A 144179-nucleotide genomic window follows, 5' to 3' on the forward strand; every position below is an offset into this window, starting at 1 on the left:
TGTCCATGTGACCCTGTCGAACGCCTTTTCAGCGTCTAAAGAGACCAGTGTGGTCTGGGTGTGTGTAATTTTCTGACTCCAGATTATGTCGATATTCCGTCGGGTGTTCTCAAATAACTGCCTGCCCTGTACGAACCCTACTTGGTCTGCATCCACCAGTGTAGCTAAAAAAGGGTTTAGTCTTGTCGCCTGGATTTTGGCCAGGATTTTCATGTCATGGTAATCAGTGAGATTGGTCTATAACTGTTAGGAATGCTTGGATCTTTGTCCGGTTTAGGCAACAAGACTCTGGTTGCTAGTGACATGTCCAAGTCTGGGGCATAATGCAACCTTTCTATTTATCTAATGATCTGCCAGCAGCTCAATGCCAGTGCAGTACATCCTAGGCACTAAAACAACATAAAATAACGCAGTTTTAACGTTTAGAAGTAAAATAATTTTTGCTTCTGTTTATGCAGCTCAACCCAAACCTTTCTTGGCTGCGACTCGTACAAAGTCACTATGGCACTATGGAGAATTGACAAGGGATATTCAATTTTATGAGAAAATAGAGAAGCTTTAAAACCTTCAATTCATCTATTTTAGCTGCTTGCATTATTTGTCCTAAAGTTTGCAATCAGACCATCTTCTGGAACCTTGCAATCATATAGTACGTTAATGATTTTATTCAATGTATAGGTGGCGAGATAGCGCCATGTGTTTTGTAGTTTATTTGTATCTGTTCAAACCTTGGGTTTAATTCCCGGTAGGATTAACACATCTATCATCATTCTAAGGTCAATAAAATAAATACCGCTGAGTTGGGTAATATTAGCATCCATTCCTCACATGGTGAACACAGTGAAAGTAAATAAATATAGGTAAATACATATATCGTACCTTTATGATAAAATAAGTTTATATCATATATTATAATTTTATAAGTCAATTTATTTTTCTGTATTGGTGAGTTAAAGGTCCAAAGACATTGTTCTGATCAATCCATGGAATAATGGAATGTAAAGCTATACTTTTTTTTAATACAACATCTATTCTAAACATACCTTTTATTACATGGCTGTAATAAGAGACAGTAGGAATTCAATTTTGAGAAAATGGCTCTTGTGAAATCGTATACTCTAACAGAGACATGAATTTTGTAAAAGCTAAGTAATCAAACAATGCTGTCCATTGCACAATTCCATGTGCAGGTTGGATTTTCCTCTTGACATCTCCAATGAAATGCCCCATGAGAATGGCATAATGCATCCCATGACCAACATCATTAATAATTTAGTTTACGAAGGTAAACTTAAATTTTTTAATTGTACTATTAATGGTAACATGCAGTAATCTTTTTGCAGTTACAATGACCTACTGATTTCCTAATTCCATCCAATGGATTATATTCTTGATATGTTTACACCAGCACTTGACAGCCATACTACAAGCGTATGCATGGGCTCGTATTCTCACTGGTGTACTGCATGATAATGGCTATTTCTCAATAATAAACAATACCATTTAGTTAAACTAATACTATTTAGCTAAATGAACACTGCCTGGTTAACTAAGTTGATTTTACTATTATTAATGGTTATAGCTAATAGTTCTTGCATGGTTGTGTCCACAAGAGGATATATTTAATAACTCATAGATGCAAGAATGGGGTCTCCAACTCCTGATCTTATATTACTCATTTAAAAAAAAAATGATTTGGCAACCTTTCAACTTAAGGTAAGTTATTGCCATTGGTTAATGATGTGTACAGAATAAGATCACTTATGTATCACTTACGTCTTTTAATGTTTTATTGTAAAACATTTAACAGTTTAAAAAGATATTTTCGGATTAATGGATTATTACCAAATGACAAATTATACAATTGAAAAAGTATTGGCTGTAGTATTTTTTAATATATATAATTACATGATATTCATTTGAGCCATAATTTTTATTTGAAACACAATTTGCTCAGATTGGTTATGGTTTACATAGTGATACAGCCACACAAAAGTAATAAAAAGTACTAGATTGTAGGGCACAATGAGAACAAAAAAACTTCAAAACCTGAGATACAGAGCTTTTCACTTGTAAATGCTATTATTGTAGATTTTAAGTTCATGGACACTACAGTCACCTAAATTACTTTAGCTAAATAAAGCAGTTTTAGTGTATAGATCATTCCCCTGCAATTTCACTGCTCAATTCACTGTCATTTAGGAGTTAAATCACTTTGTTTCTGTTTATGCAGCCCTAGCCACACCTCCCCTGGCTATGACTGACAGAGCCTGCATGAAAAAAAAACTGGTTTCACTTTCAAACAGCTGTAATTTACCTTAAATAATTGTATCCCAATCTCAAAATGGAGCTTTAATCACATACAGGAGGCTCTTGCAGGGTCTAGCAAGCTATTAACTTAGCAGGGGATAAGAAAATCTTAATTAAACAGAACTTGCAATAAAGAAAGCCTAAATAGGGCTCTCTTTACAGGAAGTGTTTATGGAAGGCTGTGCAAGTCACATGCAGAGAGGTGTGACTAGGGTTCATAAACAAAGGGATTTAACTCCTAAATGGCAGAGTATTGAGCAGTGAGGCTGCAGGGGCATGTTCTATACACCAAAACTGCTTCATTAAGCTAAAGTTGTTCAGGTGACTATAGTGTCCCTTTAATATTTACTAGAGTTGTTGAAATTAATGTATTGATAATAAACCTGTCAGTATGTAAGTAATAATGAAAGGATAATAATATTACATTAAGAGAAATAGAGAGAGATAGGTCAACCTAGGCATCAGTACTGTAAATGTAAATATCATAGAAAAATTAACGAAGACAGCGTCCGTTACACATTTCTGAAAACCAAAACCAGTTGGTTGAAAAGTCCACAGATGTATTTCACATATTTATCCAAACATCAAATGGAAAATAAAAGAAAAGGCCTTTCTTAGATGCTTACATTTATCAAATAGATGATGAGAAAGACTATAATTTACACATCACAAATATTATTTTTCTTTCTGTACTATAGTTTACCTTTTTAGATATAGTTTTACTATAAATTATACCATTATGAAGCAAGAACTAAACCTTTCAATAATTCCATTTTTGAAATAGTGAGCCATTAAAAGTGACCCTGTGGTTATTGGGTCTTGTCATTTACAGCACCCTATTTATTGTATTGATAAAAACAATATTGTCAGTTTAAATCCCACTATAAAATTCAATCATGATAAAAGAAACATTAAATGTGATGGATTATGTGAGGTGAAATGCCTTGACATTTGATGCCTCTTCTGCTAAATCTATTCCTAAAGATGTAAAAGATCAACCTTTGTGTCATAAATCACATTAGATTGTTACACTACAGATAACAGCTCACCTAATGGTCTACCTGGATGTATGGTTTAATGGACCAAGGTCATGACCAACAAAACCAAATACAAACAAAACAAGTTTCAATTAATTGGCATGCATGTGTGTGTTTGTGAGTGTGTCTGCGTCCCTGTTTAATTATATTTCAATTTGACAAAATGTCTTTTGCTAATGATGTTCTACAGGTAAATTGTTAATATGCTACAAGGTGCACCATTTTCATAATATAAATTATAAAATTACATTTGGAAAGGTATAATTTGGTATTTTCCATTTGTCAAGTAGGTTTATTGATAATCTAAATATATTTGTAATCCTGCCAATTCCATTGGCCTCACCTTTCTTACTCAAGATGCTACTAAGGAGCTTGTTCATGCTCTTGTAATTTCTCACATTGAATACTGTAATTCTCTCTCACGTCAACCCTTTGTCAATCGTTACATTCAGTTCCTAAAACATACAGAACTTCAAAACATTAATTCTTACCTACAAAGTTCTCAACAACTCTACCCTTTGCTACATTTTTTTTACATTTTGTTTTTATTCAATTCAAATTTTATTGGTTTATAGCAAGAACAAAGGGGTATAGAAAAGAAAATGGGTCAATCAGGGGGAAAAGGCATATAGCGTACATACACATCATGTAATCACATTATCTTGTTTCACAAAGCGGGTTGCAATGTACAATGAGGCAACATATACGCGTTCAGATTTATGGATACACCCACCTGTGTTTGCCTCGTTCCCACTGAAGGGTATTGTCCCAGGGGAGCTCGTCACCTGTGTATAGGTTTAACTTGCCTCTCTATCTTGTTCAAACCCACTGCGGGCTCCATTGTCATATGTGTATGTACGTCAGAGTTGTATTGAGTATTTCCTGTGTTCCCGTATCAACTAAACCTAAGATGAAGGATCTGAAAACTTGGAGGGGGGGGGGAAGGTGGGGGGGGGGGGGGGGGGAAGGTGGGTTTGGGACCTATGTCCCTTTGGTTATTCAAGGGGGTTTGGTTATTCAAGTTGCGGTCTAACTCTTGGCTTGTTGTGGATGACCTTTCTCCTGTGCGCAGTACCATAGCCAGGGCTCCCATGTATTCATGTGTCTATCATGTTTACCTAGTGTGGACCAATGTAGGTTTTCCATCTCCCTCATCATTTCTACTCTGTTTACCCATTGGGTTACTGTTGGAGTCTCAATTTTTTCCCAGTACACCGCTATGAGATTATTCGCCTCCCCCAGCAATAACCACAGTAGGAACTGTCTTTTCGAGTCTTGGAAGGCATGGGGCCATCCCAACAGAACCTGGGATGGGGCTAGGGGGTGCGGAAGCTCTAGTATGTCAGTGAGCTTGGCAGTTATATTATTCCAGTACTCTCGTATGTGCGGGCAGAACCACCATATGTGTTCCATCCATCCCATTCACTGCCCATTCTATTTCCAGACCACCAAGATGTCCGGGAGATACGAACTACCGCACAGGTGGAGCATTCATATCCTGAAATAAAGAAATTCTCTTGCATGGTGTTCGTACTGGAACCTCACGATTGGAGACCGGCCAGGACATCTATTCACCAGGAACTGTTTTGGACTAGCATTTCTGTTTCACCAAACCGATCTTAGTGATTCTTGGATATGTTATACACTCAGATCGGCACTATCGGGGAATGTACTTTTTGTGGGGTTCCTATGTATTGTGTGGGTCCTTTTGGGATCCAGTATATTTTGTTGGATTTTCTGCACCTGAGAGATAATTAAATAAGAGGATTTTTCTCATGCAATTATCTCTCGGGTGGGATTTTTCTTTGGCGTTTTACTTGTTCCTGATTTTACTTTTGTGGATCCAGCAAAGAAGAGTCCCTGCTAGGACTAGGGTTCCGCTACAGGAGTGTTGCCATGGCAACACTCTGGTAAACTGCTGTGCTAGCAGGAGGACGGGAGAGTCAGCCTGCAGCCGGAGTAGCTGCAGGCTAGAGTGAACATGCCACCACTGGACCACCAGGGCTTGCAGCATTATGTCCTCCCTCCCTGGTAAAAGGTAAGAAGAAGGGAGGGTGAGACATTAAGATAGATTTTCACATCTCACCCACCTACACACAGCATAGACCCTATGCACCCTTCACACACAAACACACAGACTATCCCCTCACACACACTGCCCTTCTCACACACACACACACACACACACACAAAATCAGCGCCTTAACACACACCCTGTCCCGTCACACACACATACAGAGACTGCCACCCTCACACACACACACAGACTGCCCCCTCAGTGTGTGAGGGTTGGAGTGTATGTGTGGGGCAGAGTGTGTGTGTGAAGGGGCAGTGTGTGTGAGGGGGCACACACACACAGACTGCACTCTCACACACACTGCCCCCAAACACACACTGCCCCTTCATACACACACTCTGCCCCACACATACACTCTGACCCTCACACACTGAACCCCTCACACACGCACTGCCCCCCTCACACACGTACAGCAACCCTCACACACACTGCACCCTTCACCCACATATAGCACCCTTACACACAGCACCCTTCACACACACTGCCCCCTCACACACACACAGCACCCTTCAAAAACACAGCACCTCGCAGACACACAGAAAAAAAGGAGAATAGAAAATAGAAACAAAGGAAAATAATAGATAAATATAAGTACATATTAAAAAAACAACTATTTTCTAAAAAAAAATCACCTGTGCTATAAAATTAGTTACTGCGGCACTGGTGGACGGTAAGGAAATTTTACCATCAACCAAGATACAAAAGTGGGCAGTAGGTATTAAAAGGTTGACTGCCCCTGTTCTATGCCATTAATTAAATGCTGGTGTCAGGTTTTTGTAAAATTTAAAATACCTAAAATAAAAATCTAATGTCATAATTAGATGTGAACATGGAAACATACAAACAATGCCATTTTAAAATTTGGGGATATGGATTTTAGATGTTATGAATTTTAAGTGTAGGGATTTGGATGCCAAGGATTTTAAAGTTAAGGAGTTTAAAGTTAGAGGTTTTAATTTTATGGTTATGGATTTAGGTTGAATATATTGTAATTTTGGATGTCATGTTAAAGTTTAGGGATTTTATGGTTAGGGTAAAGGATTTTATATTTAGAAATTCTGAGGCCAAGAATTTTAAGGCTAGAGATCACAGCAACAAAAGGGAACTTAAAGTCCCCCCCAAAAAACTACTGCTTTCTTCGGAACTATAGATTTCCTTTAAGACTAATGTGGTGTGCTTTTGCACTGAGTTTGTGCATTTATTCACTTTTGAAATGCTGCACTTTATAATAAACTTATAAATGGAGAATTATTAATTAAATTAATTAAATATCACAAGATAAGCACACAGAAACATTTACGCTTACAGTACTTTACAATATGTATGTAATAAAAAAACAAAAACATAGAACTTTGGAAGGTAGCTCTGAATCTCCATCCAAGAAGACAAATGTAATTAATTGTATAAGCAGTATAAACAAATTCATTCCCGTGCAGCACATACACTACACACATCCCTGGGTCAGCCCGCCTTAGATCCTGCAGTGATATGATGCTTGGCAAATGTTGGTTGGGGATGTGTTTTAGAGATAAGGAGGAGAAAAGGTGAGAGGTTTAAAAATGAGATACAGCACTATAGCTGAGAGGTATGCATCCATGTGCAGAGGTCATGCAGGCACATTTCTCATGATCATATATTACGAGTAAGATTGTAAGAAGGAGCAGCTTTGGATAGCCTCAAAGGTAAAATCGCAGCTTTGCAAAGGTGATACTTGATGGATGATGTGTATTTATTCAGTAAGAGAGCAGCATTCATACCTAGAGCCTGTTTAACTAACTGTACCTACTATCACAAGGCATATGTTACAAACTGCAGCCCTTGTCAGGCCTACCTAGCTAAGCAGTATCAACATAAATAAGCCAGAAGTGCATCTGGTTGTGAATCTGATACCAAATACTAGCCTTATCTCCTCCACCGAGGTCAAGCATGACACAAAAAGTCAAAGGGACGGTCACTTACCATTTCATAACACCTACAAAATCAAACACACATTTAACTTGTACCATCCTCCAGGTAACCAGGGCATTTATTTAGATTATTTGGATTTATCTATAGGTGCTGATGTCATTCTACTTTACTCAGAATGCTAATTACAACCTCCACAGGGACAGTGAACCAATCTACCCATATGGGACTCGATTTAATATCTCTGGATAAGCTTTATAAATTAGTTAATATTTTTGCATAATCTTTTCAAACAATTTGATATTTTGAAAGATGTTTTAATATTTTTAGATGTATTGATGTTTTTTTTTAATAAAGTGTGTATGTATATATATATAATTTTTTTATGGATTTATTCATAAAAATACAGTGAAGGTAGGGATGCAAGACAATGTTGCATTTCAGCATCATAGCTGACATACATATACAGTGAGAGTAATTAAAAGAGAACTATCACAGTAACGTTATGGCCTTACATTATGAGATTGTGTTTCCTGTCACACAAGGAATAATCAGGCCTATTTTTTAAATAAAACAACTGTAAAACTGAAGTCCTTCATATCACCCGTAAACTTAGTAGGGAACAACAAGTACTAAGTTCCCAGCTATTCGTGTTTTAGTACATGAATATAACAAGTTAAAGGGACACTCCAGGCACCAAAACAACTTCATCTAAAGTGTCAGGAAGCCCCTGGAGGCACTCTTACCTTAAGGGGTTTAACCATTCTTGAACGGTTTAACCCCAAAGTTGCCTCCAGCGGCGATCTCCACTCCCCCACAGATGGCATTGGCTTCTGAATTTTCAGATGCTGTAGTGAGGAGGACACTACAGCACTGAAGAAGACTCCAGGAGGAGTTGAAACGTGTTTGCTGGTGACTTCTCTGGGACTTTTACATACTTGATTGCAGTGTCTTTTGAGGCTTAGTGCGCTTCTTAATATTTTTATTCTCTGCTTATTTGTCCCTTATATTTTATTTATTAAATAAAGTGTGTTTATCCATCTAAAGGAGGTTTCCCATTGCTTCTCTCCAAGAATATCGTGCTAACCTTTTATATGCACCCTGGAACCTTTTATATAGAGCCTGGGAATGGCTCTATATCTTGTGAGGCCCCTACGCTCTGCCAAAGACCTACGTATATCCTCTGTCTGTACTCCCACCTCAAATGCTAGCCTCCAAGATTTCTCCAGGGCTGCACCTCTTCTGTGGAATTCCCTTCCTGTCTCCATAAGACTTTCACCCGGTCTCTACTCATTCAAAAAGTCATTGAAAACTCACTTCTTCAAGAAAGCATATCAATTAAACTGTTAGCAGGTTTTTACCCCCCACCCCCATGACTCCTCTCCTGCAACTGTCAAAAATTTACCTACTAAACCCTCAATGAATACTTTTCTAACAGCCTACTTCGTACCACTACTTTTACCCTTTGTTTCACTATACCCCACTCCCTCTAGAATGTAAGCTCATTGAGCAGGGCCCTCCACCTCTCTGTTCCTGTAGTCCAATTGTCTGGTTAAGATTACATGTCTGTTAGTCCACCCATTGTACAGCGCAACGGAATGATGGCGCTATATAAATAATAAAATAATAATAATCCTATTAGAGATTATTGCTTATTTTATTTTATACAGTCGATACTATGTTTTTTATTTCTAGTTTTTAGATTGTTCCAGTTTTTATCTGCACTTTTAAGTATTTTTGTGCATTCACTTAGTGTAATATGTATTTATTTGTTTGTGCATCTGTATACAATGCACATATAAAGAGGGCAAAATGCCTGCTAGTGAATACAGATTACAGTCTTGTGTTAATTCAAATCTCTATAACATCAATGAAATATACAACTACAAAAATGTATCATGGAGCCACTACATGATGAATGGAGATCTAAGGCAAAAGCTGCAATGGAACATTAAAAATGCTGAACGTGTTAGCCTGGGGCTAGTAAATATGAATTAAAATGAAGGACAATGTGATTACAGAAATTCTCAAAAGTATTGATCAACAGAAACCAAATAATGGGCAACAATGCATTGCTATAGGAACGGAAAAATAAAAATAACTCAGGTATTTGTACACTAAACAAAGAATGGTAAATTTAAAAATGAATTTGGCAAAATTAAAGCTCAGTTGGTCACATAGTCATGATTAAGGTGTTTTTGCAACATAGCTAGTTTTGTTTTAAAGGGGCACTATAGTCACCAGAACAACTACAGCTTAATGAAAATGCAGTGTTTACATTACTGCCTGCTTATACCCCTAGTGGCAGTCACTCAGATGGCCACGAGAGGTGCTTCCAGTTTCAGTGTTCAGTGTCTTCACACGCTTCATGGAGGCGCTGAACTTTACCCATAGAGATGCATTGATTCATATTAGGAGTTGCTGATTGACACAGCGCAGAATTTTTCTGCACATGCGCAATAGGCTCCCAATGCTATCCAATAGGAAAACATTGGATTAGCTGAAATCATCATGTTACCGGCGTGACGTGGGAGAAAAGATGAGTTTAACCCCTTAAGGACCAAACTTCTGGAATAAAAGGGAATCATGACATGTCACACATGTCACGTGTCCTTAAGGGGTTAAACACCTTTTCACTGCTCTGACAGGGAGGAGCTGGGGACCTAAATAGTTAAACACTATAGTGTTTGTGTTCCTGACACTCTAGTTTTGCATATTTAGTTTTGGGTCTAAACATGATTTTTTTTTTGCCAAAACTCCTTATTGTGCCATAAAGGGAGTTAATAATCAAGAGAAAAGTCAGTATTTTAATTTTATCGGAAATTACAAAATAACAACAAAAAAAAAACTGTGCCTGCAAAAAAATCATACATTTACAATATTTTTTTAAACATACTATATATTTGGTTATTTTCTTAGAGACAATATAACGGAAAATTATATTTTGAATACGTTATAGCAGCTATTGTGATAATACACACTTTGTTAAATAGTTCTTGGTTCCGGTAAATTACACTCTGATCTCCAAATTAGATAAAACTCTATCATAAAAAGATAATGTTGCTACATTCCTTCCCCAATATTATTTTTGTAATCATTTCCATATATTGTCTAAATTTCTTAAAGCTCTAAAAATTACTGTTTAGCAAGATCTTGCCCTAATGCCAATACACTTGGGTACTTTGCATGAATATTAAATGCGTCATTGACATATTTTTCTTAGGAAATGTCTCTGTGAGAGGTTATATGAACCAATAGAGTATTTGGAAGATTTATTTTATGATCTTAGATGTCAACTTTTTTTTTTATTTTTGTACATGGTTTTGCTTTTGTTAATCGGATTTATTCCACCTGCTTTAACCTTGCTTAGATTCCTCATGAAAAATTCATGAGCTAGCAAACATAGCATAAATAAGCTAAATATGCATGGTGATACACTTGGAAGAGGCTTGATAAACAGTAATTCTTAGCCTCTTTGGCATTGGAAAAGCCTGCTTGACTCACATTAACTTTAATAAACAATGTGTTTTTAGGAGTATAGCTGCATGGTAAATAAGACTGTAACACCTTCACAGCAGCCAAAATACTCCAAGCCAGGCATACTCCATGTATATATATATATATTTTATTTTTTTGTCAAATATTGATTTGGGACGTGGAAAACCACCAAATGTCCGACAATAGCCTACTTTCAGATATAGATGACCAACGAAGATATGAACAAATGTATGGTAGACTATGGCCCCCATCTCGGACTACCAAAGTAACATGGGAAGTCTGGGACACATGGAGATCGGTCCGCCAGGTACAATAAGTACCGCTATTGTACAATGATGACATGTCTGTAGTAGCAATGTCTCCACACCACTGTACTCTGTTGAAAAACCATGGGAGACCCAGAGCTTGCAGAGCAGGCCAACTCAACATCTCTCTCCCCACGCTAGCTATCATGCACTGCAATACAATGCAGTCGTAGCTAACTGCAAGGCAAGGTGTATTGTGTAATGTTTGTGTTATGTTTGATGACTCTGTGAAGCTGGACCAGTATGTACAGTTTGAATTTGATCATATCTGCTGACCCCCCCCTTCTTTTTATCTGTATCCTCCTCCCCCCCCCCCCCCCACACACACACTGTTGGACATCTCAAATTTGAAAATAAAAATTGTTTAAAAAAATATTGTTTTGGGGGAAATAGTTCATGAATCATCTGGGAACTACGTTTGAGGTATTTCAGGCCCCTTTAGAGCCAGTTGTGATAGTATACCAAGTTACCTTTGAATTGATCTTGGTGAGTACCAATAGTAAATCTAGCAAACTAACTCCATAATTTATCTCCTTGCAATGCCCCAATTACTAAAGAAAATATGGAACCGGGTGAATAACCACAGAAATAATTTTTCCACCTCAACTATTTCAGAAGGATATTCATACATTTAATCTTAAAGGGACACTGTAGGCACTATAACCATTTAATCTCATAGAAGTGCTTATAGTGCCTCGAGTGCCCTGGTGCCATCCCACCATTCAGTGTTAAAACATTTGTAAAGAGGTTAAGACTGAATACCCTCAGCCTGGCTCCTTAGTGTCTTCTAGAACATCCCTTTGCCAGTATGGGTTGGTATTGCTAAGGTGGAGTGTAACTAGGTTGCAGGGGTCCCTCATTGGTGTCAAACCATTTGACTGAATCAGTTGTCTCCAGGCACTTTAGTCAATTCAATGAGATGAAGTGGTTATAGTACCTACAGTGTCCCTCGACTTGCTGTGAATAGAAATCTGGTCCTGTGCGTAAGGTAACATTGTACACATGTAGGATTTTTGTAATATAATGTTTACAATGAATCCATAATTAAAGCTCTATAACGTAATGGTAAGTAGGAAAAACAAGAACATTTTAATAATCTGTCATTATAAAGAGGGATATTGTTATGTTATGTTTGGTTTAAATAAAATGTTTGTTTGATATTTCCAGTTAATAAATGTGGACCACATCAATACATTTTGAGCAATGTGAGGTTGATGGCCTGCTAGATCCCACGTAATTTTTCAATCATTTGTCAAATGGCGATGTTTTCAGCAGTGTTATCAAGTCATCTTACTCAGCATGCAGACCGCTGACTTGCATCCTTTGAGAATTGCTGTATGAGAGAGCCTTTCCCTATCGGATATTTTAAAATAGACTAATGCAATGTAATAAAGTAGACAGAACAGACAAAGGGGTTCTTATCCCTTAGATGCAATGAAGAACAATTATGAAAATAATATCATTATAGTTTGGAGCTTTATTGTAGGATAATACTTTGCAATACAAGATGAAAAATAAGTGTTTTGTAGTATTGAAGTTTAAAAAATTCAGGGTAAAATAGCCAAGCTGTGGCTATAGCTCAATTGGAGAATTTTTCCACAGCCTTTCTGCATTTTGCGCTAACTTTTACAAATAGTTTTTATAATTTACTGCAATTTGCTGTTTAGTGAATAAGCATTTTTGATTGGCAAAATGAAACAAACGTGAAAAATTGCTCTTTTATACATAGATTGTTATGAATATATAAATACGAAACAGATCCTTGACATACGAATCACAAAGGAGAGGTTTGTATACATGCATGACTGTTCTAAAAGAAAATAATTCTGAGTTCTGAATGTTTTAAATACTAACTCTGATCTGCAAATCTGTTTTTGCAATTTGAAATGGAAGTTCCGTGTCTAGGAGGGCAATGTACTCTTAAAGAGGCACATACCCAAAAGCGGGACACCAGGGAACAAAGTCAGGACGGAGGGACAGTATCAGTAAATCGGGACTGTCTAGGTGAAATCGGGATACATGAGAGACCTGGCACTCTCATCAACATAACCATTCCAGTTTCATGCTGTGTTATTTAGCCTTGCGTCTCTGGGTGCCAATATATGCACAAGTACATATCTTATTATAAATGTTGCTAATGAAAGGGCAGTCTCTAATTGCCATGGTTAATTCCAATATTTGTCAAACCACAAAAAATTTGAGGGATGGCACCCAGGGACTGTTAGCAACATAACCAGTAACAGAGCTGCCAAGTAACACAGTGGCACCATGTGGCACTCAATTTGCCCTCAGTCTTCCCAATTACCTGACAGACTGGGCCTGTCACCTGGTGTCAGGATTACTAAGCAAACGTACAGTACGAGCCCATGTTTAATTGTGCTTATGATGCACTTATAAAATTCAGCGCATTTAAACTCACATACAATGGCTACAGCAGTGCTCACTGTATAAGCAGCAATGAGGGGCATGCCATGGGATAAGGTGCTCCCTTTGAGGGTAGACATGTTGTCTGCAAAGCCAACAGTGTCAGACACAGACGCAATCCCTAACTGACTACAGGCACTACACCCTGTCCTCACCCAAGAGAGGAAGCTGTAAGTGATTATGTCACTTTGACTATCCCTTTAAGTATATCTTGGGACACATGAACAATACAATTCGGTTAAAGAGTTATATATTTAAAACATAAACAAAACAAATAATTTACGTTAGCCATGGTCACAGGTTTGTATGATTGGATAGAGATGTCTTCAATGATTTATAACTGGTGGAAGATTTCATATTATTTGGGCCTTCCACAACTGGTTAGCAAGAATACAAAAACTGACATGTATGAAATATGGACAATCATTAGGACCTTATCATAAGAACAAAGAGGTGCCTTTATTTAATTTTTTTGTCAATATTTGTATATTGGTTTGTTTTTTCCCACGGTTAGTTAGGGTTACAGAAATAAGAAGAAAGAAAACAGTGGAAAAACGTCGGATTTGATACAGAATTTCTAGGAAACATATCCCTGAAGGAGTTTCCACTTTGCATATGTACATAATGGTGCAAAAATGTGCCTTTAATGGCAGGTGACAATGATACCAGTGTCTTTGAAAAAAAGTTAGGTTTAAAGGGGCACGCTAAACACCATAACCAATATCATGGCGCAAAAAAACATTGGGTGCCATTCTGTAATCATATTTTAATTGATATAGGACCAGACACAGTTAAACACCAGAGTACCACTATCCATTTCATTTCCGAATAAGCCCAAATCACTTATCACTTTAATTTTTATTTGTACAGTAAGTAATGGCAATGGTGCCCATAACAAAGATGGCGGATGCAGCGCCTCCCCGAGAGGCTGCCTCTATTGTCAAGATAATTTTACATTGGGAACATATTATTTCTGCTTTTCCCGACTCTAGCGGGTTATCAGTACTTTAACTAGTCGAATATGATGTATTATTACAATGACTAACCAAGACCGCCGTTGCCTCAGATACCGGCGGAAATACTTCCGGGGTGACCTGTCATCCAGCCTTGAGCTTCCTGTTATTGTGACCTTAACCTTCCATGTGTTGTGGATAGTGTCTGGCTGCACGTCGCCGGTCATGTCTCTGGTTACCGATGCCTTTGTGTCCCAGATAGCAGGTAACTCGCTCATTGCTCTCTGTGTCACTCTGTACTCCATGACCTGCCTCACCCTGACAGCCATCGCACCCACAGCAATGCCATTCACCCAGCAAGGCCTGGGCACCTGTGGCACTGCCTCTGTAAATGGCACAAATAAAAAAAAAAACAATGTAGTGATGGGAGTTGGAGTATGTCATGCAGTTGTTAAAGCTTGTAAAAGCAGCCTGATTGGGTCACCACTGTGTGTATGAGAGAGAGAAAGAGAGAAATAAAAGTGGTTAAATCATGAACTCACGTGTTGTGGCAGATTAAAAATGTATTATCATTGGTTCAGGGATCACAAGAATTGTAGTCAGGGCTTTATTAAAGGACCACTATAGTCACCCAGACCACTTCAGCTCAATGAAGTGGTCTGGATACCAGGTCACTCAGGTTTTAACCCTTCAGATGCAAATATAGCAGTTTCAGGGAAACTGCTATGTTTACATTTGGGGTTAAGCCAGCCTCTAGTGGCTGTCTTTAGAACAGCCACTAGAGGCGCATCTGCGACGCTGGAGGCATATTATGCCTCCATCGCGCAGAGTGTCATAGGAAAGCATTGAGAAATGCTTTCATATGGAGACTTTGAATGCGCAAGCGGCACTTGCCGCGCATGCGCATTCGGATCCGCTAACGTTGGCGGGGAGGAGAGGTCACCAGCGCCGAGGGAACCCGGCGCTGGAATAAGGTAAGTGGCTGAAGGGGTCCCCCAAGGATGACATAGTGTCAGGAAAACGGGTTTGTTTTCCTCACACTATAGTAATCATTTAACTATAACACAAAACTGAAGTGAACTGAAAATCAAGTAGCAAAATTTTGGGTAATAGTCAAGCTGTGACTATAGCAGAGTTGGATATGTTTTCTACGTGAGCACTTTTTTGCCTAAATCTTGGAACTTGGTTAAAAGTTATTCTAATTTAATGTTTAGTTTTATAGTAAAAAAACTTTTTCTAACTCTTGTAAGCACAAACATTATAATAAATCTTTACTTAAAGAGAAACTGTCATGTTTCCCATTACCTCATCCCAGTAAATGCTATTGAAGTGTTTACTGAGATAAAGAGTGCAGCACTTCCTTGTTCCATGTTATCTGGTTAGAAAATGGAATATGGCTGTTTGCAAATTGATAAATTTCAGCCAAGTTGCACAGAAGGAGCTACGTGTCCTAAAAGAAAGTGGATGTAAAGCAGAACCCTAGCCCATAAGAAAATATGCATCTGTAATTTGCAATGTCTTGGGCAAATCCTTGTAATTCATGTAATTTTTCCTGCATGCAGATGATCATCTCACATATCTTCCCTAACACACAGGTGTTATTAACCCCAATTCCTGCTATCCTGCCTATTTCATATCACATTCCATGCTCTAATGCTATTAGAACTCTACAATATTACTTAAAGGAACACTATAGTCACCCAAATTACTTTAGCTAAATAAAGCAGTTTTAGTGTATAGATCATTCCCCTGCAATTTCACTGCTCAATTCACTGTCATTTAGGAGTTAAATCACTTTGTTTCTGTTTATGCAGCCCTAGCCACACCTCCCCTGGCTATGATTGACAGAGCTTGCATGAAAAAAAAACTGGTTTCACTTTCAAACAGATGTAATTTACCTTAAATAATTGTATCTCAATCTCTAAATTGAACTTTAATCACATACAGGAGGCTCTTGCAGGGTCTAGCAAGCTATTAACATAGCAGGGGATAAGAAAATCTTAATTAAACAGAACTTGCAATAAAGAAAGCCTAAATAGGGCTCTCTTTACAGGAAGTGTTTATGGAAGGCTGTGCAAGTCACATGCAGGGAGGTGTGACTAGGGTTCATAAACAAAGGGATTTAACTCCTAAATGGCAGAGGATTGAGCAGTGAGGCTGCAGGGGCATGTTCTATACACCAAAACTGTTTCATTAAGCTAAAGTTGTTCAGGTGACTATAGTGTCCCTTTAACTAGTCTGCTGCCAGAACGATATTGTTAGAATTCGCTTTAAAGGGTCATGTCCGCACATGCTCCTGGAATTGTCCAGAGTGGTGCTGGCCTGGAAGGTTTGTCATTTTCAGGCTGTGCAGGGGAATCTGGGATTGTGTTGAGGCTCCCTGGTTGTTTTTGTGTCTGCTCCAACTTGTAACAGGAACCCGAGAGAGACCATTGCTGAATTTGGTGTCCATTCGCTAAACCCTGAAGTTGTCAATTAAATTCATATGAAAATAGCAGGGATTCATTCAGCTAGATTTGTTTAGCATTGGATTGTTCGTGAATTCACTGAACCACAGAGTAATTTTAACAATGGTATAATGAGTCGAATGATATCAGTTGAGTTAGCAAAATAGAATTTGGTACAATAACCTTTAGAGTGATGCAAATTTATTATGCATAAAGAAACACTCAAGCACCATATCCTTATCATCTCTCTATAGTGCTTATGGTACCCTTCACCTATTGCAAGGAGTCATGCTGTTTTTTTTTTTTTTAACAGTTTGACTCCCTCCTCCACTGCCAGAATTTCCTAAGTAGTCCCGCAGTGCAGGTCTTAGCTCATTGGCTGAGAGCATCAGCTGATCGCTCTCAGTCAATGAGCTAAGACCTGCATGCAATACTTACATCAAGAGAGCTAACAGAAGTTCCTTCTTTGTACGTTCCATGTCTCCAGCGATGACAGTGGAGGTTGTAACAAGTCACACTATTCAAAAATGGTTTCAGTCCTGGCACTATAACCACTGGACATTAGTGGTTATGGTGCTTGGGGTGTTCCTTTAGTGTGACTAGGTGAAAGTATAAACTACGTAATTCTACATCATTCCCTCTTGATTTTATATTTGATAGAATAGTCACTTATGCATGAATTAAAGAATGATAGGGGCTCTTAGAGCCTGCATGAAAACAAATGTAACATGCTGTTGCATACGTTACTGTTCCCACACTATTGAATGAAAAATAGGTATTCGTAATTTGCACAGAAATAAATCCCATATAAAAGGCTAATTTAGAATGTCTTTCTTAAATAAAAGAATAGGTAGATTTGTTGACCATTACTGCCTCAAAGTATCCAGCTAGCTGAGGGTCCTTGCCTACTTTTATCCATGGGAGTTGATCAGTTAAACTTTTATTTAGATGAGACCATAGTCCTTTCTAAATACAGAAAGCCAAGCTTTAACATATGTACACACATTTTTGACAAAAATATGTATGTTGAATCTGGCCTTTTCTGTGTTTTTATTTTTGTTTCTGACCTTTAGTTTTTTTTTTTTGTGTGCATTTTCCACATAATTCTTATATTCATTCACAGTTTTAAACTTAGGGTAGGTTTCATATTGATCTAAATATTTTTTTGCTTACATCTGCTTCTAATATACTTGTTTTATAATTTTCCGATGTATTTTATTCAAATAAACAATCCAGGCAGGCGGTCCAGGGTGCCGGCTTCTCTTTAGAGGTCAAACTGTTTACAAATGGTTTAACCACAAAGTTGAGAAAGAGGCACGTGTCTGCTCTGCTCCCTGGTTTCTGGTGATGGTCCGTGTATTCAGTACATTTGGAGGAGGTCTCTTCTTGCTCTCCCTGTCACTCAGTTCTTCGTCATTGAGTCTACGGTGAAAATTGATAGGTGTCAGAAAGACCTATGTTTAAATAGTATTTTTCCCCAATCTATACATTTGCTAGCACAGCACAATGCATATATAACATTTGATGCTCCTTATAAAGTGCATAAGTTATAATTGGCTATATTGACTGACTATAGTGTATTCCTAACACTTTAGTGTCCCGCGCACCCCTTGAAAGCAAATAAATGGTTAAAAAACATTTTTACACTTAATTGATTACAGCACCGAGGTCCCTTAGCGCTGTATTGGGCTCAAGCTCCTCCATTGTCAGCCAATGGGGGGGAACCTAATGTGCATGTGCTGCAAGCGCAGCACACACCTTTAGACCTTCCCTATAGGAAAGCATTGAATCAGAGTGTGAGGATGGTCAGCGTTGGTTCACAGTGTCAAACGCCGTGAAAGGCCAGGAAGTGCCTCTAGTGTCTGGCTTGTAGACCGCCACTAGAGAGGCTGGCTTAATCCTGCAATGTTAACATTGCAGTTTCCCTGCAACTGCATTGTTTACATTACTGGGGCATTGCACCCAGATCATTTCAGTGAGATGAAGTGGTCTAGGTGCCTATAGTGTCCCTTTAATAGCATATTCCCCTAGAAGTCATAGGGAAAACTACTATTCTCTAACCAGAGTTAGATTTATCTCTGGTTATAGGTACATTTGAAGGTCCAAGCCATACCCATAACGTATGTAAGATCTCAATTTCAGTACATTATTATTTCAATTGGAAATGCACTTTGACACCGTTAAAGGAACACTATAGGGTCAGGAACACAAACCTGTATTCCTGACCCTATAGTGTTAAAACCACCATCTAGCCCCCGCATTCCTAAATATAGTAAAATCTTACTTTGTATTGAAGTCTGCAGCTGCCAGCTCTGCTCCTACCGGTCTCTGAACTGCCTATGACCTCTGACATCATCAGAAGTGCTTCTCCATAGGATAGGCTGAAACTGTCAAGGATCAGGGGCAGAGCCAGCACAAGTCAAACACAACCCTGGCCAATCAGCATCTCTTCATAGAGATACATTGAATCAATGCATCTCTATGATGAAAAGTTGGGTGACTGCAAGCAGAGGGTAGAGACACTGAATGTTGTGATGCATACTAGGCAGGACTGCCACAGGAAGCCCCTCCATCAGCCATCTAAAGAGTGGACAGTGAAGTTATCACTAGGCTGTAATGTAAACTCTGCATTTTCCCGAAAATACAGTGTTTACAGCAAAAAGCCTGTAGGTAATGATTCTACTCACCAGAACAAATACAATAAGCTGTAGTTGTTCTAGTGACTATAGTGTCCCTTTAAAATATATTTACCAGTAAGCTTCTTGTTGAAATCAGTGGAGAACACTTAGCACTGCCTCCAGTGGCATACATGCATGTGAATAGAATTGGCAGTGACTCTCAGGATTACACAAAGGGTATCACACTAACAGACACAGTGAGATAAAAATCTGTTGCATATAAAGTAAAACTAAGGTGTTAAGATTTCCTACCTAGTACATAAACCATGTGTTAAATCTAACTAATGGTTATATAACATAATACCGTATATAACTACTGCAGTGTTGTTTTTTCTGCAAAATTTTAGTTTTTGGCTGTGCTCTACTGTAAAGGACAAGTAACTACTTTTGTAAAAGTATGGCCATTATAAACATGTGCCAGAGTGAAATGTGTCAAAACTCTGCAGGTATTGAAGGAGCACTCTGTGTACTCATTTAATCTAAATTAAGTGGTTATAGTGCCTGAATACCCTGGCTCCATCTTACATTCTAGTTTTTGTCTCCAGACGCCTGCCTGCTACCTCTCTTCTTGTGCTCGGGCTTAATGCACAAGCCTTAGCTTGAGCTGCAAAGGGGTGTCAATTATTGCTTGTAGGCATCTGCTAATGTAGCACCCAGGTAAGTGTCAAGCCATACTGATAGTTTGACCGATTACACTGGTACAGCACCAGGGCGTACCAGTATGTACGTTGGTACACTGTATTCATTTCAGTGGTTTCATCATAGTTTTGACTTTTCAGACAATTGCAACCCAGTTTATTCCTTTCCAGTTTCCCGTCTTATCACTGAATTGACGACTGTTCCCTTAATTCAAACGTGCACAATTCTGAAAGGGAAAGTTTGAACTTCCTGCTTCCTCCTGCTTCCTAGAAGAGGACTGTAGTCAGTTGTTTTGTATAGGGGGCTACTTGAACTAGATAGTTCAATGTGCTGCATAAATGTAAACAATTAAATAAAGGGATTAATGTGTAGGATTTTTGCATTGCAGAAGTTAATCAGATGCAAATGACTTCCTTAGGCTTGCAGAGTAGTTTTCTGAAATTTAGTAGCACGAAGAAAGTCTCCATTATATATACTCCTAAACGTTAGATGCTCGCAGGAGTATTTTAAAAGCTTTTGTCAAACTGTGGTTTACTAAATGTGTTACTTTTGAATTTCCCTTGTTGGCTGCAAATGTGTTGCTTTTTCAGGGATGCGGAAGTTTCTGAGACTTCTCTGCCAATCATATTTCTCTCGTTGTTCTTAATAGGAGCAGGAGATTATGGGGTATGTAGTCTAATACTTGCCATTTTATAATCATTAAATGCATTAAAGAACACTGACCTAGCAAATAAAACCCCTACAGCTTCTCCCAGCTTATGTATTGCGTAAAGGGCTACTCCAGCCCTTTGTCAGAATTTGCTGTTTTAGGTTTACAATACCCCATTGGGCATTTTGTAATAGGTACTCCTCCTTGAAAATGAAAAATAAAAATAAAGTTTAAACTTACCTTTAATCCAGAACTGGACAAAACTCTTGGTGTTGACCTCCTCTTGCTTCTGATATAAACAGGGCGCCCCGCATGGTCCAAACTCAGACTTCTCATAGGTAAGCCTGTGATTGGACTGTTTTGCCGGCTCAGCACATGTTTGCTCTTTGATCCGGTGAAGGGAGGTGAGAAGGAGTAGGGTGGGAGGGAATTTCCCAGGGAAATAATTTTAATTAAAAAAACAAAACAAACCCCCTCCCCCCCCCATAAAAACAGAAGATGGAGGGGGAAGCAAGATTATTATGTCTGTTGGCAACGTGTGCTGACGAGAAACAACAAATATGCATAGAATTGACATTCAGCAGTCAAGAGTTGTGGGCTTCAAAAGTAACGTGTGCTGGGGATGTATCTCACACAAAACTGCAAATAATTCTGAATGTGCAGCATTTCAAACATAAAAACTGCACATCCAGGATTCTACCACCATGACCACTTCAAATCATTAAAGTAATCTTTAAAAATCACTGCAGCTATAAGCAGGAGCATCATAAGGAGTCCTTGTACTATAACCTGTACTAAAAGCATAGGTGCTCATGGTGCTTGGAATGTCACTTTAAATCTAATTTTAAAGTCCTAGTAATGCACACATCAGATCATCTATCAAGAATGCACTTTGCATTGTGTTTTAGCATCACTGTAGCACAATACCTATATAGATAGAGCTTACAGAGTATGGTTACACTGGAATAGTCTTTTACTGTAACATTGACACAAAATAGAATAAAAGCAATGTTAACTATGTACATTTTTAACATTTTATATTTTCATTGCTAATAGTTAACATTTTATAAGTGTTGCTTCAATGTCTAGAGAGAGCACTTTGGGACTTAGATGAGAAAATTAAGATTTTGCGTAATGAGCAGGGAGCGGTGAATCAGTCCGTTAAGTCTTTGTTTGCAATGAAACTCCTTGGCATGTCCAGACTAGCAAGTCAGCCAATCAAAACATTTCTAATTGTGTTCTTTCTGGCTGCACGGTTTTATAATTTTAATGAGATATGGGTTTCTGAAGCCATTGAGATCTCGCCTGCGCGTTCTGCTTTCTTGGTATTGATATTTCGTCAGTGCCCTTGAAGTAGTTAATCATTTCAATGAAATTTCTCACTGGGCTACATGCAGCAAGAGATACATTTGTTGTGTGAATAAAATGGCCACCCTGTGAAAACCCCATTAGAACTTAACCCATTGAAGGGGAGCCATTCTGGGGCAGCATATTTGTAAGACATAATTCACAGGATGGTAAACACTTGTTTTGTTGAAGAATGATGATTAAAGCTAGTATAATATACACAAAGGTTGTCCTTTATCTTTATAGTCTCCAGAGCGTTACGATTGGTGTTGCATGTACTAAAATACAAAGATATAGGCTGCAATGTAAGGCAGATTAAGATAGGCATATGGGTGTAAAAACGATATGTAGAATTTGGAGCAGGCATTGCAACAGACAGGTGAAGTCTTTTATGTGAGTAAAACAAAATAACATTGACCGATGTGCTAGTTGAGCAAAATTACACTCATTGATGCTTGATTATAGCTTATGGGTGCTGGCCCTTAAAGGCATGGTACAAATACCATAACCACTACAGCTTGTACCCAGACACCATCACAGTGCAATTTGTCAAACCATTTTGGAAGACTTTGACTCTTACCTGGTTCCTGAGCAGCCACGTTGCTTCTGGTTTTCTCCTGCAGCGTACACATTCGAAACAGGCCCACACTCATTGGCTGGAGGTGTTGAACTGATGCTTTCAGCCAGTGAGCGTATCCATGCATGTCCCTACTTGGCTTAGTAGAGCTAACTGGATTCTCCTGCAGGAAAATCCAGAAGCAGGTTATGCAGCTGCAGGCACCTGGCAGGTTATGTGGCTGTGGGTGCTTTCACAAACTACACTGGAATGCCCCGGGGCTGTCCTGGCACCATAACCACCACATAACTAGTGGTAATGGTGCCTGGAATGTTCCTTTTATAATATGCATCTAGAACCGTAAAAGGTGCTCTGCTTCTTGTGTAACTACTCGACAGTGCTAATCTTCGGAAATCATTAAAGTTCACTATGCCAAATAAAATGTCAACATTCTTCCAGCTGTGCACATCATTGCGTTTTTGTTGTTACCAGTTCATGTTCAACATTTAGTCAATAGAGTACCTTGGTTCAAGAGGTACTTGGCAGTAACTTAGTTAGAATTTTTCTTTGATACCAAGAAGTACCTCACTTAAGCAAATGTTGTGAGCACTGAAAAGTGCTCCTTGTCGATTTATACAATATCAGTGTTTAAAATGTTGTGTAAGAAGTACATGTACCTTCAGTGACTCGGTACAATAGAACCAATGTTTTCGCCAATGTGGGGGCTGCACTAAACCTAAGGGCTGGCAGTCTGGAAGTTGGCTAACTGTTGTTTTTGAATTCTTGTTTATTCATGAATTGTTTATATGATATAAAATTAAATTTTCCCATGTGCAGATAAGTTAATGTTTCATTTTTTACTCTCTCGTTCAAAGCACCCCTAGAATAATTACCCAAAAGACTTACTCTTGAAATGTGATTTGTTATTGGCAGTAGCACTCGATGTGGTGTTACAGCAACCAATTAGAATTTGAGCCATCCTGCTCCAGAGCCAAGTGAGGCTCCCCTTTGTGAGTAGACAAAAGAAACACGAAGCTCTGATAAACGAAACACTTTGTTTTGTGGGGGAGGAATAAGTAATTTGTGGAGGAAATCAAACTCATCGAAATAGATAATTGTACGAATTGTTCCGGGAATTGCAAAAGGCGTCAAACCTCTCTGTAGAATGAAGGCATTTCTTTTCAAAGATGTGCAAAGTATGAACGCATTCATGTATTTAGATGATTTCTTATTCTCCCTCTTCATTAGATTGCCTTTTCAGATATTTATTTTATAAGCAGACCAATTTTCCTACTGATTAATTAGTAAGGCATTAAGATGTAATAGATCCTGCTATAAAATTGTCTGCTCAAGATCTTTCTCCCAGTTGGCAAGTGAACATTTAATCATCAATATATCTAACAAACATCCTTACTTTGATACTTCTATTAAAATAGCTTAAGACTAATTTTCTTGGTCTTGTAAATCAATTTAATAAGACCAGAAATGCAATACCAGATGTAAGTTATTATAAAACGACTTCTACTTAGTCGAGTGAAATATATAATGAATTTTCTACCTGCTAAATATCCAGGACATGTATATTACTATCAATATGATAAATTGTCTCTGTCGTAGAAAAACAAATATTATCCTTAGGGTTTTTTTTCTTCTTTTATGTTGACGCTTTGTATTTCTGTCCTGGCTTTGAGAAATCTTGACAAGTATTCAAATAATTCCGACCACAAAACGTCTCTACTTAAGCAAAACCGTGATCATTTTTTGGACTGAGCCATTGGGTCATCACTCCTTCCTACTTGTTTTTTGACCCTTGGTAGTCTAATGTTTTAAGTCAATTGATTTTTGGTATCCCTTCTAAAATTGATCTGCCCTTTCATGAGGGTGGGTGGAATTGGCTTATGTTCAGGCAGCATATAATTACCAAGTTAGCTATTACTTCCCTTATTGATCAGAACTAATGGAAGGGCTTTTTTTTTTCCCTGTGTCGTTCCTTCATTGCTTTTTATTCCTTTCGTATGATATAGGTAGACCATCTATTCGTGATGCAATTATCTTTTATTATCTTTTATGTTTTAAATACATGTTGTCTGGCAGTGCTAGTCTGTAGAGCACAAGGTAGATTTAAAGTGCTTAAAGTGACATTCGTACTTTTACTTTTTTCATTACGTTAAAATATTTAAAAAAACTCATTTAGACTGAAATTCCAGGGCAACTGATGACATCTAATTTCCCATCCACCAGAAGATCTATGGAGGATTCTGCAGTCTTCCATTGATACTTGTTGTAGAGTATCAGCAAACTCAAAGGCAAAGAGTTCTTTAAATCTACTATTGCCACATGGTGGAAACATACAGTTAATTTGGCATATAAGGTCAGTGGTCTCATATAACCTTTTCCAAGGAAGGCGCACTCCACCAGAGCAATGGGAGGCTAGTGTGCATACACAGCAAACCGCCACACTACGCCAATCAAATGCTGCTCTATATGCAGCATTCTATCTATAATCGAGTATAGCGGAGGAAGTTAAACTTACAATGTAAACTTTGGCGTTCTAAAAGTATGACAATATTTTACCATTGCAGATTTGAATTGACGGGCACTTCACCCAGACCACTTCATTGAGATGAGGTTGTGTAGGTGCCGTCAGTGTCTCTTTAAGTATATAGAAGTTGTGCTTGTGTTACTGATATTAGTTATAGAACATATGCTGTTGCAATTCTTTAATGTTATCTCTCATTTATTACATTTATTTACTAGCACAGTGTTTCTCAAACCAGTTCTCAAGGCCCACCAACAGTCCAGGGTTTGTCAGTATCTCCATTGGAATAAAATAAGGCTCAGCTAGTACATTTCACTACTCACACTGCTCTCTTCCACCTTGAGCCACTGCCCAGATGCCGCATGGTTCCACGACTCACTGTGTCTTTAAATACTTAAAGGAACACTATAGGGTCAGGAACACAAATGTATTCCTGGCCCTATAGTGTTAAAAACACCATCTACCCCCCTTGCCCACCTAAATATACTAAAATCTTGCTTTTATTCCAGTCAGCTGTTGCTGGATCTGTCCCTGATCTGCCTGCTTGGCTGACATCATTAGAAGTGATGATCTGAGCCAATCACAATGCTTTCCCATAGGAAAGCATTGGATTGGCTGAGACTGTCAAAGAGGAAGATCAGGGGCAGAGCCAGCACAAGCCAAAAAAAGCCCAATCAATGCATCTTTATGAGAAGAGTTCAGTGTCTCCATACAGAGGGGGGAGACACCAGCACTGCCCCAGGAAGCACTAAAAGCAGCCATCTGAGGAGTGGCCAGTGGAGGTTTTCCTAGGCTGTAATGTAAACACTGCCTTTTCTCTGAAAAAACAGTGTTTATTCCAAAAAGCCTGAAGGGAATGATTATACTCACCAGAACAAATACAATAAGCTGAAGTTGTTCTAGTGACTATAGTGTCCTCTTAACCCCTTAAGGACCAAACTTCTGGAATAAAAGGGAATCATGACATGTCAGACATGTCATGTGTCCTTAAGGGGTTAAAGGGACACTATAGTCGCCAAAACAACTTTAGTGTAATGAACAGTTTTGGTGTATAAGTCATGTCCCTGCACTCTCACTGCTTAATTCTCTGCCATTTAGGAGTTAAATCACTGTAGCCCTAATCACACCTCCCTGCGTCACACAGACATAGACTTTCTAAACACTTCCTGTAAAGAGTCATCTAAAGTTTACACTTCCTTTGTAGCAAATTCTGTTTAATTTAGAATTTATATCCTTCACTGTTAATAGTTTTCTAGACCTCCTGTATGTAATTAAAGTTCAATTTACAGAGCAGGAGATAAAAACTTTTAAAATAAGTGACATCTGATTGACAATGAAACCATTTTGTTTTCATGCATGCTGTGTCCGTCACAGTCAGGGGAGGTGTGGCTAGGACTGCATAAACAGATACAAACTCCTAAATGGCAGTGAATTGAGCAGTGAGACTTCAGAGGCATGATCTATACACAAAAACTGCTTCATTAAGTTGTTTTTGTGACACTGTCACTTTAACTGAAATATAATGCTTCTAAAACATCTCCTTGTGGATCTGCTGTTGCAGAGCTTCATTAAATGGGAAAGGCACGCTATCTTTATTATTAATGTATGGGGCAATGATAGAGAGGCTTGAGTGAATATATTATTGTTCATCTAACCTCTGCTACAATCACAATCATACTACCGGACAAAAAGAGGCTGGCATGGTTTAGAGCTTTATCTGTTAAAAATGTTTGACCTGTGTGCCTCACGTTTTTAAAAACAAAATGCTTGGCATCCGAATGGTTAAAAAGGCTCATGTACTCTAATTGAATATATGCAAGGAGAAAAATTTGTTAGCTCTCCAAGCTGTTTTATTTACCTGCATTACATGCCTAGAGGAGTCTAGTTGCCCAAGAATAAACTGGGTTTGACTTCATTACAGCGTGAATGATAAGTTTATATGGAGTTATTATAGCATTAATCAACTTGATGGATTGGAAATATGACAGAGCTGTAGCAGTGTGTAATTTCAATGCCCACTGCTCCGCAAATGTTCTTCACCTACACGCACGATCTAGAAGAATAATGCTGCACATTATATAGTTTATCTGTAACCCTTTTTGTGCTAGCAATCCTTTCAAAGCCTGGATATCCAGCATTTCCTTTCCGAAGGAAATGCAATCATTAACAATAGCCACATCAGAGCAAGTGATGAAGTATATGATTTCCTACGGAGATGCTGGCAAATTGATTTGGATTAACCCTACTGCAGGGGTTCCCAAAAAGTATTGTTCTAGTTACTGTTGAAATACAATTCCCATAATCCTCTTTGGGGAAAATACCCATCAAGATACTGACAAAGAATTATGGGATTTGTAGTTTCAGCAACAGCTGGAGAGACGCTTGCCACTTCTCCAACCGCTGTGAGGATTTTCATTTTAATAGGAGCTTTCGTAAAAAAAACCCCTCAGTTTTGATATATTGTACCATTTGCGTTCATTTGTATAGATTGCAAGCTCCTGTGTATCCTGAGTACCCTCTAGCTTTGGATCCGTGACATTAGCCACAAATACGCAGCTTAGAACCCGGGTCTGTGACTCATGCTTACTAAGGGTGATGCCATTAACAGGAAGCGATACAAACATTCACAATTATTAAATGAAAGGGCTGTGTCCATTACAAATTTGGAAATTCGCATATGTTACTAAATAGGAACCTAACTAAAGCTATTGTTTCACGATTATGCCTTTAAAGGGTTACTACACGCACCATGACCACTTCACGGATTTGAGCTTAAGCCCTTTGCTGCCGTCAGGGAGGGAGGCCTGGGGGGGGGGGGGGGGTCAGATAGGAATTCAAAGGAACAGCTTTTGCGTTGGAGTAACTGTTTAATAAAGCATTTTATCCCTGTGATTGGTGAAGCAAATCATGAAAGGCTTCACTGCCCATGGATGTTATGTTTTGAGAAGCCTTTCTAACAGAAATTGAAAATACAATCTGGATCTGGGGGGAAAACATATGAATAAAAAAAAAAAAAGAAAACAACAATAAATGGAGCACTGCTGGTTTTCTTTTAACTTGGTTAGTGCATGTGGTATATGGTAATGCATGAGTTTAAAGGAAGGGCACTGTAAGCATCATAACAAGTTTGCATCATTGTTAAAGTTAAAGGGAGCACTCTGCTTTTATAGTAATAATTAGCAGTTGCTCACAGCTCAGTTATCAAAACGGAATAGAATGATAACAGACGTGACATTGTTGCTATCAGCTTATTGAAGATACATCCATATCCATCCTGCGATGAGTGGTACTCTGGCAGAGGGATAATCAAAATTCCTCATGTCAAGTTGAGAGGCTCTTGATTGAGTTAGACTCTTCTTGGTCAGGAAAGGGATTGCCAGCTACATTACCTAAGTGCTACGGTTTCAGGATCTTTAATATAAGATTTCCATTCCTTTTAATGTGAAAATATATGAACATGTTTTTTTTATTTTTCCCAATTCTTTGTTTTTTGCTTTGGCTGTTAGCTTGTGATCTCAGGGCTCTCCAGGCCTAAACTGACCCACCAGGATATCTTTTAGGAGACTACAGGATCTGGGTTAACTGACTGTCAATCTGTGATAGGTATGCATTGTGTGGAGATGTCTGCAAGCGGTGTATGGTGACTGGGCATGAAACATAGATCACATGAACGTATATATTGTTAATAATTCGTGGCTGTGCTGTCAGGAGTCAGTTTGCATCTTACAGGAAATCACCGCTCTCTGTGAATCCACCTTCATACTCTGCATGTCCTACTGATAGAGCTTGCAGGGATATATGATACCATTTAATACTCCATCTTTTAAACTCTTCTATTACATACCATGTGAGTAGAACCATATAGAATGAGAAGATCTCTTGAGTTTTGTGCTCAAGAAAAGGCATGTTGGTTGAACTTGGTCTAAAGTTGCTATCCCTCATAAAGTCTATTCTATATATATGTTGCTATATCCTTATTATTTTGCCAATTATTTTGATTGACTTGGGGGCGGCATGTTTCTTTGAAATGTTAAAGAAACACTATAGGGTCAGGAACACAAACGTATTCCTGACCCTATAGTGCTAAACCCACCATTTAGGTGGCTTGCCCCCCCCCCCCCTTAGCCCCCTTAAAAAGTTAATAAAACTCACCTTATTTCCAGCGCCACGCGGGTCTGCCGACACTGGCCCCTCCCCCTTGGTGACATCATCAGAATTGCCGATTTTTAGCCAATCCAATGCTTTCCCATGGGGAAAGCATTGGGTTGGCTAAAATCGGCAAGGGTTGGCCAATCAGCACCTCCTCATAGAGATGCATTGAACCAGTGCATCTCTATGGGGAAAATTTAGGGTACCAATGCAGAGTTTGGAGACTCTGAACAGCAGGGCTGCCTACTGTGCAGCACTGAGCCAGGAAGCTCCTCCAGTGGCCATCTGAGGAGTGGCCACTTGGAGGTGTCCCTAGGGGTAATGTAAACCCTGCCTTTTCTACCCTTGCAGTCTGCGTTGGGAGTTATATTATAATCGAGAATAATTACCAAAAGTTCTCACAAGCCTAATAGGGCAGAAACAGGACACAAAAACTAACCCCCCCAACGTTTCGGCACCTCCTGGTTGCCTTTATCAAGGGTATATTATAATCGAGAATAATTACCAAAAGTTCTCACAAGCCTAATAGGGCAGACACAGGACACAAAACTTATATTAATATACCCTTGATAAAGGCAACCAGGAGGTGCCGAAACGTTGGGGGGTTAGTTTTTGTGTCCTGTTTCTGCCCTATTAGGCTTGTGAGAACTTTTGGTAATTATTCTTATTTTGATTTATGTTTTGTGCCTAATTATGTCACTTTAATTATAATTGTTTATTTTTGCCTGTAATTTGATATTGGCTTATTAAACCAGGTTAGTTACTATTGTGACTTTTTTTTTGGTGTGCATTCTCTTTCTTATTATGACTACTATTTATGTTGGTATTTGAGGGAATACCAGTGAGGACTAGCACCCAGATGGTTATGCTTCTTGTTAAATAGTCTCTCCATACTTTGTTTATTGTATGTCATTGAAAGTAAAGCATTGTTAGTTTAAAAAAAAACAAAAAAAAAACTTGGCTCCTAACCGTTTTTTGTTGTTGTTGCAATTTGAGTTCTAGTCAAACACTGTTTGATCCCTCTGACACCTATGCTTTTAACAGATTAAAATGAAAGGCATCTTGTGACTTTCTGCAATTTCACTTAGAATTTTTCACATTTAAAATATTCTTCAGATGGAGTGAAAGGTCTGCTCACCTGGGAAAATATTGGAATTATCCCTAAAACCTTAATATGTTTAGCAATGTCTCTCTAATGCATTTCAATAATTGGTTTACATAATCTATTCTTTATTCTCTCATAGCTGTAGAGCCCTGGCCTGAAAATGCTACTCTGTATCAGCCCCTGAAAAGTGAGTATGATTTATTGTAAGCATTCCTTCAATTTGTCTGTTCTTTTCAGTTATATATTGTATCATGTAAACCTGTGAGCTGCAATGGGCTGAATGCACCATCAACGGGTTAAATACACCCAAAATCTTCATCCATGTGCATTCTGGTATTGACTGCAGATATGAAATGATACAGTTGGTGTTGGCATGGTTACTGCAAGGAGAAAAAAAAAGGCTGAGCCAGCAAATATGGGAAGTGTCATGGTTGGTTAATGGGAGGAGGAGGGGAGCTGGGGCCTGCTATACAAGGTTCCCTTAAAATACACAGCTAGAGTGGTCCATGCTCCCTTTACCAGCTCTTCATATATCATCAGATTATATTATTGCCCACATTTGGGGATCTGCAGCCTGCTACAATTGTCAACCGACTGCAAAGTAATGAAGACTAATAGAATGTAGCCCATAGTCTTTTAGGCGTGGAATTTTTATTGCAGTGATCTTGTCATTTCTCTTTTGTCTGATGGGGTTGAACACTGTGTGCAGTTTCAGTTTCAAGCCTGCTTTTGTCATGCTGAATGTAGTGTTTCTTTTGCTATAATGCATATACAGGCTTCCCTTTACGTTCCACGTTTGGTTACAATTTCAGTTTAAAAGAACTGTAAAAATAAAGCACTCAGAAGGTTTTGAAGAATTGTAATGGGGCTGTACACAGAATTATGCACATGCTTTTTGGTGTTTAAAGCACTGTGGTACATTTCCAACAATGTATATATTGAATTGTTTCACACATTTCCTTTCCCCCCCTACTCCCTCTATGTCTGTCATCATTGTTCTGTGTGTGTTTTTTTTGTTTGTTTTTTTGTTGTTGTTGTTGTGAAAGATAAGGTAGAATTGCACATTACCAGTGATTTAATTGTCGCATGGTGTAATACAGGAAATATACATGTGTAAGTTGTTAAATCACTGTACAAATATATCCTAAGGAATCACAATGGAAAAATATCCACATCATGCACTATATATGTATATAAACATTATAATTTTATAGCCTTTCTCAAGAGGTGAGTGCATCTTGATAAATTGAATTTTTAGATCTTTTTGTTTGCTCTATGGGATTCCCAATTTTAATGCAGTTAAAAACCAAAAAAACTAAAACAATAATAATAAAAAAAAACGCAATACCCCCTACACAAATTTTAGTAGATAAGCCCCAAATGAAAACATGCATGCATGACTTTCTGCATTTTTATCATTGGGGCTATATTTAAAAATAACTTGCATTATGCAGATCTCTTGACTGCAGCATTTCAAGCCCTCCCCCTTTTCCCCAGCAAAGACTTTCACTCCAATCAGGGGCTTCTCATTAAGCTGAGATTGTGTAGCTTTCCAGTGTTTCGAATTGGGCAGTAATATAGGAGGAGCATCAGAGTTGAGTTAAGATTTTGTATAATCTTCCCTTATGTCTGGGCAATCCCATCATACATGGAGAATAGTAGCACATTTGATGCAAGAATGTAAGAATCTTGATATCTTTTGGCTTTCATATCTAGATGTCCTCCCTTTGAGAATGAGACCCATACTTTGTAGAGCCCTGTGAGTGAAATATTGTGGGAAATCTCCCAAAAAGCCAATATTGTAAGCTGATTACATACCTGGACCTGTTGTTAGCAGCTGCCTCTATCCTCATCCGGTCGGTCCTCACTGTTGTTCCAGTGAGAGTACAACACTAGGTCTGTGGAGGATCCAGCGAGAATGCGGTATCCTCCATAGAAAATGCCCTTTCCCCTGTGGGTGAATTATAAAATGTTATGGCGGTAGCTCTGTCTTTTGTCAAGCGTAAGGAATATACATAAGACAAAGGAGTCCCTATGTTGTTTTAATATATATTTTGACTGCGTTAGAATTTCAGTGAAATTCCAAAAACAATAAACATTTCGTAAAAGGGGTGTGTGACAAAACCGCTTTAAGCACTGCAGAAAATGATGGCACTAAATAAATGATGATGATAATACTGTGTTCATACAACAAAGAACATAGTTCCTTTTGACGGACAGACATTCAGATTTTTATATTTTTCTCCCCAGGTGAACAAGTGTTGCTGTCTGACAATGCATCTTGTCTTGCTGTTCAGGTAATGATTTATTCTTTAAATTAAAGTTCCACCTTGTTAAAAATGTTGAGCTATGACCTACAGCTGCCTGTTTTGTAAGTGGTGAGCACGCTCCAAAATCACTCTTCAAAACGCCAACCAACATATTTTTTTTCTTCACTTTTCCTCCGCTTAGACATTGCCCAGCGCAGAGACCTGTCTCGAACTTCAAAATATTTCCAAAGTCATTCATAACTCATCTATGGAACTCCAAAATATAGTATAATTCCCATGATGCTGAGCTATCTGAACATTTGGTTCAACTTTGGGAAACATAGTCTACATACAGCTGTAGTGCACATTCTTTTGCAATTGTTGTGGCTTGGTTATTAGCCCAGATGGAGCGGCTCTTTAGATCTGACTGTATTGACCGTATCAAGATCCTTAACCATACATTAATTCTAAAGATAGATTTTGCAGCATTGTTTATTTATTGTATCTCTCTTTATAAAAAGCATAAATTTTTTTATATCTGAACATTTAACCATGTTCTGTGTCTAGCTATCTCTCACGTAACAACTATTTAAATGAAAACACATAATGGCTCTACTTGTCTATATTACTTGCTATTCTTGTTGAGATCGTTTTTATAAAATGAGCTGTCTGTGGTCTCTTTATCAAGTTTTTATTCCATCAGTCAACTTTTAGGCCTAATGGTCTTCAGTCGTGAAAGACTCATGGGAGACCCATTAGCCTTTTATTCCCCAATGCTCCTTACCTTATTTAGCTTAGTCTGAGTTCATTTCAACCTGAAGCCTTCTTTTAGCTGAGACATGCACAGGACAAAATCCATACGAAGTCTATTTTTAAGGCTAGCACCAAAGATGTATTGTCAAACATATTTTCATTTATTTGCATGGGTACACGTCTGCTTTTATAGGACAAGGAAGGAACATCTCATGGTAGAGCAACTGACTAGGTGCTTGTATGGAGTGTGAGGCTATTTAGATTTCTTAGGTTTTGACCCTAGTTGTGGCTGCAAATCCTGTAGTTGTTAATGGTTGGATATGAGCTTTATCTACTACAAAAGATTACAAAACATACAATGGACGCCTCCCATAGCTTCATCGTAATAATGTACCTCTACATATTATTGGTTCCGGATCAGAAATTAATCGGAACAAATACCACTTATGTACTGTTTAACAAACAAAAGTTATTCTTAAAATTGCGTTTTATTTTATAACCCTTTCCTACATCCTCTGCCTATAGGTAGCTCACAACTACACATCTATCTGTTCTCTGCATAGAACCCTGAATGAAACATTGACTTTATGTGTGTGGGTTTTTGTTGTTGTTTTTTTTTTTTTTTTTGTTCATTACATTTTTTATATTTACCGTCAACCCTGAAACATTGTATAACACTGCAGAATTTGTTGGGGCTTTATAAATAATAATAACATAACAGAATGCATTAATAGTAAACTTTTACTGTACTTTGTATGTGGGACTCTTCATACACTGTGAGTGAGGTACGGGTACACATCCTTATGAGTGTTGTAAGTGGTGCCGATAATGTGAATATTAATTCTTCCCTTGTGTAAAAGCACAACAGTGCAAATTGAGCATTGATGTTTTTATGGTGCCCAGAATTTTTGAGTACCATCCTCTTGTTTTTTTTTTGTTTTTTTTTAATACTTTTAATGCGGTCTGGACAAAAAATGAGCTCTCCTGGCACTAAGACCCAGACCTGTTCTTTTGACTTGGCCAATTCTGAAATTAACTCCCTCATTATTCATGCAATGCTAGAAAGAAATAGCATACAGTGAGTAAGCGCTTACCGGCGATAGTTGCAAGATTGGATTGATAGCATAAAAGTTTACTTCTTCATTATCTGATAGTAAGTCAGTGTACAGAGGAGCCACATTTAAAAAAAAAACAAAAAACTGATCAAATGGTTGAAAAGAAAAACGGTAGCGCACCCAAAGACTTTTCGTACAATGAGCTGAAGTGGTTATCGTATGTGCAATGCCCCTTTAAAATACCTTGTGTATTAGGTCCCATGGATTTTTCTTTGTGTGTGTCACCCAGTCTGTTTCGCAGATGTCTAAATGCCCCAGTGTAACATAAAGCAAATGCTGTAACATTTCCCTGAAATAATGACCAGTTGCATCTTTCCAATTAATAGACAGAACCTTTCCAGTAAATTATTCACATGTGTTCATAATGTCACCCAAATTACTTTTTCGCTGCTTTCTGCAAGGATAGCTCTGGCAGTCTAATAAAATCTCAGTATTTTATGGGGCCACTGGCTGTGGTGTAGGTTTCTGGAATATAAAATATTTGAATTAAGAGGATGAGTTGGTTAATAATGGATATGCTAACATTGTCTTCACTTTCATCCTCAAAATCTGTATGCCATGGAAGATGCTTACCAGATATGTCTTGACATTTCGAGTAGTTCCATACTGAATCTCTGCATATTTAGCCATGTGAAAGAAGCAACATTAGCATACCTTCCACTTTTGGAAGGATCCTGTACTCGTGACCTTGGGACCTGCAGATGTTTGTGATCTATATTTTGTTTACGCTAGCCAAATAGCATGTGAAATACAGATGTAAACCTCTGGAGCCAACAACATAACTGTCTTGTATTCAGCAGGACAATCCTGATTGGTTTATTAATGTGGCCTCCGACTGTGACTGCTCTGCCAGGTGTCCAGTGGCTGGGGGGATCAGGTGATGTTGAGTTATATTTACCTGAACCTATCCCTTGCAGGTGCCACCACCTTGATCTACAGCATTCTCTTCAGCTCCTGAAGACGATACAGTGATTTGATAACAAACTTGTAAAATGTAGTCCAAAATAACTGCTTTGTGGAAAAAATAATTTACTTTTTATTTTGCCCTGAATTTAGCATGCCAGTCTCTATTGTTTATTGTTTATTGTACGTGAGCCAAGGATTTATTCCCCTAAAGAAAGATTGAATGGATGGAATGCTTTTTGACTCAGTGAGTCAGGTTGATTACTTTAAGGTTGTTATCCCAAGTGTGGGACAGAGCCAGCTTGAACAATATGATATCAATATTTAGGAGGAATATGGGCCTATAGCTACTTCACTGCTTGGGATCATGTCAGGCTTCAGAATAATTGGTAAGCAAAGTCTTTCTGGAAAATGTCCAACCATTGATAATATAACGAGAACGGTTTGTGCAACATCAGTGTTACCTGTCAGCCAAGGAAGGTGGACTGGAATGCGTGAACAATGGCAACTTCACTGTACTAGTCAGGGAGGGTGCTAGATGCTGTTGAGTGAGCTTGTGTACTGTGTGGCCGTTGCGAACAAATCTGCATCAAATTTTGCGTTAAGCTTGAACATTCCTCTGCGGAAACTATTTGGCTGTTCCAGTAGGCTTTCAGACACAATGCAATGAGTGCAGCGCAAATAAATGTGTGGCACAAACACTTCAAAGATAGTCGAGAATCTGTTGAAAGATTTGGTGCCCTGCGACTTCTAGATTTTCCCAAATCAAAAATCAGCTTTGAAAGGGAAGAGATTTGAGACCGTCGGTAACATTCAGGTAAATATGACAAGGCAGCTGATGGCTATTCCCACAAAGCATTTTAAAGACTGTTTTGAACAGTGGAAGAGATACTGGGAGAACTGGGAGGTCTCAAGGTGCCTACTTGAAGGGGACTTAGGCGTTATTGTCCTATGTACAATGTTTTGTGTATCTTCTTCAATAAATTTCTCTATTTTTCATATTACATGGCTGGATACTTTCCGGACAGACCTCGTATGCCTTCAACATGAAATTCTGTGGAGAGAATGACTGCATAAGTGAGTTGATTGGGGCCAAAGAAATATTACTAAGGAGAAGGGCACAGATCTTATAGTATCTCAAGATATACACATAGGGGCCATTGGCTTTCCCAGACGGCATGAGATGGATTGCTTTGGTAAATTCCTCATGAGCATGGGTGTATCGAAGGTCCTAGTGTCAGAGTAGGACAAGGTAGTGGTGACATTTATCTAAGTAAGCCCTAATGGAAGGCAGTAGCCTGACTCTGGAGGGTGACCAGGCAGGTTGTAAAGGTCAGAATAAAATTTGCAGAAAGCAGGTAATATATCTCTAGTAACATGAATAGTATTCCCGCCATGGTTGTTAATTTTAGATACATTGTTGCTTCTGCCTCAAGGAGAGTTCATTTTATATTAAATCTATGAAATTTATTAGAGGAATCTTCCCCTGTACAGCTTTAGCATCTGGAAACGGCCAAACACATTGAGATTCTGAATACCAAGTAATACAAATAAATCTAAGATATTGCACAAGGTAATGGTGATTTCAGCTAAAACTAAAAAACAGAGAATTACTAGGAATATTGTCTATACAGGTATTGCAGTTGCAGGACAGAGAACATATGGATTCAGCTTAGATGGATAGCAATCACAAGCCCAGATATAAACAGGCAATTATGCTGTAACTGTGCAACTTAGTGCAATGTGTTTGAGAGTTTAGATGAAAATCAGGCTATAGTTAGAGAGGAAAGCAGGATATGTGCCAAAGTTCTTGCAAACGTAAGTGAATATACTATCTCCATAGCCAGTTTATTAGTGATTCATGAGTTAGCTAAGGGCTCAGGCCACATCTTATTTTAGCAGAGATTGGTTGCAGCTTTTCCACGAGTAGCATCGGAAGAACCAATTTTAATGCTACAAACTTTGGAAAACAAAGCTGAAGGTCAAACAATGATATTTATATAGGATCAGTTAATAGTACTATATATATTGATGCACCTTTGTGGAAAGTCTTGTGTAAAGGGACACTCTACCACCCAAATGGGCAAAAAAAGCAGAAATCACTATTTAGTATATATATCCCCCAATGAATACATTTTTCATGCATGGTTTTCATAGGGTGTATAATCTTAGAGCTTACAAAACCGTAAATTGCAACCTTTGCCAGCCCTCCCAGACAATCTCTTTGTAGGGAATAGCTTGTCAGAAAAATTGCTTTTCAATGAAAAGCCTCCGAAGCTCACCCTTTGTGAATTATCGTGCGCATGCCATGTGCGTGTTTGAGCACTTAATAGTATTCTGGTCTGAGAAGGAAGTATGCAAGGGGAGGTAGGTGTGCTCAAGTAGTGCGCGCTTGCCACTTCCTTTAGTTCCGGGGAACTAATGGATGCAGGAAGAAACCTCCCTGGCTGTCTTATTGACAACTAGGGTGGTGTTTCATTAATTTGTTATAAAAGTTTAGATTTCTCATACAAATGGGATACTCCCCACTGAAGTGCTTTACCGGTATGGAGTGGTCCTTTAAAGTTTTCTTTAAACAATTGCAAAATGAGGATTATAAACTGGATTTAAAATGCTATACTGATAACCGGAGATCCACAATCTCACTTATCCTAAATGCTAGTTCTAGCAGAGTCAGATTTGCCATGACCAGATTTCTTTGACCGAATTACGGTAGTTGACGTTTGTGAGGGACCGGTATCTCCCCCAAGGTATCTCTCTCCTCATCAAAATACTAATACTCTATCGTGACAAACGCTCCTTCCCACGTACGTTTGCCACGGACTCCTGGAGGAGTGTAGAAGCCGGCCTCCTGCCCACTGACTATGGTCCATGTTTGGGACACCGTTTGGGAGTTACTCTGCCCAGCCGCCATTAACAGCTTTCCCTGGGTGCCCTTGGTTTGGCACTTTTCCTTCATGCAAATTAAACCAAACACTGGCTTTCTGGCGGCTGTTCACATGAACCAAGCCCACGAATAGTCCCATCTGTACTTAGCCGCGACCGCTATGGAACTAAATTTGGCATGAGGACATCTTGGGTTCCCGTTCACCTCAGAACTGTTTTCGGGATGAGGTGACCGTGCGGTTCCTGGACAATTTGGTGCGCTTTTAAACCACTTTGAAATCCACCAGGGAGCGCTTTTTGGAGGGAAGGTGCCGGAGACTAAGGGGAACAAACGCTACCTAATAGCCAAGTGGAGCACCCCGTATTGCAGCCACAGGAACTCCTGAAAGTTGACCGGCAAAAGCACCAAATGCCCTGAAACTATTTTGGGCATGGGACCACGTGTGCGGACAGTCAACGGTGGTGTTTCCCCTACACTGCATGGGTCTGAGCGCTATTTGGAGAACTTAAGCGCTCAGATCATGGCTATTTGGGGATGTATTATTTGTGGGGTTATGTTATGATTATGTTTTTGGGGTATTTTTATGTTTGTTTTCCTCTCTCTTCCTGGGCGATAATTAGCTTACCGGTCTTTAACGCAGTTATCTCCCAGGCCCAGAGATTCCTGGGAGGGGCTTGTGGTGAAGACAATGGAGACCCCCTGTTGGGGTCTGTGTATAAAAAGGCTGTGTTTGGATGCATTAAACCAGTTGTACTCCTAGAACTATGTGTCGTTTAGTTACTGGGAGGGGAAGTGCTATGATCACTGCTTGGCACCTTTTCCAGCTCGTGGAGGATTAGGCAGGGAAAATCCTTGTAAGGACTAGAGCTCCCAGGACTGTGTGTCGTCTAGTACCCGGGAGCGAATAGAGCTAGTCCCCTATCCTGCTCCTGGACAGAGAGGCTCCAGGAGGACTCAGTCAAGCCAAGGCGGTTTTTTTTATTACAAGGGTTAATGTAGGATGTGTGAGTTTGCATGTCTAATATATTAGTGTGTAGATATATGCATTTTTGTGTATATATAGATATATAATTTTATTTTTTTAAGACCTATTTTTATTTTTCCTAACTGCAGAGCTGTTGTCGTATCTGTCACTGCTATGATAAATTGAACATCGTGCATTGAAAATGCATGCTTTACTTTAATAAGCTTTTTTTTGACAGCTGATAGTAGCCATGGTTATTTGCAGTTACTTTTTTAGGACTATCAGATTCAAATAGCCAGCAACGATTTTCCTTTGTATATGAAGTTCATTAAATACAGATTCAAACCATGGATTGTGCATATTTTTGATCTATAAAGATAGCTAAACAGTGACAGACGTAAAGAGATATCTTTTCAAAGAGAAGTGTTCTTCGGCATGCAGAAACAAAGTAATTTACGAAGTGGGACTGAAAATAGAAAGAAGACAGAATGCTGATATTTCATTGTTTTGCTTATTTATTCTGAACACGAGTATGGCCTAAAGATATAGGTGCTCTTGCATGGGTTAATTGTCAGTTATCAATAAGCGGATGCTCTTTTAACAAGCGTCAGCAGTTTCATTTAAATATTGTGGGCATATAAAATAACTACAGAATATGTTCTTTAAGTTGGTCCTTATGAGTCAGAAACTGTTATGTATAATCTTCTTTTTTATATATATATATATATATAATATATATATATATATATATATATATATATATATATATATATATTCTTCCCAGTAAAAGTACATATGGTATGTGAACTATCAATTTAATATCTATGCAAAATAAAATTACCTGTATCAATTAAACTAGGAATACAAAAAGCACTATAACCACTAAACTGTGCTAGGAGCTTATGTTGGCACTCCTCAGCTAAGCCTTGCAGTGCGTCAGCTGATCACTCTTAGCCATTCAGAGCTTCTGGCTGCAGTGGAGGCAGGCAGCAGTGCTCAATACCGCAAGTAAAAAGTCAAACCGCTCTAAAATGGTGTGATTACTGGATTGGATGTAGTGGTTGTGGTGTTCGATGTATTCCTTTAACTAACTAAAAGGTACATTCGCATTATTGTTTATGATTATTTTCTATATTTTAAACCTTGAAGCTGACAGATCTGATGTGGTTCCGAAGGCCGTGGTATGCAAAAGAGGCGAGTTTTACTTACATCAGGCTGTCCCTTGCTGCTGCCGTTTTCAAGCTGATGCCCTCTTCGCTCCTGACACTTTAGGTGCCTGGAGCCATGCCAGTGTTGTATATTCATGCATGCACGAGAGTACGACATTGAGGTCTATGGAGGAACCCCCTAAACAGTGGTATCCTCCATAAATTTGAGCCTGAATCCCATTGGGGCAGTGGAGCTCTGCCTTTTGTCGACTTTTCTCAACCTCTGGCTTCACCATTAGAGAAAGTAGTCCCTACTTTGTCGTATGGTATCTTTGGATTGTGTTGAAACTTCAATGAAATGCCAATGCAGTCTTAATCAGTATTTAATTAAGAATCTTTATGAAATGGTCAATAGTGACGGATCTGCTTTAATCATGACCTGTGACATTTTTGGAGGAAAGTAGCAATTGGGTTTCAAAAAAATTGTAAAGTCAATTAAGTTGTTCGTAAATTAAGTTGTTAGAAACCGTTTGTATTCTTGTGTGATAGTACCAAAAAAAATTCTACAAATCTTCCACAGATATTCTTACGTATCTACAGATGTCATAGACACCAGTTGTACATTATATGGAATAATATATTTCCCATCAATGATTGTTCCTGAAGTAGTGGAGAAAATGTAAGATTTTGCCTTACAACATCTTCTTTGGACACTGGTTCTGATATAAATCTTTGATTTACTTTGGAATTTCAATAAAATTCCTTGGTAACATATAGGTGTTTTTTTTTCCATAGAGATTCTTATCTTTATGAAAACCTCCGACATGACCGGTCCAGTTTAAACAGATGTCAACGGTTCTAGGTGTGTGGGGCCTGACTCATGAACATAATGTATCATCAGAGATGTAGCTGATTAAATGTATTCACAGCAGCGAAGTCAAATATGATATGGATGACTTTTTGTTGTGGAATGAAAGAGTAAAAGATTGAAAGGCATGCACTTATATATAGTACAAGGCAGTTAAAGGTGTATGGAATATGACATGTAAAAATAATTGTAAAATGATTTGCATGCGTTAAATAAGACCTTGCAAACTATGTCGTCCTAGCGTATATTTGGTGGTATCTAAAAAAATGCAATTTGTGGATTAGGTGTTACCTGGATCTCTGTTAAATTGTGTATCATACCAAAGAAGGGTAGTTTCACCATGTGTAGCAGGGTCCAACACACACCTACCCCCTTTTGCCCAGGGTAGTCTTGCAGGTACCATGTACCATCGTGCTATTATATTATACATTAATTCAATATGCGACGTGCAATGTGTCAGGCCCCGTAATAGGCGGAAGGAGGTACATTCCTCCTCTGTGAATGTACAATTATAATTTTATTATTTATATAGTGCCACCAAAATTCCGTAGCGCTGTACAATGGGATGTGTCTCTTCCATTGTCTCTTATAGGTACACTGCCCCAGTAGTGTTTTTGGAGGAATACTCCATAGCATATTGAGTATGGCCAGGTGGGTCGGGCACTGGGGGATTCTTGGCTTGACTTTTTGAATGAAGATTTAAAAAATTCACGAGGACCTGCTGCAATAGTCTTCTATTAGGACCCAGACTGGGTGATGGAAGCGTGTTCTAATCCAATAGTGTTGACCTTATTATCCTCACTCTTCCTGGCAGTCATATCTGAATGTTAATTCGCCCTTTTCTGCTATAAAAATTAATTGCACAATCTAAGCAAAATGAATTATGAAGGGGAAAAAAAAGAGACAAGCTTAAAGGGGCACTATAGTCACCAGAACACCTACAGCTTAATGTAGTTGTACTGGTGTGTAAAGTATGTCCCTAAAAGCAGTGTTTATATTACTTTCTAGGAACACCTCTAGTGGCAGTCACTCAGATGACCACTAGAGGTGCTTCCTAGGTCAGCATTGAGATGCTCAGTGTCCCTCATAGAGATTGAGTGTTTCAATGTATCTCTATGAGGAGATGCTGATTACCTGCAAATGCTTACATATGCAACATTGATGATCTCAGACTAGAAAGCGGAGCGTGGGCAGGACCAGCCTAGGCGAGACTGGCACAGCGTAGGGAAAGGTAAGTAAAATACCTTTTTCATAGGATGGGGTACCTAAACTGTGTTTTTACACCTATAATGTAAGGTATACATGGGTTTAGTATAAATATCTTAAACATGTATTCCTGACACTATAGTGCTTGAATGCAGCATTAGGTCCCCCACTCTCTGGAGATTAAAGGTGATTTTACTATCTTTTTCTTCCACGCCAGGCCAGCCTCGCTTTGACTAGCCTCGCCGGGTCCTGCCTCTGTGGCTGAGATTATCAATTTTCATGATTCCCATAGGAAAGCATTGTCCCGTTATTGCGCATGCACGGCAAAACACCACTCTCAGCATCTCCTTGTGCATGTATGCACTGAGCGTTCCCCATAGAGATGCACATTGCAGCACTGACACGGGAAGCACCTCTGGTGGCCGTGTGAGTGACTGCCACAATAGGTGTAACTAGCCAGCAATGTAATCACTGCCTTGTCTCTGAAAGTGTTATGGCTGCAGAGACAGGCTATCGACACCAGAACCACTACATTAAGCTGTAATGGTTCTAGTGATTATAGTGTCCCTTTATTATATAATGCCTTTATTGACAGGTTCACGTTAAGCGATATCTGAGATGTTCACATTTATTGTCAGACCACCCCGTATAATTAGCACTGTGTCCAAAGAGCAAATGTCACTAATATGAGTGGAAAAAGAGTTTTAATTCAAATAGTGGATGATTGCCAAACTACAGCGGTCTATGGGCTTTGTCTTTTTTTATTTCTCTCTCCCTTTTCCTACTGTTTTTAGAAAACAGCCATTCTCTCCCCCTCCCCCAAAAAACACAGTGCATATCATTATCATCATTAAATGTGGCATGATCTAGGTTTATATTATCATAACATCCTGTTTTATGCCCCCACCCTGTGCAGTTGCAGCTTGACTACCTGCATCTTTCATGCAGTCTTGCGATGAAATTACGGCTAAATAAATAGAATCTTCATTTGTCTTCAGTACCTCCCATGTGCTACAAGTGAATTTAGGCTTTCTAAATTCACCAGCGATTACATTATCCCATTACTGAAGTGTTCAGCAGTGGCACAAAATAAATTGTTTTCTAAACTTGACGTGACTTTGCCCTAAATTTAATTCACAGGTATTCAAGAATTACCTTTCGTCGAGATCGACACAAACATAATTAAAACCCTTATTTGTGGTGAGCTGTAAATGTAGCAATTACCTTAATTAAGTTAGACATGCTTTATATGATAGAGGGGGAGGAAAAAAAAAGCATATTTTTTATTTTGTTTTTTAAAATATCTGCAAGATTAGACAGCAAGTTCCAGTGACTGCTTCGAAAAGCATTCCATCATTTCACTCCATGGATTTCTGTTCATCATTTGACATTCCGAATCTCCTTTAATGTGCAACATCCAGATGACACTTTTGAAGATTTTTTTATTTTATTTTTTTTAAGACTTTAATTGCAGCACAGTGCATTTCTAGGATAAATTGGAATCTATGATGTATTTAGGAAAATTAAATAAGCAGTTTAAGCATTAACCCACTGTGTGCTGTTGATAATGGTGCAAGAATATAGGATAGGACAAAATAGAATTTTGTATCAGGCTGTAGAGTGCTCTTTATGCCCAAAGATCAAATCCTGGCAAAGGCTATTTCCAATTACATTCAAAATTAAAGTCTCAGTGAAACGTAAATCATACGTCCAAATTTATACTGAACACAAAATCAATACTGTTGACTTACTACCATAGAAAAAAAGTATTTTAACTCAAGTAAGAAGATGGTAAGACTGCCAGTGATATGTTATTGGCAGCTTAGACGCTGGCACATGTACATATTTCAAGATGCCTGTTCTTCGGGTTGCCTCTACACCAAGCATGCCAAACTTGCGACCCACAAGGAATATATTTGCGACACACCTGCCCTAGGGCTACTTTGGGCTGTGGCAGGTGTCCTGCCACTGCCAATTACGTGCTTCGGCGGCTGAAAGACCGGTAAGCATTAGCCCAAGCCGGCTGTGCAGCGCTACAGTGCACAGAGTGTCTGTCTGTCTGTCTGCATAGCAGGCCAGCCACTCCCCCTTCCCTAAATAGGACAATTGCAAGAAAACTTACAGGAACGATAGGTTGTAGAGGACCCTGCTCAAACGAGCTTACAGTCTATAGGGGGAAGTATATTAATTTTGGGGAGGGAGGGAAGTATAATAATTTGGAGGAGTGGGGGCAGTGTATTAGAGTGGTGGGTGGGAGGGCAGTGCATTAAATGTGGGAGGAGGCAGTATATTAAATTAGTGGTGGGAGTGTGGGCAATGTATTGGATTAAGGGGCAGTGTATTAGGTTGGGGTAGGGTGCAGTGTATTTGAGTGGATGGAGGTGGGGGCAGTGTATCAGAGTGGGGGATGTATTCATTTGGAGGAGGGAGGGAGGAAGTATATTAATCTGTCAGTGAGTGTGTGTCTGTCTGTGTGTGTGTTGGTCAGTGTTGCATTGGCTGCGACTGGACAGTGGAGTACCTGGAGGTGCATGGAGGCACGCAACGCCATGTCACATTCAGACGTGACATCGACATGCTCAACCTTCACATGGTTTCAAGAAGTAGCGGGAGGATCAGATTTGGCACAGGGTGCAGATGGCACCATTTGGGGTATACCAGAGGCTGGAGTCGCATACTGGCAGCGGCAATGTGAGTGGAGTCTGCTTGTTGGCTAGAGGGGGTGCTGGGATTTAGTAGAGGGGGAGGACTGGGACTTAGTATATGGGTAGTAGTTTTTTTTTTTTTACGGCCCACATAAACTTAAACCTTGTTTATGTGTCCCATGCTAGACTTTGAGTTTGACATGCTTGCTTTAGCCCATGCCTCACACGGATTGTGGCATTCATGCATTAGTTACCCCTCAAATAATCAAGCAAAGCTGTATAATGTTGCACTATTGGAGCTGGCCATTTTTTTCCTTTCTCACTGTTTAGTGGTTGGATTTTAAAGGGTTACTCTAACCACCATGACCACATCTGCTTTTTGAAACGGTCATAGTTCAATTAAATTTAGGGGAAAGTTAAGTTTAGGAATCTGGATTTCCAGTGTTTCAAACACTGCTCATCCAGAGTTATTTGCACTTGTGAGGACGAGGGCTAGTTGCACCCCTGACACACGTGATATTGACAGATCAGAACTCTGTTCCGGGCTGCCTAATTTCAGTTCTGTGCATACTTTACGTCTCTCTCAAGGGCACACTGCATGTTGCCGACAGAAATAACTTCTTCTCCCATGCAGGAAGCTCTTGTTCCCCCTCCCTCCCACACTTCAAGTAACAATTTTTTAAATCCCTCCCTTTCACCCCTCCATTTGCCAGGTCAGAGTGCGCACATGCTCACTAGGCTGGTAAAATGGGCCACTCAAAGGCTTCTCTCACTGGATTAGAGTAAGTTAACGTTATTCTAAAACCCCATTTCAGTGTTTTTCTCTGGGGGCTGATAGAGTATTGCCAATGGGGCATTATTCTGTCATAAATGAAGAGTTGAAAAAAACCCTTCAAGTTTCATGATATACACCCATAATTTCTGAAATGGGCATATATACTCCTCTATAAGTCGATCTTGTGTATAAGTCGAGTGCAGTTTTTTGACCAACAATTGTGAAATATGCTATAAGTCGAGGGTACGTTATTTGAATGGAATTGTTCGCTTTTGTATGGTTACCAAACAAACTCTTGTTAACATCTCGTAATCACCGACCAAACCAGCATTCCCTGGGTGGCCACCATTCGTATATACGAATGCATGTGTTGTCTCCCGAACGCAGGCAGCGGTACATGGTCGTCCACAGCATGGATCTCTGAATCGGCTGCCCAAGCCTGTGAACCCTGCTGAAACTTGTACCCCTGCCCGTTCGACTTCCCGAAAAGCTAAGAGAACGGCGAAACTAGCACTGACCCCTGGATAAGTCAACTCTGCGTTTTAAAATGAAGTTTAAGACTAAAATATCTCAACTTATGCACAAGTATATACGGTTCTAAGTGTGTCGTGTTTGTAGTGAAGACATTGTTGTAGAAGCTATTGCTTCCTTATTTTTCTAAAGGTTTGTTAGTTTTAGCACATGATCAATTCTAGTTTTAAGTAACTCTATCTGAGTTAAATCTAACTATGTCAACAAACCTTATCTGCCTGGTATGGAAGCAAGGGGAGAAGTTTAGTTCTTTGGATAGTGTGATGAAAAATAACCTCCAATGTGTCAAATAAGACACGTGATTCATAAGACTTGGATCAAGTTAATAGAAGCAAAACAGATTTGTAGGAAGTTGGCAAGTTGGTATTGTCGATAAGCTTGAGATCTGAACTCAGAAATGTGTTATATTCCCATGAGCACGCTCGCCTCTTAACATATCAGTTGTATCTCCATGGTAAAGGTGAAACATTACTTTGTTCAGTCCATTCTCTTGAAGCAAGGGGATATGTTGAAAATATAGTTTTCTGTACCGCAAAGTAAATATTGATCGAGGCTTACATAGGTTGTTTGGGCTAGAATAAAATAATTTCAAAATCAGACTAATGAAAAACTTGATTCCTACTGTCAGGGAAAAAAAAAAGCTTTTGCATGTTGGCACCTTTGTAAAATTTAAGAAAAACAAGATGAAAGCTAAAACTGAATTTTGATCCTTAAACCCACTACCCACTCTCCCCAGAATAACAAAAATACTGGAGTAAATCGTGCTAATATATCCATGGACAAGACAGTTACAGGAGTAGTTCATACTGGAATGATGTATTACCCATTTTATATACAAGGGGATACATGCATGAAAATACAACATTTTTAAAAGGAATTAAAGTAAAAAAAAAAAGACACTTAGCTCTGGTTTGCTGCAAAATCTGCAGCTTATTCAAGAACCAGGAATTTGCTGAACTTTCTCAGCGAGTTCTGATCCTCCCATTTTTTAAGTGTAAGTGCATTGTATATCTGAGAGGTCCCCTGCATTATTCTGTGATTCACAAGCACTCCAATAGTCCTCCGTGTGATAGAGCTTTGGGTTACGTATAAAAACCACACCCCTATGTCTCTGATTCCCTCGATCACCCTTAAAAAATAAAAAAATAAAAATAAATACAGTACAAAATAATTAACCATTAATCACTATTTTATATAATGATCAGTGAGTTTGCATAGGTTGACTCATTTAGAGAGCATCAGCGAGAGAGAGGCTTGGGAGAATATCTAACATACTGCACACTTTTTTTAAAAAAATTAACCCTTGATTGTTATATTTATACAATGAGAAATGTTATATATTTTTTAAATAGTTGCAGATATGTTAAACTCCAGAGTGTGCAAGCCACGTATTTTATGCATTTTATAATTACCGGACGTGTATATGTGTGGGTGCATTTAATGAGAAACAGCAGTTACGGTTAAACACACAGACGGCACAAATAAGAAAATCCCTGTGATCCTACGGTGAACAATAACCTTGTTCAATTCTGAATGGTAAAAGTAAATTTTGTGGTTTGTATAATGTAGTGTTAAAGTGAGTCTAAACCTCTTTTGTGTGCGGTTACTTATTTCTGTTCTATTCATTTATTGTTGTGATGTTTTATTAAAGAATGGCACTCATTTCATATTGTGTATCAAAATATGTATACACTTTGCATTGAAACAGTAAGAGATTCATCCTGTGCTTGCTAATTTTGACTGTGCCATATGGCTTGAGCTCTTGTCTGTTGTCAGTACTTGTCTGTTCAATGCGTGTCTCTTTGGAAGCAGCGTGGTTATCATGCGATTGCTGCAATGCGATCACATTGCTGTCCCAGTCCTCATGCTGGTATAAGGAAACATACCTCCTGTATTAAGTATACCTTTTAAAGTGGTACTGTCACTTTGTGAGATCTTTGTGTTTTTTGCAACAAACCCCCCAGGTGGCAAATCTGCTTCCATGGTGGGACGTCAGGAGAGAGAGGTGTGAATACATGCTTACGTTAAGATTTCCCTCTTTGTCCTCTCCTCATCTATTCTTTAGCTACTGGCAGATGAAGCCACCAGGGGCTGCATCATCTTTATATAGAGAGCACAAAATGAGGGTCTACACGGGATCTTCTCACTCTCGTTAAATAGGATAACCATTCTCACCAGTTGTGTGTACAAGTGATAGCTGAAGGGACTAAATCTCTGCCTTTGTTGTATTTTGCTATAATTTGTTGCAAATATAAGAGAGAATAATCTCTTCTTTATCTTTTTATTATTATTTTGCTTGCCTAGCATTCCAGTGCAATCTACGAGTTTCTCTTTATATTGTTTAAAAAAAAAAAAAAAAAACAACACTCAGAATTAACCTTGCCACTTTAATTACGGCAATCACCATTAGTCTTTTGAAACCGAGCCTAGAGTTGAGTATTTTTATTGTCATATTTCTTAATGTCCATATTTAATTTTGTAGAAATGCATTGTAACACAACTTTTCTAATATGAAAACTACAAAAAAAATGTTCTAAGACTCTGATCAGACTAAAACCAGGCCTCAAAAGTTCTACCTGTCCTCTCACCATTAGTGAGTGAAAATTCAACACTGGCATATCAATGTAAGCCTTTTCTTTAAAATATATTATATTTCACTGCTATCTCATCCCAAAACATCAGGCCTGGACGTTATGCATTTCAGATCGGAAGCAGAATGTGTGTGGATTTCCCTGCTACACTCACAGCTCTCCAATGTGCACTGTTAGATAAAGTGGGCAGAGTTTTATCACTGTCACTCAAGTGATCAGTATGTATCCCCCGGACCACCTTTAATCCCGATTCCCTTCAATGGAAATAAAGGATTCTGAAAAGGGTTTTCTAATTGTTTTTGGACTTTGCAAACATTTGTTAATACATTCCCCTTCCCAGCAGCCTGGCTTCTGTATAGCTTGGCTGATGGTATTATGGGGAAATCTGTCTCCCTTTGTGCTAAAGTTATAATTGGCTCCATCTTTGTTCTCTATAGAAATTGTGCAAATTAATTAGGGATGATAGGTGGAGGGTTAATGTGATAAGATGGCTTGTTGGTACACACTGGGTGTGTTTGTGAAATATTATTGAATAAATGCAGTAAATGACACTCGTTCACCTCTGCTTGTGCACATATTGGCCTTTCACTAAGTACACTCCTCCACAACATCATCGCACGGACCTTCCATAGAACGGTATGTGTATGTGTGTTAGTTAGGAACTTCTAAGCCTGGTTAGTAGATATTGAGCCTTCTAATACTATGTATGTATATGTTTACTAGTGTGAAAAAGTATGCTATTTGTTTATGGAGTAATATAAGCACACGTTTGCATTTAGTAGGTAATCGATAATTGCCGGAGCATGAGTTGTAGCAAATCATGGTTCATTCAATGGTGGTAAAATAATAAAATAATTCAGTCAGTAAAGGTGTGTAACTAACTATTTACGATGTTAAGAAAATTGTTTAAGAATCCAAAGAAAAATCTCCTTTATTTAATGAACATTTGAACACTGCTGACTGCCAATGTTCGATCACTTACAGACTGTTGTGAAGACATGCTTTCCAAGTTGGGTAGATGGGTCTTTTTATAACGCAAACTAGTATGTTGAAGAGATATGGTGTTGTGAGTTAATAGGATCTTGTATCACAGCGGCATTCCTTACAACATTCATGAACAATTACACTCTCAAGAACCCAATACAGTTTAGCTGATGGAGCTACATTTATAGGAAACGAAGAAATCTTATCATTCAACTGCTTGCCATTAGGACTAACTACCAAAAACCTGACCATGAAAAATGTACCCTTTCCTCTTATTCTTAGGTTGTGATTTAGGCAAACATATTGACTATACCTGCATGTGCACAGAGAGATGTGGAAGATCTGTCACATTAGCAGAAATGGCTGACATTGTTTTCACTTTTCGTATGTGAGTTTTTTTTTTTTTTTTTTGTGACTTTCCAATGGATTGGGGGGGGGGGGGGGATCTAGAGCAATTGAAACGTACCCAAATTAGGAATTTTTTGGAAGATCTGAAACAATATAATGTTAATACTTAATACAAATATCAGTTAGATATGGCATTAAATCGATGAAAGCTGCTGGTTTTCTCTAGCAGAATGTATAAATTAAATTTTACATATTTGTAGAGAATGGCACCAGTTATAACTTTTTGATCATAGTCACATGATACAGTTTCACAATTTATCCTTGAGCATCTTAATTGTCAATAAACCCTGTTCTTATGAGAATTATTAATGTGTAATGAAAACCAATAGTGAAATGTATTGATTATGCAATAAAAACAACAAAAAATAATAATTATCCAAAACACTAGAACTGTAGAGGAAGTGTTAGATGACTAATGGCTGTTGAGTGTTGGCGTTAAATCTGTTTTCAAAGCTATTTTGCACTACTTCCTTTTAGCTGCACAACTGCTGTTTTGTAATATCTGAGCTGTCTCAGTCTATTATCCATTGTTTGAGTACTACATATCTGAAAGCCTTTAGATCATCCTCTACAAACCCCACTGTAATGCAGACACAGTGTCTCCTGGACCGTCAATGCAATAGAACATACATATAAAATAATGCAGACAGTGACTAGACTTGAAATCAGTTTAATTTATTGGCCATTTATTAATTTTACATTAATCATACTAATGAAGTTGGAGACCTAGATAGTTTTAATTTGGAAGTATGCATTTTACATTTAGCGAGCTGCATCTATTCTTTTTACAACTTTTTTTGATAATGTTACATAGACAAAAAGAAAAGGGCACTCCAAGCACCATAACCACTACAGCTTTTTGTAGTGATAATGGTGTTAGACGGTAGAGGGTGCAGTTTGTCACAAATTGAGTGATTCAATACAGCCAATTCCTCCTTCACTAAGAAGTGATCTTTCTCATTATTATATCTCCAGAAGAGGTGGTGTGCTTACTGTGGTGCAAAATTCCCCTTTGATTTTCTTAAACCACTGGACAAAATACAGAGACACTTCACACAAATCATCCTAGCACCATAACCACTACAGTAAGCTTTGTTGCAGCACTTGGTGTAATCTTTTCAATGCATGGAATTACACTTCTATAAGTTCTCTGTTGTTGTTTTATTGTGTTATTCTGTAACCACAAGTCTTACAAAACTTTTTAAAGTTCTGATGATGTCTGGGTTTCATTTTTTTCCCCTTCTTTTATTTATTAGAACAAAGTATGTCAATGGGGTCTTCTGTCCCAGTTATGCTATATAACAGAGGATATGTCCCCTTGACCAGAGTAAGGGTCTAAAGAGCAGTTGCAGTGTGTAAGTCCTAAGGGTTTTAATGCTCGTACCTAATTATCAATATTTCAAGTGGTTCCTCATTGAGCAAGTGAAGGAGGACAAACTAATTAGCGCGAGGCAGCTGATTATTGATTCTGGAACGAGATTAGCTTCCATAGCTGTGATGTATACAGAAGCAGTTGGCTGCCATTTGTGATTGCTTGTGACTTACTTGCATGATAAGCACAACTTTGTAAAGTTCCCACTTTACTCTTTTTCTTCCCCAAAATAATATACCAGAACGTGTTGCTTAATTCCATCCGTGTTTAAAAGCCACTATGCAAACTGATCTCTTTTAACTCAACTGCGTATTATTGACTTCATATTTATCATGCATACAGGAGTAGAAATCTGTATGTCTCTCCACGCAATGTGAGCTAGTGATGCTTTTATATTGTGCTTATGGTACGGATTTACAAAGACCGCAGAATCTTAGTAAACATGTTTAATGAGCCGCTGCATATTGTCTTTTGGTGTCTGTTTTTGCCATCAGCTAACAAATGCTTTATTCTGTTTTCAATGTCTTGTAGGCCTTTTTACGAATGTGCAATCTGCCAGTCCAGGTGGTTTGCAGGGCAAATGCTGAATATATGTCTCCATCTGGTAAGCTCTAATGTTCATTTAGGTTGCTGTAATTTTAATTTGGGTTCTGGATTATATAGCGACATCACCTAAGCCTTCTTCATTAATTTCCATACTTATTTCTTGCCTTTAAAAGCTTTAAAATTATAAATATATGCATGTTTTTTTTTTTTTTATATACCTCCTTTGTTATACCTGTTACCAAATCCACCATGTTCCTCAGACACCTATCATGTATACATATTGATGGGAAGCACGTGAAAAGGGTTGCCCTGTAGTATGTAATGATTCGTAAGAAGGTGTATAACATTACGTAATTAGGCAATGAAGAATTCTGCAGAATATGCATTATACATACTACAGGGCAACCATTTTCATGCGTTTTCATGAATAGTACACACTTACCGTATATACTCGAGTATAAGCCAAGTTTTTCAGCAAATTTTTTGTGCTGAAAAACCCCAACTCGGCTTATACTCGAGTCAATGTCTGTATTATGGCAATTTACATTGCCATAATACAGACTGGGGGCTGGCAGAGAGCTGTTACTTACATCTCCTTCAGCTCCTGTCAGCTCCCTCCTCCTCCGCGCCGGTCCGGTCAGCTCCTCTATCAGCTCCCACTGTAAGTCTCGCGAGAGCCGCGGGGTCATAGCGCGGCCGCGAGACTTACACTGGGACTTGCAGAGGGAGCTGACCGGACCGGCGCGGAGGAGGGAGCTGACAGGAGCTGCAGGAGAGGTAAGCGCTTCATGCCAGCCCCCTCCACTGAACTGCCAATGCCACTGGACCACCAGGGAGTGAGAGACCCCCTCCCTGCCATGTATCAAGCAGGGAGGGGGGACGAAAAAAAATAATAACAATAATAAAATAAAATAAAATAATATTACAAATAATAAAAAAAAAAAAATAACAATTTTTTTTTAAAAATAATAAAAAAGCCCACCCCCCACCAAGGCTCTGCAACACAAACACACACTGCACTCATACACACACACTGCACTCATACACACACACTGCACTCATACACACACACACACTGCATTCATTATATACACACACTGTAAATAAATATTCCATTAATATAATTTTTTGGGGATCTAATTTTATTTAGAAATTTACCAGTAGCTGCTGCATTTCCCACCCTAGTCTTATACATAGTTACATAGCTGAAAAGAGACTTGCATCCATCAAGTTCAGCCTTCCTCACATATGTTTTTTGCTGTTGATCCAAAAGAAGGCAAAAAAAAAACAGTTTGAAGCACTTCCAATTTTGCAACAAGCTAGGAAAAAAATTCCTTCTTGACCCCAGAATGGCAGTCAGATTTATCCTTGGATCAAGCAGTTATTACCCTACATTGAAAGATTATATCCTTGAATATTCTGTTTTTGCAAGTATGCATCTAGTAGCTGTTTGAACATCTGATAAAACCACTTCTTCAGACAGAGAATTCCACATCCTGATTGTTCTTACAGTAAAAAAAACTTTCATTTGCCTTAGACGGAATCTTCTTTCTTCTAGTCTAAACGCATGACCTCGTGTCCTATGTAAAGTCCGGTTTGTGAATAGATTTCCACACAATGGTTTGTATTGCCCGCGAATATATTTGTATAATGTTATCATATCCCCTCTCAGGCGACGTTTTTATAAACTAAATACGGTAGGTTTAAATTTGTTAACCTTTCTTCATAGCTGATATGTTCCATTCCTTTTATTAATTTTGTAGCCCGCCTCTGCACTTTTTCTAGTGCCATAATATCCTTCTTTAGAACAGGTGCCCAAAATTGCACAGCATATTCAATGTGTGGTCTTACCAGTGATTTATAAAGAGGCAAAATGATATTCTCGTCCCGAGAATGAATGCCCTTTTTCATGCATGACAATACCCTACTGGCCTTGGCCACTGCTGATTGACATTGCACATTGTTGCATAGTTTGTTGTCTATAACAATTCCCAAGTCCTTTTCGTGTGTTGTTATCCCTAATTCGCTTCCATTAAGGGTATACGTTGCTTGTGTATTCTTTACGCCGAAGTGCATAACTTTGCATTTTTCAACATTAAATTTCATCTGCTATTTGAGTGCCCAGTCCTCCAGTCTATCTAAATCCCTCTGCAGCAAAGTAATATCTTGCTCACATTGTATTATTTTACAAAGTTTTGTGTCATCTGCAAACACGGCAACATGACTTTCAATGCTGTCTTCAAGATCATTTATAAACATGTTAAATAGTCCCAGAACAGACCCCTGAGGGACACCACTTGCCACCTCTGTCCAGCTTGAAAATTAAACTCGAGTCAATAAGTTTTCACAGTTTTTTGGGGTAAAATTAGGGGCCTCGGCTTATATTCGGGTCAGCTTATACTCGAGTATATACGGTATATGTGTTCTTGTAAACATGGTGGATCTGGTAACCCTACCTATATGGTGTGTGTGTGTGTGTGTATATATATATATAATTGTTTTTTTATTTTGTTTTTACTCTCCTCACTATAAGAGTGTACACAAGTACTAGTAAGTAGCTCTTATATACTGGAACCTCGTGGTCACTTTAATTTTACCTGAATGGGTGAGAAAGTTACGGTCTCTAATAAATACTCCAGTTGATTTATGGGCAGGGTCCTCTGTTCATTTTGTATTACTACTTGTTCATTGTTTCTGTATTCCCTTTCTTGTACAAGACTGTGCATAATGTTGGCACTATATAAATACAAAACAATACTAAGAATTGAGGTGAATAAAAAATATTCCTGTTTGATTAAAGGATCACTGCAAGTAGCATAACTACTACAGCTAGCTGTAATGATTATGGTGCTAGGAGTGCCTTGGCACCCCCTCTTGTAAGTAGTTAAACTGTTGTTTTAGAACTGTCTGGCTTCTTACCTGTGGTCCATTAAGCTTTGCTTCCTGTCTCCACTTCGGGCTCTCCATCATCCGTAGTGAAGGCAGAGAGCAGTGCCCGACAGACCCGAGGTCTAAAAGGTTTGACTACTACAGTGAACTGTAGTGTTTGTGGTGCTTTAAATGTTTTTTTTTTATGTTTTTGTTGTGAAACAGGGAAGGTGTCCCACCATCAATATTAGATATGCAATTAATTTTAATGTAACACTAAGGCCACTAATTCACGAAAAATTGTTATTCTGCTCTCACCGTATAAATATAGATTTTTATAACCGTATAGCAATATTTATTAGCCACTTAGTATTGTAGTCATTATATTTTCTGGCTAATGGGCCCTGGTATCAATCACTATTTTACCAACGGTTGAAAAACAGATGTGACCACCAATATACATATATTTTGTGTGGAATCTAGAAACTAACTATACATTCTGATCAGGGTTCCTATCTGTCCATTTTTACACAACACCCATGTAAAGATGTACCGAGGTTCAAATAAAATGCTCTGTCAAATCCCAATGTTTAATACTGCTTAGTCTTACTACTAGCGTCTTGGTATCGGATTAGAAGTTGTGGTTTGATCACACTGCATATCCGCAGAAATATCTGAAAATAATAACCACTCTACTGCTATTGTAGGTGTCACAATAAAGAGCATATTGATCTTGGGGGGAAAGGTGCTGAGCTGACTTTTCTCTAAGCATCAATTGATAGAGAAGCTAATGGAAATCTTGAGCAAGAAAAGAGTGGAAGAGTTATTAAGCCAAGTGCTTCAGATCCAATATTGAAAAATAGTTAGTGCTGCTGGGAGACATTGGCCTTTGTGCCAATACTGTGGGAGAGAAACAGATTAAGAAAACACAGACTAATGGTCATTACAGTGTCTATCCATTTATTCAAGGTACATAGGCAGCTAGCTCTTGCTTGTTTCTGGTGTGTTTATTTATTTACTCTTTTTATTTAATTCTAGTTTAACAGTTCAAGGGAACTCTGTTATCTACAGCAAAATGAACCTTTGAATCTGTGAAAATTAAACCGTTAAATAAAACATTGAAAATGACCTATAACAAAGTTAACTCCCCCCCACCCCCACCCCCACCCCCACCCCATAAGATGGTAACGCTGCATAGAGTTTAACCTGTAGCTCCAGCAGCGTCCTAAGCCAGCCCAGAATAAGAGTTCTGAGCTGGTTACTGACAATTATGTGCATATATCTTTGCTCCGAAACTCATGCATAGGTTAAGAGCTCTCCGCTGACGCTCTCAATCATCGAATGAGCGGCAAAAACGTTAGTCTGCTTCTGCAGCATTGCATAACCATTTATGTTGTGAAATTTCATTTAGCAAGCAATATCTAATTTATCTTGGATATAAAATCATATAAATTGTAAATGTGTGTGTTTATATTTATATAAAAAAAACATACACACACAATGGCTCAGAAATGTAATTTATTGTTTTTTGTGTCCACCGATTGTACAGTGCTGCGGAATTTGTTGGCACTTATTTAAATAATAATAAATAAGCTTGATAGCCAGGGCATCTTGAATACATTTTAAATTTCCCAGTGCTACTACTATAGCTCAAATGGATTTAAAAGCATGTAATCCTTTTGGTTGTAGACATATCAGTAGATTGCATATGCCTTTTTTGACTATGGGGCATTGTAGTCACAAGACGACTTTATCTCAATGAAGTGGTTTGGGTGCACTGGTCCTCTCATTTTTACCCTGCAATCTAAAACATTGATTTGAATATAATGCTTTCCTGTGGGGAAGTTTGGATGTTCACAGCGCCCACCACGCATGAGTATCAGCGGGGGGACACTATAGTGTTAAAAATACATGTTTAAATCCCTAAATCTATAGTGTTCTTTTAAATATAAATGTGTGGGAGCTCTTCTAGTGAGGTCAACAGACAAAGGATTCCAGTATCATTGCAGTAAATCGAATTTATTTAGTTATGAAATAAGATAAGCCAACAAAACAAATGAGACAAACCAACAAACATAGGACACACATGATGTCAAATGTTCGTGCCTTTAAGGCTAGAAATGTATCTAGTGTTTGAATAGATGCTGGTAGCACAATCTGCTATGCTCGCCGTGGGTGATGCTGCATACTCTGTTCTGCTATTTGACTTGTTGCGATCTCTTTGATATGAGCACTGAATGCTGAAAGATTGGAGATTCTTTTAGAATTCTCAGATCACTTAGGTGCTATTCGTAAACTTTTGAGCCAGTACTCTGTTTAGAGATGCATGGATATAACTAGAAGTTACACCATGTACTTTAGATTACAAAGACCTGCTCAGTGTAACTTAGCCACAAAACTATTAATGCACATGCACAGTACATATTTCTGTACATGTTAAAGGGACAGTCTAAGCACCAAAACACCTCTTAACTTTATGAAGTAGTTTTGGTGTGTAGTTCATAACCCATGCAGTGTCCCTTCTCAATTGTTTTAATTTAGGAATTAAATCACTTTTTCGCAGCCCTAGCCACATCTCCTCTGAGTGATACTCATACAGCCTCCCTTAACCCCCCCCAAAAATATTTAACTTCTTAATGGCAGAAATTTAACCAGGAAGACTGAAGGGTAGTGATGTCGCGAACATGAAATTTTCCGTTTGCGAACGCGAACTTCCGCAAATGTTCACGAATGGGCGAACCGCCATAGACTTCAATAGGCAGGCGAATTTTAAAACCCACGGGGACTCTTTCTGGCCACAATAGTGATGGAAAAGTTGTTTCAAGGGGACTAACACCTGGACTGTGGCATGCAAAACTCCCATGGAAAATTACATAGTTGATGCAGAGTCTGGTTTTAATCCATAAAGGGCATAAATCACCTAACATTCCTAAATTGTTTGGAATAACGTGCTTTAAAACATCAGGTATGATGTTGTATCGATCAGGTAGTGTAAGGGTTACGCCCGCTTCACAATGACAGACCAAACTCCCTGTTTAACGCACCGCAAACAGTCCATTTGCACAACTGCAAACTCCCCATTTGCACAAGGTTGGATACCAAGCTAGCCATGTCCCGTTCCTTGTTCTCACTGATGTCATTGAAGGTCTCTTCCTCCACCCAGCCACGTACAACACCAAGGGTCCCCGAAAGGTGACAACAAGCCCCCTGTCTTTTTTTTTTAAATGTTCACTACCAGATATGAGTTGCACTGGTGTGACACTGTGCCCTGGCAGGCCCTGAAACGCACACGTGTGAAGGAAACTGACTGCTTATATATTACAGTCAAAGTTTTTTTTTTTCCCTCTGACTACGGCTAAATTAATCTTCTACATCAGAACACTACTCCTAAGATTGGGTTGTATCCATGTCTCGGGTCTTTCATTTAGAATAGGGGCAGCTTCGGTCTCCTTCAACACTGACACTCCAGTGCATATTATTAAAAGATTGGGCAGATGGAAATCCTCAGTCTACAACCGATATATTCCTCATCCCGAGAAAGAAATGAGGAAAGCTTTTAAAAGTTTGGCTTTGTAAATTTGATGCAATAAGTGTGTTTTTCTTTAATACCTTTTCACCCTCTTTGCATGAACCCGATTTACATATATTACTAATATGTTTCTGAACATACAGGGAGTGCAGAATTATTAGGCAAGTTGTATTTTTGAGGATTAATTGTATTATTGAACAACAACCATGTTCTCAATGAACCCAAAAAACTCATTAATATCAAAGCTGAATATTTTTGGAAGTAGTTTTTAGTTTGTTTTTAGTTTTAGCTATTTTAGGGGGATATCTGTGTGTGCAGGTGACTATTACTGTGCATAATTATTAGGCAACTTAACAAAAAACAAATATATACCCATTTCAATTATTTATTTTTACCAGTGAAACCAATATAACATCTCAACATTCACAAATATACATTTCTGACATTCAAAAACAAAACAAATCAGTGACCAATATAGCCTTTCTTTGCAAGGACACTCAAAAGCCTGCCATCCATGGATTCTGTCAGTGTTTTGATCTGTTCACCATCAACATTGCGTGCAGAAGCAACCACAGCCTCCCAGACACTGTTCAGAGAGGTGTACTGTTTTCCCTCCTTGTAAATCTCACATTTGATGATGGACCACAGGTTCTCAATGGGGTTCAGATCAGGTGAACAAGGAGGCCATGTCATTAGATTTTCTTCTTTTATACCCTTTCTTGCCAGCCACGCTGTGGAGTACTTGGACGCGTGTGATGGAGCATTGTCCTGCATGAAAATCATGTTTTTCTTGAAGGATGCAGACTTCTTCCTGTACCACTGCTTGAAGAAGGTGTCTTCCAGAAACTGGCAGTAGGACTGGGAGTTGAGCTTGACTCCATCCTCAACCCGAAAAGGCCCCACAAGCTCATCTTTGATGATACCAGCCCAAACCAGTACTCCACCTCCACCTTGCTGGCGTCTGAGTCGGACTGGAGCTCTCTGCCCTTTACCAATCCAGCCACGGGCCCATCCATCTGGCCCATCAAGACTCACTCTCATTTCATCAGTCCATAAAACCTTAGAAAAATCAGTCTTGAGATATTTCTTGGCCCAGTCTTGACGTTTCAGCTTGTGTGTCTTGTTCAGTGGTGGTCGTCTTTCAGCCTTTCTTACCTTGGCCATGTCTCTGAGTATTGCACACCTTGTGCTTTTGGGCACTCCAGTGATGTTGCAGCTCTGAAATATGGCCAAACTAGTGGCAAGTGGCATCTTGGCAGCTGCACGCTTGACTTTTCTCAGTTCATGGGCAGTTATTTTGTGCCTTGGTGTTTCCACACGCTTCTTGTGAACCTGTTGACTATTTTGAATGAAACGCTTGATTGTTCGATGATCACGCTTCAGAAGCTTTGCAATTTTAAGAGTGCTGCATCCCTCTGCAATATATCTCACTATTTTTGACTTTTCAGAGCCTGTCAAGTCCTTCTTTTTACCCATTTTGCCAAAGGAAAGGAAGTTGCCTAATAATTATGCACACCTGATATAGGGTGTTGATGTCATTAGACCACACCCCTTCTCATTACAGAGATGCACATCACCTAATATGCTTAATTGGTAGTAGGCTTTCGAGCCTATACAGCTTGGAGTAAGACAACATGCATAAAGAGGATGATGTGGTCAAAATACTCATTTGCCTAATAATTCTGCACTCCCTGTATATATTATATTATTCACTCACTCACTCTCTGGGCCGGCCTAAGACATCATTCTGCCTAGGTCCAACGATAAATGACTATGGGGGATAATGTATAATAAACACAGGTTACTGGCTATGGGGAGGATAATGTATAATAAACACAGGTTACTGGCTATGGGAGGATAATGTATAATAAACAAAGGTTACTGGCTATGGGGAGGATAATGTATAATAAACACAGGTTACTGGCTATGGGAGGATAATGTATAATAAGCACAGGTTACTGGCTATGGGAGGATAATGTATAATAAACACAGGTTACTGGCTATGGGAGGGATAATGTATAATAAACACAGGTTACTGGCTATGGGAGGATAATGTATAATAAACACAGGTTACTGGCTATGGGAGGATAATGTATAATAAACACAGGTTACTGGCTATGGGGAGGATAATGTATAATAAACACAGGTTACTGGCTATGGGAGGATAATGTATAATAAGCACAGGTTACTGGCTATGGGAGGATAATGTATAATAAACACAGGTTACTGGCTATGGGAGGGATAATGTATAATAAACACAGGTTACTGGCTATGGGAGGGATAATGTATAATAAACACAGGTTACTGGCAATGGAGGATAATGTATAATAAACACAAAAAAAATAATAATAAAAAAAAAAAAAAAAATGAGTGCAGCTTCAGAATTAATCTAAATTGTATGCTGTCTGGGAGGGAGGGTCTGCTGCTGATTGACTGGAATGTGTCTGCTGACTGTCAGGTACAGGGTCAAAGTTTACTCAATGATGACGAATAGGGGGCGGACAGAACATCGCATATGTTCGCCGTCCGTGGCGAACGCGAACACGCTATGTTTGCCGGGAACTATTCGCCAGCAACCCGTTCGGGACATCACTACTGAAGGGACGTGATCTGTACACCAAAACTTGTATTATTATCATTATTATAATGTGCCAACATATTCTGCAGCGCCATTCAATTGAGGAAAAATACAGATATACACAGACCAATACAAAATGTAAAGAAAGGCCGGCTTGTGAGCTGTGATCTAGCTTACTTTCATTTTAAGTTGTTTTGTTGCTTCTAGTATTCCTTTAAGAACCTTAAGGTCATATGAGTTAAACTGATCATTAAAAATGTAATTTGAATAGTAAAATTGACACAGTTCTGCAATATACTTAAAACGGATTTAAGTCTGTTGGGAAGTGTATTTCCAGTTGGAATTTTGAATGGTGTATGATGCGACTATTGTAAAACTTTTTTGGTATGGAGGAGCCTACATCTTATTAAACAAAGCATGGCTAGGTTAATCCCAGTAAATGGAAGTAATACAGACACTCCTCACTTACAGACCGGGTTCCGTTCTTACGACCCGGTCATAAAACTAATTGGTCAGTAAGTGAGGATGCGCTAGCGAGCATGCGCAAGAGAGCAGGTCTACATTCAGGTGAATCCCCCCGAACATAGACCAGTTTACTAGTGCAGGGAATCGCTGAAATCTATGTTCGGGAAAACTTCCACGAACATAGATTAGCACAGGGAATCGCTGAAATCTATGTATGGGGAAAATTCCCCAACATAGACCAACTCTCTAAAGTGGGGAATCCCTTGAATCGTAAAGGTCGCAAAGTGAGGGCCACCGGTACTTCATAAAAAATTATCGCTAGCAACTAATCATTTTTAAGGGTTGATATAACTATAATCACGTTTACTCCTCAGAAGGTTTCTCTAGCCTGTGACAAATGTGTATTTGACCATGAAATAAATTTACTAGATTTTCAAGAAGTTAGCAAAACTTATCTCGTACTATTAGATACATCTTTAAACCATTTCTCCAGAATAACCATTTTTGTTTTTCTATATGGTCATTGAGCCCAAATCTTACCTAATGTGCTTTCAAACAAAATCTACCATATACTGCACCATTTCTATCACTTTGTAATTCACAGCGTGCATATACCTATTTTATTCTTTAATATGGAACATGATTATTCTTCCATAACAAAACAAGCAGTTCTCTGCCGCAAGGTGAATTTAAAATGGTGCGAAAAAGAAATACCCGTGTGGGGAGAAGAATAACACGAATAAAGAAACTTCCTCCCCCACCTGTCTTTGACAAACATACCCTTTTGACTCCACTATGGAATTTGCTCTTAGAATGTTATTTCCATTGAACCTCCTCTTTTGCTGAAGATGAAGTCAGTCTATCTTTAACTAGTTGAACTATGTTCACTATTTGCCCATTTGAACTTTAAGAGGTAGTTGATAGTTTGTTCAGCAACATGCACAATGTATCCAAGCATCTACAGGTTTTCATGTCATTGTAAAAAAAAAAAATACCCTTTCAAGTGAAAGTGTATCCATGTATGAGAAGTGATGTTAAAGTTCTTTCATTTATCTAAAATAGCACTTCTCCCAGTGCAGTAAAACTTCATGTTGGGAATTTAATATGTGTTCCATCCATCGTTTTGTTCTCCACGTCCAATTGATGACTCATTTGCTAACAGGTATAAAGCTCAATTCGGGAAAGTTAGGTAATTGCTTTTGTTTGGCATACCACTTTTCATTGTAACGTTTGTGACCGTTCACAAGTCACGTAGAGATTAAATAATATATTGAGCCATAATGCATTTTAATAATTATTATATTAAAATGCAATGTTTAGTTTAACATTTTATTCTCTGCTTAAACTAATAGAATTCCCAGTTCTACTGTAGTCTGGAGGTGCAACAATTACACCCATATGAAGCTATAATATTGATAGTGAACACGTTTAGATAAAATCTCCAGCTGCATTTTTCTACATTTCCATTTGCAGTCTTAATTTAGGAGAAGAATGTTTTTTACTTCTTTAAATCGGGGATTGGTGTTGGGGTTGGGGTTGAGGTATGTAATTGGTTTCCTGTGATATCAGCATACCGCTTACCACCCATATGCAAATACATTGAAACTGCTTCAAACTAGTATTCTTTTCACTTTTGTATTGTTATTATTACTACAATAAATCTAAAATAAATTAAGAACACTCAAATTCCCACAGTGGCATGCTGGATATTAATCTGTTCAAATGTGGAAATAGTTACTGCTGGAATCCCCTTTTCCCAGCAGCCGTTTTCTACAGTTGTTTCTGAGTGTTTACACATAATGCAGGTACAAGATGGCTGCCTCCAAACCTGAACATTTGTTAACTTTTTTCTAATGCAAGATTACATGGGGTACAGGCAGGTTCTTGTACTGTAACCAAATTCCTATTATTTTTGCTTAGTCCGTTTCTACAAATAAATTACATTTTGTGGGCTTAGAAGACCGTTTATAGTTGAGCAAGTACTGGATTCTGTATGTTCTATTAATTGATCACAGCAAGTTTTTATAATGTTCGCATGTTTAGGTGAGTGCAGTCCTCTTGCTCCATTTATCTTGTATAATGACATTCTTGTAGTTTGATTTAATGAAGATAATACTAATCAGTCTGTTTGCTGCATGAAAAACATTTCAGAATGTAGGTCCACCTCTATGTTATAAACAGAAGTAACTTAAGTGAAAGTAGAAAAAAAAATCATATATACTGTACAAATGGAATTGCTAGCAAATGTACAGATTTTTAAATAAATCTTTGGTAAAAATGTGGCCCCCTCCACAACTGTCAATCAGTTGTTAACATAGACCTCTGAGTGACTGGGGAGAGCAGGAGAACCATCCTGTAGTCAGTTTTACTGCCTTTAGTCATAATGCTATTTCCTGTGAGATGTGCTTACTTGGGGGATATACAAATGGAGTGATACATACCACCCAGTTCTGATACCCTTGTTTTGGCAATAAAGCCAGCATGTCAGGATAATGGAGAAAGATTGTCCTGCTTAGGCGGTAAAGGAAAGCTGGAGAGGTGGTACGTATTGCCTAAACCGCTCCTAAAACAATTTTGTATGTAATTTAGGGGCTGTTAAAAGTTAAGAAACTATGTCTTGAAAGATTCACTGTAATCTGCAGTGTGAGTACCGAATACAAAATTTACCAAATTAGACCACTTGTACTTAATGGTTTTTGCTTGGTACAACCCTGGATACATGAATTAAAACATGACTTTGTCTAAGACTGATGTACAGTATTGCAGTTTTGAATCCTTGCATAGTGATTGTCTCTGTCTGTTGTGCCTTTAGGGATGGACAGGTGAGTACAAACCAATTCCTAGAGTTTATTCCCTCCTATGGTGTGAATTTACCTGAAGATGATTCATTCACTGAGCATGTAGTATCCCACTCTCTATGTGAAACATCACGGTTTGGTGAAGCAAATCATGATTTCTTTTACAGATCCTGCAGATATAACAGGTTTTGACCAACTGCCCCTTTAAACAGAGATTGCAAAATTTGACAACTGTTAGCTCTTACTCTATACTCAAACTATAGACACACTAAAAAAAAAAAGTATACTATTTTTTTTGTTTTGTTTTTTTGTTAGTGCAATGAGAACAATACTTGACAGGTTGAGACATGTCATCACAAACATACATGGTACAGCAAAATAAATATACAGTACATGTCAAGAATAGTGAACACTTTTAAACTTTTTGTAATGCTCATCCTGCTAGTGAATAATAGAATATAAAAATAAACCAGTGTTCTTGTAAGAACCAATGTGTGACAATAGCGCGTAAAAAACTGCTGTGCGAGCAGTTAAAAAACTATAAAAATGTATATGTGATCAATCTCTTATATAACAAAGTGTGGAGCGATCTACCAAAAACAATACTATGCTTACCCCTTCCTTATGTACCCCTTCCTTATGTAGAGATAAATACAAATCTCAAAAATAGGTAAAACATAAAAAAAGAGAGAAAACCAACAACTTAGCAACAACTTAGGGTACAGATGGTAGCATACATTAAATAATCACTAGACATTTAAGAATAGCACAGCCACATGGACCTGAAACCTAGAACTGTGGCTCAGTTCAAGATGCCTTGGTGCTCTTATAGGCAGCACTCAGCCCTCCTTCAGGACGATGTTCCCTCAAAGGCAAGCAGAACAAACAGGAAGAAGAGAGTGTAATATTGTTAAAGTGACACTATAGTCACCAGAACAACTACAGCTTATTGTATTTGTTCTGGTGAGTATAATCATTCCCTTCAGGCTTTTTGCAGTAAACACTGTCTTTTCAGAGAAAAGGCAGTGTTTACATTACAGCCTAGGAGCATTGTGATTGGCTGATAGAATCACTTCTGATGATGTCTGACAAGCAGGTAGACCAGGGACGGAGCCAGCAGCAGCAGACTGAAATAAAAGTAAGATTATACTATATTTATGGGAGCAGGGAGGGGCAGGTGGGAGGGATAGATGGTGGTTTTAACACTATAGGGTCAGGAATACATGTTTGTGTCCAATGGATGCAAGTAGAATGGGCGATTTAGTACTCTCAAATAACCCAGAGCCTTAGGTCCATGGCTCTGAGGATAAATAGCCTGGTGTCTGTTGTAAAGTGACACTATCCACTGTGCAAGCTAAAACTGGATAAAAATTGTAAGACTATATAAAGTGCTATAGCAGCTTTTATTAAAATATTAAAAACAATCAAAATAATGAAATGCTAAAAACAACAATAATAAAACCATATATTGCACTTAAGAGAAATATAGCCCTGCTGAGACGCGTTTCGCCTAAAAGGCTTTCTCAATTGACGTTTGTTATGTCAGATGCTAAACTGTCTTCTGTCCTAGTCCCACCCCTTGTCTTCCCTTTCAAAAAGTATGTGCTTGATAAAACCATTTTGCTGAATGCTTTAGATCTGTTGGAAATCAATGACAAGCAGCAAATGTTTGTCATTCATGGGTTACTTCATTTCATTGTACAAATAATGCAGAAGTGACATGATAGCCAGACACAGGGTTTGTTACCTCGCAGAGGCTTCTAAAAAGCTGCTGCATTGGATTATAGTACAGCGCTACGGAATTTGCTGGCGCTATATCAATAATAAAATAATAATATATGTGAACGGCAGTGCACACTTACTATTGAGAAAGTATTGGGCATGCATGTGTGTATTTGTCACATATATGTCAACTTGCTTATGTATTTAATTGAAAGCAAAATGTAACCAGGGTTAGCAAAGATCTGTCATTGAGTACCATTAGCAGACATTCCTGGAAGAGAATTGAATTGCTGTGAAAGTGGGCCATTCTGAGATCTGTATCTATAATTCCTTTAGATTCATTTTCATGTTTTCGTATGCATTTATAATATATATATATGTATAATGTTTACAAATGGGTGCTATGTCCACCCTGGAGTGTACCTTTAATATGCTTACATTTTTCTTTTCTACCAGAGGTATTAATGTATAAACATTTATCAAACTTAACTATGATCATAACTCTTTTTTTCACATGATATACTTAATTACCAATGCATACATTATGACTGGTTGCTCAATTTCTGTACACAACGCTTCACATATAATACATTTTTTTTAAATATAAATATATATATAAAAAACAAATGTTTTGAAACAAAGCTGTATTTAATATTAATGGTTTACAGGCCTCTTTGAAAAGAAACAAAATATGTTGAGAAGCGGGTTTATCCGATTTGTACCCTTTTTTTCGCATCCATCCATCCAAACACTTGGATTACTGAAATCATCTTAAAAGCTAATTTTTTCTATTAAAGTGTTACTTAAACCACCATGACAACTTTTGTTTTTAGAAATGGCCATGGGTGGTAGGAGTCTGAATGTGAAGTGTTTCTGCCTAAAATGCTGCACATAGAGGGGTAGATTTACTTTTGTGCCGGAAAATAGTTGCAAGCAACCCCATCACACATGACTTCAGAAGCATAAAACTCAGTTCTGGGTTGCCCAATGTGAGTTCTGTGCAAAAAAAATACATCTGTCATCTGTGAACACTGTGCCCTGGCGACAAACATGTACCGCTTTAATGTGCCCTCCCTACCTGACAACCCGCCTGCCTCCATTTGTTATTGCTCAGTTTTTTGTTTTTTTTTTCTCTTAAACCCCTCTCTATTGTGTCCAAACCCGGACTCCTTCCCTTTCCTTATTCAGAGTGCGTGTATGCGCTCTGAGCCAGGGACAAAGGTCCAGGCAAATACTTTTCTGTGAGAAGCATTTGATTGGACACCGAGAGGGAGGCAGTGAGGTCAGTGGTGGCGGAAACCAGTGTTGACATCACCAGTGTATGTATATTTGTCAGATTTAGTATTTTAGCATACATTATATTTTTCAATTTTATTCCTACAATATTCACTTTTTTACTGATGTTTCTTAGTATAATTGGAAATGCAGCAGGCTGCTAAATGTATTTCTCAGTGTACATTGTGACATACGTGTGCTGGGTATTTTTTTGCTTATTGTAAACTATTATAGTATGCTTTCGTAAAACAACAATTTTAAGTGGTTTTCATTCATTAACCAATGGCTACATAATAATTTTAATGCCTGAAACTTAGTAAACACACATTTATTGATATGGTAATTATTTGGAATTCAAAGTCAATTTAAATTTTAGGACACAATGTGAAGATGTAAACAATTGACTAAATTCCCAGCTGTGGCCTACATTTTTAAATTCACTTTGAATTGCCATCATTTTATACTTTTGTTAATAATCCTGGTGGTCTAATGTTTTTATTATGTTCTTTTATTAAAACTTTTGGTGTTCTATAGAAATAAAATACACTTTCTCATTTACTATTCTATTTCTATATATTCATTAGCTTGATCATTTAGAGGCCATCAAATATTTAAAATTCACAGTATTTCTGATTACAGTCGATAGAATTGCGTCCATGTACTGGCTTCTTAAATAGTCAAGCTGACTCCTCAAATTATCAATCTGGATTCTAAATACCACACACATTTGTCAGCCTTGTTTTACTGCATTTATACGCAACCTATGTCTTTCCCCCTGAGATGAAGAATCGTAGGGAGGTCTTAAATACTGAGTATGGATGCCAGAATCTGAAAAGATCTCTCCAGTCCAGAACATGCTCATACAGTCTGAATGAGAGCTTTGACTCCTTGCAATTTCTATTGTGATACACATTAGAGGATGCATGCAGATGAGGCCTTTGTTGGTGCAATGCACCTCATCCATTACCCTTAGGCTGACTGTGAGCAAGAGAAGAGGGAATCTATTGAAAGGCACCATGACAGAGCCTGCTGTTCTCCTGAACTTTGTGTGAACCAGGTCTAACAGCAGGTTTCCTGCATGTGCTAGAGGGACAGCATTTGGTGACGAAGCTTCAAATTGTTCTTTAAATTCTATGTGATTCCCACAAGGAATTACCTGTAATTTCGTATAATAAACACATTTGTCTGATTGCTGTCAGATGCATTATTTAGTTTTCTGGCTAAGATGACATTTTATTATTCCAACTATTTGTATTTGTTTTTTTTGGAGGGTTTAATACATATATATATATATATATATATATATATTTTTTTTTTCCATTTATTTTTTGTCGCAAGAGAACAAGTTTCCCATGTTAAAGGGACATGCTAAGCACCATAATCACCACAGCTTGATGACCCCTGTCACCATCCACAGTTAATCTGTCAAACCGTTTATGAACAGTTTCACACGTATCTTGCTGTGTCAAGTGCCTGCAGTCATCCCAAGCGGAGTTAATCTGATAAAGCGGAAGTTTACATTTCAGAGTTATTACATAATGTAGGTTTAAGTAGCACTCATTGGCTGAGAGCAGTCAGCTGTTTAAACCTGGTATGAGTTGGTATGTTAATTGTGAAGTACAAACTTCATTTATCAGATCAACTTTGCTGGGAAGGGGCACGGGCCCCCACACAGAAAATTAAGTATGGCACTGTTTGTAAATGGTTTGAAGAAGTACTGCCAGATGGCGCCTGGGAACTCCAGGCACCATAACAACTATAGATCTCTGTATTGGTTCTGGTGCTTAAAGTGTCCCTTCCATTAAATAATGGCAGTTAGATGTAGTAGAAACGGAAGTGGCAAATACAATGAAAAATCCCAGCATTCATATAAAGTATGATAAAGAAAAGCAGGTATCTTCGTGTATAGAAACTAGACGACTGTATGCTTAGTTTGGATGATTTTGCAATTATAATTTATTTATTGGACTTATTTCCAGATTGTGTACACTATACACACACAATATTAATACTAACTCTGTATGCAGTGCTTGACTCTCAGATTGTGACAGTCCTGTCAGTAAAGTGTCATTAAAGTGTGTATCTGCTCATTTATTTATTTATTTATTATTGCCATTTATATAGCGCCAACAGATTCCGTAGCGCTTTACAATATTATGAGAGGGGGATTTAACTATAAATAGGACAATTACAAATAAACTTACAGGAACAATAGGTTGAAGAGGACCCTGCTCAAACGAGCTTACATTCTATTCATATGTATATATGTGTGTATGTGTATATATATCTCAAAATAACAAATGAATTGGCTTTTCAATGCCCTCTCTCTGCTTTAATACGTTGATTATTAAAGTGGTATGTTTGTTCCACAGGAAAAGTTCCATTTATTCATGTTGGAAACCAAGTTGTATCTGAACTGGGTCCCATAGTTCAGTTTGTAAAAGCCAAGGTAAGTTAGGTAATTCGGGATGTACACTATACCCTAATATTCGGGACAGTTCAACCATTGTTAAATTCCTGCAGTCTATGCTGCTATTGTGGGATAATTGTGCCATTTTTGCTCCATTGGGCAAAATAATTCACTATAGTAAAGGGATGCTCCCACCTGGAGATTATTGCCTTTTATATCATACATAATGAAGTGGCTATCCTCTCAGCCAATCCTGGTCCTCCTGATTATTTAAATGGGAACATTGTATGCACTGCATAGCAGAGGTGTATTATAATAATGGTAATATGATGTGCATACAGCAGCTTGTGGATTTACCTGTCCAGCTATTAATACTTAGTGTTTTTTTTGTTTACTGGAATCATGGGGAATGCATTTGTACAACATCTGAAGGTATATTTCACTTTAACAGAATAGTGAGCTTCAAGATAACAATTTGAATAAATGTATCATGAAAAGCATAGCAATGTACCCCATGTTGTAATCCAGCATCTAGCTTCTAACCCATGTGGACACAATGGATACATTAAACTGTAACTCCAATTGTTTTCTGTTTGAGAATTATGCAAATTATAGCCTAGGACAGGCATAGGCAATCTTTGGCACCCCAGATGTTTTGGACTACACCTCCCCATATTGCTTTGCCAGCATTATGGGTATTAAGGGCATTATGGGGGTGTAGTCCAAAACTACTGGAGTACCGATGGTTGCATACCCCTGGCCTAGAACATCCTCTGTGCAGATCCCTCTAATGCTACTTCTCCTTCAAAATGGCCCTGTTATAAGCCATACTGTTATAAACCATACTGTGACAATGCTACAGTCTTATGGAACAACTTTAAAGTTACACTATAGCATCATGAATACAAACATGACAACAGACTATATGTCACCCCTGCAAGGTTTAAAATAATACATTTACTTGCCTTATATCTTGCGGCACACTGGTCTTGCTGCAGTTTGTGCTCCTTATTGGCTGAGATCATCAGTCTTCATTATCTCAGCCAATCCAATGCTTCCTCATAGCTAATGCGCATGTGCGAGAAATCACAGCGCTACACCAATTAAATGTTCTCTAGGAGCAGAGCTCGATAGAGAACTGAGTTTGACTTTGATCTCAACGTGGAAGTGCCTCTAATGGATATCAGTAAGACAGCCACTAGTGGTGTATTAACGCTGCAGTCATAACATTGGCGTACCTACTAAACGGCAATGTTTTGGGGGCAGGTTTAAAACTAAAGCGCCACTGCACCCAGACTACTTCATTGAGCTGAAGTATCCTGGGTGTCTTTAGTGATCTTTTAAAAAAAAAAAAAATAATAATTTTTTTATAAAGTTGTTTTGATGGATATGCATGGCAGGAGAACTTGTCACTTGAGACCTCAGGATGAAATAATTAATTAATAATCCTCTTGTCATATTCATGTTTCACACTTGTGTTCTGCATTTTCCAATAGGGTAATTCACTCAGCGATGGCTTGGATGAGGTTCAGAAAGCGGAAATGAAGGCTTATATGGAACTGGTCAATAATATGCTTTTGACTGCAGAGGTACAGTATGTTATAGTAAAGCGTGGGGCAGTTCATGTTCATTCATAAAACAATAAATGTAAAAGGCAATATTTTTGGTCTAAGTCTATTTTGCCTTCTTGGTATTCTCTTTTCTGCTGGAAGACTTTTTACTTTTTACGTCTGGGATTTGCGTAGACAGGGATTTTCCATCCTAAGGGAGCAGTGCTCCTGCTTCAGGCACAGACTTCTCTCTCTCTCTACACTGTACTCCTTTAATGTCCTTGTGTAGCTATGTGAAACATTGTGCCAGAATATAAGTTCTGCTTCATTAAGTCACAAAAGGAATGTAAAGGAACACACTGTAGGCATGTGCCAGCAGTAGTGCAATAACCACTTGCTCACTAGATCACTTGGGAAGATAGACAAAGGTTAAGAGCAAAGCGTTGTGTACCTCTTGTCATGTGGAACCAAACCTCTCTTTGTTTACTTGAGTTCCCCCATAGGATAATGTGTTAGAAAATATATATTTTGCCTACTTTGTAGGTGTTCCAGTGAGGTTTGTTGAAATGCTGCATTGTCATTGAACAATGCAAAATCAAACTTATCACTGTGTGGTGAATGGACAGAAAGAGGATGTCGGGGTAAATAAATGGCTTCTTTTTATGGATAGGCACCGTATTGATGTAATCACTGGACAGAATGGATCTTTGTGTGCAGCCATTATTTTCCCTGTGTAAATCATTACTGCAGGCTTGGTTTGATCCATTCTTTTGAATGTGTTGGTGATTCAGTAAAATATATGTGTTTATCAAAAATAATAATTAAAAAAGCATTTTCAGCAAGCTATAACCAAATAAAATTATTTATCTACCTTCCTCTCCTCCAGAATTCTTTCTAAAACAAATGGGCATTTTATTAAAATAAAATCGGGTTAAAAAAAACTCCATAAAGATCGTATTTGAATTTCCTTGAAATTCCAGCCCAGTCAAAAGCCATCTCAAAACAAAAACAAAAAGTGGAGCAAACTTTGTGTAGCTCTCCGCTATCACTAGTGACGGCTGAGGTGAAAAAGGATCTGTAATGAAGGATCCCGTGACTTGTGGGATACTCCAAAGACATCAGTGTTGTTCTCTGACGCAAGCGCAAGATTACAGCACTGACATTGGCTACTGGCAGATGAACTGCCAGGAACTGAAGACGTCCTAGCAGATGAAGATGGCGACGGCCATGAGGGACAGGTTCGGGTGCATATAGGCTCACCTTTTCTTGCACCCAATAGCCACCTCGCTGCAAGCAGCATAGCCAACATCTGTGGTCTTTTGCAAAATATGCAAAAAGACCCCAGAAGGTAACAGTCGCTTTAACTTTTTATATCACTGCTGAGCTTATTTTGTAAGCAGTGATTTATGGGAACAGCAATGATCATTGGGTGCTGTGGTTCATTTGTCAGCATTCTAATACAAAAAGCTTCCAGTTACAAGTCCCATAAACTGAGATTATGATATCTTTTATAGAAGTGTTTTTGGAGCAAATAGGGGAAACACCTCGGAGGGTGGGACTTATGGAGCAAAACGTATTTGTTTATTTATTTTAAACTAGTGATCAATACAAAACATTAAAAAAACAAAAACACCTAGCATATTTAATTGGAATCTAAACTACACATTGCACAAAATGTAATTGTTGTTGATATTATGGGGCAACGTCCAGAAAAGGTGGTGGTGAGGGGAATACAGAGGGCCACATTGGAGATCTTGTGGCATTAAAGATGCATTCCTGATTACCGCCTGCTTCAAGACTTCCCATTTCAAATGCACAATCTGAATGGATACAAGCATATATTGTAGCAGATTCATATGAGCTCAATAATAATTGGACTGTTCTGAAGATTTCTAACAATATTTGGCTTTGTCTATTAAATACAGAAAAGAAAACATTTACAGTGGAAAGCGTTTTTGTACCTTACATGTTATATATTCTAATATTTAATCTGTGAAACATCAAGCATTTTAATGCTATTTAAATATTTTGCTTGTTTTTCTTCTGACATGGAAGAAGCCTGCTTGTTTCTGCCGGTTTTACATATAATGCTGTGTAAATATAAATGACAAAAACAAACAGATATTTTGCAGACATGGAATTGCTTGTTTAATATGATATTTTTTCCCAGTGAAAGCCTAGTCATACATTCAAGTAAACATACCCCTAAGCCCCTTATTTTTCTGTTTTGCAAAATGTATATTATCTTTTTATTTTCTTGCAGTTATATATTCAGTGGTGTGATGAAGCTACACTAGAGGAGGTGAGTGGCTCGGAAGCATTTATCTTGGTTAAATTTTAATGAGAAAACACTTTTGCTCACTATTGTAGGTCCCTCCTCATAAATGAAACATTGAGCTTTATACCATTAGTTGATACTGTTTAGTTTTTTTTTTTTTTTTTTTTTTCCCTCTCTCAGTATCTTTCTGCTGGCATATACATTTTTGTGTATGTCTGGAAATATTTAATATAGCTGTTGGCAATTTTCGATGTAAGGAATAATATTTTAAGAAAATATTTACTGATGCCATCTCTGCATTTCGTTCTGCAAAGTATAATTTTTGACTATTACTATTAGACAAATCATTTTTAGTGAAGCAAATAGAAGAAATATCTCCAGGCACTCAGGATGTTAAAGCCGCAGGCAGGTTTATTGAAACAGAAAGGAGAGCAACGTTTCGACCTAACAGGAGGTCTTTGTCAAGCTTGAAAAAGACCTCCTGTTAGGTCGAAACGTTGCCGTCCTTTCTGTTTTAATAAACCTGCCTGCGGCTTTAACATCCTGAGTGCCTGGAGATATTTCTCCTATTTGCTTTGCTGTTGTGGGATTGCTGGTCCTGCTCCGGAGCACCGGGTGGCTGCTTAGGGATTGAGTGCGGTTCCTACCTACACTTCTGCAAATAATTTTTAGTGGTGACGATTGTTGTACTCCATTACAGATTACTCAGCCCCGGTACAGTTCCCCCTATTCATGGCCTCTAAACTACGTTCTAGTTCTCCAAAAGAAATGGGAAATAAAACGCAAGATGAAAGCCATTGGCTGGGCTGGAAAGACTCTAGACCAGGTTAGTAAGTTGGAATGGTTAAATAAATAAATTCTAAGTATATTGTATTTCACTGATGACTATAGAACATTAGAAGTAGTCTCAAAAATGACATTTCAAGATATGATTTGTAGATGCAAGTAAAAAGAAACACATTGACAATGTTTCTATTCATCGTTTTAGATAAGGCATTAAAAAGTAATTTCTCTTCCTAAAATAAAAGCTTAAAAATGTTTGTCTAGTCATACATGGGTTAGAATAGCATTATACAAGTATATACTGGACCAATTCAAATGGCTTTCTGATGGCCAGCTCCTGACTGATTCCTCTCTAGCAACTGTCACTAGTCTAATACTATCCTTACCTTTTGTTTCACTTTACCCCACTCCCTCTAGCATGTAAGCTCATTGAGCCCTCTAGCATGTAAGCCCCTCTGTTCCTGTGTGTCCAACTTGTCTGATTACAACTACATGTTTGTTCGTCCACCCACTGTAAAGTGCTGCGGAATTTCTTGGCGCTATATAAATAATATAATAATAATAATAATTGTACAAAGGACAAGAATGGAGATTTGTGGAAAATAAATTCCGCCTACAGTTATTGAAATGGTTCTGTATTATAAGACTGATAAAGGTAGGCTATTCACTGCCCATTAAAGGAACACTGTAGTGTTAAACTAATTATTTATATTATTTGTATATGAATGCGTGTGAGTCTGTGTGTCTACATGAATGCATGTGAGTCTATGCGTGTACATGAATGTTTGTGTTTATGCAGGGTCGGTGCAAGGATTTCTGACGCCCTAGGCAAAAAAAAATTTTGCCGCACCATTCGTTCCACCCACTCATGCAGACTTACATACATTGACCCATACACCTACACGCTCACCCATACAAACACACACACTGACCCACACACATACGCACACACTGACCCCCTCCACACACACACTGACCCATGCAGACACACGCTGACCTATACACAGACCGATACACACACACTCACACAAACACACCCTTTCATACACACACACAGACCCATACATACACACACACACACAGTCCCATACATACACACACAGACCCAAGCAGACTGACATACACAAACATACTCACTGAAACATACTGACACACATTCAATGAAACACACACTGTTCATCCTCTCTTAACTTTGTTGCACTTTGCTCTTCATTCCTGTCTTCTTTACTGTGCCCGACGGCCGACCCTTTTTTCCCAAGCCCTATTTCCTGTTATTCTCCCGTCCCCTTGTCCCCACGTACAGGCAAGTGGCGGGAGCGAGTGAATGACGCGCCCTTGCGCTGCCGCGGTGCTTGACTGGGAGAGAGGTCCTGACTTAGCAGGCTGTGGTGAATGCCGGACCGACGTTCTACTGGGTGCTAGTCTACAAGTAAGTACTCCCTAGCTCCTGGTAATGTGGCCGCCGCGGCCCGCTATATATAATCAAACCCACTTGATAGGGGGTCGGCGAGACAAGCAGTAAAGCCAGTGCTGGCGCCCCCCCCCCCCCTAAGTAGGCGCCCTAGGCGGCTGCCTACTTAGCCTATAGGATGCGCCGGCCCTGTGTTTGTGTCTGTGGATATCATTGTGTGTGTACATGAATATAAGTGTGTGAATATGATTGTGTATGTATATGAATCTCAATTTGTGTGTATGAAAGTAAGTATGTGTGTGTTATTTCCCCAGCAAAAAGGCATTGGGGTGGTGCAGATAAAGACCCTATTTTTTTTTGTACAGTTTAAGTGGGTTGTTGCCAGATGCCAGGTAACACAAACTCCTCCCTTCACGGTTATTTGGCAGCCAGCTAAAGGAGCACTAAGCAGCAGTTATTTAAGATATCATGGTTGGGGTTAAAGGAATTCAGAGATATTGTTCATTGGGTTTGTTGATTTTTTTTATCTCTGAAAAATTGTCAGAATAAATATGTACATGGCCAAAATAGCTGACATATAGATCTTGAATATATAATTCTCTGTACCATTACCAACCTCTTCTCATTCTGTCTGTCTGCCTTCTTTTATCCTCCTTCCCTTCTTCCATCTACTTCTTTCTTATCTTCCTCCCATCTTCCTGCTGTAATCTGCTCCTCACCATCATTCAGGTTCTCTCCCATCTACCCTCTATTTGTTCACTCTCCGTCCTTAAAAATCTCTTCCTTCTCTGCTCATACTTTCTTTCCGTAATCTGCATTTCAAATTTCTCCCTGTCTCTCTTACATCTGCTGTTCATCTTCCAATCCGCACAGTTCCTTAGCTCTGTCATCGACTCTTTACTTTCTGCTCTCTTCTACCCTCTCCTGTACTCCTGATTACCTACTCTGATTGTACATCTGCTGTTCCCCATCCAGCTACTCATTTCTTCGTATCTGGTCTTTCATTCTCACTCCCGTCTATTCCATGCTAACCTCCTCCATTTGTTCTGTCTTCTTCTTGTGCATCTACTCTCTCCCTAGCTTTTTGTGAGCCTTTTTTCCAGATCTTATTTAGCAAGAATATTGCAGTTGTGAACATCAAAATTAGTACTGCTGGAAGGCTATTCGGCATCTCATAAAAGTAATTATGTACAAATTATATTTGAATGTAATTCTCATTTGACAGTATCTACTGTACCAGCCAGTAATAGCTGACTCTCTTGTCTGATTTTCCAAGGATATAAAACTCTATAACAACAGGCATTCCAAATATTTCCCAGCTAATTAAGAGACCACACATAAACCAATCCTGCACTATGTAGTTTTGCGAATGGAAAAATATGTGCTTAATTATCCGGATTACATTTTTGATCATTATCGAACAACATGGTAAAAGATGCACGCGTATTTTAACAAATTCCTCAACAAATTCAGGAGAACATTGAGCACACATCAAATTTTATCTTTTCTTTTATATTTTTGCCAACTTGAGTTTTTCTGCAAACACTGTGGGAGTTATATAAATCTCGTGGAGAAAGATGTTTTGTAATTATAAAACAAGAGAGAATGAAGACTTTGATACAAAAAAATTTATCTGTTATTTTATTCTGGATGATCATGGGACTAGATACATGTTCACCTCAGGACTAAAACTATTACCATTATATATCATATATATCATGTAATAATCTTTAAAATGGGTTGGCCTATCCGCTTACAGCTACTAAAATATGTCTGCTCTAGTGTGTATGCCTGCATCAAAATGCAAGGCATTGTAGGATATTACACTCATTTGAAGGTGGGACAGATATATTTTCATCTACTGTGGTCTTGAAGATGGCTGATGCAGTTATATCCGTATGTATATCTATTAATCTAAACATTGGCTGGCAATTTTGTACAATCTATAGGCCCCTGATGGCGGCCCTGGATGAGACTAGCAGAGACGTGCAAGGGAATAGGTTGCAAGTTAAATAGATGAAATTTGGGTTTCCAGCTGATGCTTGCTTTTGTATGTGAAAATGTGGATGGGAGGTCCTCTTTAAATCACATGTTGTTTTTTTTAAGATGTATTGCAATGCAGGACCTTTTTTTAATGACCATCTGTGGTTCTATCTGTTGTAGTTAGCACATAATTTTGTTTCATCAGACAAAACGTGTGGGCATATCCTGTATAAGTGTCCATTAGATTCTACATACCCTGTTACGATTCTGATTGAGTTTTAAAGTCTCCACTGGATTCAGAAGGAACATTAAAGTGGACCTTTTATACGACAGCATTTTGCTCAACCCAATAGCTGACTCAATTAGGACCTGGCTGTTGTGGCACAGATTTTACAGTTCTTACTGAACATCTATGACAGGGCACCCTAGACCCAGGGTAGACAACCTTCGTAGTCCAGATTTTGTGGACTACATCTCCTCTGATGTTTAGCCAGTGTTATAGTTGTAAGAACATTATTGGAGATGTAGTTCACAATGTCTGCAGTGCCAGAAGTTTCCTACCTATGTCCTATACTGCCAGCCATAAAATAGTAAAACATTGCTGTAAATTATTAAATGTAAGTGTTAAATGATCAGGATAAGAGTGGGTGTATATTATCGAAAATAATATGTACTTTGCAACATAATGATTCTCATTCACAAAATTGGAGCAGTTTTTGTGGTATTGCTTAAACTTAAAAAAAAAAAAACGTTCAAATTAATTGCTCGAATTCAGCTTTCAGCCAGTTATTAATTTCATCAGCTTGAAAATCAGTATGGATAAAACACAAAATATATTTCACACCCCTAAATTTAATATAATAGCCTTTTCCTAGCAGTTTGTTAAATGCAATGTTGCAGCACAAGGAAGATTGTTTTGATTGTCATATCTGGGTCTCTTAAAGGGACACTATAGTCACCTGAACAACTTTAGCTTAATGAAGCAGTTTTGGTGTATAGAACATGCCCCTGCAGCCTCACTGCTCAATCCTCTGCCATTTAGGAGTTAAATCCCTTTGTTTATGAACCCTAGTCACACCTCCCTGCATGTGACTTGCACAGCCTTCCATAAACACTTCCTGTAAAGAGAGCCCTATTTAGGCTTTCTTTATTGCAAGTTCTGTTTAATTAAGATTTTCTTATCCCCTGATATGTTAATAGCTTGCTAGACCCTGCAAGAGCCTCCTGTATGTGATTAAAGCTCAATTTAGAGATTGGGATACAATTATTTCACGTAAATTACATCTGTTTGAAAGTGAAACCAGTTTTTTTTTTCATGCAGGCTCTGTCACTCATAGTCAGGGGAGGTGTGGCTAGGGCTGCGTAAACAGAAACAAAGTGATTTAACTCCTAAATGACAGTGAATTAACCCCTTCAGGACCGCTGACGGTTCAGGACCGTCAGCGGTAAAACGTGCGTTTGGACCGCTGACGGTCCTGAACCGTCATAACGGTTTTGGGCTACTTACCTGATCGCCGTCGGTCCCACGGCGGCGATCAGCTCTCCTCCCGGTCCAGGGGGACTGCCTGTCTGCCCGGGCAGTCCCCCCTCGGCAGATCAGGACCCCACGGCCATGTGATCACTCGATCACATGACCGCAATAGGGGTCTTTGTATCTGCCTGCAGGGGGACTGTCTGTGCTGACAGGCAGTCTCCCTGCAAGTGTAAAATCATAAAATAAAGAAAAAAAAAAAAACAATCAGTGTAAAAAAAATTATAATATGTGTATATATATATATGATATATATACATGTATTATATCTATATATATAATATATGTATATGTATCATATATATAATGTCACACTAAGTGTATTTTTATATTTATATATACGTATATTAATATAAAAATACCGGTACACTTGATACCGGAGAAACTGACGGAAGCCAAGCACAGAGAGATGGACACAGGTTTCTTCAGGAAGGAAGAGATTCTTTATTGGATCACCGATCGGGACTCAGAGGGACTAACGTCACCAAAATACAGCAAGTTCTGAGCCCCGGACAATAGTGCAGGCTCCTTATATAGGCATATAACTCCTCCCATATTAAGCTCCACCCGCACATTCTCTTAACCAATCAACCCAAATAAGAATCAACTTCCTGTTTGACCGCATGGCTTGTCCAGCACAATGGAGGAGGGGGAATACTATATCCTGTATTCTTGCACATGCTCCGTACACTACTGATCGTATCTTGCCTCGTGCAACCAACTGATCGATACGTCAGCATATGCACGTACACATGCCACGTGGTAATCTCGGCCTACTAAATTTATTTTTACCGAGATTCCACCACATTCCCCCCTTTGATGCCTCTTGATATTTTACAATTACTTGAGGCATCACATAACCTTAGTTTTGCTTACACCGCAAGTTACCTTGAACCAGACCAGACTTATCTTATGATGTGAATCTTCAACATTCATCTTCTTGCATTGGTTCTCCCTGATCTAGAGCCTTATATTTATATATCGCCATTATCTGTGCAGCAGCCTTCCTCTCTGCTATACTTCCTATCAGGCTTTGCACAGACCTAACTACTAGGGGTATAAGACACGGTAGGAGTAGACACAACAGTAAAATCAGTAGGACTCCACCTACCACTGCCTTAAGCCCTCCAAACCACTCATACCAGCTACCAAACCAACTACTTGGATTATACCCTTTCCATACCTGAGTAGGCACATGCGCTAGTTTAACCATATGGCTAGTAAGCTCAGCTATTGCTTGCCCTTCGTCGTCTATTTGAAGACAGCAATTGCTTAGGTTAAACTTCCCACATACACCTCCCTCTACTGCCAAAAGGTAATCCAAGGCTAATCTATTCTGGTATACTGCTGTCCTCATCCTGGTATTATGTTTCACTAGGAGATTGAGCGCTTGTGATGTTTCGTTAGTGATAATCTCAACCACCGCCTGTAATCTTATAATGCGGTTGAGCATATAAATAGGGGTTCTATAACCAAAGGTACCATCTTCAGCCCACGTGGCTGGCCCATAATAATCTATGATACGCTGGGGAGGCCATTCATTATCTTCCCAGGTGCCTATCTCTAGGGGTCCCCTTTTCTTCCTATGATTCACATCATACACTTTAACACCTAAAGTCTCACCTGTTTCAATCGGTAACAAGAAGAAGGATGGTTTGAGCATACCCAACACACATGCCCCTTCCCAGTCCTGTGGCAACTCCGAATAGGCCTTCTTACCACAGATCCAGTACAAATTTGCTGGGGCTCTCCAGGTAGATGTGATGGATAAATCAAACCACACATCCTTTAAATTGGCGTATCTAGCAAACGGGTTTGATGGTTCTGAGACATTTGAAGCCGACCACCAAGTTGTATTCTTTGTATCATCATCATAAGCTTTTTGCCCTAGACAAGTTAATTCTCCTACAGAAGTATTATACATTATTCCTTTCCTTGCTATGCAAACATAACCTATGATGGAGGTCTTTAATCTCCACTCAGATTTACCTCTAACACTCAAATGATAATCGGCTTGTGTAGATATTAGTTGGTCAACTGCCTCAGAACCGGACATCACCTCCTTTGCTTCCCAAGGCCATTGGTCTCCCATGTTAGTACCTCCACACACATAGCAGTTGGTAACATTAAGACTACCGGCAATACTCTCGGCTAAATCTATGAACAGGTTTTTAGCGTTATGGGGGATCTTATTATCTATACTCATCTCTTCATAAAAGGAATGGTATACTTGATGAGTCTGGGAGGATACCGTATCAGTCTCTATCCCTATAAACAATAATGTCCCAGGATCTAAACCCGTCCCGTATATTTGAAACCCAAATAAATTTCCATACTTATCTAAGAACTTGTCGGGGTTATTAATAAGTATATGGACTGGGTTGCATTCCATAGACTTACAATATGGGCTAGTCGGCAACTTAGTCACTATCATGTCTTTATCTACTGTCTGTCCCCAAGTCGCCCACCCCACACAAGACCAATATGGGCAAAAGTTATAGTCTTTATTTGGGCATCTAGGACTCACATATTTATTTTTGCTACTGGGACAAATATATTTATCGTTAGATCCATACGTCCTCTCCCATCTAAGATCCCCACATACATTCCACGGCTTTCTACCACTTGATATCGCCTTACATGCATCAAATAGCAGAACACCCGAAGAATATACGGATTCTAACACCGTCTTATTAATTAGGGTCCCCTGAGGATCTCCATTCCTGAGAGTCAACCAAATTGTACGAGGTTGATACTCTGGACTGAAGCACTTAGGTTCTCCTACTCCTAAATGGCACACACTATAGTCTATATTTAGGTATCTACATCTTGATACCTCTCCTTTACATTCGTATTGTGAATGCCAAATTAGGGTTTGGGAAATATGGTTACCTGTTCTCGTAGTCTTAATGCATACCTCACAGCTAGGAGTGTCGGTACCTCTACCTTCCTGAATATAAAAACACATGTAAATAAACACAATCAAAAGCACATCTTTCGCCGTCATCCTCAGTCTTCGTCCGTGCGATGGAACCTCAGCTTCCAGGATGTGAGGGCTGCAGGGAATGGAGTTCTGCTCGTCTTCACAGGTGTCCCTTCGAGACTTTCCTGGCTTATACACTATGTGTTGGTAAGAGGACAGGCTTTATTATGGCCTGTCCTCTGTAACAATAAAATTTGTAATCCACAATAATTCCTCGTTACTCCGACTGAGTAGTGCGTTTCAACCGGATCTTGCAGGGATTCTCTGGATCTGCTGTAACTTGCCAAGAATCAACTGCTGCTGGCTTAACCCTGGAGTGATGTATCCACGGAGTCACTTCGGCTACTTTTATCGCAGAACTCTGGGGTCTATATGCAGTATGAAGCCTCCACTTTATACCAAGCATATGAGTCAGTTGTTGTAGGCACTGATGAACAAAAGCTGGACCATTGTCCGATCCTATAGAACAGGGTAGTCCATATCGGGGTATTATTTCTCGTAGCAGGAATCTCACAACTTCTCCTGCTTTCTCTGTACGAGTAGGACATGCTTCTACCCAGCCTGAATAGGTGCACACAATTACCAACAGGTAACGATGTCCACCCGATTTAGGCATCACTGTAAAGTCTATTTGTAGATCGGACATGGGGAGTCCCCCCATAAACTGGACTCCTGGTGGCTTTACTGGTCCTTGTCTTGCATTATTTTTAGCACACGTTACACATCTACGTACAATGGCCTGAGTCAAGTTGGACAATCTTGGTATGTAGAAATGTTTCCTGAGAGATTCTTCTGTACTGTCTCTCCCAGAATGTGTCCCGTTGTGATAATTTTGGACAATTTCTATCGCTAGTGATGCTGGTATGACTATTCTTCCATCTTCTAGCTGATACCACTTGTTCTCCAGATACTTTCCCGGTTCAGTCTTTAACCACTCCTCTTCTTGAGCTGTATAAACTGGAGTCCATTGGGACAATGGAGTTGGTATAAGAGCAGCTATATGCCCCACATACTCCTGTCTTCCTGATTCAGCAGCACGCTTAGCTGCACTATCTGCCATCCGATTTCCTTTGGTTACATCACCATCTCCTCTCAGATACGCTCGACAATGAATAATACCGACTTCTTTCGGCTCCCACACTGCTTCCAATAGTTGTAGGATTTCAGCTGCGTACTTGATTTCTTTGCCTTCTGAATTCAGTAGTCCTCTTTCTTTATACAAAGCTCCGTGGGCATGAGTGGTTAAAAACGCATACTTAGAGTCCGTATAGATATTTACTCTTAAACCTTCAGCCAATTGTAACGCTCGTGTTAGTGCTATCAATTCTGCCTTTTGTGCTGATGTTCCTTTTGCCAGTGGCCGAGCTTCTATCACCTTGTCTATTGTTGTTACTGCATATCCTGCATAGCGGATCCCTTCTTTCACATAACTACTGCCGTCGGTGTAATATTGAACATCGGGGTTCTGGATGGGAAAATCACGAAGATCTGGTCTACTTGAGAATACTTCATCCATTACTTCCAAACAATCATGTTGACTTTCAGTAGGTTGTGGCAAAAGGGTAGCTGGATTTAAGGTGTTTACAGTCTCTAAATGCACTCTTGGGTTTTCACACAACATTGCTTGATACTTGGTCATACGGCTGTTACTAAACCAATGATTTCCTTTGTAATCCAACAACGTCTGTACTGCATGTGGGACTCGTACATAAAGTTCTTGACCCAGAGTGAGTTTATCGGCTTCAGCTACTAGCAGGGCGGCTGCAGCTACGGCTCTTAGACAAGGTGGAAGTCCGCTGGCCACTGCATCCAGTTGCTTAGACATGTAGGCAACAGGTCTTTGCCATGATCCCAAGTACTGTGTCAATACTCCCACAGCCATTCTTCTTTGCTCATGTACGTACAGGTAGAATGGTCGTGTGTGATCAGGTAGACCTAATGCTGGGGCACTCATCAAAGCCTTCTTCACATCTTCAAATGCCGTTTGCTGTTCTTGAGTCCATAAGAAGGGGTCGTGCTCTGTACCTTTGATGGCTGCGTACAGAGGTTTTGCCAGTATCGCATAGCTGGGAATCCATATCCTACAGAAGCCTGCTGCCCCCAAGAATTCTCGCACTTGTCTTCTATTCTTGGGTATTGGTATTTGGCAGACAGCTTCTTTTCTCTCTGGCCCCATAATCCTTTGACCTTCAGAGATATGGAATCCCAGATACTTGACAGTTGGCAAACACAACTGAGCCTTCTTTCTAGACACCTTGTATCCTGCCTTCCAGAGAATGTGTAGTAGATCGTGCGTTGCTTGCTGACATTTTTCTTTTGTAACTGCTGCTATCAACAAGTCATCTACATACTGTAACAATACACACTCTCCTGGGATAGACTCGAAATCCAGTAGATCTTGACTTAGGGCTGAACCAAATAGGGTAGGTGAATTTTTAAACCCTTGGGGCAGTCTTGTCCAAGTCATTTGGCGTTTTGAGCCCGTTACAGCGTTCTCCCATTGGAAAGCGAAAATACATTGACTTTCTGCGGCAATTCGGAGGCAAAAGAAGGCATCTTTGAGATCTAAGACTGTGAAGTAAGTAGCCCCGCCCGGAATTAAAGCAAGCAGGTTATATGGATTGGGTACAACTGGATGTATACTAACAACCGCATCATTGACTGCTCTCAAGTCCTGCACAGGTCGATACTCATCTGTACCGGGCTTTTGAACAGGCAGCAATGGGGTGTTCCAGGGGGAAGTACAGAATTTTAGGATACCATACCGTATGAACTTATCCAGATAGGATTGGATGTTCTTCTTAGCCTTCTGTGGGATGTGGTATTGTCTTAGGCTCACTGGATAAACCCCAAGTTTCAGTTCAATTTTTATAGGTGGAATATTGCGGGCCAGTCCTGGTGGGTTGTTCTCTGCCCAAACTCCTGGTATGTTAAATAATGTCTCATCACTCCTAGGGTTTTGGCTAGTCAACACTGTATAAAGTCGCCACTCTTCTTCCTTTGGTACGGATAAAGTCATGATACCTGAAGGTCCATTAAACTTTAAGGATGTTGTTCCATTTGGTAGGAACGTAATCTGCGCTTGTAATTTTGATAGCATATCACGTCCCAGCAATTGGACTGGACATTCAGGCATATAAAGGAATTGATGTTTTACTACGTGGCCTCCCAATGTACAGAGTCGACTTTTAAGAACCGGTCTTTCAGCACTTCTTCCAGTTGCTCCTATCACAGTAATAGTCCTTCCAGATGGAGGAGCAACTAGATTAGTCACCACTGAATGTTCAGCACCAGTGTCGATCATGAACGCACTCCTTTTTCCCCCTATTGATACATCGACCATAGGCTCCGCTCGACCAAGGGGGATGGAGCCCGGTCGGTATCAATAGTCCTCCATGACCGTGTCAGCCAATCCTACGAAGTCCCTACCTTCTCTATCGCGGGACCTTTGCGCTGCTGGAATATACCTGTCTTCCCTAACACTTCCTCTGTTCCCATTACTCCCTCTATAACCATTACTCCCTCCGGGGCCTCCTCTACCTCTCGCTCTGCCTCTAAAATTTCCGTACCCTGTCCTAGGTCTGTCTCTCTCAGACTGTTCCCTTCGCGGGCACTCATTTCTCCAATGCCCTTCTTCCCTACAGTAAGCGCACTGATTTTTACTTAGAGGTTCCTCATTCCATCTACTATCGCCTCTATCTGGGCCCCGTCTATCTACGCCTGCGATCGCTACCGCTAGCATATCAGCCTTTTTACGCATCTTGCGCTCTTCCTCTTTCTTATTTTCTGTATCCCTGTTCATATAGACCTTATTTGCTACCTCCATTAGTTGGGTGATTGACATACCTGCAAACCCTTCTAACTTTTGTAGCTTGCGCTTAATATCTCCGTATGCTTGGCTGACAAAGGCGGAGTTAACCATTCGGGAATTGTCTGCGTCTTCCGGATTAAAGGGGGTATACAAGCGGTATGCCTCCAATAATCGGTCATAAAAGACACTGGGCGCTTCATCGCTTTTCTGGATCACCTCAACTGTCTTCGACATGTTAATGGCTTTCTTTCCTCCTGCTTTCATGCCAGCAATTATAGCGTCTCTATAGGCTCTGAGTTGAACCATATCAGCACCATTTACGTTCCAGTCGGGATCAGTGTTGGGATAATGTGTTGCGGCCCATGCTGCTGGATTAGCTTGGTTCAAAGCACGGGCTCTATCCTCTAGTGCTTTTATGGCTGCTTGATTTATTCTTGTCCTTTCCTCATTGTTAAATAAAGTCATTAGTAACTGCTGGCAATCAGCCCATGTCGGATTATGCGTCTGTACTATTGAGGTGAACAGATCAGTCATAGCTTGTGGTTTCTCAGTATACGAGGAATTATGGGTCTTCCAGTTTAAAAGGTCGGTTGTGGTAAATGGGACATATACGAAGACTGGGTCAGCGTGTGCCATTTGACCTGCGGCATCGATATAAGCTGACCCGGGATTCAGACGAAGAGGCATCTGATAGTGCTTTAATTGTTGGGCACCAGTCAACTGTCGGGTTTGGATGGGGCTACGTAGAGAGGCGTCAGTCATGGGTTCCGGTCGGGGAGAGATAGGGTATGGGGATGTGGGAGGTTGGCTTTGGGAAAAGGTCGTAAATAAAACACTTCGAGCCGAGCTAGATGAAGCTTGACCGGAAGTCTGAAGTGGCGCCAAATCAGGATATTCGTTTCTAATGGGGGTGGGTTCTGGTTCCGGAAGGGGAGATTTAGTACGAGGGGGGGTGGATCCTGTACTGGAGGAGGAAGCGGAAGTGGATGAGGGTAATGAGGGGAGGGGTGCAGGACTTCCTGCGTTTGCGTCACTTCCTCTTAACGGAAAGTAAGGGGGCGGCAAAGGGATCTCGGACTCAGGGGGCGTGTCCAAAATGGGCCTAACACCGGTCCTAGTGGACGAACAAGTCCTAGCTACCATGAGGCGACACTGCTCCTCGTGGCATGTCTGGAGCCATTTTGGCGAGTCATTTACGGCCTGTCTCCAACAGTCAATATAAGGAAACTGGCCGTAAAGTTCAGGCCTACCCGATACAGCCACGTGTAAGCGCTGTACCAGAGTTGGATCCAAACTGCCACGTGGCGGCCATGCCGCAACCAAAGTAGGCCACTCCCTAGTGCACAAAGTAACTAAACGTACAGGAGACATCTTAACCCCAAAATCACAAGTTTTGAATCCCTTTTTAAAATTCTTCACCATACAACCTAAGGGATCCGGAATCGTTGACTGCGACGCACCCATACTTAACAATGGAACGTCGTCGACAACGAATACTATGCACGCGTACTATTCAACAGTCACACCCGTTTCCTCTGGCAACAGCACCACGTGGTACGGTTACCAAGTGAAACGTACACAATAACAATAAACACTCAGGGAATTCCCGTACACACACAGCTGTTACACCAGTCACTATATAATCAATATTATGCCCTTTGGCGTAACTATACAGTCACCCACGCTATAATTCTCTATATACGAATTACCCGTCTATAACACACCCCAGTAACATCGTCTTTTACAAATAGCGGTTACAGTACGGTTAGCATAGGTCAAAGCACAAGTTAAGGTCACAATACAATTATTAGTGGTTATGGTGTTAAAACATGCAATGGACGACAGTGATTAGTACTTATATACAGTGTCAGTAAATATACAGGGTTATGGTACCGTGCACTATAATACAGCAACACACTATTAACACTCTCGCTAGACGGCTGAGCTCGCGCTATCTAACAAGATATACACTTTACTAAAACAATCGTTAACACATTTACAATTCCCAACTAAACTATTGGCCAGTACCTTGAATGGACTACCTAAAAACAATCTACATACGTTTTGGTTAGCCACACTGCCCAATCACCACATATATAGCGAGCTAGAGAACCGAATTTACACAGACGCCTCTTAGTCGCACTATACAACGAGCTAGAGGACCGAATTTACACAGACGCCTCTTAGTCGTACTATCAAAAGTCTAGTGGGTTCCAAATTTACACGCCTTCCCACTTAGCCCAGATAGGATGAGAACTAGCGAACCGGATTTACACAGACGCCGCTTAGTCTCCCGGTCCCTCCGACCTAGCGAACAAAATATACACCCTAGAACGCTAGTCTAGACAAGACACCGGTGTCCGGCTAGGGCTTATTTTACACCAGAGCGCCCCGCCTGACTAACCAAATCAAACGGTCTGACTAAAGAGCGTTCGATCGAGCGGTGCGCCTTCGCTCCTTCCCTCCGACAGAGGGGGCAGATACACAGATTCAAAACCCCTTTGGGCCTACCGCACAATCGGTATACCCCTAGTGGGTCCTGCCGTCTAAAACAGCAGTTGTCTTACCTCCTCGGTCCTGAACCTGAGTTCACACTCATCGACGGGGACACCCCAGCACTTCTCACGTAGAGGCCGATGATCTCCTGGACAACAGACCAGTGGCGCCGAGACGAAGGGAGGTCCACGCAGAAGTTCAGGGGTGCAGCCGTAGAGAACGTGGGCAAAGATAGACCGTCTCACGCCTCTGCCTCTCAGCTACCGTTGAACGATGAGCTTCCCGGCCAATGCACCAAATGATACCGGAGAAACTGACGCATGGCTTGTCCAGCACAATGGAGGAGGGGGAATACTATATCCTGTATTCTTGCACATGCTCCGTACACTACTGATCGTATCTTGCCTCGTGCAACCAACTGATCGATACGTCAGCATATGCACGTACACCTGCCACGTGGTAATCTCGGCCTACTAAATTTATTTTTACCGAGATTCCACCACACACTTATATTTAAATTACACACGAATATATACAATATATATAATAACTATATATATGGTATATATATATTATTATAAAATACAAATAATATGTTAATAAAAATAAATAACAAAAAATAAAAATAATTTTTAATAATTAAAAAAAAATTATATATATATATTCAATTTTATTCTAACAGTATTTTGATATTGATATATATATATTTATATCAAAATACACTTAGAATGTAATGATATATATATCTATGTATAAATAAATAAATAAAAATAATACGAAATATACATATGTCCACATACAAAATTACATTAATAATTTCATAAATATACACGTAGACGTCAAATATATAAATATGTATATATATTAAAATTCTACGTGCATATTTATGTAATATTTTTACCTAATTAAGTAATTTTAATGATTGCAATTTGAGGGACCTGCCTGCCAACCCAGGCCAAAAGTCCAGATAATTTAATTTGCTAGCACTGTGCTTAACCCTGTAACTTTCTATGACACCCTAAATCCTGTACATGGGGGTACTGTTTTACTCGGGAGACTTCGCTGAACACAAATATTAGTGTTTCAAAACAGTAAAACATATCACAGCGATGATATTGTCAGTGAAAGTGAAGTTTTTTGCATTTTTCACACACAAACAGCTCTTTCACTGAGGATATTATTGCTGTGATATATTTTACTGTTCTGATACACTAATATTTGTGTTCAGCGAAGTCTCCTGAGTATAACAGTACCCCACATGTAGAGGTTTTATAGTGTTTGTGAAAGTTACAGGGTCAAATATAAGGCTTGATTTTACTTTTTTTTTTTTTATTGAAATTTGTCAGATTGGTTAGGTTGCCTTTGACAGCGTATGGTAGCCAAGGAATGAGAATTAGCCCCATGATGGCATACCATTTGCAAAAGAAGACAACCCAAGGTATTGCAAATGGGGTATGTTCAGCCTTTTTTAGTAGCCACTTAGTCACAAACACCGGCCAAAGTTAGCGGTTTTTGCATTTTTAACACACAAACAAATATAAATGCTAACTTTGGCCAGTGTTTGTGACTAGGTGGCTACTAAAAAAGACTGGACATACCCCATTTTAAATACCCTGGGTTGTCTACTTTAAAAAATATGTACATGTTAGGTGTGTTTCGGGGATTTATGACAGATAACGGTGTAACAATGTCACTATTGATACATTTAAAATATATATATATTGAAACAGCAATTTCCTACTTGTATTTATAGGCCTATAACTTGCAAAAAAAAGCAATAAAGCATGTAAACACTGGGTGTTTTTAAACTCGGGACAAAATTTTGAATCTATTTAGCAGTTTTTTTCATTAGCTTTTGTAGATAAGTAAAAGATTTTTCAAGTAAAAGTCCAAAAACATGTTTTTTTTTTTTTTTTTCACCATATTTCATTATTTTTTTTAAATACAATATATGACATAATATAAATACTGGTATGTAAAGAAAGCCCTTCTTGTCGTGAAAAAAACAATATATAACTTGTATGGGAACCGTAAATGAGAGAGCGGAAAATTACAGCTAAACACAAACACCACAAAAGTGTTAAAACTGCTCTGGTCCTTAACGTACAAACATCGCAAAAACAGGCCGGTCCTGAAGGGGTTAAGCAGTGAAATTGCAGGGGAATGATCTATACACTAAAACTGCTTTATTTAGCTAAAGTAATTTAGGTGACTATAGTGTTCCTTTAAGCATTTAAGCAAATGGTATGCTAGAACAAAGGAAGCATGCAGAAGATATAGGGACTGTGATGCTGTGGAAGAGATGATGGAAATACAGTAAATAGGGGGGCGGGTCGCATACAGTAATACAGTAAATAGGGGGATCGGTAGCATGGCGGAGAGGCTCCGGAGAAGCCGGGCCTTTAAGCCACAATAAGCAGATAATCTCACCTGAACGGACCCTGACAATACCCACACAGCTGTGGGAGAGGCTGCGGATCCCCGAGATCGGGAGTTTCGGACCCCGCACGGGAAGCACGAGACTTCGGGGGCTGCGGCCTACCCTGGGGGGAGCGGGGTGGACGGCCACTGCCCTGTCTCCCCACCACACTGCCACACACTAGAAGGATGGGGGCTCGCGGGCCCTGTTCCCCCCCCCCCCCCCCTCTGGGGTCATCCCGGTCCCCACTGGGACGAAACCGAGCCAACTGATGGGCCGACTAAAGGGCGCTGAATACCCAGGTCCCACAAGCAAAGATGGCGGCGGCGCAGAGCACCTAACCAAACGCTCCGGCAAATTAGAACCAAGCAGCTGACCTAACCAAAGGACAAAGCGGGCACACAGTGAACCCCGGCTGGAGAGCGAAAGGACCAAGAGAACCACCGGACCCTTTGCCTGCAACATGTGCCTCCCTGGCCGATATATGCAATACTCACCTAAGATGGTGGCTTGTCAAGACCTCAAGCAACAACCACCATGCAGCACAGCAGCAATCTCGCTGGAGACCAACTTTTTCTGAAGCAATCGACGCTGAAAGATATTGGGACTGTCAGAGCCTCCTGATCCGCTTGTCGAAGAAGCTGGCTACATTAGAGAGCTGAATGTTTTAACCTTTTTGTTGCTACTTAGTGTTGCATAACATCCATGCCATGTACAAAAAAAAAAAAAAAAAAAAAGAAATACAGTAAATAGATTTAAGAATGTCCGTAATACCCAAATATCAAACCAGTCTGTGTTTGCAATTACATTGAAATGACATTGAGAACACTAAATAGTCTTTCTTTTTATGTGCTGCCTGGTTCTATCTATCTCTCTATGGTTACAGCTAAAATAATTCTTCTAACACTTGGCCTTGTAGATTGCTCACAGAAATACATCACAGTACCCATGTTTCTTGTTTTTAGGAGCAGCTGTGTATAGTCTTGATTTCTACCTGTATGGTGTGAAGGCCTGAAAAGCCAAACTGAAAACATTCTTCAATTCCGCTACACTTCTAGCTTGGCTACCTGGGCCTTACATTTGAATTCCCAACAATTCTCACTTAGTGAAAAACCCCGTAAGTGACTTACATGGTTTGTCCTTCACTATGTAACATGCAAACTTTTCCCTTGCACGTCTCTGCTAGTCTCATTCAGGGCTGCCATCATGAGGGTGATATCAACCAACTGGTTGTCACGGGACCCGGGACCCATATTACCTATCTGTAGCGGTGGAACTGCAGCCGGTGCAGCTGCACTGGGACCCGCACGATGATGGGGCACATCGGGTGGCCCATGCACTTAAAGCCACCCGATGGGCATGTGTCTTCTGGAGCCCGGTCAGCGCTGCAGCCCTTTCATAGCGTGACCGAGCCACTTTAAAGATGGCAGTCACTGCCTTTGCTGGGTGGAAGTGACGGTGTATTCTGTGTCAATGTGCATCTGTGTGTGTGTCATTGTGGGTGTATATATATATATATGTGTGTGTGTGTCACTGTGTCATTGTGTTTGTGTGTGTGTGTGTAACATGTATCTGCATTCAGTACACATACACTACACATGCACTAACACACACCGTGTCCACTTCACACACACACACTCTGTATCCACTCTACACACCTCCTTGGAGGTGTACCCTGAGAGCGGGCATGGAGGTGGCCGCCCTGATCTCGCTTGTTTTGTATTTCTCAATAAACACTAAATACAGTCTGCAATGCATTACTAATTATCCGTTATCTTCTGAAATGGCACAGTATACATGGTAATATTGTATTTAACCCTTTCAGTACAAGGGAGGCTGCATTATGCATCACTCTGGCGTGGCTTACTTGGGTTGTTTTCTAAATATTCCATGTCTGTTAGTCCACCCATTGTACAGCGCTACGGAGTCTGATGGCGCTATATAAATAATAAAATAATAATAAATCTTATTACATAAGTGTTAATATGAAGTCTGGAGGTTTTTTCACATCTTCTCTTCACATGTTTCAATAGGTGTATGACGATGTCGACCAGTGCTGCCAGGCCCTGTCTCAAAGGTTGGGAAGCCAGCCCTATTTCTTCAATAAACAGTAAGTCACTGCATTCATAATTTCTTAATAAAATCATAAACTTAATTCTAAATAGCTTTATATTTCCTTATAAATGTCCTCTAATGACAATCACAAAATAGTACATTACAGTTCTGCTGTTTTTCAGAACTGAAATTATACATAGCTTATTTGTGTATATATATTTCTACGTTTTGTTTTCCTTATTCATTATAAACATGCATAAACTGAAAATATCTTTCAGGCCTTCTATATGGTATATGCAATTTGAGCCCTTATAGAGTGAGCCAGTGGACAGTAATTATTTTATTTGTGTACATTTCCATACCAGAAATTAATGGCTGAATACTCACCTTGTGTTACTCCATTCAGACTTCATTCTTATCCCAATTCTACAGCGCTACAGAATTTGATGGTGCTATATAAATAATAAAATAATAATAGTATAGAAAATGTCCAGAAATACCCTCAGAGTTCTTCTGTTCTCTATTGCTCTTTTCCTCATTTAGCAAAGTGTCTGGTAATATTTTAATTCTGTGCTGTGAAATGAATGGACTCGTGTACAAGATATCCATGATACATAAAGCACAATTGAAGTGCTGTTTGGAGTTTTTTATGGCTTCTGTTTTGAGCTAAATTTAGCATTTCCTCTTTACCTTCATAAATATGCCCATATGGTACACAAAGGCCAATAAGGGTTCTAAATTGCCATAAACCTAATGTTTCGGATAGTCTAAACTCTTGTAGACCTATGAAAGGGTTCCTATGAAAGAGTCCCAAATAATGACTGTAAAAAAAAATCTATTTCCTCCACCTATGGAAAAAAATTACACGTAAAAATATGTATCACGGGGGGCGGAGCCTAACTGCGAAGCAGAGAGGTCGCATGGCGTCGGAGCTCCTGAGCAAATACCGCAAAAAACAGTGCTACAGCCCGATAAAACCGCTTAAAATCACCACGACCGTCAGCACAAGAGAGCAGAGCGATTATGGGTCGCAAATCGAAAAAATCAAAGCCGGATCGGCCAAGCCAGAACCATGACATTGGGGCAATGTGGAGACAGGCCCTCGAAACCTCAGGGCCCAATATGGCGACCTTCGCCGACAACTACTCCGACTTATCGGAAGAATACTCCCTGGAGGAAGACCCGATAGCAACACCGAGACAACCGGTGGCTGTGCCCAAACCCCAGAACCCAGATGGAGCACCGGTCACAACAGCGGTGTTAAAAAACCTGCTTGCAGGCCTGCAAACCACGCTCCAAGGGGACATAGCCGCGCTCCGCACGGAGCTTCAAGGCATCACCACGAGGCTGGACACCCTGGAAGTCACCTCGACAGCCCACGAACTAACTATCACCTCCCTGCAATCGGAGGTTACTCACCTTAAACAAACGACCATGGCCCTCGAACGGCGGTTCACCGCAGCGGAAGACGGGCGCAGAGCCACCAACATTAAGGTACGGGGGATACCGGACGATCTGCCCACAGAAGAACTGCCCCATTACGTGCGCAGGCTACTCACCGGCCTTCACACACCAAAAGCAGCCAAAGCCATTCCTCTGGAAAGTATATTCCGGATCCCAAAGCCGGCCACAGCCCCAGCGACGTCTTCCCGCGACCTCATAATCCGCTTTCAGTTCAGAAAAGACAAGGCCGCAACCATGGCAGCAGCTAGAGCGCAGGAGCCACTTACGTTTGAAGGACATTCATTGGCTTTCTTCCCGGATCTAACGGGCGACACATTGGCCTGGAGAGGCTCATTAAAGCCCTTTACCACGCTCCTTAGACAGAAGAATATACCATATAGATGGCGCCCGGACCGTTCCCTTCTCATCGTACGGGGCGAAAACAGGCATGTGGTCCACGACCTTCAAGACGCCCGAAACATGCTGCCAGTGCTGGGATTACCTCCGGACATCATGCAACAGGTGATGCCCCAGAAGAACGCGAGACCCTCACACGATTGGAACCCAGAGAAGGCTAAAATTTTCGTGCCACGACGATCGAGGCTGGATCCCCCTGAGGGGGCCGGTGCACGTGGACCCTAAAGGACTCTCAAGCTACATGTTGTCTTTATCAGGACTTCTGCATGTTTTCTAGTTTACCTACAGCCCTTTGGCACCATAACCTGCCCGCATATAGCCCATCACTTAACTCTGAGATCGCAGATAATCTGCGGAAAACGGCCACAGGAGGCTATTAGCACAGTCGCCTCTCTGCTCCCACCACTCACAGCCAACACGACAGGACACACACAGACTCCCCTCCCCTCCCCGTTGGTCTAGTGGCCCACGGGGCGACACACGAGGAACAACGACGCACACCATGACTACTCATGCATACACCAAATGAGCACTGACTGACCTGACGCTCACCACATAAGCACGAACCAACCTCAACATATTGTAAATGTCAGTGTGTTCAGTTAGACCACCTCCCACGACAACCAGACAGGTTGACCGAAAGTGTGAAGTGCCTGGCTCGACTAAGCTTCGCTAGCCAACTACCCGACCGTGAATCTCTTGGGCCCCCACAATTACCCCCACGTATGGCACCAAGCTGTCACCTTACCCCAACGTCAGCTCCACGACGATAGTCTCGAAAAACAAATGCCAAAAGTCGACAGTTTTTTTATTATTGTTATTGTCCGTTAATCTAATATAAAAATGTGCAAGGTTTATATGCCACCACTATATCACAATGTGACATGTTCAAGCTTATGACCGCTGTCGTGGCAGAGTAAGCTATGTTGTAATCCTCATGCACTCAAAAATAAAGAATTAAAAAAAAAAAAAAAAAAAATATGTATCACGTATATAATGAAGATTGTACACTTGGGACACATACACTAGAATTTCATTAATAGAAAGTGTCATTTGGGGTTTTTCGGGCCTTCCACCACGCCCCAATTTTTCATCTTTACAACTATTCGTATCAGTTAACCTTTTTTCCTCTCTCCTGTTAGCTGATGATAGGTGTCAGTTTGCAAATGGTGAATACTCATTGCTCTACAACACTAACTTGACAACTGTGGCCTAAGGATGACCAGGTCAGCACATTCATGGCTGTCAGGTGGAAGTGGTCTCATTCAGAAAACCACTGTTCCTCTTTGATTTTGCTGTGATGTTTATTACCATTTGTTTAGACATCAAAACAAAAGAAATTCAACTAACTGCCACAACTATGTAGTAACTATTCTCCCTGTCTAGGGAATTTCAGACACATGAAAAGCCCAGGAGGGATGTCATTAAGTGTTTGAAGTGCACTTTTTAAAGTAAGTTTTGTTATGCACAAGAGCTTTAGGGGACATTGGGACAAATAGAGGATTCTTGTACCTTGCCCTGAGAGCCAAAAAGATGACAGTCAGCATGTTTTTGTTACAGTTTCATTCATTGCCATGTCATGTTACGTATTCCATTCTATGTTTTAGAACAGCATGCAGGTCTTGCTTTATTTATTTATTTTTTAAATTTATATATCCGCATTTATTATGTAAAGATCTCCTATAATTTACACCCGATTGAGCCCTAGCTCTATGGCGATAGAATGTTCAAATTCATTCCTGACTTGATAGTTATGTATTATTATTATTAATAACAATAATAATACTATCATTATTCTGCAGCATATTCTGCGGCACTTTACAATTATAGAAAGGGGATATATCAGAGGTGAAGAAGGCCCTGCCCAAACAAGCTCCAACATATATATTCTGATTTATAGCTATTTAAAGTAAGACGCAATTAATTATTTATAAAACATTAACATGTTCTGTGGTGTCATGGGAGAGAAGGAAAAAGGTAAACTTGATTCTCATGTTATGCATAAAAATGAAGGTTCAGTTAAAAACATTTTTTTTTACTAATTCCTGCTACACCCAGGCCTTGGATGAACAGCATCATATAGCAAGGGCGCCATATATTTAATTATATTTTTGACATTTCTCTCTAATTTGCATAAAAAGTAATAAAACATTGGAAAGTTGCAGCCAATCAGGACCCCAAAATCGGGATCAGCAACATGACCATAATGTTTATTTGCTGCACTAAGGCATTTGACATAATGTTAAAGGGGCTCTATCAGCACTATAACTACTATAGCTTGTAGTAGCTATTGATAGTACAAAGAGGTTACAGACATGGTGCCATGTTCTGTCCATTTTGGTGTAGTTTGAAAAAAAAAACACAAGGTTTTCCACAACCACCCACAGCTCGCTTCCTCTTCTTCCACATTGCCTATGTTAAATTTACACCTCCATATTGCCAATATTAATTCAGCCCAACCTGCATGGCAGTACTGGGTTAATCTGCCCACAGCACTCTCAGCCAGTCATATGCCATGCAGTCCTTGGCCCATCCATGTCTAATGACATCAACAATCTAGGTTGTCTAATAAACTTTTCATCACAAGCATGTGTAGGATGCTATTTGGGTTTTACATTGACACAGCAAGCAATAGAGAATGCTGGATTTCCCTTGTCACTTGGTTGTTTTGGGGAAACCCAGGATCTGAGAACACTTTATTGTCAGGAAATTAAAATTCTGCCGTCGCTCTCACCGGCCACAAATAAAGGGTTAAAAACCCTTATTCCAGTACTGCGGTCCCTCAGGCTGACTCCATCTCTGCCTTCGTCGATGTCAGCATCGAGGGGAACCTAATGCACATGTGCAGCGATCGCGATGTGCGTATTAGGCCTTCCTCATAGAAAAGCATTGATTCAATGCTTCCCTATGGGATTTCAAAGTTAAATTCTGTAGAGAGCCCCTTCAGGCAGTTTTAACACTGCAATATAAACATGGCAGTTTCTGTAAAATTGCAATGTTTTGAATGGCTGGGCTAAGGGGGCTGGGACACTGCATCCAGGCTACTTCAATGAGTTTAAATCTTTATAAGAAACATTGCTAAGATTGGAAAATGATTGGGCAGTGATTCCATTTAAGCTATTCACCACTGAAATAAAGAGCAGTAGTTATTTTACTGCTACAGCACATCAAATGTTACATATCTACATACATACTGATGCCATGTTAGCTTAGAAAAAAACCTGTTTTGTAATTGTCAAAATGTGCTAATTTGCAACACTGTGCTGTAAAATATTCTTGTCTGGATGAAATCAGTGAACACAAATTTTACTAGATTTGGGGGTTCGGTTTAGTAAGCTCCTCTAAAGAGTGCAGCTAACAGTGATCCAAAGAGACCACCAGCTGCTATCTTTAGACTGCCCTGAAACTCCAGCAGCAAAAGATGGTAGCAGAGTTAACCAGCACCACAAATGCTCAATGTCTGCCTTATTATTATTTTTAACTAAATGGCTATTACCGCTACAGAATTATTTATCCTCTGCTTACATATGTCATGGAGCAAGCTTTAAAGTTTCACTCTAAGCACCAAAACCACTTTAGCTTAAAGGGACTCTCCAGTGCCAGGAAAAAAAAACACTGGCACTGCAGGTCCCCTCTCCCTCCCACCTCCCATCCCAAGTTGCTGAAGGGGTTAAATCCCCTTCAGTGACTTACCTGTATCCAGCGCTGATGTCCCTCGGCGCTGGGTCAGGGTCTGCCAACGCTCCTCCCCCCGGCGAATGACAGCCGGCGGGGGAGACCTGTTGCACATGCGTGGCCGGCGGCGGGGGAGACATAATGCGCATGCGCGGCAATGCTGTGCACACGCATTAGACCTCCCCATAGGAGGTTTCAATGCTTTCCTATGGGGATTTCGGCGACGCTGGAGGTCCTCACTTAGCGTGAGGACGTCCAGCGTCGTTATAACACACTTTTCGTGTTCTATGAACACGGAAGTGTCCTCTAGTGGCTGTCTAGTAGACAGCCACTAGAGGAGGACTTAAGCCTGCAAGGTAAATATTGCAGTTTATGAAAACTGCAATAATTACACTTGCAGGGTTACGGGTAGTGGGAGTTGGCACCCAGACCACTCCAATGGCCAGAAGTGGTCTGGGTGCCTGGAGTGTCCCTTTAATGAAATGATTTTGTTTGTATACACCAACACTACTTGATTAAGCTAAAGTTGCTAAGGTAATTAGACTATACCTTTAATTTCTACAGCGTATACAGCTGGTATTTTGTGCGTTGAAACTTAACAGGATTTGTTCTGATATTAGACCACATGTCCTCTACTTTTGTAACCTCCATACTACATAAGATGAGTATTATTTATAAAATACCAGCAGGTTCCACATTGCACCATGATTTTGTATATTGGACTTGCCTTCCATAAATAAATGAATCAGAATTAAAGAGATCCCTAGCCCTGGCTAGGCCAATTCACATTTTACTTCCATACCAAAGTCAATCTGTTGTGGTGAAGGAGTTAATATGAATAGAAACATTTCTAGAATTTATAGTACGTGCTTTAACCTCATTAAACGAAAATCACAGATGGTTTTGACTTGAGTATTATGCTGTTCTGTTTTTTATCCAATTCCTGTAGACCCACTGAGCTAGATGCCCTGGTATTCGGACATCTGTTCACAATCCTCACTACACAGCTGACTAACGATGAACTCCGTGAAAAAGTGAAGAGTTACAACAATCTCATTGGCTTTTGCAGAAGGATTGAACAGAACTATTTTGAAGATCACGACAGAGATAGCACATCGGGTTCCTCTACAAGATTATCAAAGGGGCCTGTGCTGCCCTAGTAGTTCTTCAGTGTAACAAATTCTACAATATGATGTTTTATAACAGGTTATTGAACCTTGAACTTCCAACTGTTGCTGGGGTACAGTTCCCTTTATTATTAATATTGTTTCCTGCAACAACAGGGTTGCAAGTTTGGTCACCTCTTATATCTCATATAATGTATGTTCCACATATCCAGTGAACCTAAAAAAAGAAGCATTTTTTAAGTCCGATTGTATCTGCATAATAATAAATTTAAGACAACTGTATGAAGCCTACACTTCCTTTTCTTTGATCTGACCCAGCACCTCTCTCTAGGCAATGTACAGCTGTAACAAATGAAAACCTCAGATCTTCCCAGAAGAAGCACAAAAGGCAGTAATTTGCATTACACATTGGGGATTACAGTAGTTGGTTACATGATGCAGCATTTCTTAGTTAAACTACTGTTTTCTAGTTTTGACAAGCATGCTCTCAGAGAATCTGGATGTTTACAAGATGATTATCCCCTGTAACTAATTAGCATTCCAAAGACATTTCTCTTTAAAATCAAATTGCAGTGCAGAGGAGGGGCAGAATAGCGCTTTAACCTGTTGCGTACATATTTTTCAAATACACTTTTAGTGGAACTTTAAATCGTATTATGTAAAGTTTTTTTTTTTTTTTAATGTTTTTTTTTGTGTTCCGCTTTGAATTAAAACCATCTGTTTGTGTATTTACTTTCTTGAGATAATAGAAAATTTTCATTTATTGGAGAATGGCATGGATTCTGTTGTACTATATTGTGGCTGTATTTGTTACTTGCTATGCATGTAGGCGTTAACAGAGATAGATGAAAGAACCTGTTTTGTTGTTTATGTCCAAGTTTTTTTTTCTCCCTGCAACAAATTAGTTGAGGGATGAACCTTGTTTATTTCTGTGTATGTTCACAAAATTGGCATTTTTGCCTTTATTATAAAAACAGCATTTATTCACGGGTAAATAATATGCACTTTTTTAGAGTGCTGTGGATGTACAGGACATCTTGTCAGACACATGGGCGAAATGGTGGTTTAGAGAAAGGAAGAAAAATCTGCACATTTTGGCAATATTGCATTTTTCCAATTAAGAAATTTTCACTCATCATAAGACATTCTCTCTATTCAGTGATGTAATAAAGTAATATTCATGTCACATATTAATCTGTAGTTTATAATAGCACGTTTGGTGTGTGTTTTTTATTGCCAAACTATTCTCATCAATCTATTGGTGCTGTAACCGTTTGTAATGATCCAATTTCTTGTTAATTTTCCCGCTTTATAATATAAAGTTCTGCTTATTATTAAATGCCAATAATAATAATAATAATTGGTGCTCATTTTTTAAACATCAGATGCTGAGTTGACTGCTGGGATAGAATCTGTCATATGATGCTTGCACAAGTATTCTAATTTTCTTACAGACACGGAGGCTCCTATTATGCATTCTTTCTTATTTTATTCCCTCAGCAGCAAAACAATTGAGAAAAAAAACGAGATAGTTTTAACAATAACATTATAAATCTGCCTATGAACAGTGGCAGCCAATCAGGTTACAGGTGTCCATGCGAAAGGAAACTGTCACATCCTGTTCCTCTTCTTTCTTGCTGCTCCCTCAGACAGCTAAGTATTGAATTTCTTAACTCTAATGTTGTATGCTTGTCACTTTAACTATAGTTATTGGTATTTGGCTGGTGTATGCCTGGACTGCCCTCAACGGGGTGCCGATGCTTTGTGGACATCCCTGGGTTCCCTTTCCCCCTGATTTCCCCCTCGGGAGAGCTGCCGTGGTCATTCTAATTAGCCACACAGGGGATTTTCCTGTGCGGCTGGTTCCCACGACATCGGAACGGCTGCGAGCTCTGTGTGCTCACGACCATTGTGAGGGGAGGAGCCAGACTCTGCTGTTGGCCTGCTTTCTCTAGTGAAAGCGCGCATAGGCAGGAAACCAGTTGTGTGGTCTCTCACCTTCCCTCGCTGTCTGACGGATCCAGGCTCCTCTGGCAGGGCATACACCAGAGTTTGATTAGTGTTTTAAGTGTGGGTTACTCAACCCTATTTGTTTTTCTTTCAGCTTTTTAGTACTTAGAGTCAGCTAAGTTTTCTCCCTTCATTCTGTCACTGAAACAGAATAGTGTCACTATGCAGTCCATAAGGGATAATGTAGATGGGACTGGTTTAACAAGTATTGATCCCTTCCAGCCCCCCCATGGCTGATGCCTTACTGGTCTCTTATGAGTTCCGGGCTATCCTGGATACGACTATGGCCACGTTCATCAATAAGGCTCTGGCCTCTAGATGGGACTGGTTTAACCAGTATTGATCCCTTCCAGCCCCCCCATGGCTGATGCCTTCCTGGTCTCTTATGAGTTCCAGGCTATCCTGGATACGACTATGGCCACGTTCATCAATAAGGCTCTGGCCTCTGCAATTGGGGCTATGTCCTCGTCATTTTGTCAGACACTGACGCAAGCGCTGTGTCAAGCCCATGGTGCCCACCAGGCCCCCTCCATTGCTAATATTTGCAAGGTGAAGACTAAGAGTAAGCACCTCAGCTCCCACTCCAATGATCAGGCAATGCCTAATAAGACGGATCGGCCCTCGGCGATCAATGATGGCGCGTTACCCCAGCGCATAAGAGCCACTGGCCGGGCAAAAGCAGCCAGATCATGGAAGCAGGCACGAGTCCTGGAAGATTGTTCGGACTCCGACCGGAGTGAGGAGGAGGTTTCCGACGCCCTTGTCTACGCCTCCTATGATGAGGCGGAGTCCTTTTGACCTTGGAGCCCAAGAGAGTCTGACCTCCGTGGCACTTGGGTCGGGCAATGCTCCAGGGGATGCGGGGGTGGGTCTCCGGGACCCACAGGGACAACCCCTGTTCGACTCGGAGGGCATATGCAACCCGCGTTCCGAAGAGTGGGAGCCACCCACACATATCGCAAACTATTTTGAGCTACGCATGCGCACACCACTGTCTAAGGAGGGGCTCCAAAAACTTAGGGCGGAATGTCCCCGCCTTAATGTGCCCAATGAAGCTTTTAGAACCCCAGAAGTGGACCCCAAGATTTCCCAATTTTTAGGGAAAACGGGATGGAAACCCAAGAACAGCTTGGAGTTTTCGTTCAAAAATTGCCAGGATAAGATCCTAAAGGTGGCTGGCCCAGCGTCCAAGCTCTACATGCTCTTAGAGTCCGCTAGGCAGGAGAAACTGCCATGGATTTTGATGTGGCTATCGGGTGGGTGCAGCACCTGATTTGCCTGTTGGGCAATGCCAACACGGCTATGGGGACAGAACGCCGCAAAGCCATATTGTTGGAAATTGACCCCAAACTACTCAACATGGCGGTTACTGAGCCTGGCCCGGCTGCAAAGGGCATGTTATTTTGAGACTCATTTGTTATGTAATATTTACATGTTGGGAAAATAAATGTGAGTTGGTGACAATGTTAGAAAAATAAATAAATAAACTTAAATACATGCAGGCGGGCATTCCCTCCAATGGCCATTCGAGCAACTAAATGACCTCCATTTGTCTAAATATACATAGGGATTAAGGAGAAAGCGCAGGTAACGTTTTTCTTTTCTTTGGTTTTTACTATATATTGGGGCTGATGTGTGTTGTAGTCCTTGCTGCTTAAGCGCAGGACTTCTCTTTTTGTATTTGTATTTACTTTGTATCACACAGCCTGGTTACAATGCTGCTACCCATCCCATGTGTTCCCTATTAAGGGTTAATAAGTATAGGGGTGTATATAAAAAATACCCCTTTCTGTCTCATTAGAGATATCTTTGCCAGAAGCTCAAGGAAGCAGGCTGAAGGGTCAGTGTTAGGACCCGCTTAGGGGGGTCTGCCTTGACGTTGGCAGGCGGGCATTCCCTCCAATGGCCATTGGAGCAACTAAATGACCTCCATTTGTCTAAATATACATAGGGATTAAGGAGAAAGCGCAGGTAACGTTTTTCTTTTCTTTGGTTTTTAAATACATTAATGTTAATAGCTTTGAAGAAGACTGATTTTATTATTTTTTTTTTTTTAAATTAAAATCAAAAAACAAAAAAAATGAAGAGTACATGATTGGATGTTGGAAAGGAATCACTAAGAGGTAATGTGTGAAAATAATTCTTTAGAGTAGCCGTGGTAGTTGCATAGCATAGCATAGCATAGCCTTCTAGTGAAGGTCATAAAGGCTTTGAATGTAATCCCAAATGCTTGGGTTGTTCATACAATATAAAGTTTCTCTATAACTGAAATATTTTACATTGCAGGACAAAGGGCACAGGGGTAAACAATGAGATGAAGTGTTCTAGGTGCCTATAGGGACATTTTAAAGATGGCTACGGTAAACAAATTATAAATGATCAAAAACTGCTAGATCATGGAGATCAGAACTGGCAAGTTTGATGCGGAAAACTGTTATTTTTAAGGGATGCTTTCTCCCTAAATTTGTGAGTAAACTGTTTTAAACATGTATTATTTAAAAACAAAAGCTGAAAAAACACAGACCCTGTGATGTTTCAGGACTGAAACCCACATCAGAGAGTTTCTTAAACTTGATACTAAGGATATAAGTATATGATGCGTACTATATCACGTTTACATCTCTAAATTAATGAATACATATTTTGGAAAAATATTAATAATAAAAAATAATAATTAAAGCATCCAGTGCTGTGTCCAGTTTACTCAGTCATTAAAATTGTGCCAGTCTGCCTAAATTTGTTAGATAGCCTTTGGTTTGGCCCTGTTAAAATAAACTGGGATCCATTCTTGATGACACAACACTTGTTACACAGTTTAATATGTATATGCATGGCAAGTAATTATATTAAAATGCACAAATAAAACATATATATTTTTTTCATTCTAGTAACATTATTTAAAATCTTTTGACCATGGGTCCATAAAAACTTGGTGAACTCATATGTTGGTGATCACTAAATGGTGGCACTTTAGTTATTACGGACTGTGGTACACATTAGCCATCAATGGTATGTGCTAAAGGTTCGTTTGTTATTTTTTTAATGTGTTTTATTCACAAATTCACTGCTTTACAGGTATGACAAAGCATCTGAGATCAGGTGGAATTCTGACTGTCGGCGTTAGCTGCTCTGAATTTGGTACTTGGTGCCTTGGGAACCAGATTTTATTAATGACACGGAGGCTCCTATTATGCTTTCTCTTTCTCCTATTATGCTTTCTCTTTCTTTATTATTCTCCTCAGCAGCAAAGAATTTAACTTGAAAGAGAATAAAACAAAATAACATAAGTAATCTGCCTAACAGGGCAGCCAATCATATACATTTATATACATTAAGTGTCTTGACCAATCCTATAAGTTCCTCTTTCTTTGCTGCTCCTCAGACCAGCTGTCTGACAGGCTGTCAGACCGCACCGGCCGTCCGCCTGGCGGTCTCACTAGTGTTTCCCCCTATGTAACATGCCGGCACCCGCTTAGATCTCCGCGGGTGCCGAGCAACACTGTTTCTTCCCGGGCTTACACCTGCCTGGCGGTCTGTGACCGCGAGCATTCTTCCCTATGCTCGCTGCCATTGCAGAGGGGGCGGAGCTACTCACCTTCGGCGCGCTTCTCCCCTCTGAAGCACGGGAAGGCTGAACGGCTCCTAGCTCGGGTCCTGTTGTCCCCTACACGCAAGGTGACATTTATTGTTGTTATTAGTATATAGGTTGGGGTTAATCAACCCCTGGGGCTCTTTCTTAGGTGTTACTTCAGCTCTGCAGTCAGGGTATAGTTTGTTACCCTAGAGGGCTCTTCCCTCCTTTTTCTCCTGTCACTCCCTGTACAGTTTGCAACACACTGTACACATAACAGTTATTACTGGCTGTGTGCTAGGACTTATGTACCGTATTTATTCAAGTATAACGCGCAAAATTTTGTACCGATTTTTAATTTAAAATTAGGGGTGCGCGTTATACTCGAATAAATATTCGAGTGGGTGCTCCGATTATACCTCCCAGGACCACCGGGCTCATTACAAGCCCGGCGGTCCTGGGGGGGGGCGGGCAGCAAGCGTTTACTCACCTCCGTGCAGCTCCTCCAGCTTCCCAGTGTAAATCTCGCGAGACCCGCGGCCGTCAGAGCTGGCCGCGGGTCTCGCGAGATTTACACTGGGAAGCTGGAGGAGCTGCACGGAGGTGAGTAAACGCTTGCTGCCCGCCCCCCCCAGGACCGCCGGGCTTGTAATGAGCCCGGCGGTCGGTATTATCGGAGCATATTTATTCGAGTATAACAAGCACCCTAATTTTAGATTAAAAATCAGTATAAAATTTTATACCGATTTTTAATCGAAAATTAGGGGTGCACGTTATACACGTGTGCACGTTATACTCGAATAAATACGGTAAGTGATAATTTAAAGGTCCCTCTCCCGCAAATTATAAGACCACTATCAAAAAGTGGGAGGTCACTTACCCAATCTTTACATACACTGGTGAAAGAAACCAGATATCTGACTAGCACACCTATACGGATTTACAACTAGTTGGCCATTCTGCTGTACGTAACCTATAAGATGCAGAATCACGGGGAAAGAATTGAGGGCCCTGGCTGCCCTAACATCGAGGCTGCTTTGACTCCCTCTGTCTTAGACCTGGGTATATTGCCCTCTCAGGAATTCCAGGCTCTCCTGGAGTCTACTATGGCCGGCTCGGTCCAGCGAGCCCTGGCATCGGCCATGGGGACAATGTCCTCCTCGATTTCACACTCCCTGGCACAAGCACTCCTACAACCCCCAGAGTTACAGCCAACTCTACCAGCCCAGACTGATACAACAGTCCTTGCGGCCCGCAATGCAAAAGCAAAGACTAAACATACCTCTCCACTCCCACTGATGCAAATATTACCTGCCCTGACTGACCCGCCTATGGCGGTCCCAGATGGCGTGTTGCCACGCACAAGAGCCACTGGCTGGGTACAAGCGGCCAGAAATTGGAAACGGGCATGAGCCCAATACGAAGGGTCAGACTCTGACCAAAGTGAGGAGTTGGAGTCGGATGACCCAGACTATATTTACCATGAGATGGCTTCCGACTCGGAGAAGGAGTCAAGCCCTCAGGAGGAGCCGATGGAGGATGGTATCCGGGATCCACAGGGGTACCCCCCTGTTCGACCCGGATTACCTCCGCCACCCTCGCTTGGTGGGTGGGATCCACCGACGCATATCGCGCAGTACTTGGCGCTCCGTATGCGTACTCCTCTCTCTAACGAGAGTAGGAACAAGCTCCGAGCGGAATGTCCCAGACAGTCAGTGCCAGACCTGGCATGCAAGACCCCTGTGGTGGATCCCCATATCGCCCAGTTCCTGTCAAAATCTGGCTGGAAGCCCAAGAAGGGGCTGGAGTTTTCGCTCCACAGCTGCCAGGACAAAATACTGGACACCCTGGGGCCAACCACGAAATTATATGAATTACTTGAATCCGCTAAAGCAAGAGAGATCACCATGGACTTCGATGAAGCCATTGATTCGGTCCAGCGAATTATCTGCCTGTTGGGTAATGCCAACACGGCCATCTCAGCGGAACGCCGTAAATCTGTTCTGCTAAAGATTGAGCCAAAGCTGATTAATTTGGCAAGTAGAGAACCCGGGCCCACAGCAAAAGGGATGCTATTTGGTGACTCCTTTGTCAAAGACATTGGAGCGTTTGTAAAAACCTTCACCACTTTAGACAAGGCACAGGCCAATCTAAAACGGGTATTCAGCCCCAAGGTTTTACATGGGGCCGGGAGATCTAGGAGCCGTCCACCCGGCCGAGGCTACAGGGGTCCCTCCAGGATCCATAGAGGCTCTTTCATAAATAAATAAATAAAAAAAACAATAATTGTATGTGTTGGCAAGCACATTGTTTAATTAGTAAAACGTTAAAGGACCACTCTAGTGCCAGGAAAACATACTCGTTTTCCTGGCACTAGAGTGCCCTGAGGGTGCCCCCACCCTCAGGGACCCCCTCCCGCCCGGCTCTGGAAAGGGGTTAAATCTTACCTTTTTCCAGCGCTGGGCGGAGAGCTCTCCTCCTGCTCTCCTCCTCCGATCCGCCTCTTCTCCTCCCCGTCGGCTGAATGCGCACGCGCGGCAAGAGCTGCGCGCGCATTCAGCTGGTCACATAGGAAAGCATTCATAATGCTTTCCTATGGACGCTGGCGTGCTCTCACTGTGAAAATCACAGTGAGAAGCACGCAAGCACCTCTAGCGGCTGTCAATGAGACAGCCACTAGAGGACATAGGGGGAAGGCTTAACCCATTCATAAACATAGCAGTTTCTCTGAAACTGCTATGTTTATGAAAAAATGGGTTAACCCTAGAAGGACCTGGCACCCAGACCACCTCATTAAGCTGAAGTGGTCTGGGTGCCTAGAGTGGTCCTTTAACAAAGGTAGTAATGTTTTTTTTCTGTTGTGTCTTAATTCATTGCGTGATTAAAAACCATGTCATAATGAATTTACTGTGCACATAAAAATAAATATATTTTCACAATTTTGTATCTATTTTTATGGAAAACTCACAATATTTATTTTGTATTGAATGAAAACTGTAATGTATTTTATGAAAAATAATCCCATTAAGATATGGTTGTTTTATCCTAACCTCCAACAACTGCCCATGTGTGTTTTTAATAAAATCTTTTTATTCAGCTTGGGGAGTTTAATGAACAGCAATTTGTATCCACCTTTGAAAAGGACAGACTGTTCTTGCGGATAGTTAAGGCTCAGTGCGGTGAAGAACATATTACCTCCAATGTACAAATGGGGAGTGTTGCAGAGATGAGCTTAATGAGGCCTCTTAGGATCAGCTGGACTGCTCAAAAACGCTTCATTTCCTGTGGATTTCTTTCCTTAAACCCAATACACAGCTCCCACAGCTCTCAACAATTATCGTGCACTTGTTCTGCAGGTTCTAAGTTTCATGCATTAGTCAGGTTTAGAAATTCATGGTATTAATCATTAGCGAAGTTGTTATTTATTACCTGCTGAGTGAGAAATAATATTTTGGCACTAGTAGGCAGTAGGCCAAAAATACAAAGTAAAATGTCTAAATAGTAGAGTCGTTTCCCTGAAAAATACTTTTTTCCACCCAAGTATAAAATATTTATAAATATCTGACCAATTATAATATTTTAATTTGTATGTTTTTAATTATGTATTGTTTATTTTTATATTAGGCTTTGTAAGTAAGTCACGTCAACCAATTCCACAGCGCTAGGTATACTGAGTAAACGGTATAAAAAGAAACCAAATAACTAGGTTGATGGACCAAATGAAACTGATACGGTAGGTTTTGAGAACCGTGCTTGCACACCTATAGTCTAATGCACATCTATTAGGATGATATGAGAAACATGGCTTGGCTTCTCAATGACAGGATGTCACATGAAGGCTACTATCGACTGGCAATGCAGGGCGGTAGGTGACCTCTATTTACTTAGGAATTGTATGCAATAAAACTGCTGGAATTGCAAGTGTCTGCAACAGAAATTCCTCCCAGATTAGGGAAAAGGCATTACACTGTGGTCTTTGAATTGTTTTTCTTTTTCTTTACTACCAGTAGTAGTTTATGGGACACATGTAGTTTAAACTCCAGCCACCTGCCCCCCCTGTCCCCTCCTCCCCCCGCCTCTTACTGGCCTCTCACTCACACCATTTATCAAGTTCCATGTGAACTAGCACTAGCAATGAATGAGAAGCTATGCACATACTCATGACTTTCACAAACACAAGAGCAATGACGCTACGAGTCAAGGATTCAATAATGACAATCTGATTCTATGCATGCAGAAAATAAATATCAAGTGTAACAATTGTTTGTGTGCCAGTATGCCTAGGGACACAAAAGGCGGCGTTTACATTGCTGCCTAAGGACACCTCCAGTGGCAATTACTCATACGGCCACTAGAGGTGCTTCCTGTTGTGCAGCAGTGACGTACAGGGTCTCCACACTCTGCATGGAGACGCTGAACTTTCCTTATAGAGATTGATTCAATGCATCATTATGAGGACATGCTGGTTGGCCAGGGCAGCGTTTGGCTCTGCCCCCTGCCTCGCTTCTTTTTGCAGAGATCATCAGATTTGAAAAAACTCAGCCAATCCAATGCCTTCCTATGGCAAGGAGGCGGGGACGGGCCAGGAGAACAGGTTTCTGTTCCTGACCTTATCATGTTCCTTTAACATTGCAGGGTTGAGAGGACAGGGGCACTGCACCAAGACCACTTCATTGAGATGAAGTGGTCTGGGTGCTTTTAGTGTCCCTTTAAATGCAAGTGATTTTAATAAATTCCAACAGAAAATAAAAGAACCTAATTAATTCACCTAAAATTTACATTGCACATATCTTGCATTGGTGTTTTGATCTTGCCTATAAAAAATACAGGCGATAAGGCAACTTAAATTGCAGTCATAGGCGTGCATATGGGCAAATATTAGTCATATGGATCTTAACAAACATTCAATGGCAAGGAATTCCTTTACATAATGGGGAGAACCTTGGAATTCCTTTGTACAACGAAGACAATGTCACTTAACATGAGTAATTGATACTGTGCTTAGCCAGCCAAGCCACACACCATAATGGAAAGATAGGCAACATTTTGGGCTTGGTGGGACATGCTTTTTTGGTATGTCATGATTATTATGCAGCAAGATTTAGAGATTGTGGATCTGTTACTTTATTTTGTACTGTTGTGTATATATATATATATATATATATATATATATATATATATATATATTATATCTGGTATCTTCATTGTTATTTTTGTTTAACATTTCTTATAGAGCTCTCTGATCCAGATCTCATTAAAATTTCAGCAAATGGAACATTGGTAATTATACAAGAAGAGAATAGATAAATAGGTATACTAATACAAAAAGATTTAAAAAAACAAAAACCTGCTTTGGGCTTCAACCTCCTACCAAGTACGATGATAGTTTATTGTTATAGTATTATTATTTTATTATTTATATAGCGCCAGCAAATTCCGTAGTGCTGTACATATGAGAAGAGGATGGTCCTTTATTATGAGTTATGGCACAGTATATTGTACAGACGACATGAAGGTATTTTGGACCAATCATAATAGTACCCCTTTAGCTCATGGCAGTTATGAATGGTGAAAAGGGATGGGATCATTTGGCTGTTCCTCTTTTTTTAAATATTTATTCAGAAAAGGAGGCATTTTTGGTTTTGCAATGGTAATATGAGAGTCCTGGAACCCAACCGTCCTTCTTTATTATATATATATATATATATATATATATATATATATAATAATTATTTTTATTTCTGTACAAACAAGTAGTTTTAGTTTTATTCCATACTTCCCCTTTAAGTGATACATTGAGCAATGCATTTTATTTGTGGCTAGGGAAATTTGCTGAACTAAAATACTGCTTAAATAGCTTTGCTTTAAACCATGGGTCGTCAACCTGGTCCCTACCGCCCACTAGTGGGCGTTTCAGGATTCCAGGTGGGCGGTAGGGATTTTCAATTTTTTTTTTACAAATTGGGCAGGCAGGCGGGCGGGCGCGAGGCGGCGGTACCGCTGTGACAGGGTACCGCCATCACCACTTGCGGCCCCGGCGGCAAACCACCGGGGCCGCATATGGAGGGGTCCATCGGGTGCCCCATGCTGTCAGGGCCACCCGATGGATGTGGATTGTGAGGGGGCCCGGTCAGCGCTGGGCGCTTTAACAGCGCGACCGGGCCCCCTGTGATGACATCACAGAGCTGGGAGGAAGTGATTCCCCGGTCACTCCTCCCAGCATACAGAGAGCCGCGCGGGAGGAAGGAGGAGGAGGAGGGAGTCAGAGTGGGGACTCTGACTCCCATCCACCTGAGCCACCACTGGACCCCAGGGAAAGTCACCCTCCTGCACTTTAAAGGTAGGAAACAGGAGGGTGACTTAAATATAATCTGTGTGTTTGTTTGTTTATGTGTCTTTGTATGTATGTCTTGTGTGTGTCTGTATGTGTGTCTTATGTATGTGTCTTGTGTGTGTGTGTGTGTGTGTGTGTGTATGTCTGTATATATGTGTGTCTTGTCTTTGTATGTATGTCTTGTGTGTCTTATGTGTGTGTGTGTGTCTGTATATATGTGTGTCTTGTCTTTGTATGTATGTGTCTTGTGTGTGTCTGTGTGTCTTATGTATGTGTCTTGTGTGTGTATGTCTGTATATATGTGTCTTGTCTTTGTATGTCTTGTGTGTGTCTGTATGTATGTCTTATGTATGTGTCTTGTGTGTGTGTATGTCTGTATATATGTGTGTCTTGTCTTTGTATGTATGTCTTGTTTGTTTCTGTATGTGTGTCTTATGTATGTGTATGTCTGTATATATGTGTGTCTTGTCTTTGTATGTATGTATGTCGTGTGTGTGTCTTTGTATGCATGTCTTGTGTCTTTGTATGTATGTCTTGTGTGTGTGTGTCTTTGTATGTATGTCGTGTGTGTGTGTCTTTGTATGTATGTATTGTGTGTGTCTGAATTTATGTCTTTGTATCTGTCGTGTGTGTGTATGTCTGTATATATGTGTGTATGTATGTGTCTGTTTCTTGTGTCTGTATGTGTGTATGTGTCTTTATATGTATGTCTTGTGTGTGTGTGTGTGTGTGTGTGTGCCTGTATGTATGTATGTGTGTCTTGTGTGTCTGTATGTATGTATGTATGTATGTGTGCCAGTCTGTTATAGTGGGATACCTAGCTCAGCCTGCCTACTGGGCATTGCTATAAGGAAGGTAAAAAAAAGGGGGGGGGAAAGGTGGGGAGGGGAATTGAGGAGGCAGAAGAGGGGAGCTGACGCACAGATGAGAAATCATATTATGCGCAAACAGCGAAGTCGTCTGAATATCACCGAAAGAGGAGACCTTCGTTTGTTCCTTAAGAAAATCGAACCAGATATCAAATATTTAGCCTTGCAGCATCAACCTCAAGGATCTCATTAATCACTAGTAAAGGTAATTTCAATTTACTTTGTTTTCTCATTAAACTTTATAAAGTTAAAAACATTATAAACATGCATTAATTGGAAATAAAAAGGATAAATGTACGTACATTTATTTTTTTTAAAACACCCTCCTTTCGAAAAAAATATTCTGCACTTGCGCGAAAACTGGTGGGCGGTAAGGACATTTTTTCAACCAAAAAGATGCATTAGTGGGCGGTAGGTAGAAAAAGGTTGACTACCACTGCTTTAAACAAACAAATTACTATTGTTTCAATTCAGAATTAATTTCACGGTGCCCTACCGAAAGGCTGCCCCTCTCACTGGCTGTGCAATTCCAGCAACATTCACTTCGAGCCTGTACACTGCCATAACTATATATATATATATATATATATATATATATATATTATATAGAACAATACATTCACAAGAATATTTATCTGAAGAAATTGGAGCTTTAGAAGAAGAAGAAAAGAAAAACGCTTCCAATTCAGCTGCCCTCCAAACTAATAACGTATTTGATATTTCCATATGACCCTAAACTCTGGGTCGTTTTCTTATTAATCTTGTGAGTTTTTTTTTCCTACCTCTTTAAATATTATTTTGATTTTCAAATATATTTCTCCCCTTTTTTTTTTTCTTCTTCCATCAGAAAGTCATTACCCATACTAATTCCTGCAGGTTAAAACATGACCCTGTTCTGAGAGGAAGTTACAGTCAGAAATTCACACAGCGTTTGCCATTTTTCCCCCCACTCGGCGTGTCAGAAGCCATCTTGTTGCAAATGCTTCATGCACCTTACAGTGTAGCTTGCGGAACTGATGAGGTGAGGAGCAGTGCTCGACAGCTCTGTGTTGGTAATCACAGGACTGAAGAAACACATATATCATCTGCCACATAGGTTGGCATTTCAAGTAAAAACCTTCACATTTTGTAAGATGTTGGACAAATGATGGCCGTATGCATGTTCATCTCTCTGCAGATGGCTTTGCCTTCTCAGCGTAGGGAAAGCTGACTTGGGCTTTTTCCTGCAGACACAATTTAATATTAGTGACACAGTTTATGTCCTCTGCAAAAACAATAATGTTAGATAAGGTGACATAAATTATTTGCAAATCAGTTGACATATGCTTGGGTATTGTCCGTGCAATAATCGTTTGGAGTCTGTCAGTTTAAGATATGAACCTAGCCAGTGCAGTTTTTACATCGTTTTTCGTATGGTGTAATTTTAAATTTAGTCTATTGAGAATCTGAAGAAAACAAATCATGTTTCATTGTATTTACTGACCCGCTGCGTTAACTTGAAGACTTTGGGGAAGGAAGCTGGGATAAATGATGCAGGATGCTTCTTGGGTTTATAAGCCATTTTTATTTAGTGATTTAGTAATCAAATTTATTTTCCTAAAATGTTTCAAGACAAAGCAAATATAAGAAATCTCTGATATACATGACAACGAAGTCTATAGCTTATTAAGCGGTAACATCATCAACAATGTTTTTTTTATAGTATAGATCACTATTAATAGCAAATTCTAAACCGCGAAATGGTATTTGTCTAGTTTTACATTTCCTTTAACCCCTTAAGGACCAAACTTCTGGAATAAAAGTCCTTAAGGGGTTAAATGCACACACGATGCCTCTAACAGACAATATATGTAATGGTAGTTGAACAGTAACAGGCCTCCCAATTGTCCCGATTTTGGCAGGACAGTCCCTATTGGTCTTGCATATTGAAGGCCAGCCAGGAGGTTGTCAGTCAGCCTCACGGTGCGCTTGGAATTACTTTCATCGTATTTAACCGATACGTGAGCACTTCAGCAGCACTTGACATATGTATAGCTCTAATTGTTTGCCCTGTTGACTAGTTTTTCATGCGCGCTAGAATGACACACCCCTTTATGGGCAGGTATATTATGTGAGATACTGAATGCATCATGAGCATGCCCAGACCTCTGGCATGCCCATCTCTCTCCCTTCTCATAGAGGTTAATTATATACGTTACACAGCATTAATGGGTAAGCAAGTAGACAGCATAAAGTCCTGGGGTCTACCCCCTAATATGCTGTCTTTGTTTGTGGCCTCTCAAATAGGCATTCCATGTTTGCTGTGGTTTCAAAGACTAGCGGCACCTAGTGACTGGAACTGGAAGTACTGACACCATGAAAAGTGAATGTAGGAGTTTGTTAAAGAACCTCAATTTACAGAAGACCCACAATAAATATTTGCTGCAAGAATATATTTCACAGAGTTATTGGCTACAACTTTGTATAAAAGCAACTATAAAAATTAGGTTAATAGTACTAATCTACATTAGGGGTGGAGGCAGGAATACAGAAGGAGTAATGGGGTGGGGGGGAGGAATACAAAAATTAAATTACTTTTTTTGTTTGACAGCTGTACGTGCTGACATCATTTGCACTGGCCACCAGGAACTTTTGTTCTTGGCTGACTAATGATGGAGTTACACCTTTGGCAGCAGAGAGGTTAAACTCTTTATATGCAGAACTTTGTAGTGGAATGCTGCAAATACAAAGTCCTGGCACCATTACCACTTCAAATTAGTGAAATGGTCCTAGTGCTTGGAGTAACCCTTAAAGAACCACTATAGTGCCAGGAAAACAAACTTGTTTTCCTAGCACTATAGGGTCTTTAGGTCCCCACCTCCCTCCGGGCTGAAGGAGTTAAACTCTTACCTTTCTCCAGCGCCGGGCTCCCTCTGCGCTGGGGAACTCTCCTCCCTCTTCCGACGTCAGCTTTACATGCGCGGCAAGAGCCGCGCATGCATTCAGACAGTCCATAGGAAAGTATTACTCAATGCTTTCCTATGGACGTCAGCGTTTTTTCACAGTGAGAAGCGTGTAAGCGCCTCTAGCGGCTGTCAACAAGATAGCCACTAGAGACTGGATTAACCCTCGGTGAAACAAAGCAGTTTCTCTGAAACTGCTATGTTTACAGCTGCAGGGTTAACCGTAGATGGAACTGGCACCCAGACCAGTTCATTAAGCTGAAGTGATCTGGGTGCCTATAGTGGTCCTTTAAGGCTTGCCGGATTATTCTCTAAAGCAGGGGTGCCCAAAAGGTAGATCTCAAGATGTTTTAAAACGACAGCTTCCATGATGCTTTGCCATTCTAAAGGCATACAAAGCATCATGGGAGTTGTAGTCTTACCAAATCTGGGGATCTACCTATTGGGCAACCCTGCTCTAAAGTGAAATTCAAAGTGAATTTCATATTTTAAGTAGCTGATCTTTTACTAGTGCTACAATTTATGTAGTGTGTGCACTGATTCCCTTATATTGTCGTCTGTCAGTCTATCGACCCCGCAAATCACAATGTCAGTCTGGATGTGCATACACATCTCAGTCTACCAGAGTTTAGAGAGAATTACAGCAACTGCCTCCAATAATTCAACTACCCTGATGGTGGGAGAGGAGCTCTCTCACCAAACTCAGGCAGACTGGAACATAGAGGCCTTAGTCCTTCATTGAAATTAAAAGAACCCAAGCCCTAATCATGCAATTCAATCCATGTATAATACTGAGGATTGAGTTAGAGGAATATATGATAATGCCATCTTGAGTTTATGAACATATTTACTCTGATATTCTCTATATACATGCACACTTAAGAAGTATATACACCTTACTTGATATAAAAATCCCTACAATAAGTGGATCAAGAGACTGACAGTGCGTGATGGGAGCTGCAGTCCAGCCACAGATAAATTATGCCCATCATTGATATACGCGCTGTCACAGGAAAAATAATTACATGAATTTAAAAATTCTGGAAAAGCAATGGCCCTTCAGGGACAGCTAGACAGCTTTGCTCTCGCGTTTTAATGGGAGACTTACACACACAATAGAAGTGAGTAGCAAGTACAGTCCCTTGAGGCCAGGTGCACAGGCAGTCACTTATACAAGCAAGTGGAATTTAAAGGTACACATTTCTTGGAGGAGCAGAGATCTTGCTTGGGAATTCCATTATCAGCATCGAGATGTCCTTCATTTTGTGCATTTGCTGCAGGAAGATTTAACGTTTACCTTTCTGATATTCTGCCTGCACTACAAAGTCAGATTTATTCATACCTTTGAAAAAATTCCTATGAAGCTAAAGCTCCGTTAAGCAGAACCTCCAGCTGTTGTGGACTACATTTCCCATGATTCCCTGTAAGCCATATGTAGTTCTAGCCTGCTAACCATTTGTAGTTCTTGATTATCAAAAGTTATCCATCGGCAAATGGCAGTGAATTAAGCAGTGAGACTTCAGATGCAGGAGCTATACACAAAAACTGCTTCAATAAGCCGAAATTGTTTTGGTGACTAAAGTATCCATTTAAGTGTGTGTAGAGAATGTAAGCTTGTTTAAACTGGGCCCCCAACACCCTCTGTTACTGTGCATCCAACTCATCTTGTTGCAAATACTTGTCTGTTTATATACCGATTGTATACCGCTGTGCAATTTGTTGGTGCTTTATGCACAATAATAATAATTATAATAAGCGACAAACATATTAGATTTTGGCATCATATGCTTACTGTACATGAGAAATATGTTGTCACTTTATAGATTAATGACAGTGGTGATCAATGCACATATAAGAACAAATATCTAGGTCAATAATCTACTCTCTACATGACTGTCATTTTTATTTATATAACTGATACTTTATATCTGGAAGCTAGATTTTCTATGAATCATTAAAGGAATACTATAAGTGCCAGGAATACAAAGCTGTATTCCTGGCACTATAGCTCCTCTTACTTCCCCTTCCCTCGCACAACCTCCCCCACCCCCCATCCACTGAGGTGAATAAAGTGTTTAAAACCATTTATTTATTTACTTAACTTATCACAGCGCTGATGTCCTCGGCGTTGGGTCATGGCTCCGCCTCCGTCGATGTCCGTGACAAGCAGGCGCGAATGCGCATGCGTGACAAATGCTGCGTGCGCATTAGACCTCCCGATAGAAAAGCACTGAATCAATGCTTTCATATGGGGAAAAAAATCTGACGCTGGATGTCCTCATGCAGAGCGTAAGGACGTCCAGCGTCAGTTACCAGACCAAAGGTCCGTTAGGATTCAGGAACCCCTCTAGTGCCTGTCTGGTAGACAGCCAATTTAGGCAGACTTAATAATGTTTAACATTGCAGCACTAAGTGCAATAGAGACACTGCTCCTAGATCACTTCAATGAGCTGAAGTGGTCTGGGTCCCTATAGTGTCTCTTTAAATATGTAAACCATATAGTGGTAGAGGGATCTGAAAATTACTGAAACTCATTACAGAAAAGCTTCATCATACAAAATCCTGTATAAACCCTCCTCCATCGTGGGAACATACGAGAAAACTTGCAATTAGCTCTCATGATACTCGGGAAAAATTAATGAAATGGTGTGGAAAGTGTGTAATTAATTCAAACCGATGTGTGCTTTCTTCATTGGAAACAGTGAAGAACTGATAAAAGAATTTCAAATTTAAGATCAAAATAGCAAAATTGAAAAATCTCTCCAACTCAGGTATGATCAGGGTTGTTGTTTTTATTTTTAATTTTTTTTTCTCGCAAATTTGCAGTTCTCTTGTCAATTCTCTATGCGTACCTGTTTAGTCAATAAACCCTTTTCATTTCGTGCCTTACTTTCCCTCCCCCACTCCTCTCTATTCCACCAAATATATGATATGCCTTCTGTGAGCGCAGTGGAAAAGCAGAGATGAAAGTGGTTGGCTCTTTTTCCCTGTAGGAAACATGGCCCCGATTCAGACTATTACAAATGTATTCACTTCTCGTGGCAAATGAAATGGTATTCAGGCTCCTCTGAGAAGCTTTGTCATAGAACTGTTACAATATCACTATATAAATCGTGAGATCATGCTTCAGACACAATGTGTTATGAATCAGCTCCACACAAGATGTATTCGTGTAATGACTGACCTGAACAGCTTGTATTTGTTACATCTTTAAGGAGACATTATAAATTCTGATAATGGTTTTAAGAAGGCCATGGCTTCACATGCAAACACATACTTTATGTCATGTCACAGACAGGAATACCTTATTCTATCTATCTATCTATCTATCTATCTATCTATCTATCTATCTATCTATCTATCTATCTATCTATCTGTCTCTCTGTCTCTCTGTCTCTCTGCCTGTCTGTCTGTCTGCCTGCCTAATATATCAATCTATCTTTCAATATAGATACAAAACACACATTATGACATGCCACAGACAGGAATTATTATTATTTTATTATTTATATAGTGCCAGCAAATTCCGTAGCGCTGTGCTATCTATCTATCTATCTATCTATCTATTATCTATTTATCTATCTATCTATCTCTATCTATTATCTATTTATCTATCCATCTATCCATCCATCTATCTATCTATCTATCTATCTATCTATCTCTATCTATTATCTATTTATCTATCTATATATCTATCTATATATCTATCTATATCTCTATCTATATCTCTATCTATCTATATATCTATCTATATATCTATCTATATCTCTATCTATATCTCTATCTATATCTCTATCTATCTATCTATCTATCTATCTATCTATCTGTCTATCGTATCTATCGTATCTATCTATCTATCTATCTAGATACAAGTACAAATAGACACTTTGTATTTATTCAGTTGAAACCATCTCTAAAACAGTTGAATAGTTGATTTATTGTTCTTGTAGTCAGAAAATAGCCTTATCTTTTACTTTTGAAAAGACCCCATTGTGTGTGAAAAATGTTATACACAAAAACTATCAATCTATTGTCTGTTTGAACAGGAAATACAAATATACTAGAGTTTACTGACTAAACACTGAACTGAGGTGAACTGAAAGTTAAAGTGATATTAAATAATGACCAGGCTGTAGAAATAATTGAAATTTAGATTTTTTTCCCCTCCCGTTTAGCTATTTTGAATAAAGGAAAACTCCAAGTACCATAAAAAGTGCAATTCTTTCAGTGAATAACGCCTTTTGTCTTGTTCACTTTGGACTATGGTCATAACTACGTAGTTAAAAGTTTTGTTCAATACATGTGTAAACACACATCTTGAGTAATTTTAAAACCACGAGACCTGGAGCAGGGGAGGAGATAGGCAAATCTCTTTTAGTAAATTACTCTCACTTAGCACATGTGAGAGCTGCCACTTTCTCTTTAATCAAACTAAGTTATTTCATAAGGTAATCAGAAATACTGTGATGCATCGGGATAGGACAAAATATTTTTGCTCTTTATGTGACTCTAATGTGTCTGCGGACAATGCCCGGGCACTAAAAGTGCTGTAACCCCATTGCCTTGTTTTCCAGAGTCCTCGTTATTCAGAGACATTCCTATGGTAGATATTACAGTTTCACATATACCAGTTGGAATACATAGCCGGCAGCATATTATTTTGGGTTAATGCCGGCAAATTTGCAGAAGTGATCCAAAGTCAATATCATGCTGAAGGTGAAATTTCACAATCTTTTGTTGGACATTTACTGGGGTTGCAAATGCAATTGCATACAGAATCATGTTTTAAATCTGTAGGTCAATATAAAATGAGTGTAGAGAAATCTGGGACAGTAACAAACAGGCTGAATTTCCGATTGCTGGATCTAGAACAAGATTATTTTTTTAAAACACATATACTGCTGCATTACATCTACATACATACATATGTATGTATGTATGTACATATATATATATATATATATATATATATATATATATATACTTAAAAGTGGTATTACAGTTAAAATGTTTTGTAAATATTCTATATGAAAAACTGAAAATTGACATTGCACTATAATGTCAAATATCTACAGAAAATGTGTGAAGATTACATTGGATTTTTATTCCCTGGTCTCTTTGGGTGAGGGCAGTTAAGCACTCTGGTAATATATCTATAAGGAACTGTGCAACTTATCATCTTCTTATTATCGGGCTATAGAGACTGGGGTCCGTTACCAGCCTTATATCTGTTATCCTCCACCAAATGTTTTGTTTAGTTTAGTAAGGATAAGGGGCCATTCACATATTACCCTCCACCCAAAGGGAAAGGGTAGGTAACATTTGCAATCCCTTATCACAGAAGGTGGAGGTAGAGGGGAAGGCTCTGATTAATCATGGGATCTGGGTAGCCCTACTTTTTTTTTTTAATTGTTAAAAACAAACAATCAAACAAAATAAACAGCAGGTGAGAGAGCTGACTCCCATCGTATCACTAGTGGGACCCTAAGACTGGTCCCATTAAACATAGAATTTCAGTTCAACAAAAAAGACTTTATTACCTTGGGAAAAACGCAATGCCATCTAATAAATTGCTATTATCATCTTAGTTTCCCTTGGGGTGGGTTTACACCTGAGACTTTTCAGCATTAAAATAATGAAGTCAGCGTTTGTATATGTTTACAGGTTAGTGGTGTGACTAGCTGTTACATATTCCCTCGGATCACTCCCACAGTAATAATGTCCTGACTGGCAATAGAGCCATTTGGCTGTCTGACCTATATGAGAACCATAGCCCATTGCCATTGGGGGCCAAAGGTTAACTATCACTTTAGAAGAGGAAGCAGGATGTTAAAGGGAACTGGAAGTCACTCACACAAGTGCAGTCATGCTAACAGCCATCTGGATGTTCATTCAAATAGTTATGGAGGTCATGGCCATGAGTACCCTGGCAGACTCCCCCAAATTGATGTGCCTCTAGGCAGCTGCCTAATTTATGACATGGGAAGGCCAACCCTGCACGTAACTCTTGTCCACCAATTTAGAACACAATTGGTCTGCTGAAGAATTTACTTTACGTGTTTTAGACAGTGCTAGAGGTATACATCCATCTGGCTTTCCCAAAACCCATAAGAATGAGTATACATATATTTTTAAACTCCAAATTTTGATACCTGTACCTCAGGTCAGAGTCCCTGCTCCAAGGGATTCCAAGTATGATCAAAATAAATAATACAACTCCAACACTCTGTAATATCAGGTGCTATGTGGGTTTATTCAGCCATCCTGCATACCAAAACCCACCCAGCCATTCCTCAAACACCCACCAATTCTTTTATACATTTTACTGTAGTATTTGTTATATATGATTCACTGGGGTATCTGCCAGACAATCTGTGGGTCTGTATCCTCCTTTAAACCTTGTCCGCAAACATGTTTATTCGAGCACACTCAGCCGCCCTCTTTCTTCTCCAAAAATAATAATTACTGAGTTACTTCTTTATCACCCTCTTCACTCCTTCATTGGTTTTTCCTTCTTCCTCTCGTTCCATGTTTTTAATCTTGAGGGAATTCTACATTTTATTTCATTTGGGGATAAGTAAACAACATAGTATACATTATTGAGGGTGCTTCTTCCCCTTTAAAGGGTTACTCAAACCACCATGACCACTTCAGTGATTTGAAGTGGTCATGGTGCTAGGAGTCTGGATGTTCAGCTTGAAATGTTGCACATGCAGAGTTATTTACACTTGTGTGCCAGGGGCAAGTTACACTGTGGGCACACGTGAGTTTAGCAGCTTGGTATTCTTTTCCAGGCTGCCTAATGTCAATTCTGTGCATAGTATACATCCGTAGTCACTGCATGCTGGCAACATATGTATGGTTCCCCTTCTAGGCAACACATTCAACGGGAAGTGTGGTTGCCCGCCCCCCCCCCCCCCCCCCACTCACAAAGTTGAGTCCTCCCTATCCCCTCGATAATGCTCTTTTTTTCCCCTTATGTCCCATTCTCTCCCCCTCCCAATCACCCCCTCTCCTCATTGGCAAAGATTGAGTGTATGCAATCTAAGCCAGCGAAATGGACCAATCACAGGATTTTCTATGAGAAGCTTGTGATTGGACTGAGATCGGGCACTGCTGAAGTCGAAACTTTCCCCGATGCTGAATTAACAGAGCCAAATAGGGTATTTTAGATAGAACCCCCCTGCCCCCAATGAGTTAAGGTTACTTTTAAGCTTACTATAAAATAAACAGAATATATAAAAAAGGAAAAATTCCCACTGTTTTACACTTCCTTTTTAGATTTACAAAAACAAGTGGGGACAAGCGGTAAGGAACATAAATATATATTTGGAGATGCAGCAGAATTAACTTATACAGGTGCTAAATGCTTATAGTTTCATGGGAGGCACTGATTCTCCTCAAATATCATAATGATTCATTATTTCTAAAAAAAAACAACAACTGAATATTTAAAATCAACTAATCCTAGCAGATTTTCTAGCACAGCGCAAAAATGAAACTCGATACAAATGTCATCAAACACAGAATAGACCTCTGATAGAGTGAAGCAGTAATGTCTCACAGCTGATGTACAGTTTATACATACTGTATCTTATTAGATAAGTTGTAATAGTATAAGTACTAGCGCTTATTTATAACAAAAAAGAGAATTCAATCACAAATATGTTTATCTTTAAATAATCAGCTGCTATACATTCACGCGATCCCTTATATCACCAATAAAAAAATACAGAATAAAAAGAAGAATGTAGCGCTTTAGTATTAAATAAATAGATAAATCACCTTCAGTTTAAGTCGAACGGAGGTTTTCCCCTTTTGTTTAACGCCATATGTATGGGAATCTAAAAAGAAATTATTAATACATAGTGTAGGTCACACATAGCAACATAAATTAATTTGTACAAATATTGCACTCACACACAAAGAGCTATAAACCCAGCTCTGGTGTAGATCACTTCTGGGTCCGTTTAGGCGACCCACCCCTATAATCTGTATAGATCTTGCCCTATGTTAAAGATACAAATTTTTTTACTATCTTATAAAAATAAAACTGTCAATGATACACTTAATATTCCCTTTATTTGTAATTATAATACGAATCATTATCAAATAAGACAAATTATCAAAAGGTATTGGCCAATTTTATTAAAAGATCCTATTTATATTTTCTGTGGCAATTCCAGCAGGTTAAAGGTAAGACAATTTAGATTGTTATTGTGATGAAGACACTTAATGCCATTGTACAGGGCTACGGAATTTGCTGGCGCTATATAAATAATAAAACAATAATAATAAATAATAATCAAACTTTTAGTTTCAATCTTTTTACTATCATGTAGTATTTTAGTGCATTTTGTACAACATAACACAAAAGTTTTGAGAAAGACAGTTTGGAGGTTATATAAATTGAAAATAAAATTAAATAATTCTATAATTAAAACAATAAAGACCAATCTTGTACCTGCTGTTGGGGCATGGCAAGAGCTCATGTTAATTATTTGCACCACAAAAATAAAGAATTATAAAAAAAAACAATAAAGAAAAATACACTAATCTGGACACTTATAAAACTTGATTCAGTTGCAATGGGACTGTAAGAGCCACCCCAGGATACTGCAAGTTATTAAAATATGTTTTGAACTTTTATAGTAAATGCTCTTTGTTCTGACCAAACCACAAAGTCTCTGATCTTTACATGATTATATAATCAATACACATATTAATTCAGGATCATCCACAGAAAACAATCAATTTCCTGAAAGACGGCATTTTATGGCTGAAGTTAATTCTCCGACAAGAAAGTAAATATGTCAGCTTTTGATCATAAATCATCATGATATCTAGTTTCAGGGAAGTTGATAATTCAGATTCACGATCCATCGGTGGCATCGTCAAGATTCCCAGTGTTCGTATGGCCTCGTCTTCATCTGAAATGATGTGAGTCGACCATATGGAATGCAGTAAGGATGTTTAAGTTACATCATTTTGTTGACGTTTTTGTCCACTGCATCAAGAATGAGCTTTTAATCAATAGTAAATCTTACCTTTATAATGTAAAATGTTTGAAAGCAGCAAGGCATCACTAAATCAACAAGAAATACATGTTTTATAGATCTACACACACATATACCATGTTTACAGAAGGTTTTATACTGGGTGCCTTAAGTGATATTTGCCTCCATTCTATGGACCATTTGCAGGCTGGGTTTTGTTTACATGGGTTTCTCCTCCAAGGATTGGACATGACTGTTGAAAGTGTAGACATTGGATAGTAGGAGACCCGGAATACCATGAGAATTATAACAGAAGAAGAGTGGTATAGTAGAGCAGGAGTCACTCTCTAAGACTAAGTAAGTAGAGATACAACAGAGCTGCTTTATGTGTGACTCTTTTATAGCTGTAGTTGTTATACCACCTTCATTCTCATCCTGACACCCTCAGCTGTGATTCATGCACAATCCCTGTCTATTCTGTTTGCATGCATCTTGGAAGCTAGTAATATTCGTTCATGGAGTTCAAAGCTGAACCAGGCATGGTACTTGGCCATGGAGATGGAGAAATCTCTTCCTTGTTGAAGTTGCTTATAGTCTCAAAAGTGAGATAAGTGGGTTGGCGCAGAGCCTCCATCTGACACACTGAAAGTTTTGACAAGGCGTTGCTTAGACGGCAGACTCTTCAACACAGCCCGGTCTTGGTAGATGGTGACCTGTGTGTGATTTTGAGCATGTGAGGGAAAAAGTCTCTTGCATACATTTTGTTCAGGAGATCCAATAGATCTTCACAATATAAAGGTTTCATCTCTGCAGACAGGAGGTCTTGTTTGAAACTTTCAGACGGCTTCACGATCAGTGTTTGCCACAGATTTGGCGTAGATACCATGATATGTGACTTTGGCACTATGGAAACATAAAAAGAAAGATTAATGAGAGCATGCACATTTTATGTTAAGCATAAATGTCTTAAATGGGCACTGAAAGCCACTACGACCTTCTGTAGTGATTATGTTGCTTTTAGTGCCAGTGTAATCAGTGCTTTACCTTGGGAGGGAATAGCTATACTTTCCATAATATTAACTGGGAATGGAGTTATGGTAGTTTTGTTTTATCAGTTGTTATGGTCGCAGGATTTCCAGTGTCTACACCAGGGATCGTCAACCTTCGCAACAGTGGTGTTTATTGCTTCTGTGCTCTGCATGGAGGCGTTGAACGTTCCCCATAGAGATGCATTGATTGAATGCATCTCTATAAGGAGATGCTGACTGGCGCAGTGTGGCGTTTTCCTGCGTATGTGCAATAGCCTCCCAATGCTTTCCTAATGGAAAGCATTGGATTGGCTGAGGTCATCAAGCTTGATGAGCTCAGCCATGGAGGCAGAGCCAGCTGTGGCAAGGTGTGGAAAGTAGATGAGTACAATCACCTTTTTACTTGAAAAAAAGGAGTGCCTGGGGACCTAAATAGTTATTTTACCACTGTAGTGTCCGGAACACATGTTTGTGTTCCTAGCAATATAGTGTCCCTTTAAAATAGTAAATCCCCTTTTCTGCTGTGAGCTGTACAATATTCCTTCTATTTGCTATTTAGTTTAAATAAAGATAAAGATGTTAAAAGCATTTCCTCTCTACATCATATCCTCAAATGTGACTGAGGTTTATGATGAGTAATAGTTACCTAGGTTTTAACTGTGCATTTTTTTTTTCTTTGTCATTAATACTTAATCAATGAATAAAAACAAACAAACAAGGGAGTAACTAATGTGCTTCAAATTAAGATAAAACAGATGGAACTAATCTTTTAATAAATAATATCATTCTCTGCTGCCAGAACACTTACCTTTCTGGTTTCCTATCTCCATGTGTCTCAAAAGGGCTTTTCAAATGCAAGACCCAGGGCCAGAGCCATTAACTGACTGCAAATCCCATAAATCTTTGCTAGCTAAGTACATGACAAGTGGGTGGTAAAGCTTCATAGGAATTGTAGTTTAGAGCTGGAGGTGCTTTACAGTCCGTCAGTTCTTAAACTGCCCAGATACCAGTAAATCAACATTGCTGCAAAATATCCCAATGACCTCTGATGGCCACTGATTTAGTGTACCACTAATTCATGGCTGGCTTAACAAAATGAGATTTGAATTTCATGGCTGCTTAAAAAGCTGTGCAATGTTCATTTTGTGAATATAGTCATTGCTTGTATGAAGTTTTAATGAACAATGTTCATTTTTTAAAGAATCACTCTAACACCATAATCGTTGCATCTCACTAAATTGGCTATTATACAAAGATCTTGTCACTGCAGTCTTTCTTTTAAAAAAAGTTAAATTCTGGAAATAAATTATTTTTTTTATCTCTGTAGAGCCACCTTCCTGGGCTGTCAATCAGATTGCTGTAATACTCTCTTCCTGGCTGGCAATATCAATTCTGTACAACTTTTGCATCTGGTGTCAGTGCTCACAACCCACATACCACAAAGAGCATAATAACCCAAGATGCTTTGGACAGGCTGCTAAAGAGCGGTGGTAAGGAACCCTTGAGGTAAGGGTGCCTCTGAGGGCCTCCTGGCACCACAACAACTTAATATAGATGAAGTTGTTTTGGTGCCTGAAGCATCCCTTTAAGGCCACTGGTAAATAGAATCAATGCTGAAGTGCAGTCTAGGTGTGGAACACATGGTTGGTAGCGTTTGCTCACTCTTGGACTGACCTTTGCTTTCTCTCATGACTTTTCATTTAAACATGGGGTTCACACTTATACAATTTGCTAGCAGTAGCGATCTACTGTATAAGATTTATTGACAGACATGATCCAGCTATCATTCTAAGTGTGTATCGTTATTTGTCATGTTCTAACGTGTGTACAAGCAGTGGTCGCAAGAAAGGAGAGATACTTTGTATTTCATTGTTATTTTTATATTGGCTCTGAGTTCATGTCTGGGTGAAACTATATGAGCACGTCCCTCTGCGTCACATTTGTTCTCATTATTTCATTATGTCTGGTTCCGATGCCCTCGTTGGCCACTCTAATACTATTTAAGGAAAGGTTTGACTGTCTTTTCTTTTCCTGTGTCCTGTGCTCTGTGTCCTGTGCTCTGTGTAATGAAGTCATATCCGTCTATGAGTTGTTATAAGCCAGGTTCCTTGTATTGGATCCATCCATTATATCTTCCAACACATTTTCAGGAGATCCAACTTGGATTGGACAGCGGTTTGACACCAATATAAAGATCCAATGATTATTTTTGATCACATGTACAGTAAAATCAATACAAACATTTTGGATTAAAATATTCCTATTATTAAAATTAACAAGTTTATTTTAATCATAAATAATTTTCTTTTCTTTTAAACCAAAATGCCCTATAGGAAAAAAAAAAAAAAAAATTCCTGCAAAAAAAAGGCTGCACTTTTCCATATGACTGTGACATTTAAGAAAAATAATTTTTAGCATTTTATGATACCAATATATTTTTCTGCAGTTTACAATTCTAGACTGGGGATATAACAGCAAGTCGTTGGTACACAGAACACAGAATAATGTCTATGGAGGTGGAGAAAGCCTTGTTCAAACAAGCTTACAATCTGTTGCAACTTCATGTAAAACGAAAACAAAAGGATGGAGGGGGTGCTCTTCTTGATTGATTCGTACCCAAGGAGGAGGCAATACAGTAAACGTTTGATAATTTTTCCGTGGCCCGCTTGTTTTGATTTAATAAGACAAAAAAAAACAGTCACATATATTAAAAAAACACGCAGACACATACATAGTCAGAAAATCACAAACACAGTCACATAAAGACATAGACTCAAAATTGTGTGTATGTGTGTGTGAGCGGTGCAGTGTGTGTGTGAGCGGTGCAGTGTGTATGTGAGGGTGGCAGTGTGTGTGAGTTGCAGTGTGTGTGTTTGGGGCGGTGTGTGTATGGGGCAGTGTTTGTGGGGCGCTGTGTGTAGTGTGTGTATGGGGGCAGTGTTTGTGGGGCAGTGTGTGCAGTGTGTCTATGGGGGCAGTGTGTGTAGTGTGTGTATGGGGGCAGTGTGGGGCAGCGTGTGTAGTATGTGTATGGGGCAATGTGTGTAGTGTGTGTATGGGGCAGTGTTTGTGGGGCAGTGTGTGTAGTGTGTGTATAGGGCAATGTGTGTATGGGGCAGTGTGTGTAGTGTGTGTATGGGGCAGTGTTTGTGGGGCAGTGTGTGTATGGGGGGTAAGGAGGCTTTTTTTTTATTTATTAAACTTAATATATCCATGTCCCCCCTCCCTTCTTACCTTTACTGTGAGGAGGGGGGACATTTCTTAGTCCCTGGTGGTCTGGTGGGGATTCCCTGGTGGTCCGGTGGTGGTGAGATGAACTCTAGCCCAGTTATAGGTAACCACGGCAACGCTCCAAATCTCGCGAGAAGAGGACCCGGAGGAGCTGCAGGTAAGAGCTCCCGGGTCCTCTCTCATTCCCTCCGCTGCCGGCTGTCAGCACAGTGCCTGCGGACCGGGGAGGGAGATCTCTGATCTCCCCTCCGGTCCGCAGGCACATTGCAGGGCTGGCACTTGGGCAATGCCAGCCCTGCATTAGCCGGCAGGCTCGCACACCCCTGGGCGGCCCGGTACCGTTTGATCCACGGACCGGTACCGGTCCGCGGCCCGGGGGTTGGGGAACACTGCCATACAGAACCAATGGATGCAATGAAAAGCATTGCAGGTGCAGTGGGGAGATCGCTGCACATTTGCGCTGTGAGAAGCAGTGGATTAAGAGGCTACGAGGTCATCAGTGGAACAGAACTGTGATGAGGGAGCCTCTCGCCACTGTATGTTAACTATTTTTTCTGCCACTATCATGGATCAGTAATCTAAATAGACTTATAGACACTATAGAATTAGCAATCAAGGCTTCTATTTGGAATGCTGTATTCCTTTAAGCTTGTGAAAGTGATGTATGGAGGAATCATAGAGTAGAATGTAAGAGAGTGATGTGGACTGTGGAAGCATTAGTTGTGTGTGAAAGGATAGGCGACTGTTGTAACAGGAGAAGTTACTCTGGAATATGATAGGCTTTCTTTAAGAGATCAATTTTAAGGGACTTCTTGGAGGGACACTCCGGTTCCAGTACAACTTGATTGCATTTGATAGGTTTTGGCCCCATAAGTATGCTGTATATATTTGCATGCTCAATTCTTTATAGTTTTTGCATTGAAAAAAAATGTGTTTTGCAGAAGGCTGCACTATACACCCGCTTCTTTAGCCACACCCCCTAACTCGAGAAAAATACTTCCTTATAAAATGGATATACACAGCTCAGCCACTGACCGTACTGAACTACAACACAACCTGCATTAGAAGGAGAGGACACACAGGGACGATATCACTTTGCACCCCCGGTGTGCAGTACTTAAATAGTACTTCCTTTTTAAGCCTTGCTGAGCCGGACTCCATGTTTCTTCCTCGCCTCCCTGGTTGAGATCATCAAGACTGATAATCTCAGTCAATCCAATGATTTCCCATAGGAAAATTGCTGCTCCTATCAAAATCAAATGTTCACTATGAGCAGCATTTGATTTAATCTGACTGAGTTTTCATGTGGTCGTCCGGAATACAGCTACTAGAGGTTTGTTTGTTTAACCCTGCAATAAAAACACCCAGACCACAACTAAGATTAAAGGATCTGGGTGCCTTGTGTGTCCCTTTAAGAGACAGTGATTTTTTTCACAAAGTACCCTAGGAGAAATTTAATTTCTGTCTTTTTGTTACCAAAAAAAGAGTTTTTGTCCTGAATGAGTAAAAAAGGCAGGATCCCAGAATTAGTAAATTCTCAGTAGGTATCTTTGAATAATGTAGCTTAAAAACATCTTCCTGTACAACTTCTTATCGATGACTTTGCTACAATGTAATTAATTTATATTGGCTACATTGCACACAGTGCGCCTCTGCAGAATTTCACAGTGAAATCACTCCTTATATAAACAGTTAGTTAGCCAACTAAAATCCTTTGAATTGATTAATCTCTACTCCTATATGGAAACACCATGCTAGTTCTGAAATTATAATAATTAACCCCTTAAGGACACATGACATGTGTGACATGTCATGATTCCCTTTTATTCCAGAAGTTTGGTCCTTAAGGGGTTAAAGGACCACTATAGTGCCAGGAAAACATGCTCGTTTTCCTGGCACTATAGTGCCCAGAGGGTGCCCCCACCCTCAGGGACCCCCTCCCGCCCGGCTCTGGGGAGAGGAAAGGGATAAAACTTACCTTTATTCCAGCGCCGGGCGGGGAGCTCTCCTCCTCTCCGCCTCCGATCCTCCCTTTCGGCTGAATGCGCATGCGCGGCAAGAGCTGCGCGCGCATTCAGCCGGTTGCATAGGAAAGCATTTACAATGCTTTCCTATGGAAGCTTGCGTGCTTTCACAGTGAGAATCACGCAAGAGCCTCTAGCGACTGTCAATGAGACAGCCAATAGAGGATTTAGAGGTTGGCTTAACCCTTATATAAACATAGCAGTTTCTCTGAAACTGCTATGTTTATATAAAAAATGGATTAACCCTAGCTGGACCTGGCACCCAGACCACTTCATTAAGCTGAAGTGGTCTGTGTGCCTAGAGTGGTCCTTTAATGCAATTTCTGCATGCATTCAATATTACCTCTCTGTACACATTCTCCCTCCCATACCCACGGTGTATTTTGCCTCTTTTTTTTTTTTTAGAGAAATCTATATGTCAATATATAAAAAAAAATTGACTGCACTTGTGTGTCAAATTATACAGATTCCACGAATACTTCCCAGCGGTTTACCTGGTACTCTGATACCTGCTGTTATATCTGTTAGTTGATCACACAGATTATCTACAGAAATAAGACGCAATATGTATGCTCCAATTTTTTAATAAGCACTTTGTACACCAGCTTATAACTCTCTATATTTAGATTTTTTATTTTTTTTTAAATGCCAATTCTTTATCCATGGTACATCACGTTCCTGCTCAGTGGATCTGGAGAGGTCAAAATCTTGGTCCTTAATAGGAATTTATCTGAATGTTAAACAGGTTAATGCAGCAACCTTGGGAAATATGTACTTGGTACATTGACAGATCATGGATTCACCAGAAGTGGAAAGATAATGAATATGTAATGCATCCATTAACATAACAGAACATCCGCCAACTGCGTGCTCTCTTCTTGCAACAAATTCTTAAGGTTCTAATATAGAATAACTCAAGGGAACCGTATTAACTAATATATGATGCCAAGAAAGGTTGTCAGTTGTTAATGTTATATTGTAGTATACAGATAAAAAAGACAATTTTGGAATACATTTATTGGCTCAGGTATATTGTGTGTCCTTGGCATTATCATTCATACCTGAGTTTTTCGGATTGCTTGGTTGGAAACCGTATCAAAGCAAATGATAGAAAATGGCTTCAGTAGATTCACCGTCCTTCATGCCATCTTGGAAGTAACTCTTGAATGATACAAAGAAAAAGAAGAAGAAGAGGGAATCTATGAGTTATTACCACGAACAGATTCAGACCTCCAATGTTGGAGAATTTTTAATGGATTCACAAGGTGACATATACATCCACACAAATACATTGGTGAATTTACAAATATGCTTACATTGACAAATACCTACACACATTTAGGCATGCAGCTTCTACTATGAAACAGACACCATTGCTCTGATCCTTGAATGCCGAAATACAGTGGCGTCACCATCAGAGCAGGTGACTCCCGGTGCAGCCCTTTAACCTTGAGGTTGTGCGTTAAAGCGCTGTGCCCAGTCAGTTCTGTTTGTTTAGGCCGGAAGCAGGCCGGGCAGGGAGAGGAGCACAGAGTTGTATGAGGGAAGGGGGCAGAGGCTTCTGGTCTTACCCTCTGCCTGGCGCAGGATTAGGGTAATGGCTCACACAACTAAAAGTGTTCCCATGCATTACATCATTAAAAGCTTTTTATTTCCTCTGATCCCTAACTTGGCTACTTTAGTAAGGATTTCAAATAGGTGTAAGGCATACTGTCCTCTTAACAATTGTGGTTGTAAGAGGACTGCTAAAATCAAGCCATTTCAGTACAACTGATCTATCCAGCTAACACCATTCTTGTCATTATAGACTGATTCCTTGTTAGTTTGTTATACTGTAATGGTGTAATTTCCTCTATATACCCCTCTATATCACAGTTACATAGTTAACTAGCTGAAAAGAGACTTGCGTCCATCAAGTTCAGCCTTCCTCACATTTGTTTTTTGCTGGTGATCCAAAAGAAGGCAAAAAAAAAACAGTTTGAAGCACAATTTTGCAACAAGCTAGGAAAAAAATTCCTTCTTGACCCCAGAATGGCAGTCAGATTTATCCTTGGATCGAGCAGTTATTACCCTACATTGAAAGATTATATCCTTGAATATTCTGTTTTTGCAAGTATGCATCTAGTAGCTGTTTGAACATCTGTATGGACTCTGATAAAACCACTTCTTCAGGCAGAGAATTCCACATCCTGATTGTTCTTACAGTAAAAAAAACTTTCCTTTGCCTTAGACGAAATCTTCTTTCTTCCAGTCTAAAGGCATGGCCTCATGTCCTATGTAAAGTCCGGTTTGTGAATAGATTTCCATATCCCCTCTCAAGCGATGTTTTTCTAAACTAAATAGGTTTAAATTTGTTTACCTTTCTTCATAGCTGATATGTTCCATTCCTTTTATTAATTTTGTAGCCCGCCTCTGCTATAATCAGATCTACCCCTTATTTATTTTAAGAGATGGGGCAGCAAGCATATATCCCATTATTTTTCTTATATCGATACTTCCATGTTTCATCCTGTGTAATGTTGAACATTATCTTTGGTGGTAATTAGGACGAGCCCTGGCTGAATGCTGGCTTCACACCTTCCCACCTCATTCTGATAATGTTTTCCAATAAATAGCTAATAATATACAAAGTAATGACTATAATTTATACAATGTCTGCGTCTTTCCACAAGGATTAACACCCATTAATTTAGTATAGGGAATAGACATGACCTGGTGATGTTGGTGATGTATGTACAGTTCAGCTTCCTTCCCTTCTCTCAGATTCATTTTATTGTCATTACCCCTGATAGCTTACGTATAGGTTGTTATATATTTCCTAGAATGTATAAAAATATGACTTGTAGTTTCTATTTGACTATTGTGTGCACTTTTCACCTGTCCTTTTAAAGGGACACTCCAAGCACCATAACCACTACAGTTTACCGTAGGAGTTATGGTGCCAGTAGTGCTTTGGTGTCACTCCCATTGTATGGAGCTAAACCATTTTAGCAAGGTGCTGCTTTTTCCCTACACTACCTCTGCCAGAGAGCTTGCAGTGTTCATGTAGACATGCAGAGAGTATAGCTGATCCTCCCAAAGATCTTTGTGCCTGGGAGATAATTGCGTTAAATACCGTTAAGCAAATTATCTCCTAGGAACAAAAAGGCAAACATAAAAATACAAAACATAAAAATACCCCAAAACATCATAAAAATATATAATAACCCCCCCAATACATCCCCAAATAAGTCTGATCTGACCACCCAAGTTCTCCAAATAGCGCTCAGATCCATGCAGTGTAGGGGAAACGCCACTGTGTTAAAGTTCTGACCGGTCGTCCTATGCCCAAAACAGTTCCAGGGTATTTGGTGCTTTGGCCGGTCAGCTTTTGGGAGCTCCTGCAGCTGCAATACTGGGTGCTCTGGCAGGCTCTTAGATAGCGTTTGTTCCCCTTAGTCTCAGGCACCGTCCCTCCAAAAAGCAGGCTGTATGAATTGGGGTTTGAAGAACGCTAGATGTGTATAATACTATACTTTCACACTAATACTGCATTAACACTCACAGTGCACTTAACACCAATTTGTAATTAAATAAACACTGGATACACAATGTTGTTCTGTAATTTGATTTCACTACAATTCAGTGTTTAGTAAATAAACCTGTATATGTTTTTCGCAAGGGCCACCAACAGGAGGGGAGGAATGGGTGAGACAAATAGCCGTCTCCTGAGACTCTCTGAAAAATAGGACCTCTCAAGATACATTTAGTGGGTCTTATGGGAAATGTGGTCCTAGGTGTAAAATAAAAAATGATATACATTCCTGTCATTGCCATAGTGTTTAAATGTCACTGCAAACATTTTGTGGTTTATATTTTGTTTTTAACCACAGTTAATAGTTTTCCCAGCTGCTTTTTGATATCGATACACAAATAAACGCTCTCATTGCTGTACACCCATCCAAGTCTATTTCTGCTCCTTCCCATCAGAGATTTCTCAGTGTTCTGTTCTCAGATATCAGTCCACCAATTAAATCTGTCCGCACCAAAGCCACTGCTCCCATCCTTTCTTTAACACTTCCCTGTAACACATGTAACACAATTCTCATTTTGGTATATGAGTGAAACTCAATGCTAGTTAATCAATTATACACAGACCTAGGGCAGTGATGGGTGACTTTCGACACCCCAGCTGTTGTAGTGTTGGTTCCCATAATACTGAGGCATCCTCGTTTTCCACTATATTTAGTCCGGATATATGCAAAATAATCATAGTATCCATAAAAGACCTTACAATCTCAAATGACTGATAAACATTTATTTATGGTTCTGTAGTTCACTGGTTTGACACAGGCAGGGTGGTCTCAAGTAGAAACTAATAAGACATGTAAAAATTTCAGTAAGGTCTGAAGTAGACATGAAGATCTAGAGCAGGGGTACCTAAAATGTAGATTCCCAGATGTTTTAAAACTACAGCTTCCATGATGCTTTGTCATTATAAAACCATACAAAGGCACGCAAAGCATCATGGTAGTTGTAGTTCAACAACATCTGGGGATATGTACACACACTCAGACACACACATACACAGAGGTACACATGCAGGGGTGTATTTGTGTATAGTGCTAGTGGTGGAATGTAGGAGTGTATTTGTGTGCAGTGTTGGAATTAAAAAGCTGTTTTTTATGCATTACCACACACTCAGATTCACACTTACACACCGACACATACATACACACAGGTACACATACACACTGACACAATAGCACACATACACAGGTATACATACACACTGACACACAGCCAGATACACAAACACCACCAGATACACACACTGACATAAACACAGCCAGATACACACACACAACGAGATACACACACTTACTGAGACTCATGTACACACACACATTTATTAGTGTCAATTTACATATCTCTGCCCTCTAGCAGCTTCTGGACAGCAACTTCCAGCAACCTTGGTCAATATAATGTCTCAACTATATTAAAAGTTAAAATAAATACTTTTCAATGTTTTATTTATTTATATTTAAAGGGTCACTATAGGGTCAGGAACACAAACATGTATTCCTGACCCTATAGTGTTAAAACCACCATCTAGTCCCCCTGGGCCCCTCATGCCTCCATAAATATAGCAAAATCTTACTGTATTCAAGGCTGAAGCTGTAACTCTGCATGCTGTTTGACTCAGAAAAACAAGCAGTCTGCTAACATCATGACAAGTGGTAGCCTGATCCAATCACAGTGCTACCCCATAGGATTGGCTGAGACTGACAAAGAGGCAGATCATGGGCAGAGCCAGCATGATTCCAACACAGCCCTGGCCAATCAGCATCTCCACATAGAGATGAATTGAATCAATGAATTTCTATGAGGAAAGTTCAGTGTCTGCATGCAGAGGGAGGAGATACTGAATGTTTGGATGCATTTTAGGCAGCCATGACCCAGGAATGATCTTTAACAGCCATCTAAGGAGTGGCCAGTGAAGTTATCACTAGGCTGTAATGTAAACACTGCATTTTCTCTGAAAAGACAGTGTTTACAGCAAAAAGCGTGAAGGTAATGATTATATTCACCAGAACAAATTCAATAAGTTGAATGTAGTTGTTCAGGTGACTATAGTGTCCCTTTAACCCCTTAAGGACACATGACATGTGTGACATGTCATGATTCCCTTTTATTCCAGAAGTTTGGTCCTTAAGGGGTTAATAGGGCACTGTCAGGTATTTCTAGGATTTTTTAACATGTAGTTATCCCCAGTGTGTTTCATTACAAACACCAACACATGGGTGTTTGTAATGTCTGATGAATAAAAGTGAAATCAGAAATTAGCAAAACAAACAGAAAAAAAATATTTAGCTACCCTCTTGTCTCCTTACCTTTTGGGTACAGAAGGGTGGCTTTCCTGGGGTCCAGTGGGAGCTTGCTGGCCCAGGCTGATGGGAAACTGCAATCAGCTTTTTCCAGGCCCTCTCCTCCATCATGTTTGCATCCTCCCCAGCGGCACTGAGATGGAAGTGATCTGTTCTTACTGGGAGGAAGTGATCTGACCTCACTTCCTCCCAGCATGCCCAGGAAACATAGAGAATCACAGGGCAATGTGTGAGGTGGGGGCTAGCTGTGAGTATGTAGTCAGCCACCCCATATTATAGGGCTCAGTTCCGGAGCAATATTAAAGGGCCGGGGGGCCCTGCTTACCTCAGGTGCTGCAGTGGGCCCATGGGGCTGCCTTAGGTGCGTAGGAGTAACTGGGCCCGGGGCAGCTGCCCCATTTGCCCCTCCTTAAAGACGGCCCTGATCCCCAGTATGTAAGGCTGACAATGCCAGTAGTTGTGGAGGGATTATATGTATAAATACTCACTTCTCCTTCCAGCTCTCAATGCACATTGATCCCACCCAAATGTTCCCATACAGGGAGTGCAGAATTATTAGGCAAGTTGTATTTTTGAGGATTCATTTTATTATTGAACAACAACCATGTTCTCAATGAACCCAAAAAACTCATTAATATCAAAGCTGAATATTTTTGGAAGTAGTTTTTAGTTTGTTTTTAGTTATAGCTATTTTAGGGGGATATTTGTGTGTGCAGGTGACTATTACTGTGCATAATTATTAGGCAACTTAACAAAAAACAAATATATACCCATTTCAATTATTTATTTTTACCAGTGAAACCAATATAACATCTCAACATTCACAAATATACATTTCTGACATTCAAAAACATAAAAACAAATCAGTGACCAATATAGCCACCTTTCTTTGCAAGGACATTTAAAAGCCTGCCATCCATGGATTCTGTCAGTGTTTTGATCTGTTCACCATCAACATTGCGTGCAGCAGCAACCACAGCCTCCCAGACACTGTTCAGAAAGGTGTACTGTTTTCCCTCCTTGTAAATCTCACATTTGATGATGGACCACAGGTTCTCAATGGGGTTCAGACCAGGTGAACAAGGAGGCCATGTCATTAGATTTTCTTCTTTTATACCCTTTCTTGCCAGCCACGCTGTGGAGTACTTGGACGCGTGTGATGGAGCATTGTCCTGCATGAAAATCATGTTTTTCTTGAAGGATGCAGACTTCTTCCTGTACCACTGCTTGAAGAAGGTGTCTTCCAGAAACTGGCAGTAGGACTGGGAGTTGAGCTTGACTCCATCCTCAACCCGAAAAGGCCCCACAAGCTCATCTTTGATGATACCAGCCCAAACCAGTACTCCACCTCCACCTTGCTGGCGTCTGAGTCGGACTGGAGCTCTCTGCCCTTTACCAATCCATCCATCTGGCCCATCAAGACTCACTCTCATTTCATCAGTCCATAAAACCTTAGAAAAATCAGTCTTGAGATATTTCTTGGCCCAGTCTTGACGTTTCAGCTTGTGTGTCTTGTTCAGTGGTGGTCGTCTTTCAGCCTTTCTTACCTTGGCCATGTCTCTGAGTATTGCACACCTTGTGCTTTTGGGCACTCCAGTGATGTTGCAGCTCTGAAATATGGCCAAACTGGTGGCAAGTGGCATCTTGGCAGCTGCACGCTTGACTTTTCTCAGTTCATGGGCAGTTATTTTGCGCCTTGGTTTCTCCACACGCTTCTTGCGACCCTGTTGACTATTTTGAATGAAACGCTTGATTGTTCGATGATCACGCTTCAGAAGCTTTGCAATTTTAAGAGTGCTGCATCCCTCTGCAAGATATCTCATTATTTTTTACTTTTCTGAGCCTGTCAAGTCCTTCTTTTGACCCATTTTGCCAAAGGAAAGGAAGTTGCCTAATAATTATGCACACCTGATATAGGGTGTTGATGTCATTAGACCACACCCCTTCTCATTACAGAGATGCACATCACCTAATATGCTTAATTGGTAGTAGGCTTTCGAGCCTATACAGCTTGGAGTAAGACAACATGCATAAAGAGGATGATGTGGTCAAAATACTCATTTGCCTAATAATTCTGCACTCCCTGTATTGCTAAAACTATTCTTTACCTAAGTGAGCCATCTCTTGTGCCCAGTGGTCGCACTGGTGATAATGTTATTATTTTATTCATACAAAAGGACAATATATAATCAACAATATGTCCTGATTTTATGCATTTAGCACACAAGACGTGAACTGTTTATAGTGCGATATTGTCCATCGTCATTATTGTACACAATAAACGTTCGTTTTACTAATGCAGAATATTTTTTGTTGCACATGCGTGCTGTCTTACTTCTCATATTTGTTGATATGGCTGTCTGTGCTTATAAAACGAAATAATAATTTTGTCATATGAAGGATCTGACCAGGTAATAAAAAAACGCACAATTCTTACTGTTTTGCAAATTAAGTTTTTATTGACATGATATATTGAATGAAAACCTTCACAGTCAATTATGAGACAAAGAATATAGTAATAACAAAAACAATAGTAACATACGTATCAGGAACAAATACAGCCGATAATAGTAAACAAAAATATATATATTCAAAATGTTTGAGCTATTGAAAGTGAGGATAGATAAAAGATAAAAAAAAATAACCACAACTACAACTGCCCACCATCGTCCACTGATGCCAAATTTTGATGTCAGGAGGAAGGGCTAAAGGGTTTTGTATTTAGATCTCTTGAATATCTTGGCTTTTAAATATCAGTATCAAAACACATCACGTGGATAAGAATGTTTAGATTGTATGCTCTTTGGGCAAGGCTCTACTGTCTTAGTATGTCAATCAAGTTTTGTTAGAATGTAGTGTTTGTATTGTTTACCTATTGTATTATTGTAACATCTTGGTGCTGTATAAATAATCGTAATTGTAAAATAGTAACTGTGTGTATGTTTAGTTGTGCGTGTGTGCACAACGGTGATGTCACTAGCATATAATGTCAATGGGTTCTGCCAACAACAGACACAAACTTACCAACTACCCCTGAATAAACCTTTCTATGGAAACTGTACATCCTTTCTTTCCCCTCCCCCTCCAAGAAATATTTTCTTTGCCAGTTTAAATGTGATTCATATTTTCTTTTTTGTGTGATTCTTTTAAATATCCCAGTTTAGCATTAAACACACTTGGTTTATGGTTCTATGCATTTTTTGTCAAAATATTTAAATATCGTGATGAATTGCAAGCACGAACCAGCTGTAAGATAGCTAGCTACACTATTACATTTTATTGCTGCAAGTGACTTTATGTTAACAAAATGCGCCAACTAGTGGTCACCTTCAGATTGCACTCTTCAACACATTATACGTTTGATAACCATCTATATGGCTCTTTATGTAAGAGGCCTGGGTTTAATAAGTCTATAATACGTGTAATAAGTGTATTAAGTCTGGGTGGGAAACCTTTAGCGCTCCTGGCATTTGTAATAAATCCCCATTTGATGCATAAAGTGACAAGTGGTATGAGATACCACTTAAAAGCGATACAGCTCATATGATCTCGTGTCTATGGTCTCTTTTATACAACATGACAAGTTCTGTTAATTTGCAAATTATTTTCTCTGCATATTGAGCCAGCAGAATGGTTAGCCAATATATGATCCCAGGTATAATAAACATTGAAACCCTATATTTACCTGTCTTGCAGGTGAGTGTGTGATCCTGGGTAATCCGGTAACTGATCTCTATGGCTTACTAACATTAGTGTGGCACCATCAGTCCGAGTTAGTTAGTTATAACTAGCGGGGTTATTCACTAAGTTAAGAATTCAAAGTGAGTTTAAAATTCAAGGTAAAACTAGCAGAACTGGAAAAATTCCCAAAGTCATCTATGCTGAGTCAGTTCAGCTATTTTGGCCATAAATTTGAAATTCACTTTGAATTCTCACTTTAGTGACTTGACTACTGACTTAACTAGACTTAGGTATGAACATCCTAGATTAGAGGACATCTTTGAGTGCGTCTGGGCATAGTTGGAGAAGTATGTAGCTGCAGCACCACATTGGCCATCGTAAAAAGCAAAGCACAGGGAGGAGAGGCCCCACCCAGGTCTAGCATCTGTTCCAGTGCCTGTCACCTCTACCTAGGGGCCACAAAGGGTAAAACCCTGAAGCATTGCCCACACGAAAGGGGAACATCGGACGCAAAACTGGGTCCTCCTGCTACTCCCAGCACGGGAGGGACTTGGACTCTGAGAGCCACCGGCTTCGTGGCCTAGAGATGCCGGCCTCTATATGAGCCTCTGGCGGGGACCTCACCTCCATTCATCCCACCTTCTGCTTTTAGTGACCACGTAGCATGCTCCCAGTGGTTTCCAATTCTAGGGGTCGGCTGACCAGTGACTCCATGTAATGTGTAGACCTACCACTTAAGCCTTAAATGTATGGGGGACCGCCATCTTGCCACAGCTTCCTCCCGATTGTGATGTATACTTTCGTTTTTATGCTTTATATCGGTTTTTGAAGGTGTAGAGATGGGGCAGCGATAGTTCATTCAGTGGTTTATTCTCTATTTGTTTGCCTTGCATGTCTTCCATCATACTTACTTTACTGGATGTTTTCTAGCCTAACGTTCATGTAGGAAAGCTCAGTTTAAGCCGACTGTTTAGACATACTTGTCTAGTCTTTTACTGTCTGTTTTTTTACATGCCTATTTAGTCTGTTACTGTCTGTTAACATGCCCATTTAGTCTGTCACTGTCTGTTAACATACCTGTCTAGTCTGTTAACATGTCTGTCTAGTCTGTTACTGTCTGTTAACATACCTGTCTAGTCTGTTGCTGTCTGTTAACCTGCCTGTCTGGTCTGTTACTGTGAAAACACAAAAATGTGTTGTATTCCCGTGATGCCGTACAACTGTCTCATTATGTACCTTACCATATTTGCTGCTGCTGTTGTGGCAATGCAAGCTTAGCTGTATTTTCTCTGCACAACAAAAATTAAGAATAAAATAAATGAAAAACAACCCACAAATAATACTCATAAAGAAACATGATGGGGTCCAGGAACCCCTATTAAGCATACACAGAGCAGCTCTTAACATCCAATTTGTGACAGGTGAGCTACATAAAATAATCGTGGGGTTCCTCCCCTAGACATAGTTGAAAGGGGTCCCTAGGACCAATGGTAAGTTATTTATGTCTGTGACGGCAATCATCCCTTTATCCAAAGTGCCAGGAAGGTTAGGGGTCAGAGAGATATAACAAGGTCATCTTGTAGCTTTAGAGTTTAACAGCAAGTTCCATAGTTTGCATCGACCTTTGATATCATTGAAATACACATATTATTTATAAGATTTTGTGCCCACAATGCACATTTGCAACACTTACACCTGGACAAAACGCTCAAGGATTTTAGCTGTACCAATAGAAGTCAGCATGTGAGAGGGAGAATTGAATACTTCTGCAAAATGTGACTGCATGTTGGCCATAAATTAGAGCTGCACTTATGGCTGTGTCTTTACTGGATACTAAAACGAGCCCATACATTACCGGTAGGTAAGTGCTTATTTGATCAGCCACCGTTTTACTCTCTTTTTATGTAGGAGAGCAGATTGCCCCTTGTTTACATCTGTAGGTCTCCTGGTCACAATCATTTTAATGCCAGCAGTTCAACATCTACCCTATCTTCAAAAAAACTAGAATATTGTATCCTAATTTCATGAATTAATAAGAGTTTAAAGATCCTTATGGTAGGTGATGTATCAGAGCAGCACATAGTAACTATACTATTTTCTCCATATTTACAATATAAGACAGCGTATTTAAAGCAGCTCTGTCACCACCCCACCCCCCAAAAAATAATAATACCATCTTTATGATTGACTGTGCAATCTGTCAAGGAATATTATAAATGACAGAGTCCTTTTAATCTGGCCATGTAGAGGGAGATTAACCAGAGCGTTCTGTTCTAAAATGTGGTGCAAAAATTTAAAATGGAAGGAGTCATCAATGGAACTTTCCTGTTGGTTCCCATGGCGATTGTACTTTATACCACTTTTTAGAACAGAACACTTTTAGAATCCCCATACAGAATATATTTTCCCTTAACCCCTTAAGGACACATGACATGTGTGTCATGTCATGATTCCCTTTTATTCCAGAAGTTTGGTCCTTAAGGGGTTAAAGGAACAAATATGTATTCCTTACGCTTTATTGTCTTAGTCACTGTTTAGGTGACTGGGCCAGCGCTGACATGGTTAAAAAAGGTGATTTCATTACCTTTTAGCCCTTGCCATGCTCTATGTAGCTCCACCCCTTTGGCAGAGATCATCGATGTTGATGATCTAAGCCAATCCAATGCTTTCCTATAGGAAAGCATTGGCAGGCAAATGTGCACGCGCAATACTATGCCAATCAGATGGTCTCTGAAGCGTTTTACTTCTAGCACCTCTTATATTAACAGTGACTAGAGGAAAGTTAGCCCTGCAAAAAGGCAATGTTTTCAATTGCAGGGTTAAAAGGACAACCAGAGCACCTCATTGAGATTAAAGGGTTACTCCAACCACCAAGACCATTTCAGTGATTTGAAGTGGTCATGGTGGTAGGTGTCAGTATGTGCAGTGTTTCTGCTTGAAACACGCACATCCAGACTAATTCTTAATTGTGTGCTGGGGGCATATTGCATCCCTAGCACGCGTGACATTGGCAAAGTCAATTCTGTGCATAAAAAATAAGTCTGATAACAGATGTGATAAGTTTCCCATTGCATTCAGTGTGCAAAAAGTATTCTAAAAAAAAAAAGATAGTAAAGATGTATTTGCTTCAGAGTAAAATTTATAATAATAAAAGAATATAATTTATGTTACTACATAATATATATATATATATATATATATATATATATATATACAAAAATAATTGCACTCCAGCTTTCCCTTAGTGTTTTGCCCGGTGCTCAGCTGCACAAGTATACAACATATGAAAAAAGCTAGCACTCAAGGACTTCAATAGGTAAAAAGTAAAAACCTTTTATTCCAGTGTGTCAAAAAACAGGGTCAACGTTTCAGTCCACCGTTGTGAACTTTCTTCAGGACATAAAATACATTGTACAATGTTCAACTTAAATAAGGAAACTAACTTACCAAAACACC

At 39.7% G+C, this 144179-nt stretch overlaps 1 protein-coding gene across 1 annotated transcript; it reads left to right on the plus strand.

Annotated features, from left to right (window-relative positions):
- The first annotated feature begins 14656 nt into the window (after nt 1–14656).
- MTX2 (metaxin 2) lies at nt 14657–101530 on the plus strand. The gene is made up of 10 exons (XM_063428665.1): nt 14657–14774; nt 30758–30805; nt 32869–32915; nt 52549–52621; nt 70171–70247; nt 71705–71797; nt 74022–74060; nt 74737–74862; nt 93487–93563; nt 99993–101530. The coding sequence occupies exons 1-10, from the start codon at nt 14735–14737 to the stop codon at nt 100201–100203; spliced, it is 831 nt and encodes a 276-aa protein (XP_063284735.1). The 5' UTR covers nt 14657–14734; the 3' UTR covers nt 100204–101530.
- Nucleotides 101531–144179: the final 42649 nt, after the last annotated feature.

Source organism: Pelobates fuscus, chromosome 8 (assembly GCF_036172605.1).
Source record: "Pelobates fuscus isolate aPelFus1 chromosome 8, aPelFus1.pri, whole genome shotgun sequence".
NCBI classification, from domain to species: Eukaryota; Metazoa; Chordata; class Amphibia; order Anura; family Pelobatidae; genus Pelobates; species Pelobates fuscus.

What these genes read in the sequence shown, in the direction of transcription:
- MTX2 (XM_063428665.1), top strand. Translation starts at nt 14,735, where the DNA reads ATGTCTCTGGTTACCGATGCCTTTGTGTCCCAGATAGCAG. An exon ending in CATCTTGTCTTGCTGTTCAG is followed by an intron (nt 32,916 to 52,548) that starts GTAATGATTTAT and finishes AATGTCTTGTAG; the next exon opens with GCCTTTTTACGAATGTGCAA. An exon ending in ATATGCTTTTGACTGCAGAG is followed by an intron (nt 71,798 to 74,021) that starts GTACAGTATGTT and finishes ATTTTCTTGCAG; the next exon opens with TTATATATTCAGTGGTGTGA.